Source organism: Neomonachus schauinslandi, chromosome 8 (genome assembly GCF_002201575.2).
Source record: "Neomonachus schauinslandi chromosome 8, ASM220157v2, whole genome shotgun sequence".
Lineage (NCBI taxonomy): Eukaryota > Metazoa > Chordata > Mammalia > Carnivora > Phocidae > Neomonachus > Neomonachus schauinslandi.
The window spans coordinates 52616629-52760807 of NC_058410.1; the positions used below are offsets into that span (position 1 = coordinate 52616629).

At 42.1% G+C, this 144179-nt stretch overlaps 3 protein-coding genes and 1 non-coding gene across 8 annotated transcripts in view; 1 reads left to right on the forward strand and 3 right to left on the reverse strand.

Annotated features, from left to right (window-relative positions):
* Positions 1-14407, reverse strand: part of AFG1L (AFG1 like ATPase) — a 228824-nt gene extending 214417 nt beyond the window's left edge. The window contains exons 1-2 of the mRNA XM_021693462.1: positions 14359-14407; positions 14139-14282 (exon numbers count right to left, since the gene is read on the reverse strand). Coding sequence (XP_021549137.1) covers positions 14139-14274 — 136 coding nt within the window. The 5' untranslated portion in view covers positions 14275-14282; positions 14359-14407. The remainder of the gene's footprint in view (positions 1-14138; positions 14283-14358) is intronic.
* Positions 14408-32136: 17729 nt separating this feature from the next.
* Positions 32137-76557, forward strand: SNX3 (sorting nexin 3). Of its 5 annotated transcripts, none has more exons than XM_021693137.2 (4): positions 32137-32562; positions 67455-67550; positions 74286-74410; positions 75783-76557. In XM_021693137.2, the coding sequence occupies exons 1-4, from the start codon at positions 32401-32403 to the stop codon at positions 75886-75888; spliced, it is 489 nt and encodes a 162-aa protein (XP_021548812.1). In that variant the 5' UTR covers positions 32137-32400; the 3' UTR covers positions 75889-76557. The 5 variants fall into 5 exon arrangements, with proteins under 5 accessions (XP_021548812.1, XP_044773231.1, XP_044773233.1 ...); XM_044917296.1 differs by having other exon boundaries at positions 32137-32556; XM_044917297.1 differs by having other exon boundaries at positions 32147-32496.
* Positions 37914-38017, reverse strand: LOC123325572. The gene has a single exon (XR_006540511.1). It is a non-coding gene; the product is annotated as a U6 spliceosomal RNA (small nuclear RNA).
* Positions 76558-95179: 18622 nt separating the features above from the next.
* NR2E1 (nuclear receptor subfamily 2 group E member 1) lies at positions 95180-115561 on the reverse strand. Its single transcript, XM_021693496.1, has 9 exons — positions 115537-115561; positions 110699-110844; positions 107386-107473; positions 105555-105790; positions 104334-104480; positions 101907-102003; positions 101370-101519; positions 101010-101115; positions 95180-96815 (listed from the first exon to the last, which is right to left on the reverse strand). Exons 1-9 carry the CDS (start codon positions 115559-115561, stop codon positions 96653-96655), a joined length of 1158 nt encoding a protein of 385 aa, XP_021549171.1. The 3' UTR covers positions 95180-96652.
* Positions 115562-144179: the final 28618 nt, after the last annotated feature.

Here is a 144179-nt window from a genome sequence, read left to right on the forward strand (position 1 = left end):
AGGTAGTCAACCTCAAAAGTCATCAGAGAAAAGCAAAATAAAACCACAATGAGACATCACTACACATTTAGTAGAGTGACTACAATTAAAAAGAATACAAGTTTGCTTTTTTTTTTTAAAGATTTTATTTATTTTTTTGACAGAGAGAGATATAGCGAGAGCAGGAACACAAGCAGGGGGAGTGGGAGAGGGAGAAGCAGGCTCCCGCAGAGCAGGGAGCCCGATGTGGGACTTGATCCCAGGACCCTGGGATCATGACCTGAGCTGAAGGCAGACGCTTAACGACTGAGCCACCCAGGTGCCCAGAATACAAGTACTGATGAGGACACATGGCGGCTGAAATCTCATTCACTGCTAGTAGAAATATATTTTGATGTAATCATTTTGGAAAACTGGCCTTATCTACTAAAGATGAACATATATTGTATGATCCAGCAATTCTCAGGTATCTGCCCACCAGAAAGCATTTATGTATGCACACCAAAATATATGTACAAACTTTCATAGCAGTAGCCAAAACTTGAAAAACAACCTCAACACCTAAAACTGTAGAATGGATTTAAAAATCTGGTAGAATCTTTACATCAGTCAGAATGGCTAGCATCAAAACGACAGGAAATAAGCGTTGGTGAGGATGTGGAGAAAAAGGCACCCTCATGCACTGTTGGTGGGAATGTAAATTTGTGCGCCCACTGTGGGAAACATGGAGCAAAAGATTAAAAATAGAAATGCATACAATCCAGTAATTCCACTAGTGAATATTTACCCAAAGAAAACAAAAACACTAATTTGAAAAAATATATGCACCCCTAGTTTATTGCAGCATTATTTACAATAGCCAAGATATGGAGCAACCTAAGTGTCCATCAATAGATGAATGGATAAAAAAGATATGGTATTTATATACAATGGAATATTACTCAGCTATAAAAAAAGAATGAGATCTTGCCATTTGCAACAATATGGATGGACCCCAAGAGTATTATGCTAAGTGAAATAAGACAGACAGAAAGACGAATACCACAGGATTTCACTTATGTGTGAAATCTAAAAACCAAATGAACAACAACAACAATAAAGCAGAAACAGACCCATAAACGCAGAACAAACTGGTGGTTTCCAAAGGAAAGGGAGGTGGGCGACGGGCAAAATGGGTGAAGGGGATTGGGAGGTACAAGCTTCCAGTTACAGAACACAGAAATCATGGAAATGAAAGAGCATAGGGAATATAATCAACGGTACTGTAATAGCATTGTCTGGTGACCAATAGTAGCTATGCTTGTGGTGAGCACAGCATAACACATAGAGTTGTCCAATCACTATGGTGTACACCTGGAACCACTGTGACGTTGTATGCCAACTATACTGCAATTAAAAAAATAAAAGACCTTTAAGAAAATTGTGGTATAATTATACAATGTCATATTATAGTCAGCAAATGAATTAACTATTGCTATATGGAAAACATTGATGAACCTCACAAACATAATGTTAAGTGAAATAAGCCAGAATCATGATTCTATTTACATAAAATTTAAAAACAGGCAAAATAAATTAATAGTAATATATATCAGGATGTTGATTACCATTGCAAGTAAAGGGCTAGCGACTCAGAGGGTGCACAACAGTTGCCTCCGGCACTAAAAATGTTCTATTTCTTGATTTAGGTTGTATTTACACAGATCTATTCTCTTTACAAAAATTCAGCAGGCTTTACAATTATCATGTGTACTTTTCTAAATGAATATTATACCTCAATAACTTTTTAATTTTTTAAAAAAAGATTTTATTTATTTATTTGGGGGAGAGAGAGACATAGACGAGAGCATGAGTGAGGGGAGGGGCAAAGGGAGAGAGAGAAGCAGGCTCCCCACTGAGCAGGGAGCCCAATGTGGGGCTCAATCCCAGGACCCTGGGGATCATGACCTGAGCCAAAGGCAGGCACCCCACAACTTCTTAATTTTTTGAGTATACTTAATAGTTGTCTCTTCTGTATTTTCTACTATGCACATGTACTATTTTTATAATATTTATTTTTAAAAAGAAAAAATCAATCAAATACAAATTGGAGAGATCTGTCTTAACAGCCCTAGGAGTCTTAAGGTGAGACATAAATATAATAGGACACAGGAAAGGTAACCTACAACACTCCTCTAGCCAGATATATCTGAAGGAATATATTGAGATATGGGGGCCATATTTTCAGAGCGACATTCAGAAAGTAGATTGTAATCTCAAGAAGGGAAGTAGTTCTAGGGATCTAGAAACCACGTCATGAGATTTGACTAACAGGACAGGGACAGCCGACACTGAGAAGAGACATAGTAACAATATCCCAGCACCCTATGTCTAGCATATAGAGGGCACCAAGAAACATTTGGGGAATAAATGAATGAATGGAAGAAATCTAAGTCTTTAATGTTTGAAAGGTTGTCAAATGGAATTAGGACAAGGATGATGAATGAATGAATAAATGAGTAAATAAGTAAATGATATTATCAGTCTTGATATGTTTAAAGAACTGTCATGTGCAGTCAGGACTAGAGTTATATATGCTGTGCCTGAGCAAAGTTTCAAGATGAATGGAAAGAACGTAAAAAAAAGCTCGAATTTCTTTCTACTTAAGAATATTCTAGGGATGCTCAGTCTGAAGAGCACGAGACTCTTAATCTCAGGGTCGTGAGTTCAAGCCCCATGCTGGGTGTAGAGATTATTTAAAATAAGTAAATAAAATTTTAAAAAATAATAATAATTTTCTAACCTATAGGGCAGCCAAAAATGGAAGAAACAGGTAAGGCAGAAAGTACATGCCTTTCTAACACCGTCTGACTACATGACCCAGAGGTCCTCTTCAGTTCTAATATTCTTTGATTCTATAAAATATTATCTTTATATCTTTCTGCACAGCAAATAATTCACATATACTTGAGTTACTTTTGAAAACAGTACCAATTTCTTACTAAATGAAGATATTTTACTTGTGTACTATAAATCAAAGTTCAACAGCTTTCTTTGAAACATCATGACAAAGAACCTCTAGGTATTCAGAATATCTAGAGAAAAGGTAGTTAAATCCAGGAGAACAAAAACCATCACTGGTTACCTACAGAGGCCCTCTGCACAGTCTTAAAGAAAAAAATCAAAACTGCATTTTCTAGAATTCAAAGCACTGAAATCAGACTGGGTCCTTTGCCATTAATTTAATGAATCCTCCCCAAAGTTAAAATTACTTCATAATATTTCAGTTACTCCTAGCACAGCTCCACATTTATATGACAATTCTTATAGTTTTCAAAGTGCTTTCTCACATAATAACTTATTTGAGCCTCATAAATGACCTGCAAGGAAGGTAGAGTTAGGATAATTAATCCCATTTCTACAGATGAGCAAATGGAAAATGCCAAATTAAATGACTGTCCCAATACGATCAATGAAACCAAAATCATAATCTAGTCTTTGCAGGTCACATTTCATTATTCATCTGGTATCCCATATGTTCATCAGTCTTAAGATAGAACTGATCAAAATTCTTCAAAGTAACAGTTATGGAATAAAAGGAGGTTCACTTCTTCACAAAGAGGAAGAAGATTGTTGCCAAAAAGAACACATGCTTAGTTAAATGAAATCAAAACTATATAAGGAATTTAGATTTCCAGTTTAAAATGTTTACCCAACTGCTGTGAGAAAAATGCACAATCAGGAAAAGCACATTTAATATTTCTAAAGGGCTGGATTAAAATTTCAGCTGTAAGCTTCATTACTGTAATTAGATTTTTAATGCATATTTATTAAACATCCATTCAAATACTGTGTTCACAATTATTCATGAGTTATTTGTACATTTGTGTTGATTTTAACAAACTGTAAACAGTGGCCACTGACCAGAAATGTTCTCCTACAATGACAGTAGCCCATACTAAGGTCATAGGCAGCCCATTTATGCTCTATTATGTTCTAATCATATCCCAAATATAAATATTCAGCTGTTTTTTTGAAAACTGCAATGGTCATCAATGATCCAAAAAGTCAGACTTACCAGTGACATTAAAGACCTATGTTTGATTCAGTGATGAATAAACAAAGTGCAGAATAGAAGAAAATCAAATCTTAATTAAACTCTTTCTTTAGAAAAACAACATAAGCCATCATCAAGGAATGCATCACAAGATGATTTACTTTATTTATAAAAGGCTGATTTGGGGGCTTTAAAAGGGTGCTTTTGATTTAAATAGAAAAATTATGAAAATTAAAACTAAATGCTTGCTGGTTATCATTCTTTTCCTTTAGAAGCTGGTTAATCTTAATGTGCCAGTGTATAACTTTACAAAAGGAAAAAACAGTACTTTAAATTTCATGATAACAAATCAGTAAAATACTGCCTAAAAATCTGAATAAAGCTATTCTGAAGTAATTATAGGCATGGCCTAGCATACTGAGTAACTCCTTAATATTCACCCTGTTCATTCACTATCTAATAATGAGATCTAAGGAATCTATTTTCTTTCAAGTGCTAAAGAAAAATAACATTTTTAAGGTTCATTTACTTAAATTTTATACACTCATACACATAAGAATTTTTTAATGGAATCTATGTGGTTTACATTTGAGATATAGTTGCATTATGAAGCTATGAAGGAACTACTCTAAGAATTACATATTCAGGCTTTAAAAGTTGTTGAAAACTGCTACCCGGTCAAGAATATGGATAGATGCGTTGAAAAGTAACTCCTAGAATAGGCTCAATGAAGAGAAGAAATAAGGGAGCACGAGCAGGACACTGAACAAAAGCTATGAAAAAGATTCTGGAGATTAAATATCAAGAACCTCCAGGACAGTAGATGCAGAAATGGGACCTCAATCGAGGACCTTAGGTAAGGAAGACATAACGTAGCAGGAAGAACAGATGTATCGAAAAGGCTTTTTAAGAGAGAAATTAGAATAAATCTTAGTTACAGGTCAGTGAAAAATATGAGTGACCTAGGAAAACAAGTGTTAGATATATTCAAGCAGAGGCTAGATCACTTGTCAGAGAATTTATAGATGGAACATATTACTACACTGGGCCCAAGGCTGAACTTCCAGTTTCTAGAATCTTAACACCTACTATTTCTGTGGTACTTTTAGTAAAAAGGCAAATCAAAAGAATAGTTATACCCCCATTTAAATACTATTTTCTTTTTTTTTTTTTTAAAGATTTTATTTATTTATTTGAGAGAGAGAGAATGAGAGAGAGCACATGAGAGGGGGGAGGGTCAGAGGGAGAAGCAGACTCCCTGCCGAGCAGGGAGCCCGATGCGGGACTCGATCCAGGGACTCCAGGATCATGACCTGAGCCGAAGGCAGTCGCTTAACCAACTGAGCCACCCAAGCGCCCTAAATACTATTTTCTTAAACAAAGAAAATGAAGCTCTTGAGGTGTAAAGCATTGCTAATCTACAGATCAATCACCCATTTCTGGACCTCTTACATTCCTTCCTATCAGTTCTATTCTTAGACCCACCCTTTGTTATCTGCCCCTCCCTCCCCTAGAACTATGTCTAGGGCACCAGCTTTGCCTATGTAATAAGCTGTGCTTTTCAAAAACTAATTGGAAAAAAACATTATCATGAAGTTATCAGTCTCAGGAGTAGGCATGAACATTCTTTTCTAATATAATAGATGTTAATGAAAATCCAAGAAACATGAAGTTTCACATAAGGGTATTCATCTAATTGGGTAGTAAAGTCCAAAGCCCATTTTCTTAATCACTAATATATACTACCAATAAATTATATGAATTCATATGGCTGAGGTACATTAGTTCTCATATTAATGCCTAATTGAGATCTCCTGTATACACATAGTAAAGAGGTTGCGGAACCAAGGGTGAACATGAGTCATCATTTAATAAAGACACCTAAAAATACAACATTGAGATACAAAAAGAAACTATGGGAAAACAAATCACGATATGTGGCTCTCACAGTACCTTGCCTCCATGAAACAATTTATTTAAGGCTAGCTTAAATAAAATAGAATTTTCATATACACTAATGTTCAGTTTCAGACAACCTAGAAACATTCTCCTCTTTGGTTCCTCTTCTAGTTTTCCTATGACCTCTCTTAATGATCTCCGACAAGGTCATGTTCGTATCACAAAATGTCAATTTTCCCAAGGACTCACTGTCAGTGTCTTCTCCTTTTCTCTCTACAAATATTCCCAGGCTAGTTCTTTCATTCTCATGGCTCTCAACACCTCATATTTCCTTTCTTAATCTCAGACCCACATATTTCCTACAACTAATTAAATTTATTTATCCAGAACTGTCATAACCACCTCAAATTTAACAACTCCAAAAAGGAATCGCTCCCTAAAATGCCTCTGGCCCTACTTTCTGTGTGTTTGTTTACCCTGACAGATGGTGATGCCATCAAATTACCCAAACTAGGAAACCTAAGTTGATCCTAACTCTTCTCTTTCCTTGTCTCACCCAAAGCCTGGCAATTCCACCAAAGAACTGTCGCTGAATCCCCTCCCTTGCTGCCCTACTTCCCACCTTACCACAGCAGTAATTCAGGCTATGAACCGTTCTCTCCAGAGCTACAACTTCCTCCTAAATCACCACTGAGCTTCCAGTATTCCCCACCCACGGCATTTCCAATCTGCTCTTCAGGCAGCAATAAGAATAATCATGCTAAAACCGATACAACTTTTCTTCTTATAAAACCTCCACCAGCATCCTGCTGAGCCTAGATGTCTTCGCACACTATACAGGACTTTTAACCAGATCCAGGCCACCTTCCCAGCTTCATTTCTAGCTGCTCTCCCTGAGGGCCCATAATCCAATAAGGGCCATGTACAACCCACTTCAACGCTTGTGCTACAACACCCTCCCCTCTCCAGAGCTGCTTTCACCTCCATAGTCCTGCAACACTTAAGATGAGCCTAAATGATGGGTTATTAATGTCTATTGTTATATTAGCCTGGGTGGCTCAGTCAGTTAAGCGTCTGCCTTCGGCTTGGGATGTGATCCCAGGGTCCTGGGATCGAGCCCCGCATCGGGCTCCCTGCTCAACGGAGAGTCTGCTTCTCCCTCTCCCTCTGCCTGCTGCTCTGCCTACTTGTGCTCTCTTGCTCTGTCAAATAAATAAAATCTTTAACCAAAAAAAAAAAAAAAAAAAGGAGCCAGAAGACAATGGTTAAGTTTGTGGTTCTGGAGCAAAAAGTGCCTGGGTTCACATCCCAGTTGGGTGGCCATGCCCGTTTATCCATCTATGAGATAGAGTTAACAAGTAATTTTACAGGGTTTTTATGAAGATTAAATTATGAGAGAAAGAAACTGCTAGCAGATCGCTTGGAACATAGAAAAGGCTCGATAAATGTTAGCTATTATAATATCGCTCTTCCAAGACTGTGAGCTATTCAAGGGCTGGGACTCAATTTCATTCACTTCCCCTACCACCCCCACCACCCCCCCCCCCCACCCCCACCACCCCTACCCACCCACACACTTAATACAAGGCTTCAACTGAATTAGCAAATTTGAGGCATTTTCCACCCACACCATGACCATTCTAATCTCTAAAAAAATGTTTCCCCTTAACTATTTGGAGGTTGAACAACCATTACATTAAACAAAGATACACTTAGCTCTAAAAGAAAACAGGCAATAAAATAAAAATTGAGCATCTATACTTAAATTACAATATGATACCAAATTTTCAATTTAAGTATTTTTTTAAAAGATTTTACTTCTCTATTTGACAGAGAGCACACGTGCTTCGCGCACAAGCAGGCACAGCAGCAGCAGAGGCAGAGGGAGAAGCAGGCTCCCCCCTGAGCAAGGAGCCCAACTGGGGCCAGCCCAACCGACTGAGCCATCCAGGAGCCCCTCAATTCAAATTTTAATAAACTAATGGAAATACACATCCCAAAAAGGAATTCATAATGTTCTATCTCCTAAGGAATTTAAAGTTAGGCAATCAGATAGGCTGATTTGGATGAAGAGCATTTTAGGACCCCTAAATTCTTCATAGCTCAGCTTCCCAAACATCTTGGAGCCAGGGCTGGCCCTAAAGCTTAGATGAGACATAAAAACAAAGAACATGCTCTTCCTTTCCCTTCATTCCTTTCCTTGGTCTATTTCCTTCTTCTATTTAACATTAAGTCAATGCTGGGGCACCTGGGTGGCTCAGTCGTTAAGCGTCTGCCTTCGGCTCAGGTCATGATCCCAGGGTCCTGGGATCAAGCCCCACATCGGGCTCCCTGCTCCGCAGGAAGCCTGCTTCTCCCTCTCCGACTCCCCATGCTTGTATTCCTGCTCTCGCTCTCTCTCTGTCAAATAAATAAATAAAATCTTTAAAAAAAAAAAAAACATTAAGTCAATGCTTCCAGCACATTACAGGGTAGTAAAAAGTAGACTTGAAAAGGTGAAAAAAATGCAAATATAAATGTAAACAGTAAATACCCCCCGCCCAAAATTGAGGGATACAAGACCCATTTTAAAATAGGACTCCTGGGTGGCTCAGTCGTTAAGCGCCTGCCTTCGGCTCAGGTCATGATCCCAGGGTCTTGGGATCGAGCCCCGCATGGGGCTCCCTGCTTTGCAGGAAGCCTGCTTCTCCCTCTCCCGCTCCCCCTGCTTGTGTTCCCTCTCTTGCTGTGTCTCTCTCGGTCAAATAAATACATAAAATCTAAAAAAATAAAATAAAATCGGGACTCTAAATACGGAAAAGCATTTCAACTTAAATTTTCTTTTCATTTAAAGAGAGGGAGGGAACACCTTTAGTTACAATTAAATCGACCTCTACCTTAACCGTATTTTCATTAAATCTCTACCCACAAAACCGGCTAAATGTTGAGTATAGGAGGCAGTATTATAACAAGCCAAGTTCACCTGTCCAATGCTCGGCAAAGACCACCACTGAGATACCAAGTATGTAGCAAGGAAAGGGTTTATTAGAGATGTGGCCAAACAAGGAGACAGGATGGCAAGCCACCTCTCCGGAGGAGGAAAGACAGGGAAATCTAAAGGCAAAGGAAAAAGGTCTGGGTAAAAAGTTGCACCTGCACTTTTTAGTCTACAACTGCAATTGGTCCCAGGGTCCTGGAATGGAGCCCCACATCAGGCTCCCTGCTCTGCAGGAAATCTGCTTCTCCCTCTGCTCCTCCTCCCACTCGTTCTCTCAATCTCTCAATTTCTCTCTCAAATAAATACATAAATCTTTTTTTTTTTTAAGTATTTTTGACAACTTCTGAGGTCTTCTCTGAATGGCATGGAAAAGCTTCAACACAATTTGTAAAGGTGTCTACAAATACTAAGAAATATTGAAAATTACCTGTTTTTTTGGCATAATAGTAAAGTCTACCTGCTGGTTTTCTCCAGGTTCGGTACCTCTAAGTTGTATACCTTTTAGAGCTGGTGGGGGCCAGTCTTAGGATGGCTTTTAGCACAAACGTCACATTTTTGAACAGTGCTCTAAAAATTGGGACCCACAATATACTTCTGGATCCACTTAAGAGTAGTATCTTAGGGGCGCCTGGGTGGCTCAGTTGGTTAAGCGACTGCCTTCGGCTCAGGTCATGATCCTGGAGTCCCGGGATCGAGTCCCGCATCGGGCTCCCTGCTTGGCAGGGAGTCTGCTTCTCCCTCTGACCCTCCTCCCTCTCATGCTCTCTGTCTCTCATTCTCTCTCTCTCAAATAAATAAATAAAATCTTTAAAAAAAAAAAAAGTAGTATCTTAATCATAAGGGGTGCTTTGGTGAATATGGTTAATCATTTCTTCCATAAGATGTTCTGGGGTAAGGATTCATCTTAGTTCCAAACGGCTTTAGTGCCAACATGGTGTCCAAATTCCTGTTCCAAAAAAAAAAAAAAAAAAAATTCCCATATCTTAGCTATTTTGAGGTCCTCCCAGGAATACTGGGTTGATATTTAGTTAAGCCCATGTCTGGCATTAAAGTCATTATAGAAGATTTTTGGAGTCTTTGCCAAATTGGCAGCTTAATCTACCCATTGTTCCCTTGACCAATCAGTCCAATTTCTGGTGTCCTCAGCAATGGACAATAGCTGATGGGTCACCATTGCATCCAGCTCTTCATTGTCTTCAATCCATAAAACTGTTCCCATCCATAAACATATCTCCATTAGGAGTGAAAGACTCTCAGCTGTAGGAATGCTTCCAACAGTCCTCAACTCTCAGACACTATCAGGATTGTCTTGACTGAAGACAGCTGCCTTGCCAAGGGTATGCCCTCTTTCCAAGTGGTCATGTCCAATCACTATTATAAAAGTCCAGCCCTTTTGTCTCAATTTAGGATGGTTCTGAAGGATAATTCAATTTTTGAAACTCCTCAAGAGAATCAGTTAAGGCTTCTGTTGATATTATATCACTACTCAACTTCTGCCTCTTTTATGCTCCCTTCTCTTCTTCCAGTGTTGATCACTAATAAACTTCTTTATATACTTATCTCCATAATTTTAGTCTCCACAAAATTCCCTTCCAAAAATTCCCTTCTTACAAACCTTCTAAAACTTTACTTCTCACAACAATTTTACTTTTCACATTCAGATTTTGTCCTGAGTTTTCCCTCTTTAGGTAACCCAGCTAACTTTCCTTGCATATAGAGTTGTTACCCTTATTATTTCCAGTAGTCTTAATTACATTTATTAAAATTATTTACATCCGTTTATTTGTTCTTAGGCTGCCCATAAAACTTAATAAGAAAGTTCTAAGGTTTTTTTTTTCTTTTCTAACAAATTTTGCAATGGAGATAACATGAATTTATTTGACTTTCAATAAAGACAGGCAGAATAAAACCTTTACATTTAATGTTGCTAATTCTAAAGACATGTCCATTTTAATTAAACCAATAACCTTGAATTAGCCTTAATACTGAATATTTTCCAAGATCATGTGAACTTAAAAAACAGCTGGGTTAGTTTCCATCTTTCTCAGTTTTAGAATGCCCAGTTCTTACAAGTTCTTGCCTTTAAACCAACTAAATAGAGTTCTTTTACAAAATTAATTTTAGCAATAACATCCAGAGGTAGAGAAAATATCTCACATTTACAACATACATGGACACACAAATACACAAGATGCAAACAAAACCTTAACGGCCCAATTTCCAAATATCTGCCTTTCCCAACACAAATCTAATGGCAAGATGGTATTATAATTAATGGATGTGGCCAAGCAGTGTTGCCAAAAAAGACTGCCCAATTTTGAAGAATACAGCCCAAAGGCTTCATGTGGGGATGAAATTGTCATTTCCCATTTTCCAATTAGAACACAGCTTGTTTTATTCAAATACACCAAAAGCTGCAGCAACAACAACAACAAAAAAATGAAGCCCAGAGTACCTCCGTGAACATCAGTTCCTCCCCAAAAGTTGGGGCTTCACAGACTGAACCAAATGGCTTCCTAGTCAAGCCTTTTCTTAGGAAAAGGAGGCTAAGAGAACCAAACTGCACTATTTGGAGGCAACCGAATGGGAGGAAGAAATCTGAGAGCCAAACCAAACAGAAGGAAGAAATAAGCTCACACGCCATCACACATGAAATACTACTCACCAAGAGACATCTGTCCAAACTGAATCCAAGAAAATATTTCCTTGCCACAAAGGTTAAATTAGGTGCCGAAAGTCAAAGGTACCCAGTTGGGGTGGGGACCCAGGGACAGTCCCTAGGGCAAAGAACCTCGGCAGCTGCTTCGACTTGTCACCAGGCCCCCATCACCAACTGGGGGCCAACAAACCACCCACAGGCAGGCAAAGAACTCCTAGCTAGCTTGCCAAAACTGTAACAAAACCCAAGTTTGGCTGTCCAATGTGCAGCAAAGACAATCAATGAGAATCAAGTAGGCAGCAGGAAAAGGGTTTACTAGAGAGGCAGCCAAATGAGAAGATGGGAGAACAAGCCTCAAATCCACCTCTCCGAAGGAGGAGGAAAATTTAAAGGCAAATGAAAAAGGTCTGGAGGGAAAGTTGCAGCTGTGCTCATTAGTCTGCAGCTGCAATTAGTCCCATTAACCCTTTGGTTTCTCGTGAGTTTTGAAATTCTAAGAGATAATTCTGAATGCACTAATATCTTGATTTAATTTTTAAAAAATATGAGTACAGGTTAATAGCAAAGCCTTTATGGTCAGATGTAAATCCAAGTATAGCCTTTACTTGAAGCCAAAAGTTCTGACACTTAACTAGCTGTATAACTTCTGCAACCTTGGATTCATCAACCCCAAAATGAGGATAGTAAGAATTAAATAAGATAAAGTATGTAGAAAGCACTTAGCATACTGCATGGCACAGAATAAGCATTCAGTAAATCTTATGTTATTACGATGATGTTCCTTAAATCTTAAATTTTCATAAATTATGGTACATGCATTGAATAAAATTCTATTTTAACCATTTAGAATGAGGTAGTTTTGGGTGCCTGGGTGGCTCAGTTGGTTAAGCGACTGCCTTTGGCTCAGGTCATGATCCTGGAGTCCCTGGATTGAGTCGCGCATCGGACTCCCTGCTTGGCAGGGAGTCTGCTTCTCCCTCTGACCCTCCCCCTTCTCACGCTCTCTGTCTCAAATAAATAAAATCTTTTAAAAAAATAAAATAAAATAAAATAAAATGAGGTAGTTCTAGAGGCGCCTGGGTGGCTGAGTCAGTTAAGCAACTGCCTTTGGCTCAGGTCATGATCCTGGGGTCCTGGGATGGAGCCCGGCATCAGACTCCCTGCTCTGCAGAGAGCCTACTTCTCCTTCTCCCTCTGCCTGCCACTCCCCCTGCTTGTGCTCTTTCTCTATCAAATTAATTAATTTATTTATTTTTAAAAAATAAAATAAGGCAGTTCTATATGTATTAATATGTAATGACTTCCAAAATATACTAAACAAAACAAAAAAAAAGGTACAGGAGGATATGTATGTTACCACATTTTTTTTAAAATATAGACGCTTATATATACACATACATGTTTTTTCATACACATAATGCCCCGAAGAATACATACGAAACTAGTATTATAGGTTGCCTCTAGGGAGGAAAACTAAGTGGCTAAGGGATAGGGGGTGGAACATTTTACCATATTTTTTCTTGTATCATTTGCTTTTATTACCTATTTCATAAATTAAAAAAAAATAAAATATATATTATGACCCAACCCTTATACTACCAAAATATTCCATTATACAGTAAGTGAATTATGCTAAACTTTGCAAAAGAACCTAAGGTGACTTAATCAGAGTTCTAGTATTAATTTCAACTCTATTGGTGGTAATAATTAAAGACTGATAAGGTTTTAGCTAGATAAGCCAATGAGAATCAATTTATTAAGACACAGAAGAAGGGGTGCTTGGAGATAAGAAAAAAAAACAAGTATGTGGAGGGAAAAGACAGTAACATCATTCATTCATTCAGGAAATACACCTTAACCATCAGGCACCAAACACTGTGCCAAGTGCTGAGGAAACAAGACACCTGGTCCTTGCTTTTGAGTAGCCCGCAGTTTAATGGGAGTATATGAATATAGCAGCAAAATCAGCACTCCTGAAGACTTAGTTACTCATAATATATGATCATTCACTCACGAACATGTAACGATTTGAATGAATGAATGGAGCAAGCCCAGTGACAAAATACACCCCATTGAAGCCTCTAGTGACTTGAATAAGAATTGTTTCCTCAGACTGAGAATACTTGCACACTTGCGTTCCCAGAATCCCGAGAGCCAGCTTGGCCCGCAGAAGAAGTCCGAGGTTTGGCTTTTAGATGCAGTTCCGGGTCACCGGTCTAGAAAGCAAGGAAGGCGCAAGTATAAGGGTCCCCAGTCCCCTATCCCACATTTGCATCCCTTCAGCCAGGCACTCCTGCACCTGGGCTCACCTAGTGTTAACTCTAACAGCCTGAAGAGACCAAACTCTTAGTCGACCTCTGACCTCAAAATGAAAGTCGCCCTGGGTCAGCTTCCTCAAGGCTCAGGGCTCCTTCATGAGCAGCCAGACAAGGACAAGAGAGGCTGAAACTCCTCTCCAAGGGCCCCTAGCTCCTTAAATCGTGAAACCAGGAGGCAACTGGGAGAAACAGAGTAGGGAGGGTGGACTGACCGGAGACTTCCCCGGTCATATGCAGTCGGCTCGGCCTACTCAGGGCACAGTCACTGACCTTTCCAAAAGGTATTTCCTGGGGCGGTGGCCGGAGGGGCGAGAGCAGCAGCCCAGGCCCGGCACCCAACACATCTCCCTCTCAGCCGGCTCTGCACTAAGCGCAGGGTAACCAAGGGCGACCAGGAGGCCGCCATCTTGAGCTCTGTACAAGGGAAGAAGAAAACTTTATTGAAACCCAAAAGAAAAACGGTGGCACAGACAAATGAAGCGGTGCTCACATAAGGCTACGCCGGAGAGAACGAAAGAGAGCCAGAGGAAGAACGCGACCTCCACTAGCGACAGAGCTGGCTAGACTCCGGGGCCCTTCCGTCCTTCCGGGTGCCTCCAGCCGGAACTACGACTCCCGGCATGCAGTGCGGCAGCGCGGGGGCGTCGGAGGCAAAGGATGGGCTCGGGAGGAGCGCAATCCTGCGCCCAGTGCCGGCCCACTTTCGCGGCACAGGATCCCGAAACGATTCGGGGAATTGTAACGGGATTATGATGTGTAGTCACGTAACCACCCCTGAGTCTTCTCGGTTTAAGTACCTGACCGAGATTTCGAGACCTAAATAAAATGCAGGTGACCCAGTGGGCACTCATATTTTAACGAAATATTGACGTTACCTACCTGGTCACACTCCCTAAATGGTAGCCCTAATTGTTCTGCCTCCAGCGTCCAACTCATCTTTGGCAGAGTACCTGAAATGTGCTCCTTCCACTTTTACTTTCTATATTTGAATAGCATAAATCATTTTCAATATGGCATACATTCAAATGTTTTGAAAGAATTTGTAACTCATGGGAAAACCAATGACCCAAGATGGACAATTAGTGGATGGAGTGGCCATGGGATAGTGTATCCAAAAACGAATTTCTAAGTGGTTGCCCTAATTTGATTAAACAAAAAATGTTTGAGTTATTATAAGTGCATTAAGAATACAAACTGCTGTCCAGAAGAGGCGGGCAATCCCCAGGAGGGATGAAAAAAGCAACAAAAGATTCTACCACATGTTGTGGAATCAATGAAAGGAGAGCACTTTGGCTGGGAAATCAGGAAGGCCTTCTGGAAGCTTTACTTTTAACAGGAGATGAAGACCTTCCAAGAACAGGAAATAGAACTAAGGCAGGCAGGAAGAAAGTCTGAATTATAGGAAGGACAAAGCCACATTTCAGATGAGTGAAAATTAAAACAACTACCCTAGGAAGCATTCCAGGAAGTTAAGCAGTTCGTCCACAATAGAAAATTCCAAAGAAACAGAAAAAGAGAGCATAGCATGGTATAATTTGGAGACTCTCTACTGTCAAATTATTTATGAAAAAGTTATTTTGATTATATCTGTCAAAATAAGTCAATTTACACTATTTTCTATCTTTAATTCTATTGTCTGACATGACTATTCCTCCATACTACAGTGAATATTTCTTTATTTCATTTAATGTTATTAGTTTGGGGTGTGACACCTTATGAAAAACCTTTTGAAAAGATTGAACCATTCTTCCTTGACTTATATATTTATCACACTCAAGACTTTCAGAGATTATCTATGTATCATTTTGTTTGCTTTGGGAAAATAGTTGCTTGCCTTGGTCAATGAAATTACTTTTTATTAGAGATTCCAACAGCTTAACAATTATGAAAGTGAAACAGCACTCAGACAGTTTAATGACAAATTGGCGGGAACATCTACAAGAAATTTTCACATGGCTGTGCAAGTGAACAGAAACATGGCAAATGAACTTTATTGCGTGCCAGTATGAGGTAACTTAGATTACATTTGTTGTATTCAAGAGAATTCATTATGACCAGAAGACTAATTAAGTAGCCATTGTAAACCATTTTATTAAAACATTAATCCTGTGTTCCTGCAGTTCCTGTAATTGCTAAAACAAATGAAAAAGCAAAAATAACCCTGAAAGTAATTTTTTAACATTATCAGAAAAAGTAGTAAAAGTAAATCAGAAAACCAGAAAGCATTATCTTGTCCTTATTTTAAAAACCTCCCTAGAGAAAATGCCAAGTACTTCTGGCATCTAATCTCAAGGACAAAACCAAACTGAAAGTATCAAGAGAAGGACAAATAAAGTAATGAAGGAAATGGGAAAGAAAGTGGTTTGGTCCATAGAAAACATACTATGGCAGAAGTCAGAAGTTATATTTGGGTTCTGATTTTGTCACTAAATTAACCTCTCCCTTTGTTTTCCTTTTCTATAAAATTAAGATAATGTCTATCCTGACTACCTTCCAAAGGTTTTGTGAGAATTAAATGAGATAATGTATATACACAAAGGGTTAATCAAATATACTTATAAACGGAAACTGAAAGGGGATAAGGTCAAAATCTAAAATAATGGGCCTAGGACAGCATGGATTCATGATATCCAAGAATTGTAAAAATAAGGAATGTACTCTAAAGCTTGTAAAACGTAGGGAGAAATTTTAATAAATAGAAGTTCTATCCATCAACAGATGAATGGGTAAAGAAGATTATATATATTATATATATATAATGGAATATTATGCAGCCATCAAAAAAAGAAATCTTGCCATTTGCAACAACATGGATGGAACTAGAGGGTATGGTATTATGCTAAGTGAAATAAGTCAATCAGAGAAAGACAATTATCATATGATCTCACTGATATGAGGAATTTAAGAAACAAGACAGAGAATCATAGGGGAAGGGAGGGAAAAATGAAACAAGATAAAACCAGAGAGGGAGACAAACCATAAGAGATTCTTAATCTCAGGAAACAAACTGAGGGTTGCTGGAGTGGAGGGGGGTGGGAGGGATGGGGTGGCTGGTTGATGGACATTGGGGAGGGTATGTGCTATGGTGAGCACTTTGTATTGTGTAAGACTGATGAATCACAGACTTATACCCCTGAAACAAATAATACATTATATGTTAATTTAAAAAATTTTTTTAAATAAAAAAAATGAAATACTCAGATAAATAAATAAATAAATACATACATACATACATACATACATACATACATACCTTTGGTAGACCAAAAAAAAAAAAGTTCTACTGAAACTTAATACTTCAAGTGGCAAATTTATGACACTCATTAAAAGCAAAAAAAAAAAAATTAAATAGGATTTAAATAAATGAGATGATAATCCACAATAAATTTGGGTGATTTGGAATATCTAATTTTTCTCCAGCTCTAATACACTATAATTTTCCAACCCTAGGTTCATGAGGTTGCCATTTTAGAAAGTGCTTTTTAGCCATGCAGAGACTGGACTGCAGAGGAGCAGACAGAATAGGCCATTGGCATGAACAAGCCAGGATACCATTTGCTAATACCAGGATACCATTTGCTAATACTGTTATTATTGTTCTTCTTTGACCATTTCCTTTGGGGGAACAGGATACCCTAATCCCTCATTCCCACTTCCACTACCCTATCTGTAGGCCCTCCGTCATAGTAGATGGCAACTGGCCTTCCAGTTGTTCAGGCCATCTATCATAAGAGAGTCATCCTCTTTCTCTCTCATCCCACATCCAGTCCAACAGTGAATTTGTTGGCTTCACCTTAGAAAGTATTCAAAATCCCATCACTTTACACCATCAACATTGCCACCACCAATACTGGTCTAAGTCACCATCATCTCCCTGCTGGGTTGTTGCAGATGCCTTCCAACTTGTCTCTCTGCTTCCACTCTTGTCCCCTACAGTCCATTCTCCACACAGCAGCCAGATTTATGTTTTAAATGTTAAATTAAGGGGCGTCTGGGTAACACAAAGTCAGTTAAGCGTCCAACTCTTGGTTTCGGCTCAGGTAGTGATCTCAGGGTACTGAGTCCAAGCCCCTCATTGGGGTCCACACTCTGCATGGAATCTGCTTGAGATTCTCTCTTTCTCTCCCTCTGCCCCTCACCCCAAATAAATAAATAAATCTCTAAAACAAAATAAAATGTTAAGTTGAATCATGCCATTCCTGTGTTTAACATCCACTAGTGTCTTCCCCTGTCACTCAATTATTAAAACATCCTACAAGGCGTCATGACTTGGCCCACAACTGGCTTTGTGATCTCATCTCATGCCACTCTTCCTTATCTTCCCTCAGTCCATCTACATTGTTTTTTTGCTACTCCTGGAACTCACAAGTCTGCTTACCACCCCAAAGCTTTTGCAGTTCTTATGCCTTCTGCCTAGAATACTCTCCTCCAAGAGATCTACTTAGTTCACGTCCGCATGTCCATATTTCCTTATATCTTCTCAGTTAAGGCCTTCCCTGGCTACCTATATAAAATTAGTCTCACCCTGCACTCCTTTTCCTCCCTCCCAGCTTTATTTTCTCCACAACAGTTACCATCATGGCATAATACATACTTCACTAATTTATTAGTTGATTATCTGCTCTTCCCAGAATTTAAGCTCCATGTGGACAGTGATTTATGTCTGTTTTGTTTACTGCTGTAAAACCAAGGTTTAGGATAACACCTAGGTTAGTAAACAAGGTTTGTTGAATGACTGAATGAGAAGTCTTAGTAAAACTACAAAATGTATTATTTCAGTCTCTACAAAAAAGCAAATAACGGGCTCCTGGGTGGCTCAGTTGGTTAAGCGACTGCCTTCGGCTCAGGTCATGATCCTGGAGACCCGGGATCGAGTCCCACATCGGGCTCCCTACTCAGCAGGGAGTCTGCTTCTCCCTCTGACCCTCCTCCCTCTCATGCTCTCTGTCTCTCTTTCTCTCTCTCGCAAATAAAAAAAAAAAAAAGAAATCAGTTATATTCCTAATATTTCAAGCCCATTTTATTTTGTTTTTAAAGATTTATCCATTTATTTTAGAGAAAGAGAGAGTGTGTGCAAGCAGGAAGGGGGGCAGAGGGAGAGGAAGAGAGAATCTCAAGCAGACTCCCCACTGAGAATGGAGCCCAAGGCAGGGCTCGATCTCATGACTCTGAGATCAGGACCTGAGCTGAAATCAAGATTCAGATGCTTAACCAAATGAGCCACCCAATTGGCCCATTTTAAAGATTAAAAACACCATCAAACTCAGTATCACAGAAGTGGAATACAATCAAAGGGCACTTATTTTCCACTTACTTATTCATTGACTTGTCATTACACATGACTCCTCATAATTACTGTGCCTCATAATTATAGGTTCTTCTAATTTAACAAAGAAATACTTCAGAGCTACAAGAAACAATATGGTTCATTCAAAGACACATAAGGAACAATTTAAAACTATAACAATTCATTTTGTAAAGTAAAATCAAATATCCAGCTTTTAAATTCCAACGTTTGTATTTAAAGATTCTGAACCAAAAATAGAATTTAAGTTACTTAATTTCCACAAACTAATTAAAAATGGTTAAGTGCCTCATTAACTATGGAAACTTCTAAAGATTTTATTTATTTATTTGACAGAGAGAGACACAACCAGAGAGGGAACACAAGCAGGGGAAGTGGGAGAGGGAGAGGTGGCTTCCCACTGAGCGGGGAGCCGGATGCGGGGCTCGATCCCAGGACCCCGGAATCATGACCTGAGCCGAAGACAGACGCTTAATGACTGAGCCACCCAGGCGCCCCACTATGGAAACTTCTAAACAAGATACACCTACTTCAGTAACATGAATTTACATGAAGTATAAATTTTGTTGCAAGAAGTGTATTCCTTCTAATAAGTAAGAATTATATATTTGCTAACTTTCCAACTAAAGTTACCATTTTTTTCCTTTACTGAAACCTTGTTTAACCTGTAACTAGGGACTGCCCAAAGACAAAATATTTGGAAGTCAAGTCCCATGCTCAAATCTTTATTTACTTTCACCTTATTCTCAACAACAGATTAAAAATAACTGGTTGTGTTTGTCTTTCAGTTTTTAATATCCTTTACTGGGCTATTCTTTCTTTTCTTTTCTTTTTTAATTTGAACCACATTGGTTATCGTTGCTTATATCAAGAGTTTATAACATTTTATTGCTAAAGAGTATTACATTGCATGAATGTAAAAAAATAATAATTTGAACCACAGGACAACACGTCTGTATTTACCTGTATTTTTCCTCCTTAAATGTTCTTTACTGAACCTTTTGGGGGGGGGGGGAGTTGAAGCTTTCCTTATATAATTTCTCCACATGCCCTCTCTGCCATCTTTCTTTTTTTTTTTTTTTAAGATTTTATTTATTTATTTGAGACAGAGAGAATGAGAGAGAGAGAGCACATGAGAGGGGGGAGGGTCAGAGGCAGAAGCAGGCTCCCTGCCGAGCAGGGAGCCCGATGCGGAACTCGATCCAGGGACTCCAGGATCATGACCTGAGCCGAAGGCAGTCGCTTAACCAACTGAGCCACCCAGGCGCCCTGCCATCTTTCTTTTTAAAAGAGCAGTGACCCCCAACCAATTCTAACCCCCCAACCTCATATGCAAATTTGTAATCTGGCAGCCACCTTCAATTAGTTTCTGTTCCTCATCACTCACATCCAATCTTTCACCAGCTACACCTGAATCCTATCATCTCAATATGGCATAAACCCATCCATTATCATTGGGTCTTCCTCCTGTCTTTCCAAGGCTAAATGTAGTCACCTCCTAACTGGCTACATCTCTCTCCTCCACTCCAACCTGCTGTCAGATTTGTTTCCAAAAATATGACCTATCTGACCACATCCCATCACAGATTCTAAATTTGCTATGCCTTCTTACTGTCTACAGAATTAAATACAATTTCTTTATTATAAGCCTTTAGAAAATCAAGCTCTGGCTCCTACCTATCATTTTCTCCTATCAGCCAAATGATTTAGATTCAGAAAACCAGAAAACAGGTCGTGAGTGATTTACCAAATATCTTATTTTTTTTCACGAAACTTTATATACATATTATTTTGGAAAAACTGGAAAACTGATCCCATCCCCCAACTCCCTACCCCCTTTATTTCCTAAGTGCGTTCTGGTGCTTTTTGTAATTAGAAAAAAAAAATCATATTAATAAAAATAACTACAAAAATAATTTACCAAAAAAATTTGAAGTTGAATACTTCCAGGGCAACTCCAAGGATGTTCCAGATTTAATACTGCATATATGCTCAGTATTCATCATTACAAACACACACACACACACACACACACACACAAAACCAAAACTTCATATAAATGGATATCCAGACTTAATGAGAAAAAAAAAACGACTTATCCACAATAACACAGGTACTACTCCTTTTTGAAGTAAATTGAGTAGTAATAGGGGCTAATACCTTGTCTTTTCAATGAGATAGTTCTTCAAATAGCCCTTAAATCGGATCATGCTACATAGAATTTTGATTCACACTTAGTGATGGTCAAAACAATCTAGTTTTGTCGGTTGGTTAGTTGGTTGATGCAATGCATCCAGGCAATCAAATAGACTGGATGTTTTTCAGTTCTATAGACTGCTTATTCAGAGGAATTTAAGTTGGCTGAAAATGCAACCAGCGTTTGAAATTCAAAGATGCAATCATAAAACTGTATGAACTCATTTGTTTAAATCAGTATTTATACTTGCACCAGGTGATTAGTCTCAAAATTGGCCATGATTTGGCCTAGACTTCAAAAGAATCAGCTGGGTTTGGTTTTGTTTTCAACTGGACATCTTGGGGAGATTACCTGGATAAGTTTTAAATCAAGGTGAGTTTTATTTATCCAACTTTACTGACAACAGAGAAGTTGGTTGTTGTTTTTTTTTTTAAGGATTTTATTTACTTATTTATTTGAAAGAGACATAAAAAGAGCAGGGGAAGGGGCAAAGGGAGAGGGACACGCAGACCCTGCACTGAGCGTGGAGCCTGAACATGGGGCTCAATCTCACAACCCGGAGATCACTACCTGAGCCGAAATCAAGAGTCAGGCACTTAACCAATTGAATTAGCCAGGCGCCCGAACAACAGAGACATTCTTAATCTAGACTCTCTAGATGATAAAACCTGAATATGTTTTAGTCATGGGACATATCTAATTCAAGAAGGGTTCATTCCAAAGTTGAGTGTCTTCTGCCAAAACCAAGAATGTGTGCGGAAAACTAAGGGAACAGATAAGGAAAATGTCATGAGACCTCTAATGTCTATACACACCAATTGTAAGGACCCAATTTTCCCAGCATGTATCTCACTTAGGCCAAGCAATTCTCATCAGCTTCAAAGGGAGAGATGTGCATCCACAGATCCAAGTTTGCAGTATCCAGGGCTTACTCAGCAGGAATACATACTATAATTTCTGGTACCAGGCTTCATTTTTTAGTCCAAATCAACTCAGCTGGATTTTGAAGCTTTAGTTCTTGCAAATAATCAACTATCCCTTAAAATATCAAATCCACTTGGCTTTATTTTACACATCAATCCTGTTGATTACTTAGGATAAGCCATAGTTTGGGTTTGTACATTGATATGCAAGACTTGTAATACCGAGCTATATGCTATACTACTATGTAGCATTATAGTATCAAATTACCAGAATTTTTTCTGGAGGTAATTTTATGCATAGCAAAGAGAGAAGAAGCAGGAGATATAATTTTCCATGTCTGCTGTTCAACAATTTTTTTTAAATATAATTCTGTTTACAAGTACTGTTTTCAGCTTTAATTTGATACTTTACTACCAGGTAAATTATCTTCTAATGTAATTACTTTTATATAATAATTATGATCTTGAAAGTCTACAAAGTAATTAGAGGGCATTTTCTAAGAAATAGATTTCTAGATTTAAATTATGCAGTTTTTCTGCTTATAGTTTTGGTGTTATCTAATTTATTACTATCATTATTATTACTATTATTAAATAGTTATGAAGTGGCAAGTATAGAGATAACCTTTACAAATACCTGAGACTTTAGGTCTAAACTATTTTTAATTGCAAATTTCAAAAGTTGGCATAAGTATATCCCCGTTATCTTTTTTTTTAGCATTAGTTTTGACTCACTCTAGCATGTTATACACATCAGCACCTGTGCCCATTTAGCAAAGAATTTCAGTACAAATCATTCCTGAATTGAATAGACATCTCTAAGAAGCATTACAATTGTTGCAATATTTTTAGAAACTGAAACAAGGAAATAAACAACTTCAGTAAAAGTGATTTAAATAACAAATAACGTATCTTTATAAACAGCTTATCTCCTTGAGAACAAAGAATAAACAAAGAGACAAGGTTTTTTTTTTTTCTTTCCACTATTAAAGCAGATCACAATATGAATGGGTGAAATGTCATGAATAATTGGAGAAAATCACAGAGTAATCTTCTGCAAAAACATCTGATTTATTTAAATTGTCGTTTGTCTTATTAGAACCTTTATTTAACCTTGTTATCCACAATGCAGTATTCAAGCTGGTTTATCAAAAATATACTTTGGAACTAACCATTTTTTGAAAATTTTTACTTTCTCAAATGTAAGCTATGGTAATTTAAACCTCCTGTGACAGCTGTCTTGTTGGGACCTAATTAATTGACATTGCATTACACTGCAATGCCTGTGAAAACCAATGTTGTGAATCTAAAACAACAGTAAATAAATCAAGGCTTTGAAACATTCTGTTAATAGATTTAAGCTCAGGTTTCTGGTCAAGAGGATCATCAGCTTTCCACTACTAGATTCATCTAGATACAATAATCATTCAATATCCTCAAGGGTTCAGGGCCTCATTCTATGATTTTCCATCCATGTTCTTTCTAGATAAGCCTATTTCCTTATAGACTCCTATACAGATTTCAGGGCTTAGCATGTATCTAGCGCTGTTCTAAATGCTTTACAAATATTAACTCTCTCAGTGCTCATAACCACCTCATGAGATAGGTACTATTATTTTCCCGAGTTTATATATGAAGAAATGGAGGCACAGACAGGCAAATAACTTTTCTAGGGTTACACAGCTATAAGGATTTGCCCATCTCCTCTACTAAGCCCTGATTAAACAGAATTGATTTGCTCATAGTATTGTCTTAATACAAGTTACACACATTTATATAAAATATAAAATTCTATCCAAGAGGTATTTATAATATAAAAACATCAGAATGGTAATATGTAAATAATGGATAGGAGAGATTAGGGAAAACAAAGCACTATGGAGACCTCTGCAGTCCAACATTAACCAAAACTAAGATGTGGCAGGGGAATAAAGGGTGGATGAAAAAGAAGAGAAAAAAGACGGCTCATAGTCATAAGTCCAAGTGATTAGAAAAATATTGATAATATTTACAGCAAAAAGGATATAAATATTAGATATTGCTTGAGAGTAAATGGGATGGGACTGATTTTAGATATGTTGAGTTGGATTTAGCCAATTGGACAACAAATGGAAACAGCATATGGGTACCTGCATGAGTATGTAATGTGATGAGTGGCAAACATTGTAGTGATACACCCACTCCAAGTTGAGATCTTTATAGATTTGGGAGCATTAAACAGCCTAGTAGATCAAGCCCTGGTCCAGCAGGTTTGGTCAAGCTCTCTACCAAACCCAACCCACAAGTTCTGGACAAATACATCTCTTACGCAGGTAAGTTTCCCAATGATTAGCTAGAAGAGTTTACTTCCTTTACAAATATGATTAGGAACCAACCTGGTATGCCTGGGAGTGTATGGCCTGGAGGCTAAGGTCTTTCATGAGAACACTGGCACCAATTCACAGAGATTTGCCGGGCCCTCCATGTCCCAATAGGAGTTGTGGTGCTGTTTGCATCCCAACATCCTCCTTTGACTTGGCATCTCACAAACTTTTGGTCTCAGCAGTCTTCAGTTGCTTAGTGAAGTACTTTCTTTGGGTCAAACCAGGGAAATGGGGGCAGATATTTTTCAAGACTATTCACTTTTCTACATTCCCACTGCTTACCATCTTAATTCCACCAGAGTGATCTTTCTAAACCAAAAATCAAATCAAATCACCCTTATTCAGTGGTTTCCTTTAGAAAGTCTTTAGATAACATCCAGAACCATAAACATAGACTGTAATGCCCCCTCAAGGACTTGTCCTTCTTGGCCTTAGTCCTTTCTATTCCCTTTTCATTCCAGTAGTACTGAACTATGTGGAGCTCCCTAGCTATGTCATGTTCTTTCTTTCCTCTGGGCCCCTGCATGTGTTTATCTCTATCTCCAGAGTGCAACTCCTACACACATGCACACCCAATCACAGGCATCTTGCCTCTCAAACACCAACTCTATGTCTTAGTTTTGTTGCTGCTTTCTTCTGGAATTCTTCCCATACTACCCTCAAGACTGGGCTAAGTGGCTCTTATCCCACTCTATTGATGTGGCTTATTCATTTTTATATCTCCATGACCAGTCTGAAAGATCCTGGAAGCAAAAACTGTATCTTGTTTACCACCTTCCCACTTCTCCATATTCTCCCTTCCCCCAGCACTGAGCACATTGGTTTATTGAAGGTGCTCAGTACATAGTTGTCACATGGATGGCCAGAAGGGCCTAGAAGTCCTAAGAGGGACATATCTGTTCAGCTGAAGAGACCATATGATGCCACTGGTTCTGGAATGGGACTCTCTCCCCACCCCACCAATTAATTAATGTATCTCACATTCCTGAGATTTCTAGATCTTCGCTACTCATTGTGGTCTGGAGACCAGCAGTATTGGCATTCCCTCAGACTTTATCCTGGAACTCCTGGATCAGAATCTGCATTTTTGCAAGATCCCCTGTTGATTTATATGCACAGTAATATTTGAGAAACACTGCTTGAGATAACATTGGTGGTTCTTTACTCAGAAAGCTGGTAATCCATTTCCTTGAGAGAAGGAATGCAAATGCCTGGTTTCCAGTGCTCCCACCGCTGAGGATTTATTTTTGCCCTGATCCAGGTATACACCAATCTTGCCTGTCCTTACATGTTTGAAGTAAGTCACTCTGTATGTCAGGGGCCCTTCTATCTCAAAAGGAATCCTGTGCCTGCCTCCCACTCCCCCACCCTGGAAATCAACCTCTCAACTGGAAACAGGAATTTCTCCTTGTCATGGCTGCTTTTGACTTCTAGACAGTGAATTCAATGTTATCTATCAGAAGAGTCTTTCCTCTCCCAGGAATGGGCCTTATATCCCTGATGTCTGAGCGATCCTCAGCCATTGGCTGGGAGCAGCCTGTGGGAAATAAGGCCTTGGAGCAAATGCAGTAATAAATTTCAGAGTACAGCAGCTGAGGTCATAGGTTAATTATGTTTCCTGAGGCTGGAGATCTGAGAGGCACATTCTCATGGCTACCACAAAGAGTAAGGAGAAGATACAGGAAAAAAGGAATAATTAGTGGAGAAGAACTTGGAAAAAGCAAGAGAGAGTGGTTTTGATGTTAATACAACCAGCTGGGCACTGCCTGATTTACCAATACAGAAGAGGCACTAAATCACACACACAAAATAACAAAATGCAGAATTGATTGTGTTTTGGAGGAGATGTTTTATAGAGGATCTCAGGGTGGGGATTAAGACCCCTCAAAGGGCATGCCTAAAACACAACAGGTGGTTACTAACCTGCCGGCTGAGAGTGAGAGTCATCTTACCAGCAGGTTTTCTTTGCTGAGTGGGGTATGCAACCTGGGCCTGACTAGCTCCAGCACCTAGCCTCTTTAAATAAAACTGTAAACAAATATACAAAGAAAATCAGTGTGAAGATGTATTCAGCTGAAGTATAAGCCTCCCAGAGATTCCAAACACTGAGACTGTCTAAGAGGAAACCCCATGCTGATCTCCCTGACTGTGGAAGTAGAGCAGTTAACCTTTGAGAAAAGAGGGACTGTGTGATGTGCTACTAGAACAGATTAATACCATCTCCAAAGCCTCTGATTCCCCAACACCAACTCGGTGTCCAACAATTCAAATCAATCCTGACACCAATTACCTGAAGTTGGCACAGACCCTACAGGTTAAGGACTCAGTCCCACAAGACTGTCCCCACAGCCGCAAATGGGGTGCCAAAGCTATCCACGTCTGCTCAGCCAACTACAGATTAGGGCAGGGGTTCTCATAATCTCCCCCTCAGTTTTGATAATTCGACTCACAGATATCAGAAAAATATTTTACTTATGTTTGCTGGTTTGTCTCTTTCATTTGGTTCAAAAACAGCCAAGTGGAAGAGATGCATAGGGCAAGGTCTGGGGAGGGAGTGTGTGGAACTTTTATTTCTTCTCCTGACTGCCACCTTCCAGGACGTTGAAATTTCCCACCCTCTCCTCAAGTATTAGGCCTTTCTGGTGACGAGCTCCCAACCCGAAGCTACCTAGGGGCCCTGCCTGGGAGTCACCTCATTAGCATAAACTCAGGTGTAGTCAAAAGGGGCCCCTTAGGAATAACAAAAGACACTCCTACTACTCAAAATTCCAAAGGTTTTAGGAACTCAGTGCTGGGATCCAGGGACAAAAATTATATATTTTTTATTATACCAGATACAGTCACAGATACAGGACTGAAAGAGAAATACAATTCTCATGTGACTTCAACTATAATACAACCATCTCAAATCACTGAGTAAAGAATAGATTTTTATTTTTATTTATTTTTAAAAAAATTTTATTTATTTATTCATGAGAGACAGAGGGAGAGAGAGAGAGAGAGAGGCAGAGGGAGAAGCAGGCTCCCAAGGATCAGGGAGCGATGCAGGACTCGATCCCAGGACCCTGGGATCATGACCCGAGCCGAAGGCAGACGCTCAACCATCTGAGCCACCCAGGCACCCAAGAATAGATTTTTGAAAAATAGATTGTTTAGGGGCACCTGGGTGGCTCAGTCGTTAAGCGTCTGCCTTCGGCTCAGGTCATGAGTCCTGGGATCGAGACCCACATTGGGCTCCCTGCTCTGCGGGAAGCCTGCTTCTCCCTCTCCCACTCCCCCTGCTTGTGTTCCCTCTCTCTGTCAAAGAAATAAATAAAAATCTTAAAAAAATAAAATAATAATAAAAAAATAGATTGTTTAATAAATGGTGCTGCAACACCTAGGTAGTCAAATGGGGTGGGGGAATTTAGATCCATATTTCTCTTATGCCAAAAGAAATTCTAGATGGATCAAATATTTTTTTAAAAACCCCTATAAATAGGGGTGACTGGGTGGCTCAGTCTGGTAAGCCTCTGCTTTCAACTCAGGTCATGATGTCCAGGTCCTGGGATAGAGCCCTGCATTGGGCTTCCTGCTTAGTGGGGAGTCTGCTTCTCTCTCTCTCTCTCTCTCTCCCTCTGCGCCCCCCCATTCTCTCTCTCTCTCAAATATAAATAATCTTTAAAAAATAAATTAAAAAAATTAAAAACCTATAGTCTAGAAAAAAATGGATTCTTTTATAAGAGGAGGAAGGCTTTCTAAGCATGCTTCAAAACTCACAAGCCATAAAAGAAAAAAGACTGATAAATTCAACTACATAAATTAAATTACAGGGGCACCTGGATGGCTCAGTTGTTAAGCATCTGCCTTCGGCTCAGGTCATGATCCAGGGTCCTGGGATTGAGCCCCGCATCGGGCTCCCTGCTCAGCCAGGAGTCTGCTTCTCCCTCTCCCACTTCCCCTGCTTGTGTTCCCTCTCTTGCTGTGTCTCTCTGTCAAATAAATAAAATCTTAAAAAAAAAATTAAATTATAAAATACACGGTAAAAACCATCATTGGCAGAGTCAAAAGTTAAACTGGGGGAGATATTTGCAATTTATATCACAGAAAATGGTTACCTTTTAATATTTAATAAATACCAACATATCAAGAAAAAGAGCAAGTCAAAAGAAAAATGGGCAAAGAATTTGAACAAATAAATATATCACCAAAAAAGGGAAATATGAATGACTTGTAAACATATGAAAAGATGGTCAACTGTGCTCAGTTGAATAAGGAACATGCAAATAAAGATACCATTTAGATTAGTGAAGATTAAAAAGTTTGATACCACTTCATGCTGGTGAAGCTATGGACAAACAGGCACTTTCATACATTGCTGAACAGGGTGTAAACTGGTTAAACCTGTACAGAAGACATTTTGCAATACCTTTCATAAATATATATATCCTTTGACCTAGTAATTCCATTTACAGAAATTTATCCTACAAATATAATCCTGTGTGTGTGTGATGATAGCATATTCAGGCTATTCATTGCAACACTGTAATAGTGAAAGTTTGAGATTCCATATATATTTGTTAATAGGGGGACAAGTTAAATTATGGCACATCATGTCATGGAATACTTTGCTGCAGTACAAATATGGAACTATCTTCAAGATACACTGTTAAGTGAAACAAGATACAAAAGTATATGTGTGTATATATATATATATATATATATATATTGTAGTATACTTCTGAAGGGACACAACTCTCATCTCTCATGGTCCCATAGTAATACAGGTATACTAACAAATTATTTTTCTAGAATTAGGCCGTTTAGGAAAACATAAAGCTGGTAATAGTTTTCTAACATCTTAGTCTATCCCTAGAACACGGTGATGTCTTCCCATTCCTTTCCCAACTGCAATTGCCACTCTCTCTTGAGTTACCAGTGTTGACAGCCTGGTTATATATCTTTCCATACTTTTTCCCATGCACATATAAAAATCTGCAATATAGATGTACATATCTTTATATATTATTTTTGTTCTGTTTGTTTACCCAAATGACATCATACCGGACAGATTTTTCTGTGATCCTCACCAATACATCATGAATATTCCTCTTCTAATTCCAATAATTAAAAATAGATATAGTCTCCATTCTGACTCCATTTCTCTGCTGGGACAGAGAAAAACTATAAATAGGGTCTGTACTTTCGTTCAGCCACTATATTCTCATGTTAATTCTAGTAGCTTACTCTTTGGGGATTTTTCTAGGACTACAATCATATATTCTGAAAAATAATGTTCCTCCCAATGTTTATACCAGGAAGCTCTTCTTAACTGTCTGGCTGCTATGTTGCTGTGCTGGATCCTCTGTAGCTGCTTCCCACCGCAGGCAATTGTTGCCTCTGCCCAAAGCTGCTCTGCATGGCCTCCAAGGAATGAGACAGAAGCTTCCTATGAGAATATCCCATGAGGGCTTTGTTCAAGAGTCACAGATGATAGCACAATACAGTGGTTCCTGGTCTCTTAGCTCACATATATTCTAATTCAAAGTGTCACCTCATAGGGGCCAAAGGCAGGCTCTCCCCAAAAGTGCCAGTTTGGCGTACTATTTTAAGTAAAAGTTACTTGGGAAACAGTTGGTGCAAGCACACTCAGACCCTCCTCTCTCCCCTCTGAAAGCAGGAAATAAATCTCCCACATGGAAAGTATCCTTCCTGCACTAAGAAATAAAAAAAATAAAAAAAAAATCCTTATCACCAGAGATTGGGACTTTAAAGTCTAGAAAGTTATAGAAAAAAACCTTGTTAATTTTTACTACTCTATTATCCCAGCCCAAATTCTTCTCAGATTTACTAATCAAAGCTCCCAAACCTCTGTTTTCTGTGTCCTATTAATTCCTCACAGATTTATTGTCTCATTGTCTAAAAAGTATAAAAATTGCCTGCCTTGGTCATTTCTTTGGATCTCGATTTCATTATTGGGCCTCCATGAGCATGTAATTAAACTTTGGATTTTTTCTCCTGTTAATCTGTCTCATATCAATTTGATTCTTAAACCAGCTGGATGATCTTGAAAGGTAGAAGGAAATTTTTTTCCTCCCCTACAATCTATATTCAATTCTTGAGCTCACTGCTGTAATCATACCAGCCAAGTTCCCATTTGGTCTCTGGCAACAGCAGGCAGGCCCAGCAGGAAGTGCTGCCTAAACATACTTATTCTGACATTACCCTTACTCTTTTGAAAGAGATACTCAGAGAGGGCTTCTTTGACCACCCTGTCTAATGAGCTTGTCTCATTCTCTATCACATTATCCCAGCTTTATTTTCTTTATAGCACCATATTATTTATTGACTTATTATGTCTCCCCAAGATAGACTCTATAGCAGACCTGATGAATTCAGAGAATTTCCATGTCTTATTTACCCTTAACTCTCTCGTACTACAGTTGAAAAACACCTACTAGACCTTCAATAAATATTTGTTGCATTAATGAATGTTAATTTTCTGGAAAATAGTCTATATCATATTTAAGTAATTCCTTTATTCCAACTGTTCTTAGTGTTATTAGGAATAGTTGCTAATGATCTGGGCAATTTTTCATCTTAAGGGTCAGATTATTTAAAGTGAATGAGGTTTCTGAAACTCAACATACTTTTAAAAATGCAGACATAGTTGCAGAACTATGATATAAACAGAGATAACTCTGTAGGCAGGGATAGAAATTTATCCTTCTACCTCAAAGTTCGAAATCTGCATTTGCTACAGATGAACTACCATCTACTTATCTTTTTTTCCCCATTTTTTATAAAGGCTTGAGTTTCATTTCAAATGCTGTAGAAATACATTTACCACTTTTTTTTTTTTTTTTAACTTACTGGAACTTTGTGGGAAATGAGGGAAGAAAGTTGCAGGTTACCCAAACATAGGTCATTAAAGGCAGGTTTCAGCCCACTTACTACGTTATTTTGTTTTAGAGAGCCCAACAGTCTCCAAACGATTTGACCTTAGTGGGGTGATTTGGCAAGGTCTTTGTCTGAATTCCACTCTCCTACTTTATCTCCTTCCATTTATCATTCCAGACACGCGAATGGTCAAACTGTCACGTTGATGTCAAACTGATCATGTGAGGCACGTTAATGGTTACCTAGAAAGGCATTTTCAGTGGTTCACGGTGAGACATTTGGTAGGTTGACGTAGAGTTAGCGGGAGTTTTTTTTCGACTACGGGCAAATCCGCCAAATCTCGCCGTTTAACTTTTGTTTCCGCAGCCCCCAAGGCCACGAAGCCCATTTCCGTGTTTCCTCCCACCGCTCCAGGCCAAGGCGGCGGCAGAAACACAGGAAGCGCCCACCCCCAGACCCCTAGGTCCCGCAGCACTTCGACCTCAGCCAGGCGGCGATGCGCTCGCCCGGTGCATTGTGGGCACTGTAGTCTGGCCGGAACCTGTTCACGACTACAAGTCCCGTGACTGACGCTGCTCCTCCGCCGCCAACCCGCAGTCCCCCTCCGCGGCCTCAGCTGGGCCTCCCAGGCCCAGGGCGCGGCGTCCCGGCGAGTCAGCTGTTTCTCCCCTAGGCACAAGAAGCGGAAGCTGGAGAGACGCAGGGAGGAGCTTCGCTCGGGGGAGAACGCCCGTCCTACGTGCTCGTTCGCCTCGACCGCTGTGCGCGAGCCCGGTGTCCCCGCGGCGGGCAGCAGCGGCGGCGTCAGTGGAACGCGGAGGGGGCGGAGGGAGTCCGCGGCGGCGGCGGCGGCTGCAGTAGAGAAATGGCGGAGACTGTGGCGGACACCCGGCGGCTGATCACTAAGCCGCAGAACCTGAATGATGCCTACGGGCCGCCCAGCAACTTCCTCGAGATCGATGTGAGCAACCCGCAGACGGTGGGGGTCGGCCGGGGCCGCTTTACCACCTACGAAATCAGGGTCAAGGTGAGGCCGTCTTTCTCCCCTTCAGAGAGACCCCTCCCGCCGTCAGTGGTCTCCCCCAGCCGACCCACGAGTTGATCCCCTCTGGCGGCTACAGCCGCCCGGGTCAGGAGTCGCGGGCTGACTCGGTCGGGCAGCCTTGTCCACGGGCGGGGTCTTGGGCCAGGGCCCTTCTTCCTCTAAGGCTTGGAAGGGGGTTGCAGAGTGAGCTGAGCCCAGCACTGGTACTTGGAGAAGGTGCTCGAAGAAGAGGGCGTGGGATGAGCGCCGCTTGCCCCTCAAGCAGCTGATCTGGGAATGACATTTGAGTTGGAAATGTGTAGATCTTTCGAGAACACAGTGCTTCATTGGGAGGGGAGCTAGATGTGACTGAGGAAGGGGGTTTGCGCAAAGTTGAAGTTTTCCCAGTTTTCTTGAACTGGAGACTTTTCCCAGAGGTGGCCGAGCCAAGCTGGATGGTTGGTCCAGGCCCTTTCCGAGCTACCAAACTGACCTAGGTTGTACATTTTTCGGAACAGAATCTAGTGGGTGTTCATAAAAGCCTGACGAATTTGGTAGGGCTGAGCCTGGAGAGAACAGTGATTGACCTTAGCATTCTGGGCCACCATCGTGCTAAAGCCTGAGGTGTGGCGAGTGTTGTCTACCTCACAATCCAAAACTACAGCTGCTTTAAGAAAGCCTATTCATTTAGGGATCTTGCTCTCTTAATTTCGAGATTTGCACTTAACTGAATGAAGGAATCAGCTGAAGTAGAAAAGTAGAAACACTTATAATTTCCTAACTAGTATTTGATAGCAATAAGTAATTCAGATGATTTGAAAGATGCTAATTGAGAATAGTGCTTCACTTTCACTGTAGTTCAGGATTAAAGAACTTTCTCATGTATGGAAGTATCTTTAAAAATTAATCACATGAAACGAATCTAGCTGTTAAAAACGACAACAAATTTTACTAAAAATTAAGTGTAATAATTTCATTTTACAGTAATTGAACTTTAAGAAGTTAGTATTAATTTTTAAATGGAGTAATTTCTCATTAACTTGTGCATCTTTTGTGTGTATGGTTAAAAAACAACCTATAATTTACCATCAACCATTTTTTTTTTTTTAAAGATTTTTATTATTTGAGAGAGAATGAGAGCGAGAGCACTTTGGGGGGGGAGGGTCAGAGGGAGAAGTAGGCTCCCTGCTGAGCAGGGAGCCAGATGCGGGACTCGATCCAGGGACTCCAGGATCATGACCTGAGCCGAAGGCAGTCGCTTAACCAGCTGAGCCACCCAGGCGCCCCTACCATCAACTATTTTTAAGTGTACAGTTCAGTAGTGTTAAGTATATTCAAATTGTGAAATTTATGCATTTAAAAAATGTATCATGTATTGCTAAAAGATTTTTAATAATCAAACTTTAAGATGTGAAACTAAAGTTTATGTTCCAGGTCACCCTAGTGTCCCTATGGATGTGTAAAATGTGAGCCATAAGCAGTTTTGTTATAGTGAAATTGCAAAATCCAGGCTCCAGCATACTTACGGAAGTACTTTACCACATAAGCCTAGTAAAAAAGTAAGGCCTTTTTTTTTTTTTTTAACTTTTGGAATGATTTTAAAATATATGGCAGATTTTTAACTGAAAAGAACTTCCTCTTTTACCCTAATTCACCGCCATGTTTTCCTTTATCTCTTGTGCTAAAACAGAACTTGGTATTCCTGTTTCTAAACTTCCATAGCTAGTACTTCCTGTCATACAACTGAAGCAAAATCTTCTGCTTCCACTTCCTCCATTTAATAACTTTGTGTTTATCTTGCTGGGTGCATTGTAATAAATGCATTCTAGTATAATTTAATTATTTAAAAAATACATCTGATACTTTATTACTGCATAGCTGATGTGACACTTTAAAAATAGTGTTTATGGTATGATCATTTACATTTTTAAGAATCCTTTTTAAGAGTGGTTAATAAGTTATGGAATTAACAAAGTATGCACCTGCATTGGTTTGTGTTATATAAACCAGTTTTTGTGTGTGTTAATGATGTTTATAGTCATAAATGCAGGTATCCTAAAAAAGTGTAATTGAGTTTCTAATGGTCGTGAAATGCCATTGGGGTTTTTCTTAATATGTAATGTGTTAATTTAAAACTCAGGACACCATATAGTAGGACAATAGGTCTTATTTAAGTAGCATATGATTTTTGAGTGTAATGACAATCTTGTGTTAAGGTAAAATGGCCAGCAAGATGAATAGGTAAGTCATTTTGTAATTTTATTTATTACTACTTTCTAAACTGTTGCTTCTCTCCCTAGCCCCTATTGCCTGCCTTTGGCTATTGAAATGCCATGTGGAGTTTGGGCCCTTAAACTATCTTATAGTTACTTTCTAATTCTGGTCTTGAGAAAAATGTTCAATTTTTATAGAATCTGATTGAAATTACTCTAATTCAGAGAGTAATTTTATCTAGATAGTGGCACTTTAGAATGCAAGTTTCCCAATCTCCACTTATCTTTTGGTTTGAGGGTAGTGTTTAAGACTATTAGGATCACTTGATTAGTATCTCTGGGCTTTTGAAAATAATTGGTACAGTGTTAATGTTTTTAAAAATTGTTCTAATGGCTAGGTGCAGCAGAGAGCACCATAAATGATGAAAGGTTTAGGAAAGCTCAGGGTCTAGAATTATTTTTGCATATTAAAGAGAAGTTTAAAGGAGAAATTCAGTCACTGTTTATGAAGTTTGTACTATAATGTAACCTTAATTTTCTGGGAATTTTAAGTTAGTTAAGATCCATTGTAACTAGACAATTGTTTCGAACAGGAGTGAAGTTAAGGATCTTTCTTGAGCTCTGAATTCAATGAATAGATTTATCATTTATAAGCAGAGTAAGGTACACAATCTAAACTCCACTTCATCTCTGAAAAATAGGTATGCTAACAATAGCACCTACCTCATAGGACTAAATGAGATAATGTACATAAATGTTTTTAGCTAATCGGTACATACTAAGCTTTCAAAAGTTACCTCTTTCTAAAAGCAGATATGTTCTAATTTAAAAGACAGTGATCAGCTAACTACATTTTCTGTATTACTCTGCAGTTGAGTTACTGAAATTGTTAGATTTTCTTGGCATGGAAGTATACTTTCATGGAGGCAGATGTAGTATAAAAGAAGCCATCTTGTTTAGTATTTAACCAAGGAACTTGTTTGTTTTCAGTTTTTATTATTTTGTGTGATTCCATGTAGAAAGTTGTGATGTCATTTGGAAGGTGGTAAATTTCATATTAAGCCCAAAAATACTTAATAGAATACTTCATATTTTAAGGTAGCACATTTCCTGTGATGATTATACTAGTATTTTTTCCAGTTTTTTTTTTTTTTTTAAGATTTTATTTGTTCATTTGACAGAGTGAGACACAGTGAGAGAGGGAACACAAGCAGGGGGAGTGGGAGAGGGAGAAGCAGGCTTCCCGCGGAGCAGGGAGCCCCGTGCAGGGCTTGATCCCGCTGGGATCATGATCTGAGCCAAAGGCAAATGCTTAATGACTGAGCCACCCGGGCACCCCTATTTTTTCCAGTTTTATTGAGATATGACTGATATATAATGTATTTAAGGTGTACAGCATAATGATTTTTTATGTGCATATATTGTGAAATGATTACCTAATAAGATTAGCCAACATTCAACTCCTCACATAGTTATAGAGTAGCCTTTTAAAATTGAGGCTTATTAAAACATAAAGCTGAATACTGAAGTTTGATAAACATTTTTTTTAAAGATTTTATTTATTTGAGAGAGGGAGCATGAGCAGGGGAAGGGACAGAGGGAGAAAGGAGAGGGAAAAGCAGAATCCTCACTGAGCAGAGAGCCCTATGTGGGACTCAATCCCAGGACCCTGAGATCATGACCTGAGCCGAAGATAGATGCTTAACCACTGAGCCACCCAGACGTCCCGATAAACTTTTTTTTAAAGATTGTATTTATTTATTTTAGAGAGAGTGCGTGCGTGTTGGCGGGGGGTGGGGGGGTGGAAGCAGAGGGAGAAAAGAATCTCAGGTAGACTCCACACTGAACCCAGAGCCTGACACAGGGCTCCATCCCAGGACCCTGAAATCAGGACCTGAGCCGAAATCAAGAGTGGATGCTTAACTGACTGTGCCATCCAGGCACTGCAAGTTTGATAAACATTTTGACAGGAAAGGTCATCAGTAAAAGTAGCATCTTAACCGTTTTCCATTCTAAACCTGTATTGGTGATTTTACTCTGGGAGAGTCCTCTCATTTTATTTTATTTTTATTTATTTTTATTTTATTTTATTTTATTTTTTTAAAGATTTATTTATTTATTTGAGAGAGCGAGAATGAGAGAGAGTACATGAGAGGGGGGAGGGTCAGAGGGAGAAGCAGGCTCCTCGCTGAGCAGGGAGCCCAATGCGGGACTCGATCCCGGGACTCCAGGATCATGACCTGAGCTGAAGGCAGTTGCCCAACCAACTGAGCCACCCAGGCGCCCCAGTCCTCTCATTTTAAATTGGAAGTTATTAATATCCAGATTGGAAACTGAGAAATAAATTAATTCTTAGACTTGCTTTTAGGATTTATAAGAACATATTATTAAAGGGCCCAAATATATTTTTTCAAAATAATATTTTAAAGAATCAAGGTGTTTTCGTGCCAAAGGACATCTCGCATAATCGAGGTAGCTTTATCAGCTGGCCATGAGATGTTGTCTGATACACATCTTTGCTGGTAGCTTCAGCTGACTTCTGGATCTCCCTGAAGGATGGGCATGTTACTACCTTTGAAGGTTCTGTTCTTACCTCATCCATGCCTTAAGATTGGGGAGGGAGGCAGTGACAGTTAAAAAGTAGTCCTGCTGTATTGGGTTATTAGGGACTGTTCTCTATTGTTCTGCACAGACGGTTGTCTCTCACCCAAAGTAAATTATCTGACTAGTGTTAGAGCTAAGGTTAGATTTGAAGTAGTCTGGTCCTGGTTCAGAATGGCTTCACAGCTGCAGTTCACTTAATTTAAAACAGGACATTAAAACCTTTGTTGTCTACAGCCTAGTTTGGTGGCACCCTCAGGTGTCTGAACATTTGAAGGAAATCCCAAGTTGGTACTCTTGAGACCTGAGTTGACTCTTCAGTAATGCACAGTGGGTAAGATGCACCCAGGAGAGATGAACAGCTGCAAAGAGCTTGCTATTAAATTCTGTGCTCTGATGAGATGACCTGAAGAGAACGTGTTGTTGAGTGGCTGGCTAGTGATGTTATAAAAGGCAAACTTTTTTTTCTTTGCGTGTTGAAGCTAAAGAGATTTTTCACTTCAGTACTTCTTCTATTCAAGGCACTGTGCTTTATATATAAAAAATACGGAACGCTTCATGAATTTGCATGTCATCCTTGTGCAGGGGCCATGATAATCTCTGTATCATTCCAATTTTAGTATATGTGCTGCTGAAGCGAGCACTGCTATATATATATATGATCTTTGAGGTAACTGAAGAGAATAGATAATATTCCTGTTTTGCTTTTGTAAAAGCTGGGGTCCCTGTTGATCTGATCCTCATCTCTTGTCCCTCCCTCATTTTTACTTTATGTGCCAGTTCTCTTGAACTACTTGTATCTCCTGAATAAGCTGAATTCTCTTTTATCCAGGCCTCTTGTGTCTACATACTTCCTCCGCCATTAAAAACAGCCTTCCTAGGGTGCCTGGCTAGCTTGGTTGGTGGAGAGTATGACTCTTGATCTTGGGGTTGAGTTTGAGCCCCACGTTGGGTGTGGAGATTACTTAAAAACAGAAAGTCTTTTATTTATTTTTTTTTAAGATTTTTATTTATTTGTCAGAGAGAGAGCAAGAGAGCACAAGCAGGAGGAGTGGCAGGCAGAGGGAGAAGCAGGCTCCCCACTGAGCAAGGAGCCCGATGGAGGACTCAATCCCTGAGCCGAAGGTAGATGCTTAACAGACTGAGCCACCCAAATGTCCCCCAAAAATAAAATCTTTAAAAAAAATAAAACGGTCTTCCTTTAGTGGCCTCATCTGGCTACTGTTACTTGTCCTGCAGGACTCAGCCTTACTATCATCTTTTTTTTTTTAAAGATTTTATTTATTTATTAGAGAGAGAGAACGAGTGTGGGGAGGGGCAGAGGGAGAAGCAGACTCCCAGCTGAGCAGGGAGCCCTACCCGGGGCTTAATCCCAGGACCCTGAGATCATGACCTGCGCTATACGCAGATGCGTAACTGGCTGAGCCACCCAGGCGCCCCCTTACTATCATCTTTTTAGAGATTTTGCTGATCCTTGGAATTTAGACTGGATTTCCTTCCTGTGTACCCTTGTAGCCCTATAAGGATTAAATTTATTTGCTTGTTTGTGGCTTCCTTTAGTTCCTGTATCTTCCACTATAAATTCCTAGAGGACAGGGACTGTCATAATCACTCTTATTCAACACCTGGCACTGCACTTGGTACGTAGTGGACAGTATGAATGAATGAAGTTTAGGAAGGTTAAGTAACTTGCCCAGAGTCGTGGGTATTAAATGGCAAAACTGGGATTTGAATCTGCATTTTCTGACCTTCAGAGCCTGTCCTGAACATTCTCCTTGAGAGCTTTTGAAACTATTTTGATTCTTACTTCATTGGGTAGGGTTGGGATTTGGGAAATGGTAGTTTATTTATTTTTAAGATTTTATTTATTTTATTTTGAGAGAGCGAGTGAGGGAGAGAGCACAAGCAGGGGAAGGGGCAGAGGGAGAAGCTGACTCCCTGCTAAGCAGGGAGCCTGATGCGGGGCTCAATCCCAGGACGCTGGGATCATGACCTGAGCCGAAGGCAGACGCTTAACCGACCAAGCCACTCAGGTGTCCCGGGAGAGAGAGAATCTTAAGCAGGCTCCATACCCAGGGCGGAGCCCGAGGTGGGGCTCATCTCACAACCCTGAGATCATGACCTGGCTGAAATCAAGAGTTGGACGCTTAACTGACTGAGCCACCCAGGTGCCCCAAGAAAGAAATTCTTGTATTTTGTTAATATTGCCACTCTGTACCTTTTAAGTGGAAAAGTCTAAAATGTTTAACTTTTAGCAGTCTTGGTGACTCTTTGTAGTAGAAATTTTCCCTGTCTTCACCTTCATAATCATGCTTACCAAAAAAGAAAGAAAAAAAAAATTGAACTGTTTTTAGGTACTTTGATGTTTTACCATATTGTGCTGCTTTCGTGTAAGCAGAGCCAGCAATTTTTTTTTTAAAGATTTTTTTTTTTTTTAAAGATTCTGTTTATTTATTTGACAGAGAGAGATACACAGCGAGAGAGAGAACACAAGCAGGGGGAGTGGGAGAGGGAGAAGCAGGCTTCCCGCCGAGCAGGGAGCCTGGTGCGGGGCTCGATCCCAGGACTCTGGGATCATGACCTGAGCCAAAGGCAGACGCTTAACAACTGAGCCACCCAGGCGCCCCAGAGCCAGCAGTTTTTTGAACATCAGATAAGAAAGATGGTGTCCAAGAAAAGCAATACTATAATCTTGGTACTGCTTTTTACTGATTTCTTAGTTAAATGACTTAATGCTCTCAACTAGAATTTTACTTCCTTAAGGAAATATTTAGAACCTAGGAATTTTGACATGGCGGTAAAATGTGACATTTGATGTAACTTTCAGGAAAGGTGGTATCCATTAGGATACAGTTTGGGCTGTTCTCACAGAGACTTCAACAATAGAGAGTTTAATTTTTCACATGAGAGGTCTCAGAGGCAGGCCTGGGCTGTTATCATGGCTTGACTCTCAGCTGCCAGCATCACATCCATCTTCTAGCCAAGGGGAAAACATATTCCTGCCACATTGCCCTTTTCCTCAAAGGAAGCTGGGAAATCTAGTCACATCTTCAACCATGTGAAGAAAGGAAGGACAGGCACAGTTCTTTGCTTTACCACAATAGCAAAGAAGTAATTGGGATCAGCCCTTCTAGGGTCTGTGGCTTTAGCAACATTCTGATCATCTCTCTTAATTCTTTACTTTTTGCTGATGCCTGATATTTCAAAGTTTAGAGAAAAGGTCATTTGATTTGTAAGAAATGAAATTGAGTTCTCATTAGTTCTGACAGTCTTTTTTTTTTTTAAAGGTTTTTTATTTGAAAGAGTGAGCATGGGGCGGGGGAGAAGGAGCAGTGCGAGAGGGGGAGGGATAAGCCGACTCCCCACTGAGCAGGGAGCCTTACACAGGGCTCAATCCCAGGACCCCGACCTGAGCCAAAGGCAGACACTTAACCAACTGAGCCATCCACATGCCCCAGTTTTGACAATTTTAAATGTGAATGAGTTTTGATTTCTTTGATTTCTTCCTGAAAGTTAATTTTGGTGAGTTGAGAAAGGAGACAATCATGAAGACATGGCATATCTGATAGGGTATGGGGTTGGATTAGAGGTGTTGAAAATACATGATTAATCTTTTATTTTTTTCTTCTTCAATGGCTGTTTAAAACTATGGAGGCAGTTTTACTTAGGACCAGCATTTTAGTTGATGGTATCGAATGAAGGAGTATATAATTTGAGCCACCAAAATAAGTGAGCTCAGTGTCTCTTACCAGAGAATCATAGAAGACTTAAAATAATTTTTATCACTGATATAGCATCTCTGTTTGCTTGGCTTTCCTTAAATTATTTCCACACCTGCTACCTATAGATTGTTTGCTTTATGTTTTTTCCCACTCTTGCCTTGTGGGATGAGTTTCTCTGTTCCATAGTAAATTTGGGAATTCTAATCCATACAGAGGAAGAAAGGAGTCTCAAAGCTCCCCTCTTTATGTCCAGTTCTTTGCATCTCACTCCTCTCTTGCCTTGACATTATTCATTATCTTGAAGTAGAAACAGAAGTAGATAAAAGTCTTGTTGGCTAGGCATATATTATGTATTGTCAGGCCTTTATTTAAATTTACACCCAGGGGTGCCTGGGTAGCTCAGTTTGTTGAGCATCCGACCCTTGCTTTCAGCTCAGATCATGATCTCAGGGTTGTGGGATCAAGCCCTGTGTCCAGCCCTGTGCTCAGTGCAGAGTCTGCTGAAGATTTTCTCCCTCTCTCCCTTAAGCTCTCTCTTGTGTGAGTGCACTCTCTCAAATAAATAAAATCTTAAATAGATAAATTTACACCCAGAGATCCCCCCATATTGTGTAACTGAGAACATTTTTTTAAAGATTCATTTATTTGAGAGAGAGAGAGCATGAGTGGGTGAGGGGCAAAGGGAGAGAGAAAGGAAGAGGCAGACTCCCTACTGAGTGCGGAACCAGACACGGGGCTTGATCTCACCGCCCTGAGATCATGACCTGAGCTGAAATCAAGAGTCAGAAGCCCAACTGACTGACCACCCAGGCACCCCACTGAGAACATTATTAATAATACACTGATAGATCTAGAGCAGGAGTGAGCAAGCTGTGGGCTTTCCTGTTTTTGTAGTTTCATTGGAAGACTTCCAAAACTTAAGGCAATAAATTTGTGTTTTAAGCTACTAAGTTTGTGATAATTTGTTACAGCAGCAATAGGAAATTAATAAGAATGACCATACCCCTGTACTAAAAATCATTTCCTGGGCACTTGAGTGGCTCAGATGGTTGAGCATCTGCCTTCAGCTCAGATCCCAGGGTCCTGGGATTGAGCTCCATGTTGGGCTCCCTGTTCAGCGGGGAGTCTTCTTCTCCCTCCCCCTGCTCTTGTGCTCTTGCTTGCTCTCTCCCTCTCAAATAAATAAATAAAATCTTTTTAAAAAACTGAGTATAAGAGAAAGAATCACATAATCTTTGATACAGTCGTTTATCCTTGCTGTTGTACTCTGGTGCTCTTGTATGAGAGGGAGCCAACTTCTGAGACTAGGCAGATGTAAAATTATGAGTACTGTGTGATGAATACTGTGGATTATTGGCTCTTGGGTAAAATTTAACTTAGAAAAGGTGTTATTCTTTATTATTAGGCTTCTGACCCTCCATAATTCCAGACAAGGGCTTGGAAGCAATAGTATCTTCCATTCATTGCACACATTAGGAGAAAAGTACTTTGAATTTTGCATCTTGTGATTCTAGGTCTCAAAGTCTAAAATATATTTAAGTATTTCAGGCAGTAAATGTATAACTACACAATTTCTTTTGATGTTACAGTTTTTTTTCTTGGTTTCTATTTTGGAAAGAAACCTGCAGTTAGCTTCGGGCATTTATTTATAGTGAGCAGGAACGGTCTGTTCTTTTAAAATAACCAGATCCATTTGTGACAGGATAGATTTTAAAAATGCAACCTAAAAGGCTATGAGGTATATAAAAGATATGTATCAAATACGTAAGGCACCCAGAACTTCTGTATGAAGAAAGTTCAAGAATATTAAAACTAAGGAAGCATTGTAGAAGAAGGATTCTAATTATAAAATCTGGTGAAACTTTCATAAATTAAGAAAGGATTTATAGGTTAGAGTAGGCTCTTAGTTATGAATACTGTTCAGTGGATTATTTAGAAGGAATATGTTCTTTGATTTGCTTTTCTCTAGAACTTTTGATATGCCTTTGTCTAAAACTGTTCTAATATAGTAGCCATTAGCCGTATGAGTCTATTTAAATTGAAGTGTTAGATTCAAACTATCAGACATCTATTTGTTTTCTTAGAATTAGAGTTGACTTGTTTGACTTGTCTTTAATTCATTATAAGTGATAATTGGGCTTGAATTACAGGATGTGTCATATATAAAGGAACCATTGTATATAGGGCTTTTTCTCTTGAGTTTCTGTAACCTTTTTGCCCCATCTCACTGTGTTTCCAGTCATTGATCACTCACAGTCTGTTCACTGTTACCTCTGGGCCAAACTCCCATGCACTGATACACACCCTGTTCTCTGCTGATTAAGATAGAGAAAATTTCTTAATCCAGTCAAAGGTTAGCGACGTATTTCCTTTATAGGATAATTTTATTATATTGGGAAATTGAGCACAAGTTTGTAAACTATAGTTAAACTATAGCTTAACCAAAGAGAACTGGGATGAGAGTAAATGGTGCCTTTCAGAGTGTATAGAATCTTCTCTTCACTCCTATACAGGTAGATGTAAAATATGTGTGGTTCCGACAGATTTCAGTTATAGCTGCTTTCAGGTCTGTTAAAGCACTGGGCCTTCCCATGGTATTTAGCTCAGGCCCCTGAAGTAATTTCCTGTTTTCCAGTGAAGTTGCGTCTCTTATAGGTCTTGCTGTGGCCAGTAGAAGAGGAAATGCTTCCCAAAATCCTTTTCTGCCCCACTTCCTCAAGGATTCTTTTTAAAGGCCTCAGAAAAATCTGTTAGATTAAAATGTTGAAGTCTTACATCTAAATTCTCATGTAGGCAAACTAAAAGCAACTCAGCAGTGGATATTAAATTTAGATTGTAAAGCACTTTGATAAATCGGTTTTGTCCCTCAGTTTACACGTTAATATATTCTTTTCGTAAACACCTGAAGTTGGTGAGGAGTCAGAGTTGGCTGCAAAGGGTTGAACAAGCTGCAAAACAAAAACAGCTTCAGTTATAGATTCATTGAAATGTCCTAGAGCACTTCCATTTTTATAACTTCCTAAGTTCTTGGTTGTTGAACAAGTCACCTTGTTATAAAGATGGTTTAAATTGTTACACTTTCTTCGGCAATTTTTGATGGCTTGTGTTTCTGATTAGTGTTTGTCCTAGTTTCACCAGACTTTATTGAAAGAACACAGTTTCTTATCAGTATCATGTGGTTTCAGAGACATCTTGGCAGTTTTTTGCTATCAGTATTGCCAGAAATTCTATATCCTGTGTCAGAATGTGCAGAGAAATTTTGTTCTTTTAATTTATAGTTGCTATTATTTATTACTATTAATTCGTACACTTGCCCTGATACTGCATTTTGTTTCTCTCCTCTATCAGTCCCTGTGTAGGGCTCCTTACCCCCCTACCCAATGACAGACTTCATTTTCTTGTTGGGTTTTGACTGCTGTGTTTATGATATTCAAGTTTCATTCTCAAGGAAGCTAAACTTCTCTTTAAATTGGTCGAAGCATCTGGGGCAGTCTTTCCCTACCCAGGGATGGTAGAAAAGAACTGGCAACAGACTTGAGTATTGTATGTGTGAGGGCGCGCTGGGCGGAGGTTGTAGCAGAGGGGCAAAACTATTGACCGCTTACATAGCGTGGATCTCCATTCTTTTAGAACCTCCATTAAGTTTTTGTTCTTTGGGAGATAGTTTAACATAGTCTAAGAACACATAGATTATGAACTTGAATTCATATCCCAGTTTGCCCAGCCTGTTAATTGAGTGCCCTTGGACAATTAACCCCTCTGAACCTTTTGTCTATCCTAAAGATGACAGTGTTAACTGTTTTCCTTAGGATTACATGAGAATTAAATGATGTTAAGTGTTACGGACTTTAAATACTATTTCATTTGGGATGCCTGGGTGACTCAGTCAGTTAAGTGTCTGACTCTTGATCCCAGCTCAGATCTCAGGGTTGTGAGTTCAAGCCCCTCATTAGGCTCCATACTGGGCCTGGAGCCTACTTAAAAAAAAAAAAATTCTGTCTCATTTATATAATATTAGTTGTTGCTATTATTTAATTACTGAGTTGCCTCTAGCTTTCTGTTGCACTATCAGAAAAGAGAAGGAGGTGCCTGACTGGCTCAGTCGATAGAGCATGTGATTCTTGATCTCAGGATTGTGAGTTTGAGCCCCACATTGGGGGTACAGGTTACTTTAAAAAAAGAGAAAAGAAAGTACTGATTTCAGTAAATGGTTTTCTGACATACATTACCAGACTTGCATTTTTTTCTCCCAAACTCTCTTGATATATCATTGAAACGTTCTTAAGGAAAAGTCAAAACTCTATAGAATCTCTTATATTATTTAAACAGGACAATGGATGGTACTGATGGTGGCACAACAGTGTAAGTGTACTTAATACTTCAGAGTTCTGTGCACTTAAAAATGTATACTCTGTAACATAAAATGGTAAATTTTCTGTTATGTGTGTTGTATCACTATAAAAAAACATGGAAACACAAATAATGGAGGAGGAGCAGTTAAGTTAATATAATCTTTTCTTTCAAGTTACCAAAGCAGGGGAGGAAAGCAGTTCTTCATGACCTTTTAACAAGAATCTCAGTCCTTACCCATTTATCTTGTCCTAAAGTCTGTTTTAGAGGTGTCAGGGTGGCTCAGTTGGTTAAGCAACTGACTCTTGGTTTCATCTCAGGTTATGATCTCCGGGTTGTGGGATCGAGCCCTATGCTTAGCACAGAGTCCGCTTCGGATTCTCTCTCCCGCTCCCTTTTTCCCCCTCTGCCCCTCCCCCTACTTGCACATGCCCTCTCTCACTCTCCAAAAATAAAATCTTTTTTAAAAAAAATTTTAAAGTCTTTTATCTGTTATTAATATAGTCACTCCAGCATTTTTGTGGTTACTTGTAGGCTATATCATTTTCCATCCTTTCACTTTTAACCTGTTTTTGTTTTTGAATGTTAAGTGTGTGTCTTGTGGACAGGATGTAATGAATGGTATCTTTTTTTTAAATCCAGGCTGACAAGCTCTGTCTTTTGATTGAAGGTTTGTTTTATATTTAATGAAATTATCGGTGTGATGGATTTATTTCTGCCATTTGATACTTTTTTCTTTTTTTAAGTTTTTATTTTAATTTCATTTAGTTAATGTACAGTGTTACATTAGTTTCAGGTGTACAGTATTGTGATTCAGCAGTTCCATACATCATCCAGTGCTCATCACAAGTGCACTTCTTTTTAATTTTACTTCACTTATTTATTTTAAAGATTTATTATTAATTTTACTTATTTATTTTAGAGCGAGAGTGTGCACAAGCGGAATGGGAATAGGGAGAGGGAAGGAGACTCTCAAGCTGACTCCATGCTGAGTGCAGAGCCCAACACAGGGCTTGATCTCACAACCATGAGATCACAAACTGAGCCAAAACCAGGAGTCAGATTTTTAACTGTGTTACCCAGGTGCCCCTTTTTATTTTTTTGCTTTTTTGAGAGAGAGAAAGCATGAGCTGGGCAGGAGGGGCAGATGGGGAGAGGGAGAGAGAATGTCAGACAGGCTCCATGCCAAGGGCAGGGCTCAGTCTCACAACCCTGAGAGCATCACCTGAGCCAAAATCAAGAGTCGGATGCTTAACGAGCTGAGCCACCCAGGTGCCCCACAAGTGCATTTTTTTTTTTTAAGATTTTATTTATTTATTTGACACAGAGAGATATAGCGAGAGAGGGAACACAAGCAGGGGGAGTGGGAGAGGGAGAAGCAGGCTTCCCGCTGACCAGGGAGCCGGATGCGGGGCTCGGCCTGAGCCAAAGGCAGACGCTTAACGACTGAGCCACCCAGGCACCCCCCCACAAGTGCACTTCTTAATACTTATTTATTATATCTCATTTTTGTTTTTCTATTCCTCCTTTATTGCTTTTTTCATTAAATAGATATTTTTTAGCATACCATTTTAATCCTTAAGACCTTTTAAAATTCTTCTTAAGATTATTAGTGTTTGATCTAGGAATGACAATGACTCAGCCTTTCACAGTGTAATTCACTTTAATGCTAACTTAATTCTAGTAAAATATATAAGCTTTGCTCCAAATACATCCAGTTCCTCCCCCTTCCTTTGTTTTATATTGTCATGTGTATTTATCTTTACGTCGTACAGGGGTAACAAAGAGGTTTATAATTATTTTATGCAGTTGTCTTTTTAATCGTCTAAGAGAGGAGAAAAACACTTTTATACATTTACCTGTATAATTACTTTTACTGCTTCTCTTATTTCTTCATGTGGATCCCAGTAACCATCTGTTGTTATTTCTTTTGAGCCTGAAGGGCTTTCTTTCCCTCCCTCCCTCCCTCCCTCCCTGCCTGCCTTCCTTCCTTCCTTCTCTCCCTTTCCTTCTTTTCTTTCTCTTAATCTTTCTTTCTTTTTTCTTAAAGATTTTCATTTATTTGAGAGAGAAAGGCAGAGATAGAGCACGAGCAGGGACGAGAGGGAGAAGCAGCCTCCCCACTGAGCAGGGAGCCCAACGTGGGGCTTGATCTCAGGACCCTAGGATCATGGCCTTCAGCTTAACCGACTGAGCCATGCAGGCACCCCTGAAGGGCTTTCTTTAGTATTTCTTGTAAGGCAGATCAGCTTACTATAAATTCTTACAGTCTTTGTTCATCTGGGAATGGCTTATTTCATATATATACACACATACACATACACACACACACACACACACGCACATATATATGTATGTATTTATTAAGTAGGGTCCATGCCCAGTCTGGAGCCCAGTGTGGGGCTTGAACTCACAGCCCTGAGATCAATACCTGAGCTGAGATCAAGAGTTGCACGCTTAACTAACTGAGCCACCCAGGTGTCCCTTCTCTTTATTTTTGAAGGATAGTTTTGCTGGATATATTAGTTTTCTGTTACTGCATTAGAAATTATCATAAATGTAGCACCTTAAAGTACTGCCTCACCAGTTTCTTTAAGTCAGAAACCTGGGTTTGGCTTAGCTTGGCCCTTTGGATCTTAAGATCTACAGTCAAGGTTTGATCAGTGTTGTGGTCTCATGTGAGGCCTGGGATTCTTTTCAGGCTTACATGGTTGTTGGGAGAATTCATTTTCTTTTTCTTTTTTTTTAAAGATTTTATTTATTTATTTGATAGAGACATAGTGAGAGAGGGAACACAAGCAGGGGGAGTGGGAGAGGGAGAAGCAGGCTTCCTGCAGAGCAGGGAGCCCGATGTGGGGCTCGATCCCAGGACCCTGGGACCATGGGACCATGACCTGAGCCGAAGGCAGACGCTTAATGACTGAGCCACCCAGGCACCCCCGAATTCATTTTCTTATAGCTGTAAAATTTATAGTGGCCTGAAGTCCTCTTTTTAAGGGGCTCACCTGATTAAGTCAAGTCCACTAAAAAATCTCTTTTGATGAACTCTAAAGACTGATTAACCTTATCTGCAGAAGTCCTTCATCTTTGCCATATAATGTAACTCAGTCATGAAAGTGACATCCATCGTATTTGTAGGCCTCTCCCACACTCATATGGGAGGTGTGTATACCAGGGATGGGAATTGGGGGGGAGGTGCATACCAGATTTCTCTCTACCACTGAATGTAGACTTTGTTGTATCTTCTTTCAGCCTTCTGAATATTCCAATGCTTCCTAGTCTCTGGTGTTTAAGGGGAGAAGTCAGCTGTTAATTTTATTGTGTGTCTCCCTATATGTGATGAGTCATTTGTCTCTTACCATTTTCAAGATTTTCTGGTTGTCTTTGGCTTTTAATAGTTTGACCATGATGTTTGTAGGTATGGATCTCTTTATGTTTCTCCTACTTGGAATTCATGGAGTTTCTTGGATGTGTAGTATAAAGATTTTAATCAAATTTGGGAAGTCTTCAGCCATTATTCTTTTTTTTCTTCTTATTGTGAGTCTCCCATTACTTGTGTGTTGGTACCTGTGGTGGAGTCTCACAGGTTTCTGAGGCTCTGTTTGTTCTGTTCTCTTTTTGTTCTTCGGAATGAACAATTTCTATTGATCTGTCGGCATTTGCTGATTCCTCTTGTCTGCCCCTCAAATCTGTTGAGCCCGTCCAGTGAATTTTTCATTGCAGTTATTGCACTTGTCTCTCTCTCTCTTTTTTAAGATTTTATTTTTAAGTAATCTCCACACTCAACCTGGGGCTTGAACTCAACAACCCTGAGATCACGAGTTGCATGCTCTACTGACTGAACCAGCCAGGCGCCCCAGTTATTACACTTTTCAACTCCAGAAGACTTGGGTCTTCATTATAATCTCTTTTTGTTGAGATGCTCTATTCATTGAGTCATTGTCATCATACTTTTCCTTGAATGGTTTTCTTTAAGCCATACTTTCCTTTAAGCGTGGTTTCTTTTAGTTACTTGAACATATTTATTATAATAGCTGCTTTGAAATCCTTGTCAGCTAATTCAGCAGCTGAACCTCTTCAGAGAGAGTTTCTATTGAAAACAATTGTTTTTTCCCTGTGTATAGAATATGCTTTCCTGTTTCTTTGCATGTTTCGTAATACTTTTTTTTTAAGCTGAACCTTTTATTTTGTTTGAACATTTTAGACAATATATTTTTATTTATTTTTTAAATATTTATTTGAGAGCGTGAGCAAGCACGAACAGGGGGAGGGGCAGAGGGAGAGGGAGAAGCAGACTCCCCTCTGAGCACAGAGCCAAGTCAGGGCTCAATCCCGGGACCCTGAGATCATGACCCAAGCAGAAGTCAGACACTTAACCAACTGAGCCACCCACGTGCCCCTTAGATAATATATTTTATTTTATTATTATTTTTTAAAGATTTTATTTTTTTGACAGAGAGAGACATAACGAGAGAGGAAACACAAACAGGGGGAGTGGGCGAGGGAGAAGCAGGCCTCCCACGGAGCACGGAGCCTGAAGCAGGGCTCGATCCCAGGACCCTTGGATCATGACCCTAGCCGAAGGCAGACGCTAAACAACTGAGCCACCCAGGCGCCCCTAGATAATATATTTTAGAGACTCATGAATTATATCATCTCCCACCTCTCCCACACGGGAGGGGGTCTATTTCTTTATATTTTTTTAAGGACCTGCCTGCACAAAGTCTGTAGTGTGCTGTTGCCAGTATCTCTGATTTTTTTCCCCCAATTCTTGTTTGTTTTTTAAGCCTGGTTTCCTAGGGGTCAGCCTTGGACAGCATAGCTTAGTGGTTAGCCAGTGACTTGGTCAGAGGTTCTGCATAAGCACCTTGAGCCATAAGGCTTCTGCCCTTAGACAATGAATTTGTATGTAGGTTGGGGAATGAATTCAAAGCATAGGCAATTTATAAGTTCCAACTTCTGCTTTGTGCCAAGTCTTCTCATGTCCATGATTCTTCTGTATCTGTGAAAGACCCCACAGCCAGAGATAAGTAGGGTCCTTGCCAGTCTTTCCTAAGCCTGCATGCCGCTTTGTGCAAGCACAGAGCCTTTCAGACCACCAGGATAACGTATTAAGGTCCGTCATGGTTGTGCCATTCTCAGGACATCTCTGCTAAATTTCCGTCAAGTATATTCATTGGTTTCTTGCCCTAGTCAATCTTGGAACCATTGGCTGATGCAATATTGGCCTTCCCCATTGTTTGCCACCAAGATCACTGTTCTTCTCAATAGTACCCCCTGCATATGGAATTTTTCTGCATTCTTCTCTTAATCAGTTATCCCCCTCTAGCAGTGATGGTGCTGGTTTTGCCCCACACTGGTAAAACTACCATTGATGGAGCTGGTGGGTGATGGTTAAAACACCACAGACTTGTGCTCTTACCTGAGGTTCACGATTTTTTCTTAAATAAATGCTTTTCGATTTGTTATATGTCTTCAGCCAATTTTCAGAATCCTGATATGGTTGTTTTTGACATGTTTGTCTAGTTTTATCATTGATTTGGGGAGGGGAGAGGTGGGAGAGGTTTTGCTTAGCTCTTCACCATTCCAGCAGCTCCCACTGCTCAGCGGGAGGCCTGCTTCTCCCTCTCTCACTCCCCCCAAAACTTACCGTTTTGCATTCTACCTTTTTTTGAGGTTTTATATTTTGAAGAGATCTTACTAATATTACTGTGCTTTTAATGTTAATTTATGTGTGCTCAGAAGCACTTTTTATGCAATGTTTAAATGTTTTTTAAGGCCTCTTGATCAGATACTACTTAGCTTCTTGCACATAGTAGTTTCTAGATATGTCTCCTGAGGCAAGGGAAACAAAAGCAAAAATGAACTGTTGGGACTTGATGAAGATAAAAGCTTCTGCACAGTGAAGGAAGCAATCAACAAAACTAAAAGCTAGCCTGTGGAATGGGAGAAGACACTTGCAAATGACATGTCTGATAAGGGTTAGTATCCAAAATATATAAAGAACTTACCAAACTCAACACCCAAAAAACACAAATAATCCAGTTAAGAAATGGGCAGAAGACACGAATAGACACTTTTCCAAAGAAGACATCCAGATGGCTAACAGACACATGAAAAGATGCTGAACATCACTCATCATCAGGGAAATACAAATCAAAACCACATTGAGATGCCACCTAACACCTGTCAGAATGGCTAAAATTAACAACACAGGAAACAATAGGTACTGGCAAAGATGCAGAGAAAGGGGAACCCTCTTGCACTGTTGGTGGGAATGCAAGCTGGTGCAGCCACTCTGGAGAACAGTATGGAGGTTCCTCAAAAAGTTAAAAATAGAAACTACTCTATGATCTAGTAAACGCACTACTAGGTATTTACCCAAAGGATACAAAAATACTGATTTGAAGGGGTGCATGTATCCCAATGTTTGTAACAGCATTATTAGCAATAGCCAAACTATGGAGAGAGCCCAAATATCCATCGACTGATGACTGGATAAAGAAGTGGTGTGTGTGTGTGTGTGCGCATGTGCGCACACGCGAACACACATACTGGAATATTACTTAGCCATCAAAAAGAATGAAATCTTGCCATTTGCAGTTAATGTGGATGGAGCTAGAATGTGTTATGCTAAGTAAAATAAGTCAGATAGAAGAAGACAAATACCATGTGATTTCACTCATTTGTGGAATTTAAGAAACAAAGCAGATGAACATATGGGAAGGGGACAAAAAAAAGAGAGAGGGAAACAAACCATAAGAGACTCCTTTTTTAAAGATTTTATTTATTTATTTGACAGAGAGACAGCGAGAGAAGGAACACAAGCAGGGGGAGTGAGAGAGGGAGAAGCAGGCCTCCTGCTGATCAGGGAGCCCGATGTGGGGCTCGATCCCAGGACCCTGGGATCATGACCTGAGCCAAAGGCAGACGCCCAACGACTGAGCCACCCAGGCGCCCCCCATAAGAGACTCTTAAAAATAGAGAACAAACTGAGGGTTGTTGGAGGGAGGTGGGTGGGAGATGGGTTAAATGTTGATGGGTATTAAGGAGGGCACTTGTTATGATGAGCACTGGGTGTTGTATGTATATGATGAATCACTGAATTCTGCTCCTGAAACCAATATTGCACTGTATGTTACCTAACTAGAATTTAACTAAAAATTTGAAAAAAAGATAAATGTGGCATGGTATTTGCCCTACACTCGATACCCAGGAAGTGATAATATGTGTGAAGTAATAATAGTTCCTCTTTAATTATTGATGTAAATGGCAGTATCTTCATTTTAAAGATGATGTAACTGAGATTTAGAGAAGGAAAGTAACATTTTTAAAAAGATTTATTTTATAGAGACAGCGAGAGCCGAGGAAGGACAGAGGGAGAGAGAGAGAAGCAGACTCCCCGCTTAGCACAGAGTCTGATGCAGGGCTTGATCCCAGCACCCTGAGATTAGGACCTGAGCAGAACCCAAGAGTCGAATGCTCAACCTACTGAGCCACCCAGGTGCCTCAGAAAAATTTTTAGTCTTAAAGCCTCTAAGCCTAAACGGTTGTACATACATGTCTTTATCATAATAATGTACTCCCAAGATTGTGTAGTCTTACAGAAACTTGCCCCATGGTATTGTAGTATCCTTAATTTCTTTCTCCTTACCCTTATCTATCCTTGTCTATATAAAGTCTGCTAATCAGGGGCCATGTCCATTTATTTAGTCAGTGTTTGTGGTAGATTCTCAATACTTTTATTCTGTATAGTTCTTCACATTATAAGTAACATCAGTGGCTTATGAGACTCCATAATTAATATTTATAAGTGTCATGACTTAAAATATTTACCACACTTCCAAATAGTTTGGGGGCTAGAGGTGAAGGATCTGGAATGATTTCCTTTTCTTACAAACTTTACAACTCAGAGGAGAGAGCAAGAGAAGGAAAGTATAAGGAGAAAAGAGGCTAGATGAAGTACTCAGAAATGAACTTAAATTTTGAGGGACAGAACCCAGCCCCACCACAAACACTGATAATACCTAACAGTTAAAGAGAGTATGCTGGCAAGAAATTTTTTGGCTTATACTGACTTAATTATTAATGTATTGAAATCTTTTTTTTTTTTTAAGATTTTATTTATTTGAGAGAGAGAGAAAGAGAGAATGAGCGATGTGGGACCTGATCCTGGAACTCCAGGATCATGACCTGAGCCGAAGGCAGACACTTAACTGACTGAGCCACCCAGGCGCCCTGTATTGAAATCTTTGAAGACAAGTTACAAAACTCTTGTGACCTGTGCTTTTTTCAATGATGTATTATGAGAGTTCTTAAGAGAGTTAACTGTTTCTAATAAAAGGATTTTGTGTTAGTGATTTGAGTACTTTTGGGTTATAAGAACAATAATCACTCTTTGTGGGGCTTTATGGAAGGAATAAAGTATTGTAATGATACTGCTGTCAGTCTCTAAATTTAAAGCATGCATGTATATAGTATTTAATATCATTGTCTAGTTGGTCTTAGTATAGCTAATCACTGTCACAAGAGAAAGGGTTTATTAACATAAGCATCACTCGTGTCTTCAAGAATTAAGACTCATTAAATACCTGTTTTCATGTTCCAGGTAATATTTCATTCTTTGAACAAACACCTCAGTGTAATTCTTTTATAATGTAGGTGGCAAATTATTTCATACTCTTTTCTTAGAGGTTTATCAAGTTAATGCAGAGAAAGCAATTTAATCTTAAATTACAACTTATTTTAGGACCTTGCTTTTGTTTAGAGTAGAAGAATTTCAGTTTGGGTGCCTGGGTGGCTCAGTTGGTTAAACAACTGCCTTTGGCTCGGGTCATGATCCTGGAGTCCCAGGATCGAGTACCACATTGGGCTCCCTGCTCGGCGGGGAGTCTTCTCCCTCTGACCCTCCCCCCTCTCATGCTCTCTCTCTCTCTCTCTCATTCTCTCTCAAATAAATAAATAAAATCTTTAAAAAAAAAGAAAAAAAATTCAGTTCATCTTATCACCTGCTTAAATTATGGAAGAACACTTCCGTAATTGAATAATCTATGATCAATGAACTTTTTTAAGATTTTCTGGGAACCTCAGCTGCTCAGAACATAGTCAAGAGCTAATAAGCAAAAAAGTTAACAGCAAAGGGTTAAAAAAAAAAGTCTATATACTTATTAGGTACCACGTTTTTATATATGAAATACTGTCCTCTCAGTATGCTTCTTGTTTAGCATAATTCTACCAAAGTCAGGTTACTGATTCAGTTACCTGTTACTGTGTAATAGACAGCCCCAAAAGTTGGTGGCTTAAAACAACTGACATTCACTTTATCACAATTCTGCAGTTTGGTCAGGTCTTAGAAGGAACAGCTTATCTCTGTTTTCCTTGATATCTGCTGGAGCACCTTGACGGGCTGGAGGATTTATTTCCAAGATGATTCAGTCATATGGCTGGCTGGCAAGTTGGTGCTGGCACCAACTGGGAGTTCAGCTGGGGCTGTTGATCAAGTCCTGAGTTTTCTTTCATGTGGATAGCTAGACTTCTAACAGAATAGTGTCTGGGTTCCAAGAGAGAAAGTCTTTCTGTGAACAGATGTTCCAAGAGGACAAGCCTCAGTTCACAAATACTTAACTAATATGCCATTCATCAGAGGCGGTTACATGGCCAAGTCGATGAGAGAAAGGATACAGAAAGCATGATTTATTGCAGGTAACCAAAGTTAATAGCCTACTACAGTTATGTGCCTCCTCAGTCTGTAGTGAAATAGCCTCCCTGGAGGCCGTTTTGAAGCCTTAACATTCATAGCCTTTGGCTCAGTAATTTCACCTCTAGCGGTTTGTCTTAAGGAAAGTATATAAATTTCCTGGAACTGTATCAAGGTTTCATCTAACTCTCATCCATAGCATTTTGCCAAGGGTGAAGTAGCTGGTAATGCAGGATTAAAACCAGATTGTCTGGTTCCAGAGCTGTGTGCTTAATCATTGTATTATACCACCTGTTACGTAGATAATGTCTGTATATAATCATGTTAATGATATAAATAAGAAGCTTATAACATATTTAATAAAAATAGAAGTATATATAAAAATCTGAAAGGATATATATCACAGTATCTACAAAGGAATGTGTATTACTGTTCTAATTTTTTTAATTATAAAGATACTTTTTATGAGCCTGCCATGCAAACTTAATATGTTCTTCATATGTATATGGGGTTTTTTTTAAAGAATTTTTAATTTTTAAGTAATCTGCACCCAACATGAGGCTTGAGCTCACCAACCCCAAGATCAAGAGTTGCATGCTCCACCGAATGAGCCAACCAGGCACCCCTTAGATCTATTTTAATTCTGCTCTATTTCTTTAATCCCTCCCCACCCTCCCGAGTTCATGCTATACATATCTCTTGAGGAGGAGATCCTTTTTAGATCCCTGTAGTCCATATGTGGATATATAGAAGTTTAGAATACACTTACTGAATAGAGTTTCTTAACTAATATTCCTCCGCTGGTTTCCACATTATAGTTTTACCTACAATGACTTTGCATCCCATTTCCAGTTATCCTCATAATCGTTAGTTCCAAATCACTATACTTGAGGAGGTAAAATATTATTGCCTATGATTATTTTGGCTAAACTAAAATGACTTGGTGATCATACAGATTCCTTAGCTCCCGTACCCTGTTTCACAGTTAGTAGGTCTAGGACAGTGGTTCTAGGGCACTGATTCTCAACCCTGGCTGCACCTTAGAATTACCTAAAAACACTGATGTTAGAGTTCCACCTCAGGCTAATTTGAATGAGATTCTGTAGGTGGTGGCACTTCGGATGTGTGGTAATGGGTGGCTGTTTACAACTCTTGAGACAATTCTCACCGTGAGGCAAGTAGGGAAGATACAGAAGATAGTTCTGCACTTTTCAAATAGTTCAAAAAAGGTCGTAGACTATTAATAAGCAGTTTTCTTTCAGAAGCCTATATGGGATTGTATAAATATTCATGAACTATTAGGAACAAATTTTTCTTTACAGTGGAATTATTACTGCAGTTTCCTTAAAGGTTTAAAGGTGAAAACCTTGTGAGTCTTGTTGCCAATTCGCAGATGAAGAATATGGTCAAAGTAGGAAGAGTAGGGGCACCTGGGTGGCTCAGTCGTTAAGCGTCTGCCTTCGGCTCAGGTCATGATCCCAGGGTCCTGGGATTGAGCCCTGCATCGGGCTCCTGCTCAGCGGGGAGCCTGCTTCTCCCTCTCCCACTCCCCCTGCTTGTGTTCCCTCTCTCACTGTCTCTCTCTCTCTGTCAAATAAATAAATCTTTAAAAAAAAAAAAGGAAGAGTATATGGAATTACTTGATTTATGCATTAAAGCAGTCTAGATTATTTCTTCTCTACTGTTTTGGATATTATGCTGTAAAGGATACTTCTTTCATGTTGTACACCTGAAACTAATATCATATTGTATGTCAACTATACTTCAATTTAAAAAAAAAAAGAATACTTCTTTTAAAATAATGGGAAATTGTATCACTGGAAGGCCATGTCCTTATTTTATTATTTTTTTTAAAGAAAGAAACTAAACTAAATACCTTGGCTTACTGACAATCTACATTTCAAAGGTTCTCTGGACTAAAAGCTTATTCTTCACTTAAATGACTTCTCCCCAGCCATATTTAGAGTTCATCTAGGTTATAAACCATATCTCCAGTTATTCATGCTGTTCCAGATTGGGTAAAACAAGTATCAAAAGTACTGACGGGCCAGATAATAGCTTAAGCACTTCTCAGCTTATCCTTTATCTCTAGATGTAGATATTTGGAGAAATGCAGCCCTTTAATGAGAACCGGAGTGAGGCATCCATTTACATCTCTTAGGATTGGTTAAATAGAGTAAGGTCTGTTGAGTATACTTTTGATGTTGTTGCCAGTCTCTTTTTTCAAATGTATACGTGACACTATCTGAAGAAATACTAGAAACACCTAGTAAACATTTTTCTAATATCTATTGTTAAGCTATATTCAGGTGATCACATTTTGAGGCTTGGTTTTCTATTTGGCTATCAGTGATAATCAGGTTACATATAGGGTATCTGTGAGCTTCTGACTTTTAATAGGTCGGCCTGTGTAAGTGTGTAAGACCCAGCTTTTTGGAGACCAGTGTGACAGTTTCCTCTGCTTAAATGTGAAGGGAGCACTTTTTTTAGAGGTCTGTACCATGGTTTCAAAAATCTGCTCTATAGTATATAATACCTGTTTGGGTTCCTGATGATTTTACTCTTTGTCATTAGTAATACCTTTTGGGAAATAGCTGGTTTCTCTTTTATATAAATGGTAGGGTTTAAAAAAATTTTGTATCTGTGTATAGTTGACACAGTGTTATATTAGTTTCAGGTGTACATCATGATTCAGAGTGTCTATAGGTTATGCCATGCTCACCACTAAATAGCAGTTTTAGAGTACAGGCGTGCAGATGTCTCATAACCTTTCATCCCTTTGGAGTTTTGTTTCTGGTATATTATTATATAACAGATAATACTGAATAGTTTCTTTCAAGTTTTTAGTCTTATTCTTTGGGAATTGTCTGAATGTCCCAGGTATCTTGTGTAATTAGTCCATTACCTTTTCATGTGCTCTGCAAAATATATTTTCTTCTTGCAAATGAAAAGGCAGGATACACAGAAGCTTGAGAATTGCCCTGAATTTTTCCTAAGGCAAGTACAAATATCCAGGGCTTCATTTTAGCCAAATAGACTGTAAATCCTCTTCTGAATCTGTTTAGTAAATCAAATTGTGAACAAAATATACTTAACATATCTGTATGTTGACACTATTATTTGGTAGTGCAGTAAGCTAGTCTCCGCATGGTTGAAGTGAGGCAAATAACTTTACCTAAAAATGTGAATTTCTCCAAGAAGCAGGATTCATTCTGTGCTCTGACGGTTCTATAAGCTTTAAATTTAAGTGGATAAATTCCAAATGGCACTAAATTTTATTAGACAGCAAGTGCAAGAATAAGGAAAAAAAACTTACTGTAAAGAGGAAAAAAAGGTAACTTTACAGTTGGATAAATCTGGCTGACTTAACCTTAATCAGGTGATCCAATAATAGGACAAACTGACATCATGTCTTTCTGATGTGATGTACTGAGAAGGCTTCAACATTCCTTCCATTAGGAACATTCCTGACAGAAATGCAGGACATGAAACTGGTCAGGAGGAAACAGACAAACTCAAATGTATAATGTATCTCAAATATCTGCCCTTCAGTGTTTAAAATTGTCAGTGTCGGGGCGCCTGGGTGGCTCAGTCGTTAAGCGTCTGCCTTCAGCTCAGGTCATGATCCCAGGGTCCTGGGATCGAGCCCCGCATCGGGCTCCCTGCTCAGCGGGAAGCCTGCTTCTCCCTCTCCCAACTCCCCCTGCTTGTGTTCTCTCTCTCACTGTCTCTCTCTCTCTGTCAAATAAATAAATAAAATCTTAAAAAATAAAATAAAATTGTCAGTGTCTTGAATCGCAAAGCATCAGGAAGACTTCTAAATTGAAAGAGATTAAAGATACAAGGCAGAGCTTGATTCTTAATTGGATTCCGATTTTTAAAAAGTTTTAAAGGGACAACTGTAAGATTTGAATATGGACTGTATATCAATGTTAATGTCCTGTATTTGGTCCTTGTTCTGTGGTTATATAAAAGAATGTTCTTAGGAAATGCACACCGAAGTGCTTGATGGTAAAGGATTATGATGTCTGCAGTTAGCTCTCAAATGGTTCAGCAAAAATAACTGCGTGTAGAAGATTGAGAAAGCAAATGTAACAATAATAACAATTGGTTAAAGGTAAAGGAGAGTATTTTTTTTTTTTAAAGATTTTATTTATTTATTTATTTGAGAGAGAGAATGAGAGAGAGCACATGAGAGGGGGGAGGGTCAGAGGGAGAAGCAGACTCCCTGCCGAGCAGGGAGCCCGATGCGGGACTCGATCCAGGGACTCCAGGATCATGACCTGAGCCGAAGGCAGTCGCTTAACCAACTGAGCCACCCAGGTGCCCCTAAAGGAGAGTATTATGAGAACTTTTTGCTGAGTGTTAAAAGATACAAAAGCGGTAATGTAAGAAAAACAACTTAGACTTACTGTGCAGTTGTTGGGTGTATGATTCTAGCATGTTTATATATATTACCTCATTTTATCATTACATCATTCTTTTTTTTTTTTTTTAAAAGATTTTATTTGTTTGACAGAGAGAGACACAGCGAGAGAGGGAACACAAGCAGGGAGAGTGGGAGAGGGAGAAGCAGGCCTCCCACGGAGCAGGGAGCCGATGCGGGGCTCGATCCCAGGACCCTGGGATCATGACCTGAGCTGAAGGCAGACGCTTAACGACTGAGCCACCCAGGCGCCCCTACAACATCATTCTTATGATTATAAGAACATGGCCTTCCAGAACCACACATCTAATTTATTTCAAAATATTTATCCCTTGAATGATTTCCCTTAGAAAAGAAATTGTCTGGGCTCGTTCAACTTCTAAACCATCTATTTTGATATACTTTCACACTGTTATCCCCAGTTTATAGATGAGCAAATTGAAAAATAGATTAACTAGCCCAAGTCATACAGCTATGTGACAGTGCTGGAATTTGAACCTAGACAGAGACTGAGCTCTTAACCACTGTTGTAACATAGAATATTACAAAGTGTATACTTTTACACTGAATGAATCTCTAAGATTTGATGGTTAGAATGAGAAAGAGTAGGGTTACTGACTTTAATTTTCTTTGACTGCAGAAGGAATAGTATGACTACTATAAAGTTTTGTAAAACAAGATATGAAAAATCTTAAATTTGACTAAAATCTCATTTCTTTATCTGAAGCATTGAATGCTTTTTTTTTTTTTAAGGTTTTATTTATTTGAGAGAGAGAGCACGAGCAGGGTGAGGGGCAGCGGGAGAAGCCGACCCCCTGCCAAGCAGGGAGCCTGACGTGGGGCTCCATCTTGGGACTCTGGGATCATGACCTGAGCCCAAGGCAGATGCCAAATCGACTGAGCCACCCAGGCGCCCCACATTGAATGCTTTTCATTTGTATTTTCTCTATTTTTCTATTCTCTTTTTCATTTATTTCCACTCTGATCTGTTTTATTTCCTTTCTTCTGCTTGTTTTGTGTTTAGTTTGTTCTTCTAGTTTCCTAAGGTGGAAGTTTATTCATTTGAGATATTCATCTTTTTTAATGCAGACGTTTACAGCTATAAATTTCCATCTAAGCACTGGTTTAGCTGCTTGTTGGATGATCGTTTGAACCAATCAGACATGTTACAGTAATATTTTCCAAACTTTGTGTTAATCACCTGGGGAACTTTTTTAAAAGGTTCGTTCCCCGGGTGCTGGGTAGCTCAGTCATTTGAGCATTGGATTCTTGATTCCAGCTCAGGTCATGATCTTGTCGTTGTGGAACTGAGCCCTGCATCCTGCATCTGCACTGAATGCGGAGTCTGCTTGTCCCTCTCCCTCCCTTCTACCTCTCCTTGAGCTTGCCCTCTCTCTTTTTCTCTAAAATAAGTAAAATCTTGGGGTGCCTGGGTGGCTCAGTCGATTAAGCATTTGCCTTTGGCTCAGGTCATGATCCCAGGGTCCTGGAAATGAGCCATGCATTGGGCTTCCTGCTCAGTGGGGAGTCTGCTTCTCCCTCTCCCTCTACCTGCCACTCCCCCTGCTTGTGGTCACGCAAGCTCGCGCTCTCTCTCTCTCTCTCTCTTTCTGTCAAATAAATAAAATCTTTAAAAAAAATAAGTAAAATCTTTAAAGGGTTCATTCCCCTAAAAACTGATTTAGTTGCTCTGAGGCAGGCCTCAAGACTGGTTTTTTTGTTTGTTTTTAAAGACTACCCAGATGGCTACCATCTGAAAACTTACCAAGCTATACCCTCGATGTTATTTGTTCACTTTTCTATGCTTATGTTATACTTCTACTTAAGAAATTGTTTCAAAGTACCTAGGTAATTCTGAAGCATCACTTGATTTAAGAACCACTGATATCTTTAATTTTAGTAGTGGGGGTAGGATATAGAGTAGAGATTTTGGTTTCTTTTTCTCTGACTTTTTAACATTGTGCCATGCATTTATTGATTTGATTTATTTGATCTGTTTGTTTATTTTAGAGAGAGTAGGGGGAAGGGGCAGAGGGAGAGTTTTAAGAAGACTCTGCACTGAGCACCGAGCCCCACTAGGGGCTTGATCTCGTGACCCTGAGGTCACAATCTGAGCCAAAACCGAGAGTCAGATGCTTAACCATCTGAGCCACCCAGGCATCCCCCCAAAAATGTTAATAAGTAGTGGTGACATATTAACTAGTATTTGGGTTGTAATAATTAAAAAGGTATATTTTGGAATGGTGAATAAAATCAGGTTTGTTTCTGTTTTTTTTTAGATTTTATTTATTTATTTGAGAGAGAGAGAGAGAGCATGAACAGGGGCAGAGGGAGAAGGAGAAGCAGACTTCCCGTGGAGCAGGGAGCCCAACTCGGGGCTTGATCCCAGGACCCTGGGATCATGACCTGAGCTGAAGGCAGATGCTTAACCGACTGAGCTACCCTGGTTCCCCAGTGGATAAAATGGTTTTTACAAACTTTATGAATTCTTGGCAACCTTCTTATCTTTTTGAGAGGCAGATAATTATAATTCTTTGCTTTTTAAATGTTAGTTTGGGCCATAGCCCTGACATAATTTTAAATTACTGTTAATACTGGATTTCTTACGTAGATCTTATGAGAATAGTTGATGTGTTTGTAGGAGCCTGTGTCTTTGCTTCAGATTTATAATGAAACATAGGTTGTACAACTTTCACAGTTACATGAATGCAATTGAAAAGACCAAGGTTACTCAAACTCACCTTCAGCATTTACTAATAATAGGTACCTATACAGATAGGTAAAGATTATGGCTTAGTTTATGGTTCTTGCCTGATGGACTTTAGTTTTACTTGTCTCTGATCTTGCCTGTCTCTGACCGCTGTTCCTCCAAATAAAAAATTGTCATTTTATACAAATGGCTGAGTTTGACACTTTTACCTATTAGGTAAAATAACAGTAGTTAGGCAGAAAATAGTGGCTTCTAGTTTATGCTCATTCTGAAGAATTTAGAACAACTTCTAAAATTAAGGGGAAAATACGAATGTCAGGATGAGAGAATACTAAATGTTGCCTTTTAAAAGTTTCAAAGTTTTGGTCATCTTAAATAAGTTAACCATATTTAAGTCTGATTTACATTTACTTTCAGAATTCACCACTTTATTTCTCTCTGGATAAGTCTTTAAAGCAGTTTAAATGAAATCCAAAGTAAAACCTATAAGGAATTTTTGCTTTAATTTGTCTCAGTAGTCTGGCTCTTGTGCATATTCTTCAAGCAGATAAACCTTAGAAATGGCTAGAACCAACTGTTCTTTTTTTTTTTTTTAAGATATAATTGACATGGGACACCTGGCTGGCTCAGTCGGAAGAGTTAGTGACTCTTGATCTCCGGTTTGTGAGTTTGGGCCCATGGTGGGTGTAGAGTTTATTTAACTAAATAAAACTTAAAAATATATATATATAATTGACATGTTACATTAGTTTCAGGTGTACAACATAATGATCCCATATTTGCATACTTTGTGAAATGATCACAGTAAGTCTAGTTAACATCTCCCACCATACATAGTTACAAAAAATTTTTCTTTCTTGTGATGAGAACAGAACCAACTGTACTTAATGCCCCTCATGCACAAACATATAGCTAATCTGTCCAGTTCTGTGGCTTCAACTTTTGTGGTAATTTCTCTGTGCTGTTTTTCTGTTTCAAAGTTTTTTTCCTGTTCAGAGATGTTTATTAACTCCTGGTGCTAACAGATACTCAGGGCACAGTTAACCTTTTCAGTTTTCCCATGATCTGTGCTTTAGAATACTCAGCATGTAGTTCACACTATTCTCAACTGTCTTCCTACAGTATGGCTTATTCCATGTGTTAAAAGAATACTGGCCAAATCCAGTATCAATTCCTTTGTGCTTTTATTACACAAATGGTATCATACTGTATATACTGTTCTGAAACTTTTTTTTTAAGATTTTATTTTTTTATGCAATCTCTACCCCCAACATGGGACTTGAATTCATTACCCTGAGATCAAGAGTCACATGCTCAAAAAAAAAAAAGGTCGCATGCTCTGAAACTTCTATTTAACACATCTCAGGCAGGCTTTCTGATCAGCCTATGGCTGAATTTTAGTTTGTAAAAGCTGTATATTTCATTTTATGTTTGTAACAGTTTAGTAGATTTTGTTTGTTTTATTATTACGTGAACAATGCTTAAGTAAACTACATACCGATATATATTTGTATATGTGGAAATATGTGTAGGATTAATTCCTAGTGGAATTGTTGGCTTAAAAGGTAAATGCCTTTATTTATTGTTATTATTACTATTTTTAGTTTCAGAGGTAGAATTTAATGATTCATCAGTTGCATATAACACCCAGTGCTCAGGGCACCTGGGTGGCTCGGTTACTGGGCGTCTGCTTTTGGCTTGGGTCATAATCCCGGGGTCCTGGGATGGAGCCCCGCACCAGGCTCCTTGCTCAGCGGGAAGCCTGCTCCTCCCTCTCCCACTCCCCCTGCTTGTGTTCCCTCTCACTGTGTCTCTGTCTGACAAATAAATAAATAAATAAATAAATCTTCAAAAAAAATAATAAAAAAGTCATTTAAAACAAAGAAACCACCCAGTGCTCATTCCCTCAAGTGCCCTCCTTAATGCCCATCACCCAGTTACCCCATCCCCCACCCACCTCCCTCAAGCAACCCTCAGTTTGTTTCCTACAGTTAAGAGTCTCTTATGGTTTGCCTCCCTGTTTTCATCTTCTTTTTAAGATACACACATTTAAAAGAGTGATAGATGTTACCAAAATGGCCTCCTTACAGGTTGGACCAGTTTTTACTACAATCAGCAGATTTTTCAAGTGTCTGTCTCTCTCTCTCCTCATTATCACTAGGTATTAAAATGTAACACCTGCCTGTCTGAGTGAAAATGGGATCTTACTGTTTTAACTAGCATTTCTTGTGTGAGTGAAGTTGAACATTACTGGCCGTTAGTCTTTCTGTGGTCTGCCTGTTTTGTCAGGTTATTCATCTTTATCCTTAATGGGTCTCTAAGTAAACATTTTAATAAAATTATCTCTTTGTTTTATGTTGCAAATATTTTGTCTACAATTTGTTCTTGGTCTTTCAACTTTTTTTCGGTTTATGGTATATGGTAGTTTTAACCACGTAAATTTAAATTTTTTGTATACTTATCCTTTAACCTCCCTAATATATTGTAAATTTCAAAAGGGTTAGGGCTCCATCTCAGGCATTATATTCCCCAACTTACCTAGTAGCACTAGCCCTTTTATAAATGTTCCCAAATTGTAAACATAGTTGAACCCTCCTAAAACTGTAGTAAAAAGGTAATCATCCTTACTCTTCTCTATTTAGAAAACCAAAATGGAACATTTTATGAGGGTTAAATAAGTTGAAAGTGACCGATCAAGAGTTTATAATCAACAGAGCTTAAAGAAAACACCTCCACATTTTTTCATTTTTATTTTGATCCAGTTGAGTTGAAAGATGTTGGTGTTGATCAGGAGGAAGTTAACTGGCAAACTTGCCACTCCAAATGTAATGGGCAAATAATATTAAGAATTGCATGATGTGTGACTTTATCAAAACTTTAAAGCAGTCATCATGTAAAGAAAAATCATAGCTAGAGAGCAAACTAAATATAAGAATTTTCTTTAACTGTGACCCTTTTTTATATATAATCTATCATTATTAGCCAGTCATGGACTTTTTCTCCTTCCCACTCCCCTCTTATTAAAGTGAATCAGATATAATCATGATTGTGTCAAAAGTTCAAAAGGGAAAATGGAAGGTAAAATGAGCTGAATTGGCACTCTTCCCTCAACATTGTACCTGTAAGCTTGATATGTTGTTTCAGAGATTAACTTTATGGACTTCCGTACCCAGAAGTATGAAAATTCTTAGGGAACTCTTTTCACAAGCTTGATCTTAACATATTGAATAAAGAGAGCAGCTAATCCCTTTTGTAAAGTAATTTGAGAGGAGGGAATTCAAAATGTAAAATCTCACCTGCAGAAAACACTCAATTCTATAAAAGCCTTTCTATCTTTAGACACTTAGAAAGACTTAATATTTTAATGTGGAAGGGTGAACTTGGTTAAAAAGCCAATGGGTGAAATTAGAGAGAAATAATCCAGTGCTTTCTTTCTGGGAATTATCATCCTGCTCCCCAGGGGACCTAATTTTATTCCCTGTGGGGAATGAGAATACCCTTCTGTACAGCAAGCCAGCATCTCTAAATATAAGCTTGACTTTTAGTATAATAAGAGTCTTGTTATGTGCAGTTTTGCTCTTAGTCATTAATACAATGAACAAATGTTGTGGTTACCTGGGAAAGAAAATTCAAGTGCTTTTAAACCTCTTGCGAGATTTGGTTTCATGCTTGAAACCTATTCAGTGTTATGCCCAATAGCATCTGTAGATTCCAAGCTATAAGGTATACAACACGGAGAAGTTAATACACTTTGGAAAAAATTGAGACCTACTGCAAAATGGGTTTAAGGCCCTGAATAAAAAGCTTTTCTTTTGCTGAATGACAATAACTTATCAGTGGCATTAAGTTTAACAAATGATTGGTATTTTCTTAAGAGTAAGGTTTACGTGGTAGATGATGTCTCTTCTGGTGACGCTTACCTTTTTTCTTTTCATCTGTAAAACAGTTTGCTGTTCTACAACTGCAAAGACCAAATTAAAAACAAAATATAATCTAAGAGTATATAGTATTAAATAGCATTTTCAGTATGGTATGTATGGCATTAATTGCCATAAAAACTTTGTGATATGTGCACTTTAAATTCTATTCTTTTTTTTTTTTTTAAAGATTTTATTTATTTTTTAGAGAGCAAGCGAGAGAGAAACAGCATGAGAGGGGAGAGGGTCAGAGGGAGAAGCAGGCTCCCCGCTGAGCCGGGAGCCCAATGTGGGACTCGATCCCAGGACCCTGGGATCATGACCTGAGCCGAAGGCAGACGCTTAACCATCTGAGCCACCCAGGCGCCCTTAAATTCTATTCTTGATAATAAAATCATGGTGGTATACTGCTTCTGCTAATAGTCCTTAACCATAAACCATTTTAAAATGGGTTTGGTGGTGTATTTTCTCTTTTTATAGGGATCAGTAAAAGATAATAAAAATCTTTCTTGTTACTTTTAGAAGTTGACATAAGTGGTCCTTGCAGTCTTATAAAGAACAGTCTCCATTCCAACATAACCCCAAAGTACTGGGCATTACGTTTTCAATTCTTAAAGTTGCCTTCAGCCTATAAAACTGTGGATCTCTGAACCTGATCTAATGTGTATGACTGCTGATTTCCTGCTAGTAGTAACAGTGCAGACATTACACACTCTCCCTGCTAGTTTCTGGCATTTTTAGAAGAATATTAAGCATAATTCTTTATTCATTTCTTTCATTGTGAAACGTCTTATCTAGTCATAATAATAAAGTATTTTGTATATCATGTCAAAGTAGTTAAGGTCTCTTTCCCCTGTGAGCATTGTATGGTAAGGTACTATCTAACCTGGATAGCAGTCAGAGCTAGCTTTATCTCACCCCTGTTCAGTTGACATTTCTACAGCTCACTGAAATTGAAAAAAATGGCCTTTATTTATGTAACTGACCACAGGCAGAATGACCTTACCTAAAGCCTATGTGCAGACATGCATTTTAAAAGTTGTACTCCAGTGTAAATAATATACTTGTTTAACGTTTAGCCAAGTTTTATTTTGTTAGAGGTAAAATGTCATCATAATAACTTTATGATTTTCTTATCTTAAGGTAACCAGACTTGCCATATTATCAGTTTGACAGATTCCCCACCCCAGCCCTGTTTTTGAAGTCCCTGTCCCATGCTTCAACTTAGGAGTGATTTTTTTTTTTTTTTTTAATTTCAGACAAATCTGCCTATTTTCAAGCTGAAGGAATCTACTGTTAGAAGAAGATACAGTGACTTTGAATGGCTGCGAAGTGAATTAGAAAGAGAGAGCAAGGTAAGAATTATTTGTAATGGGATTTTAAAGCCAAACACTCTGAATTTTATTTAATTAATTTATTTTTTAAAAGATTTATTTATTTGTTTGACAGAGAGACACAGTGAGAGAGGGAACACAAGCGGGGTAGTGGGAAAGGGAGAAGAAGGCTTCCCACTGAGCAGGGAGCCCAATGCAGGGCTCGATCCCAGGACCCTGGGATCATGACCTGAGCTGAAGGCAGACGCTTAACGACTGAACCACTCAGGCGCCCTTAAACACTCTGGATTTTAATGTTTTAAGGACCTTTCAGAAAACTTAACTTGAATGAAGGGGGTAAAAGCAAGTATAATTTCTTTTTTTCTAGTAGCTCAATTTTGTCTTATTTTATGGGAGATGGATGAAGTCTGTAATTTTTCCTTAGAACTCGTTCTTCTCTTGTCTACTTTAATGGCTCAATTGAGGCCTTTGCTGACTCACACTTGGATAACGCTTACTTCTCAGAAGTCTTTTGCTATTACTTCCTTTCCCTCATCTTCCTCTTCAGTCTTGTCCCCCCAACCCCACACCTTGCCAAGTTTCTCTTCCTCAGTACATCTCATATATCATTGTATTTGCAGTTTTTTTCTTTTACTGACTCATAATACATTTTTTCATCATCACACATGTACATATAACAAAGGCTTCATAAACCAGTACTTACTCTGTGATAGTGCTGATATTCTTCAGCTTAGCTTTTTTAAATGATGGCCATGCTCTAATAGGTTACTACATGCAATTTAAAAACACTGTTGTATACCTTGGTGTAAGAGTCTTCTCTTAAAAATTCAGTGGCTTTGGCTGCAAAAAAAAAAATCAAGGCAAGGCAAGGTCTCATTCTAATGTCCCTAATTTCAGCACTGTTTCAGAAGGACATCAGAAGTTGATATGTAGGAGCCCTGAAGTAAGTTAAGGCTAGCTTATGCTCATTTCTAAAGTCTGATAAGTTGAAATAGAAGGAAAACTTCCTTAACCAGATACTTGTGGCTGTATACAAGAGCAATATATTACACAAATCATAGCATTCCATTGAAATGTAAAGGAGTTTTGCTCAAAAGAATATAATAAAAGTATAGGGGTGCCTGGGTGGCTCAGTCCTTAAGTGTCTGCCTTCGGCTCAGGTCATGATCCCAGAGTCCTGGGATCAAGCCCCACATCAGGCTCCTCGCTCAGCGGGAAGCCTGCTTCTCCCTCTCCCACTCCCCCCACTTGTGTTCCCTCTCTCGTTGTCTCTGTCAAATAAAAAAAATATATATATAAAAGTATAAAATATCTATGAATAAAACTAGAACTATAAGACCGATGTAAAGAAAACTTTAAAACTTCACTGAAAGATAAAAGCAGAACTTAATAAATAGAAATACTACCATTCTTAGTTTGGAATATTCACCTTTGAAGATTCATTTACTCTATAAACATTTGAGAGCTATTCTGTATGTTCTATGAGTTATAGATAGAGCTGTGAACACATTAAGTCCCCCACTTTCATGGTCCTTACATTCAGTTGGGGAAGCCAGGTGGTGGTGAAGGGATAGCAGAAAAAATAGTAAGATATATAGTATGGTGATATGCTCTAAAGAAAACAAAAACCAAGGGAAGCAGGGAGTGGTAGGAGAGTACTCTTTTATAGAGTCGTCAAAGGAAGGCCTCACTCTTAGAGGTGACATTTTAGCAGTAGACGTGATCAAAGTAAAGCATTATCTCCTAATTCTGATAGAAATCTTAGTGGGTTTTTTTATAAACTTGCAGATTTATGTATGAGCTTTACAATCAAAGAGAACACCAAGAAGAGTCAAAAATTATTTTCAGGGGGCGCCTGGGTGGCTCAGTCGTTAAGCGTCTGCCTTCAACTCGGGTTGTGGTCCCAGGGTCCTGGGATCGAGCCCCACATCAGGCTCCCTGCTCCGCGGGAGGCCTGCTTCTCCCTCTCCCACTCCCCCTGCTTGTGTTCCAGCTCTCGCTGTGTCTGTCAGATAACTAAATAAAATCTTTTAAAATATATATATAGGGCGCCTGGGTGGCTCAGTCGTTGGGCGTCTGCCTTCGGCTCAGGTCATGATTCCAGGTCCTGGGATCGGGCCCCACGTCGGGCTCCCTGCTCCACGGGAAGCCTGCTTCTCCCTCTCCCACTCCCCCTGCTTGTGTTCCCTCTCTCGCTGTGTCTCTCTCTCTGTCAAATAAATAAATAAAATCTTTAAAAAAAAATAAAATAAAATAAAATATATATATATATTTTCAGCATGTACTGAGCACCTGCAGGCATCAGAGTTTCTCTTAAGGCTATAGTAATTAAAACAGTCAGGTATTGCTTTAGGGATAAGCAGATAGATTTATCAGAATGTAATAGAACTTAGAAGCCTACTTGCATGTTTATTGGAAATTTAGTTTGTAATACAGATAACAGTCAGTAGGGAGAATAATTTATATTCAGTAAATGGGGTTGAAACATTTGGCTATCTATTTAGGAATAAAAATTTATAACTCACTGTGTATAAATTATAGGTGGTTTGAAGTTGTAAATGTACAAAACTAGTTAGGGAAAGTTTTGGGTAACGAAATTATTTATGATCGCAGGGAAGAAGTCCCAGCTTTATTGAGATACAATTGACAACACTGTGTAAGTTTATGGCATTTGTTATATGTATATATTGTGAAATGATGGCCACAATAAGCTTAGTTAATATATCCATTGCCTCACATAGGTTTGTTTTTGTTTTTGGTGGTGGTGAGAACATTTAAGATCTACTGTCTTAGCAACTTTTAAGTGTATAATACAGTATTGTTAACCGTAGTCACCACGCTCTACATTAGATCCCCAGAACATTTTGTAACTGGAAGTTTGTGGCCTTTGACCAGCATCCTCCATTTCTCCCATCCCCCAACCCCTGGCAACCACTAATCTGCTACTCTCTGTTACTAGGAGTTAGAATTTTTTAGGTCCCGCACATAAGTGAGATCATACAGTATTTGTCTTTCTCTGATTTATGGGAAGAAGTGTCTTGATAGGTTTTGGGCTTTGCTTAACATAGCATGTGGTGCACACTAAACATTTGGGACATGTAGACATCACTTACGGAAAAAATAACGGCTTCATTGACATATATATAATTCACATGCCATAGAGTTCACCCATTTAGAGTAAAATTCATTGGTTCTTAGTATATTCACAAAGTTGTACAACAATCTCTACAGTCAGTTTTAGAACATCTTAATCATTCCATAAAAGAAATCCCATACCCATTAGTAGTCACTACAAGTTTCTCCCTCAACCCCTCCTCACCCAGCCCTATACAACCACTAATTGACTTCTCTATGGATTTGCCTTTTCTGGACATTTCATTAAATAGCATAGAATATGTAGTCTTTTGTGTCTGGCTTCTTTCACTGAGGGTGTTTTTAACATTAATCACTAATTAATTTTTTTTTCCTAATTCATTTCTTTTTGTTGCCAAATAATATTCTGTTGTATGGATATACATTTTATTTATCCATTCATCAGTTGTTAGACATTTGGGTTGTTTCTACTTTTTTACTATTGCAAATAATGCTGCTGTGAACATTTGTGTATAAGTTTGGTTTTTTTTTTTTTTTTTGATGTATGCTTTTATTTCTTTTGAGTATATATGTAGGAGTAGATTTACTGGTTTCTCTATAACTGTTAAACTTTGAGGAACTCCCAGACTGTTTTCCAAAGTAGCTGTACCATTTTTACAGTCCCACCAATGGCTGAGAGTTCCACTTTTCTCCATATCCTTACCAACACTTACTATTATCTGTCTTTTTTTTTCTTTTAAGATTTATGTATGTATTTGAGAGAGCGAGTGTGTGCACACACAGGGGGGGATGGGTGCGTGGGGGGAGAGAGAATCTCAAGCAGAGTCCCTGCTGAGTGCAGAGCCCCACTCGGGGCTCAGTCCCACAACCCTCAGATCATGACCTGCCAACTGAGCCACCCAGGTGCCCCAACAATTATCTGTCTTTATTATAGCTGTCCTAGTATGTGTGAAGTGCAGTGTCATTGTGGTTTTGATTTCCATTTCCCTGAGGGCTGGTGATGTTGATCATCTTTCCAGGTACGTACTGGTCATTTATAGATCTTCTGTGGGGAAATACTTTTTTCAGATCCTTTGCCCCTTTAATAGAGTGTTTTGTCTTTTTATTTTTATTTATTTATTTTTAAAGATTTTATTTATTTATTTGACAGAGAGAGACAGCCAGAGAGGGAACACAAGCAGGGGGAGTGGGAGAGGGAGAAGCAGGCTTCCCGCTGAGCAGGGAGCCCGATGCGGGACTCGATCCCAGGACCCTGGGATCATGACCTGAGCCGAAGGCAGACGCTTAATGACTGAGCCACCCAGGCGCCCTTGTCTTTTTATTATTGAGTTGTATCTAGAATATATAAAAACTCTTACAAGTCCCTTATCAGATACGTGATTTGCAAAAAGCTCCCATTTGATGGATTGTTTTCACATAATGCTGTCCTTTGAAGCACAATACTTCACTTTTAGTAATAGACCAGTTAAGTATCTGAAGGGTTTAACCTGTGTGAAAGTTGTACTTTATTACAGTATTGCTAAGAACAATCAAGTATTTTTGTTTATATATTAATACTTTTAACCAAAATCTGTTATACGAGGCTAGAAAGTAGGTGGTATTTAGTGTTTACTGGTCATTATGGTGAAATCTTTTAGCTTTTAGTTTAGTATGCTTTTCTTTATTATGCTGGCCCAAATACCTTCCTGTCTACTTCTCACCCCACATGTACACAAACATCTTTGGATTAATGACTGTTAAATTGGTAAGAACTCTAACTAGATCTTTTCAGACTGCTTAAGCAAAAGTAATTTGATGTTGAAGAGGATCTTTGGAATTTTAGCGGAACAAGCCACTCATGACTTTTGTTAGCTACAACCTGTTACCTACAACCTCACCATCCATTTCAGTGACTGTTTTGAATATTATGTTAGGAAGAATATATCTCTGAAGATAACACATAGTAATCTTAAGTTTCATGCTAAATTATGCCCTGAATTAATGGTAGTTATTTGTTTAGTACATTGGTTCTAGCTTCTTTTTTAATAATAGCTTTATACATACAGATGTTTTTCCCTGCCCAATCATATAGCCATTCTACTGGAGCTCAGTTAGTGGTCATGATCTCTGCTTCTCAGTTGTAAGGTCCCTGCAGGTTTTAACACTCAACTTCACAAATGCTAATAGAGGGAGAGTTTCGAAAATGCTAAGGCAGAGTTATGGAGATAAATCTTTAGATGTCTTAATCATTGGTCATCTGGGGAGAAGAGTAGATCTAGGAAGGATTTAGGAAGTTCATGTCTGGCATTTGGTTTTGTGTTTCTTTTTTGCTCTTATTTTGTTCTTTGTTATTCTGTATGAAGTTGTGTTGATTTTTCCTTTTTTTACCCTGCTGGATTATTGTTTTAGGATAGAAACTACGTCAAGAGTTTAAAATTTTTAGAATACATACAATTTTATTACTTGTGTTTACTATTTATATTTCCTCTTGTCTGAATTGTTTGCTTACACCTTTTCTCTGTTTGTGTAAGATATGGGTCCAGCTAAGTGGTTAGTCATTTAACAGATATTTGAGCTTCTGTTATGTGCCCAGCCTTTCTTAAAATAACCATAGGAAGCCTGACACAGGATCCTTATTTGAAGGCATTAATAGGATAAATTGGTGGCTTTCCACCAGGGGCAGTTTTGTCCCTCAGGAGACATTTGACAATGTCTGGAGACAGTTTTTATTGTCACAACAAGGGGGTGCTCCTGGGTGCTACCCAGTCTAGTGGGTAGAGGCCTGGGATGCTGCTAAACATTCTACAGTGCACAAGAAAGTCCTCCCCACCCCGCCCCTAAAGAATTATCTGGTTCAAAATGTTAATAGTGCCATGGTTGAGAAACCAAACTAACCTGTGAAATAAACAGCTATGTGCTATTTAACTCAAACAGATATTTGAGCTCCAGGTAATTCCTAGAAGAGAGATCAGTGTCAGTGGGCGCTAGAGGACAGACTTTGAAGGGGAAAATTGGGATATTCCTATGTAGGAAGAAAGAAATGACAGGTCCTTGGGGAGAGAGAGGGTAATGGGTGTGGGAGAAAGTTGACATGTTTCTTAGCCTAGAAAATGGAAGAGTGGTGACAGAATTGTTGATTATTTTATTCTTTAAATGCTGTTCGAACACAAGTAGGAAAGACTATATGCAGATGGTATGAGGTGGAGGAAATAGACCACAGAATTCTTATCCGCCCATGCTGGAGAGAATTTGTTAATACTTCATTTCTTGGTGTGATTAAAAGTTGATCTTGATCTCTGCAGTCTCCACCATGAGAAAGCGTTGTCTCCCCTAAGTGGCCTCCGGATTGTCTGGAGGCACCGCAGCCTTTATGGTTGCTCGAATGTTCTCTTTGTACACTTGTGCCTCGACACGTTCAGCAGAAATGGTAATTAAGTTATGGGCCATGCCCTTGAGGAGCCTTGGTCTGCTGGGCTATTCTGCATTTTGGTTATCTTGCCTCCCAACACTGAATCTTTTTTCAGTGTGTTTTTACTGATTTTCTTTGATATTTAAACTGGCTTACAGTTTAAATATAAAAGAATGGCTGTCCTAGGGAACACATACTTTGTTTTCATGTTGTGCTGTCTAATTTTCACAGCCCAGTCAGCATCTTCAAGAACTTTCTTTCCTGTATTTTTTCAGGTTGTAGTCCCCCCGCTCCCTGGAAAAGCATTTTTGCGTCAGCTTCCTTTTAGAGGAGATGATGGAATATTTGATGACAATTTTATTGAAGAAAGGAAGCAAGGGCTGGAGCAGTTTATAAACAAGTAAGTACTTTCTGTACCTCGAGGTGTAAGAGGGAATAGTGTTCCGAGACGACTTCAGGTGAATACTAGTAATCTAGGTATTAAGCTAAACGGTAACACTTCTTTTTGGCCATTTCCTAACTAACTTTTTGTACCATTTAAATAAAGTAGAAGTATATAACAAGTTGAAGATCATGTGATAAATATTAACACACTTGAGTGATTAAAATGAGTATCTTTGTGTTGACCTAAGTTTTGTATTTGTTTTTCATGGTTAATTTATGCAAATTACATTTAAAATTGCAGCATTTAAAAAATACAGTTTTACTTATGATTTTTTCTCATTTAAGGTATGTTCTAGCGTGAACAATAAAACTTACAGTACACTTGCAATCATTTTGTTTGATTGCAGATGGAGGTTATTATCAGCATGTCTTGTGTAAAGGTACACATTTAAAATTTTCATGGCAAAATGTATTTTTTCAACATGTAAGAAGACCTGAGATTGTTTTACTTTAGAAACTCTTAAAGCAAAATTTCTAGCTTTTAATTTTACTCCTTTTGAAATATAGCCATTTTTAGAAACCAAAGTGATAGAATTATGCCAGGAAAAGGGGTCGCTATAATTGTGCATTGGCCTTAAATTTAACCAAATAAGGTCAAATACTGGAGAATAATGGTTGTGTGAGCTTAGTATTACTCAACACTTCAGTTTTTATCTAGTAATAAAGACTGAAGATCTGTGAGTGGTTAAACAGGAGGGAAAGTTGTACAAAGCCTTTAACTTTTAGTTATCTGCTGTAGCACGTTAACCTTCGTTGTCTTACGAACCTGTTTTCCTTTGGGAGAAGGCAGTGCTAGCAGAGGTGTTTTTTAAATTCCGAAATAGAAGTCTGGTTACCCATTTTCATCTTATGTTTAGTCTGCAATGGAAACCTTTAAAGCAAGCAAAAAGAAGAAGAAAATGGACACTTACGCCCCTTTCTTAGTATTTTCAGCCTTTATTGAACTTCAGTATATTTCTAATTCTGATCCTGTGTCTTTTCCTTCTTTAAAATGGGTTCTTAGAATTAATGACAAGTTTCACTTTGAACATTAAAATTCATTTAGGTTTCTTGTGAATATACCCGTTAATATATAAAGAAGTTAATTGGGTACATTTTCTAGAAGCAGTGCAAAGCTAGCGATTAAATGTTTTCTAAATGACCTAGTGAGCCAAAGGAAAGGAAATACCTACCATTCGTTGATAGAGCATAGCCTTGTGAGCAGTCCAGAATAACACTTACTATTGCTAAATCGTACGTGCTTTTTAACCTTAGAATATATGTGTTTGACCCCCAGCCCCACTTTTGAAAAATACTGTTGGACTAAGTTTGTATTTTTTAATTCCTAGGGTCGCTGGTCATCCTCTGGCACAGAATGAACGTTGTCTTCACATGTTTTTACAGGATGAAATTATAGATAAAAGCTATACTCCATCTAAAATAAGACATGCCTGAAATTTGGTGAGAAGGGGCAAAAACAAAACAAAAAACAAAAAAAACCCTTTCCGTGACTATTATTCGTATGCACCAGTGAAGAAGTTCTAACTAACTTTTAGCATGCTGCACAGAAACCGGTATAACATGCCTTCAGTATACTAACATTCATATGCTCGGTTTTGTTTTGTTTTGTTTTGGCAGTTGACAAGAAGTTAATTTGCTTTAGTGAAAATCCCTCATTCCAGCCTTTCTATATAAATAGCTCTTCCTTACTGTTTTATTGTGGTACCGACCATTGCCTCAAAGACCTGTTACTCCAGCATAACCTCCAGTGTCCTAACTAAAGTTACTGACTTGGTCTTATCTGCACAGTTTTTGTGTCCTGTTTGCTTCTTGAATCTGAGTAACTAGAATATTTCTCTTACTCCTTTTTAATATGTGATGTCCCTTGACCTAATTTATGTGTAGAAGCACTACACCATTGGTTTCCAGTCCCCCATGTGTAAGATACACACTTGTGTGCAGAAAGTCTCTCCCTTCAGGCTTGTAATACCTTTCACGTGGAAGATCAATGAGGGAAATCTTTATATTCTGTATAAAAACAAAATCAAATTTATATACTAAAATCATTTGTCTAAAAATTTAAGTTGTTTTCAAATAAAAATTAAAAAGCATTTCTGATGTGCACTGATTGTGTTGTTCCCGGCTGCTTTTCCCCCTTTCTGGCTGTCCTGCTTAACTCACTGTTGAGAGGGATTATTTACGAATTATATACTTCTCATTCCTGTAACTCCATTCCTCTTAAACAGTGGTGCTATCAAATAGGCTACCACCCTTTGAATTGGGGTATTTTCTTTTATACAACAAAAAAAGTGATGTACTAAAAGAAGCATTCCTTAAAGCTTACTGAGTTGTTATGAAGCACTTTGTGTATTTGAAAAATGCTTTATAATCTCAAGTCATTCTTAAAAGGCCTTTTAAGATAAGTCAGTACCATGACTCCTGTTTTTCAGAGGAGTTTTTTTCCTAGCTCATCTGAGTGACTTGTTTAAACACACTTAGGAAGGGTGTAATAACCCTTTTCTGGGTCAGCAGATTCTTGCTTTCTCTTTAATTTGGTTTGGGATCGTGGCACACTGTATCCCCTTTGACCAAGGGAGAAGGGCACAGTGTTCTAGCCCGTGACTTGTTTAAGTGATAAGAAACCAAAAAATGCAGGACTCCTTGCTGCCTAACTTGTGCAGCCAGACCTTTGCAGCCAGAACGCGGTCTCTGATTTGAATCTGTACAACATCTGGTGGCATGGGGGGACCTCTTGTGACCCAGAGTTAAACCCCAAGGTAAGGAAAGTTTATTCTCCCACTCCAGAGCTGTCTCCTCTGGAAGCACGTCCGTCCATTTGAGAGGAAACCAGCGTAGGTGTGGGCCAAACTAGGATATCCACCAAGCAGGTTGGAAGTCCTAGGAATTAGAGCTGCCCTGTAAGGCCTTTTGTTGCTTAAATAATATTTCACAATCCCGTATCCGGACATTTCAATTACTATAAATTAAGAAGGCACAAAGCTAAACAACAGGTGAACTTTATTTCAGTGCGCTAGAGAAGTAACATCAAAGGCTGTCAGTTTTTGGTATGCAGAACGCAGTAATGGTAGCTCTGAATTAACTCCTCTCGAGCAGTGGTTTTCAAGCAGGGATGGTTTTGCCCCCAAGTCACATGTAGCAATATCCCAAGACATCTTTGGTTGTCACACTGGGGAACACCACTGACTCCAGTGGGCAGAAGTTAGAGATGCTGCTGAGCCTCCTGCCACGCACCGGACAGCCGTCCTACGGCAGAAAAACGCCAGGAGTGCAGAGGCTTCCACTCCTTGTGGAATTCTTTTGATTTTGGTCATTTATAGACAAGGGAGTAAAGTGGTTTCAAAGGGGTTGTACTGGCCTGTTTTACTTTTAACCTCTACAATTGCCTAAGGGCAGGGATGCTCTTAGAAAGTTGAAGGTTTCAAGTCAGGTGAAAAGGTGCTTACTTCAGGTGGTGATATGTTTTTGCCAGATGTGGGAAAGTACTTCTCAGTGTTGTCTCTTAGAGAATTGAAACCATGGTCCATATTAAAATGACACTCAGTTGGTTAAGTGTCCGACTCTTGATTGTGGCTCAGGTCATGATCTCAGGGTCCTGGGATGGAGCCCCCAGTCAGGTTGAGTCAAGCTCCTTGCTCAGCAGGGAGTCTGCTAATCCCTCTCCCTCTGCCCCTCCCCCCGTACATGGGCACACACTCTCGCTCAAATAAATTTTTAAAAGAATAAAAATGACGTCTTTAACCCTGTGAAGTAAAAATGCAGGTGCTATTAACTCTAACCACATAGGTGGAGGTTCTAGAAGCCCTTAAGGGTCTTCCTAAAAGTAGAAGTTAATTTGGCAGTGAGTTGTGCTACAAGAGTCTCAGGCTCTGTGTCCTCTTGGTTAATAATTGCCTTGTCTCAGCTGTTGTGAAGGGTCAGCAGCAGTGATAAAGGCTTCAGTAACTTAGAGTTGTGGAGAACTAAATGTAAAATCCTTAGAACAGCAGTATCTGGGACATGTAAAGACTTAATAATAGTTATCTGATGGCGGTGGTAGTCACTGATACAGTAGTAGCAGCAAAGGGTATCATTAAACCCATGGCAGTTCTTAGATAGGTTTATCTGGTATTTGCCTTCGTTCATGGAGGTTCTGCCATCATGACCCTCAGTTGTGGTGAGGACCTCTGCGGGACGGTGGGACGCAGGGGAGGATCTCCTTTTTATTACATCCTGTGGCTTTTGAGCTCAGCCCTCTTGTAGATAAAAAGTCCTTGTTCTGTTGCTTCAGCTTGCTTTGCCAGTATTTTGGTTACAGGAGTGAGGATAAACACAGCCAATGGAAGGGGGAGCTGCTGGCCTCTAGACCTTCACAGATAAAATTTGACATCTGGATGGACAGATAGCGTGGCGCACTGCCTGACATGTGGATGAACTGCTCAGTGGGTGCTAGCTGTGAAGATTACAGCGTGCCAGTGTTTGGGCTGAGAAATGAGTTAGAAACTGTTCTGGGAGGATGAGTATAAGTCTTCCTCAGTACTTCCTTTGTGATCTCTGTCACGGAGCTTCCCGGGGAAGTGAATGATAGTGTCTCTCACACGTGAGAAGACTGAGGCCATGCAAGCGTAAGTGACACGCTCATGGTTACCCGGGATGTGACAGCTCTGGATGAAGACTAGGATGTCTGACTCTAAAGCCCTGCGTTAGTGCACTTGCTTCTTTTGGACCGGGCCCAAGACCTGGTAACCAGCCTTTACTTGGTGCTCAGTATATTTATTGAATGCATGAAAGGGTGAATTTTCAATAACATTTCCTGTGTCCTCTAGGCTGAACATGAATGAATGAATGGATAGGTTTTGTTTTGTTTTGTGGTTAGATTTTTTAAGTGTGGGTATAAAAAACATTTTTGGACATGAATACCTTGCTAATCAGAAGTATCTTTTTTTCTTACACTTAGCTGTGTACCATAATTGCTCCCTAAGACTGAGTCCAAGAATTTTTTTTTTTTTTAAGCTTCCTAGATAATTCTGAAACCACCAGTTTGGACACTTACCTAGAAGGCCCTTTTCCTAGAATTTGGTCAGATTTTATCTTAACCTAGCTACTTAAGTCATTACAAAACAAAGTCAAGAATCAAAGACAAATACCATATGATTTCACTCCTATGTGGAATTTAAGAAAACAAGCAAAGGGGGAGAAAAAGAGGCAAACCAAGAAACAGACTCTGAACTATAGAGAACAAGCTGATGGTTACCGGAGGGGAGGGGGGAAATAGGTGATGGGGATTAAGGAGGGCACTTGTGATGAGCACCAGGTGTTCTGTGGTGGTGCATCACTACATTGTGCATCTGAAACTGGTATTACAATGTATGGTAACTAACTGGAATTTATTTGTTTTTATTTATTTGTTAGGCTCCACACCCAACATGGGGCTTAAACTCACGACCCCGAGATTAAGAGTGGTGTGCTCCACAGACTGAGCCAGCCAGGTGCCCCTAACTAACTGGAATTTTACTAAAAACTTAAAAAAAGAAATCAAGGGAGTCAGGACTTACCAGATCTTGAGAAGTTACTTTTGCAACTCAATTTACAGTAAGTGAAATTCACGCTATTCCAACCTTGTTAAGAAAATAAGACCTTGATTCAGAGACTAGAAGTTTAGAGGATGCTGGTTAACAGCTCACCAGAGGCTTTCTCCTGTTAGAATGAAGGTCATAAATGGAAACGATGCAATAAAATCAAACAGCAACACCAAGCATTTTATATGTACAAAGTGTTAACATAGGCAAGGGGCTAACCAGGGCCCCTTTTCTCAAGAAACTCAGTCTTGTTAGGACATCATCATGAAAAGACTCACTGAGAGTCTAGCCGGAGAGAAGATATGGCAGATGTGAGGACAAGAAGGGCTGTGGGAGTTCAGATGGAGGCAAGGGAATGGCTATTCAAAATAAAGGGGATAGGGGTGCCTGGGTGGCTCAGTCGGTTAAGCGTCTGCCTTCGGCTCAGGTCATGATTCCAGGGTTCTGGGATCAAGCCCCGCGTCGGGCTCCCTGCTCCATTGGAAGCCTGCTTCTCCCTCTCCCACTCCCCCTGCTTGTGTTTCCTCTCTCACTGTCTCTCTCTCTCTCTCTGTCAAATAAATAAATAAAATCTTTTAAATAAATAAAGGGGACTTCCAGTTCCAACTCTGATGTGAAAGGAGATGAAAGTTGTCACTCTTGTCCTTACGAGAAAAAGCCAGACAGGGGTGCCTGGGTGGCTCAGTCAGTTAGGCGTCCAATTCTTGATTTTGGCTCAGGTCATGATCCCAGGTGGTGAGATGGAGCCCTGCACTGGGCTCTGCGCTGGGCGTGGAGCCTGCTTAAGATTCTCTCTCCCTTTGCCCATAGTCCCCTGCCCCACACGCACACGTGCACTCTTCTCAGAAAAGCTGGACAAACTGAAAATCAGTGTCTTTCCTTGGACCCAACCCATTAGAATTGAGGTTGCAGGGCAAACCATCACCCCAAAATCTGGAGAGCGAGAGCTCCCCTAGAATTGACAGTCAAAATCTGTTTACCTGGAGCAGAAACTGCTGGAGCCATAAACTGGCAGGAACACTTAAACACAGTAATACTGGGTTGCTGGAAGTTGAGTGTGGCCTAGCATGAGAGTGAGAAGCTCCTGGAGACTGCAGTTTTGAGGGGCTGCATATGTTCCTAGGCTTTTACCTCCAGGCACCCCACCAGATAGCCACAGTGAAGATCAAGGAAGATCTTTTGGCTCTGGCAGGGAGAAGAGATGAATAATCATTGTGAAGTACACCCAGAACCTTCTCTATTACAAAGGCCTACCGGAATCCCTGTTGGGGGAAAGGCATTCTTTGCACACCAGCCCCTTCCTGTCTCACCTAAGCGGGGGAAATACACATATAGTCAACAAGGTTGTCAAGACTGAAAGCAAACAGATTGGGAATGCTGGAGCGAGAGAAGCGAGGCAGGGGGGAGGGGCAAGGCTCTACCACTGGGGGAACACTGGTGAGGGTCACAGGCCCACTACAACATGGACATTTAACCTGGGCACAATAGAATGCATACATTCCACTTACTTCACCACCACACCCCCAGAGCTCCAGTGGAGTCCCAGTGGATCATAGCTGAGTACTGTTAAGACAGACTCTGAGGAGGGAAACCTTAAGTTAAGAGAGACAAAAGCAGACCTAAAGGAATTTGAAGCCTCCGGTACCTATAACCACAGCAAAAACCGAACACATCCACTCCCTAGCCAGATTACCATAAATCTTCACAGAGGCCTGTTGACCTCCCTTTCTGTGATCCAATGCAACATGTCTGGCTTTCGAGGAGAAATTTACAAGGCATGTCACAAGGCAGAAAGTCTGGAGAGAGAAAGCAGTCATCAATACCAGAGCCAGACATGACACAGATTTTGGAATTGTCAGGCAGGGAATTTAAAATAACTATATTTAAAATAACTATGTAACATGTTAAATGTTTTAATAGACGACCACATGCAAAAACAGAAGGGTAATATAATCAGAGAAATGGAACTCTTAAAAACCAAAGGGTGTGCTAGAAATCAAAGTCACTGTAATAGAAATGAAGAATGCCTTCCAGGGGCTCATGAGTAGGTTGACATAGTTTAGGAAGAATCTGTGCATCTGATGATACGTCAATAGAAACATCTCAAACTGAAATGCAAAGAAAAACTAAAAACAAAACAAAACAAAAAACCTAGAACTTCCAAAAACGGTGGGATCCTTTCAAAAGGTGTAAGTATTGAATACCGGGCACGAAAGAGAACAGAGCAAAAGAAATACTGAAGTAATAATGGCTGAGAACCTTCCAAAATTAAAGATACCAAACCACAGGACCAGGTAGCTGAGAGGGTAGCAAGCAGGACTGATTTAAAACAAAACAGTGCGTAGGCATATCATTTTCTAATTGCAGAAAATCCCAGACCAACAGAAAAATCTTGAGAGAAGCTAGAGTGGAAGAGTGAAAGGAATGCTGGTTTGACAGTTTTTAAATGCTTTTCATCAGCAGTCTGGAGGCCAGAGGTGGTGTCGTGGTTTAATCTGGAATCTGGATTTGGATGGGGGAAGAAGTCGCATCTCTATACTCCGTATTCTCTAACTGGGATTTAGCGTTTCTTCCATTATGACGGTAGGAGCAAACCAGGGTAGTAGTAGTATACAAGTGTGTATGTCACGTGTTGTTGCAGATCTTGAAATACACTGATCACCACTTGAAAATGATTGCAGTTATTAGACCTGCCCCTGAATCTTATTTAATGTGTTTAAGAGAGGCGCACATATTATTTTATCACAAGTTTTAAAAAACACTTTAATGGGGCACCTGGGTGGCTCCGTCAGTTAAGCATCCGACTTTTGGTTTTGGCTCAGGTCCTGATCTCAGGGTTGTGAGATCGAACCCCACATCGGGCTCCGTTCTCAGTGGGGAGTCTGCTGGAGAGTCTCTCCCTCTGCCCCTCCCCTGACTCTGTGTGTGTGTGTGTATGTGCGTGTGCGCGCGCGCGCATGCACTCTCTCAAAAAAAGTAAAAAAATAAAAAACACTTTAATAAATGATTTCAACAAATTAGTTTTATTCATAATCCGGTGTGTTTTATGCTTTTATAAACATCTGAATAGGGATCTTTGGTACAAATCGGGTGAGGAGCCGGTGATGTCACAACCCCCAAAGGCTCCCACCCCAGAGCGAGACCTGGACATGCCCTGAGTCTGCGTGAAGTGACGTGGCTTCGCTTGCTGTTCGGGTGCGTGTGCCTGAGAAGAGAGAGGGCGAAGGAGATTGGAAGACAACCAACCTACTGTCTGTCGAGTGCTGAGGTTTCGGCCTGGGCTTTCATTTGTATTATCTCATTTAATCCTCAAAAAACCTATTGGGTGGGTGTTATCCTCATGTTACCAAGAGAAGAGCTGAGACGGTGTAAGTTATTTGTCCAAGGTCACACAGCCAGTAAAAAGTGAAACTGGCATACAAACCCCGGTCTTTGTAATTCTGGAACCAGTACCGGGGCGATGCTGACCCCAGTATGGATTGCACCGGCCGTTGGCCGTGAGGTTGGGACCCACGGTGAGCATCCACCCTGACAGCCGGGGCCTCCAGACCCCGGGGCCGGGGCCTGTGGCCTCCTGGGCACGCATGTCCCCAGTGCTCCCACAGTTGCCTTGACAGCAGTGTTGTTATCAAAGAGGCCAATGCAAGCCGAGACTCATTATCTTCCTCTAAAGGAAAGTTAAACATTGAAGAGAACCTGGTTATAAAACTGGAATGTCCATCCATGCTTGGCACCTATAAACACTGCAGCTTTGTCATTACTTAGCTTTCTCGGTACATTTCCTTTCCTTTCTAGCTAGATTATACTTTAATCCAGTTGTTTTCATGTTCGGTAAATCCAAACCATGTTTAACCGGTTTATTCATTGGAGAATCTCAGAGGTGAAGAAAGTTTTGGCCTTTCAACTGCACTGGGGATTTGCTGTCTTCTTTCTGTAAAGGGATTTTCTTGGACCTGTAATCTGAACATTCTGGCCCGTGGGGTGTTTTCCCCCCACAATGAGCAAATTTGTGAGGCTTGACCCTTTGTGTGCCGTGGAGCCGAGACAATGCCCTTCTGTGAATGGCTTCCCTGGAGGACAGTAGTAATTGACGTGGGGAATATAAACCACCCGGCTATCACTCCCCAAGCCTCGCTGCCCCTGGCCACGCATGGCCACCCCCCCTCGCCTCGGCTGCGTGCTTCAGAAGGGACCCACCATTCTGGGACAGCATTCTGGAGCAGTCTGCTCAGCAGCATTTTGAGAGCTGGTGGTCTGACATAAACGGAGGTGAATCGGTCTCTCGGACGAGTCTGTTGGTGAAACAGTGGGTCCTTATACACATTGTCTGCCCGAGGGATAAATTGGCCCAAATTTCATGGAAGGCAGTTTGGCAATAACAACACTATAAGCCCAGGAATTCCACTTTGAGGAATTTATCTCACAGACATACTTTCTGTTTTGAGAGATGATATTTATACAATATGGATACTTTCTTTGATTGTCGGTTGAGTATCTCTGAAAGGTTATGAAAGAAACAGGTACCATTGGCTGCCTGGTTGGGGGGCAGACTGGGCGGCCCAAGGGCAGGGGCGAGAGGACAATGTCTCACTGGATACTCAAACCAAACCACTTCTTATTTTGAAATCATTTAGATATACTGAAAAGTTGTAAAGATAACACAAAGAGTTCCCCTATACGCCCTCCCCCGGTTGCCCTCGTGTTGACATCTTGTATGACCATGGTATTTTTGGCAACTCTAAGAAACCAGCATTGGTACCTCACTATTCACTAAACTCCAAACTTCGACTTCCATCAGCTTTTCCACTAATATCCTCTTTCTGTTCCAGGATCCAGTCCAGGAGACCATGTGGCGGTTAGTGGTCACATCTCTAGCCTCTCTGGTCTGTGACATGTATACCTTTGGAAATTTTTGAATTGTGTCTCATGTGACTATTAAGTATTCCAAAAAAACAAGTAAATTTTTTAAAAGAAAGAGACGGACTCAAGTTGTTAGAACTGGAAGGAATCTCGGGATCAGTCCAATCCAAGCCTCTCATTATTCAGACACAGGAAGGGACTTATCCAAGGCCCTCCCCTAACAGCAGACCCAGAGCCCAGACCAGAAGCCAAGAGGCGGGGCCAGGGAGTAGTAGAAAGAGGATAAGCTTCAAAGTCACCTACACTTGGGTTCAAATCCCAGCTCTGTGTCCTTGGGCCAGTAGGTATCTTAAAAAAAAACCAAAGCAACATTTACTCATTTATCCGAGAGAGAGAGAGGGAGGGGCAGAAGCAGAGGGAGAGAGAATTCTCAAGCAGACTCCCCACTGAGCCTGAAGCCCATCTCGGGGCTCCATCCCAGGATCCCGATATCATGACCTGAGCCAAAACCAAGAGTTGGGTGCTCAACCGACTGAGCCACCCAGGCGCCCCAGTAGGTATTTTTTTGTCTGGATTCTTTCACTCAACATGTTTTAAGATTCAGCTATGTTGTTGCATGTGTCCAGTAATTTGTTTAAAAAGACCAAACAAACAATAGTTCTTTGAGGAAGTAGTAATGATTTCTAAGAATTTATTGAGAAAAGAAAGTATTCTTTCATCTTTGATTTCTACTTGTGCAGAAATGTGACACCACAGACCGAACTCTCTTCCCTTCCTGGAAACACTCGAGCACAGTGAGTGGTCAGGCCCCACGCTGCTGAAAGGGGAGTAGTGGGAAAGAACGCTGGGAGGTGAAAGCCCCAGGGATACCTTCACTCCCCTGTGCAAAGAGTTTCCCTGAGCCTGCCTAAGAAGTCCCAGGAAGGCAGGCACCTCCTTATTACCTCCACAGACACTCCAGCACCCTGCATCTGCCACAGCCAGGACTAAGGCAGGCAGTGCTCCAGCTTCAGAAAATTTAAAGATTTATTTATCCATTTTAGAAAGAGAGAGGGAGAGGGTGCGAGAGCAGGGGGAGAGGCAGAGGGAGAGAGAGAATCTCAAGCAGACTCCCAGATGAGCGAGGAGCCCGCTGTGGGGCTTGATCTCACGACCCTGGGCCGAAATCAGGAGTCGGAGGCTTAACCAGCTGAGCCACCCAGGCACCCCTCTGGCTTTGGAAATTTTAAATAAATTTGTCAACCAAAAAAATAAATCTAAATAATGCAAAAACTAATACAGATATAAATATAAGAAATATGTCAATCTATTAAAAATAATAAAACCAGCTGATTGATTGTTCAGAAAGTAGTTTAAAAAACTTACCCATAATCCCACCATCTTTTCTGTGCAAATTTCATATACTAATACCTCCACATAATTTTGCAGATCCAACAATAAATGTGGAGGGTACACAAGATGTATTTGTGCTACCTTCTATTATTGGACGTTTTTATTATTTTCATTACTATAAATAACAGTATGGTGAGCATCTCCATGCATAAAGCTCTTGCTATGTTTCAGGGGGTTTTTTGAGCCAGAGTTCCAGAAGTATATCTATGAATGAATTTTTATTCATTCACATGAGTGAATATCTCTGGCCTGTGATATAAGTTGCTAAGTTACTAACTTACTGTTAAGAGCATTTTGTAGGGGCGCCTGGGTGGCTCAGTGGTTAAGCATCTGCCTCCAGCTCAGGTTATGATCCCAGGGTCCTGGGATCCAAGCCCTGCGTTGGGCTCCCTGCTCAGCGGGGAGCCTGCTTCTCCCTCTGCCTGCCACTCCCCCTGCTTGTGCTCATTCTCCGTCAAGTAAGTAAATAAAATCTTTAAAAAAAAAAAAAAAGAGTAGTAGAAAAATTTTTAAAAAAGAGCATTTTGTAAAAATGCCTAATTCACTGTGGCACCTTTTCCTTTGGGGAAGGAGCCCTCCTTGTCGGTGTATTCACTCAGCTAGGAGGTGAAGTTGGCACTCTAAGTCCTCTGCTGGCTTGCTCTCTGGAAGAGAGGTGCTATTTCCAGGCCTCGGCCAGCTGTTGGGTGACAGAGCCTGCTGACCTCATCCCATCTGGTGCTGACGGCTTACGTTTCTCAACTCTCACGGAGGCAGCGTTATAGATGGGCTGGACCATTACCATTTTCTTTCTTCAGCAGTGTCTGAGTTTCACTTGCAGGTCAGATGGATTTTAAAAAAGAAATAAGGTGAGGGGCCCCTGGGTGGCTCAGCTGGCTGAGCCTCCAACTCTTAATTTTGGCTCAGGTTGCGATCTCAGGATGGTGGGACTGAGCCCCACATCGGACTCTGTGCTCAGCGGGGAGCCTGCTGGAGAGTCTCTCCCTCCCTCTGCCTCTCCCCCTGCTCTCTCTCTCTTTCTAAAATAAATCTTTAAAAAAAGAAGAAGAAGAAGAAGAAGAAGAAATAAGGTGAAGGACTTTGGGCCAGTGCAGTATAAAGGGATCCATGAACAGACGTCAAATGTTGGGTTAGGCTGAAGGGCTTGCTGGAAAACACGGGAGTCAGTAATTCCGAAAGGGATTCAAGGTGACCACAGTTTACTGATTACTGTTAGAGAAAGTCCCTCAGCCCCTCATTATTTTCTTTTTTTTTCTTCAAAGATTTTATTTATTTATTTGAGAGAGAGAGAATGAGAGAGAGCACATGAGAGAGGGGAGGGTCAGAGGGAGAAGCAGACTCCCTGCCGAGCAGGAAGCCCGATGCGGGACTCGATCCAGGGACTCCAGGATCATGACCTGAGCCGAAGGCAGTCGCTTAACCAACTGAGCCACCCAGGCACCGCAGCCCCTCATTATTTTCGTCTTGACTCTTGTCAAATGGATCAGTAGAACCTATGTTCTCAGTGTAACTGACCCCATACACTCCACAGTAACACACTGAAGAAATACTGGCTGCTTTCTAAGTACGGCCCACCGAACTGGCGTCCCCGTCTAGTCGGGGACTGAGGGTGTGTATGGACCTAACAACTCAAGGCAGAAAGTGATGCCTGAAGCAAGGAGTACACACCCTTCAGAACCTGAGTCCAGTCTTGTTTCAAATGTATCTCCTACCTTCAGCCCCTACCCACACATCCTCCAGCCTCTGAAGCTGTGACCTAAAAATGCCAGCCGAGCAGGCATCTGCACATGCTGTTCCAGCTAAGCTGCCGTTCCCGACTGGTCGGCACCTGGGTCACCCCTGCTCATCCTTCAGGACGCAGCGTAACTGTCCCCAGCTCAGTGAAGACTCACGGCACATCCCAGGGAAGAGGGTCTTCCGTTCTCATGGTGCCTTAGCAAGGTGGCCAGGGCTCCACGTATGGTGGCCCTCGTCCCCTTCCCAGACCACGAGTGAGGGCTTTACCGCTCCTCTCTGTGTCCCGGCCCCGGAGCTCGGGCTGCTGTACAGGAGACCCTCACTCAGCCTCACTGGGTGAAGAAATGAATGACCGAATGATGACTATCATACCCGTGGAGTTATGGCGTCTCATTCCCTTCCGCCAATCAAAATCCTTATTTTGGATGACGGCGCCGGTATGCCAGAGTTGGAGAGGAGTTTGGAGATCTATTTTCACCCATTGCACGGTTCAATTGACTCACCCAGCTCCTTAGAGCCAATGTAGGAGGCCCAAATGAAACTCCCATTACAATTCAAATTGCAGAGATATGCAATTTCTTTAGTTTATCTACAATTCACCTGGTCTTCACAAACTCACACCTGCTGCTTCGAGATAAAAATTCACTTTGCATCTTACCTTGCGGGGGGGGGGGGGGGATTTATTTATTATTTTTTTAAAGATTTTATTTATTCATCAGACAGAGAGGGAGAGAGAAAGCACAGGCAGAGGGAGAGGGAGAAGCAGGCTCCCGGCTGAGCAGGGAGCCCGATGTGGGGCTCGATCCCAGGACCCTGGGATCATGACCTGAACCGAAGGCAGACGCTTAATGACTGAGCCACCCTGGCGTCCCGAGCAGGGGGTGATTTAAATAGCCCTTTGGGTATTTTGCAGTCTCCCAGAGAGTGACCCCTTCTCCTTGCTTTTCTCCCCAAGAAGGTGTCCCCATGTAATGGGGGCTAGTGCAGCAGAAATGTGCCAGAACTGGGGTCCTAAGGAACAGTGCCCTTGCCCCACTGGTCTCTGGAAAGGTCTCTGCTGAGGGGTTGCCCACCCGTAGGTATTTGCACCAAGCACTGCAGTAGTTCTACATTGTGGTCTGGGCTCCGGGTTTGTCAGAGCCTGTGGTGGGGGCCCCCCTTCAGGTCTTGGTGGCTGCTGATTCCTGGACCTCTGCCAAGTTCTCCAGACAGTCCTAGACCCAGGGACCCACCCCGACCCTCCGCGGGCTGGTCTGTCACCTCGCCCTGCCACAGCCAGCCCCTCGTTCTTGGGTCAGCTTCCACATAACAGGAAAACTGAGAGACACTGAAACCTTAGGACCTCGCTTTTCTTTCCACACGCTGGGCCAGGTTGCTATGGCCACCGCAAGACTATTGTGGAAGCAGCCTCAGAGTACTGTGGCCTACCAGAATCCAGGTGTGGAAGCAGGAAGCTCCTTCTTCCCGGAAGCTATCCTAACTTCTCTATGTCCCTCCCCAACACCAAGTCAAAAGTCTGGAAGTTAGGACACAGACATGGGCCTGGTTCACTCTGCTTCACTCTCTGGTTTCCTTCTCCTCTCAGACTCAAGAAGTAGGAAGGAAGGAGCTTTTCTTTTACTTCCTCCCTTTACTTCAACCATCAAGCAGCATGCCCCATGGCTTCACTGTCATAAGCCAAAGCAGAATTTTCTCTATACTACAGAACTCGGTGAACTTGGTTCTCTAGCTTTTGCCTTTGAAAAAGGAAAGAATGGGGCCCCTGGGTGGCTCAGTTGGTTAAGTGTCTGACTCTTAATTTCGGCTTGGGTCATGGTCTCAGGGTCGTGAGATCGAGCCCCACGTCCGGCTCTGCTGGGTGTGGAGCCTGCTTGGGATTCTCTCTCTCCCTCTGGCCCTCCCCACCCTGCTCACGTGTGCTCTCTCTCACTCTCAAAAAAAAAAAAAAAAAAAAAAAAAGAAGAAGAAGAAAAGAGAAAGGAGAGAATGAAAGATTTGGGAAACTCAAAATAATAAGCCTGGTTTGTAATGTTATTGTATTGTTGTTTAAACTTATTTTTCAGATAAGAAGCAGAATCCTCCTCCTCCTCCCCCTCCTCCTCTCCTTTCATTCTTTTTATATCAAATCCCAGTATTTCTCTCAGCCAAATGGATATCTCAGCCAGACAAAGGCAAGGGTGAAATGCTCAGAAAGGTATGCAAACAACATATTAAATCATTTTCAAAATTATTCAAATGTACAGGTACATGGGGAGGAACCAGAAAAAATAGGCAAACATGGAAATAGTTGTGGGAGGGAGGTGCAATTATAGATGATTTTTCCCCTCCAGATGTTCCTATGTTATTATCTAATAAAAGAAAGTCACTTTTAATGTTGTTATAATGTTTTGTTTAAAATAAAAATAACTACCCTGTCACCTCTGGTCCACAATCCACCTCCTGTGTATGTGTGAGATAATGCACCAAGCACTCTGTGTGCTCGAAACGGAATCAGCCAAGCCAACCCTCCCTGGAGCGGGGACACAGCTACTGTCCCCCGGGCCACTCTGATCACAAGCCCCCTGCATGCAGGAGGAAGCCTGGAGGTACTCTGGGCTGGGGAAGGGGGCACAGGGTGTGCACTGCTCCAGGCTTAGCTGCTGTTTATGGGGCTCCAAAGGATCTCTGAACAAAGGGATTGGGGAAGAGTGCTCCTCCTTAGGCCTGACAGCCTCAACCCCTGCTTCTGAACTACAGATAATCTGGACCCACTGCCCTTGCCTGACACGACTCTGAGTTGCCCAGTATCTAAAGAATCCACTGCTCTTTCCTATTACTGAGTCCTGAAGAGATCTTTCTTTCCCTTGCAGAGAGTGTGGGGTGGGCAAGGGGTAGCCTGAAGTGTTGGCAAGAACTGTTCGCCCTTTTGACATGTAGGGCTGATGCAGCTGGGAGCTCGCTGGGCCCTGGGGGAGCAGGCCGCAAGGAGCCTGGGGAGTCAGTTCAACGGGGCACAGCCCCTCCCTGTACAACAGGCCCTCCCCTGCTTCAGCCTCCCCACAGCCCCTAGATGCTCTTCTCTGAATCACAGGCTGCTGCCAATTACAAAAGGACACTTAACTCTGTTTTGCAACCCCTTGATTGATAGCACTGGTGAGTGAAATTATAAGCCTTAATGATCACGTTAATTTCTGGGGAAAGGGAAGCGGTCAGAAGAGGTTCTCAATCACAAGCGCCACAATCAGCTGGGTGAGTTCAATGACAGACCAGAGCAGGGAAAGAGGGGGAAGAATTAACTTTTTTAAAGGTCATCAGAGAGTAGTAGGAGAGTAACCAGGCATCAGAGATTCAGGGCACAGACGATCCTGGAGCCTGGACGTGAACCCCCGTCCCGGGGCTCCTGACTGAGGACGGGCATCGGTGCTTCTCCTCCTTAGCCCTGCTCCGAGGCGGATGCCCCAGAGATTCTGCTGTCACCGTGCTTGGGATATGGCTCGGAGGCTGGCAGCTGTGACAGCCCCCCACATGATCCTCTGAGCAGCCAAGATGGAGAACGACTCGTCTAAATGAAAGGATCTGGGGGCAAGTAGTTAGGATTGAGCGCATTTGGGAATCCACTTAACCTGATTGGCTCTTGCCACCAAGGGGAGTTGCTTCTGCTGGTCTCCTGGCCCCGCCTGAAGACAAGAGTGAGAATAAGGCCACCCGGCTCTCCTGAGAATCAAACCTAGGACTTCGGCCTCCTCAAAGCATTGACCCTACTCACAGTTTCCCAGCAGAGCATTGCAATCCCCCGGTAGGTCAGGAAGCTGCGCAGTTGATGTGGTAACATCCTGGTTACCATATTAGGGAGACTGCCCTCTGCACGTGGCCGGGGAGGCCAGCTCAGCAGCGCAAGAGCTCTGATGGCCCTCCCGGACGGGCTCTGTGCTGGTCAGCTGTATTCGGAGCAAACAGCCACTTCGTGTTCCAAAACAGGCTTCACAAACCTAAAAAGATGATTTAAAAATACAGACTAAATAAAATAAATCATGCATCATTTGTGGTAAAGGCATTGGAGTTAATCAAAGAGAGTTATTGTTCTTCAATTTTTCCTAAGTGATTATAAAAAATGTTATTGTAGAATGAGTGGCTTGAGATTCTTAGAGCAGCGTCCTAGCCGCAGAAAGTGGCTGCCAAGCTGCTTCTACATTATCAGTTATCCAAAAAATATATATATATATATTATCATTTATCTACTTTCTCTCAACCTTCCTCGTGACATGGATGCACTCAAACGTTCACAGGAGAGGCCTGGGCAGAAAAATCGGGGGCAGCGGGCTCTAGGGTGGGCAGGCTGAGACCTACCCGGCCAGCCCGGGGAACAGCACAGCAGAGGCGTGTTCCTGACAGAAACAGGCATCCTCTGTGTTTTTTTAACAGCATCTGAAGTGTTCATCAAACCCGTGTCTGATTAAGCACTTTTAAATTCTGAGCAATGAAATGGGCCCTCTCATCCCCTCTTGGCAGGAGTGCAAACTGATCCAACCCTTTGGAGAGCCATTTGGTTGTATGTATCAAAATTAAAAATGCATATAACCTTTGACCCAGAAATGCCACTTCTAAGAATTTTTTCCTACAGAAAGACCCCAAGTCCATGGGAGTGTACATGGAAAGATGGTTCTTTGCCATTTGTTACAGTGAACAACGGCAAGTAACTTAAAGTCTATCAGTGAGGAATTAGTTGGATCAACTACAGTTAATCCATAAAATGGAATACTAGGCAGATGTTAAGAAGAATGAAGTAGAGCCACATGTACCCGCAGAAGAGACAGCCATACACACAAAAATAATTTGCAGAAACGTAGAAGGTTTCCATTTTTCTAAGGATCATGGACAGCAACCACAGTGCACGTCTCTGGTCAAGGGGTTCAATTCCTGGGCTCCTAAATTGGACTAAAACCCCTAAACTACAAGTGAAATAATTTGGGAGCCTTAATTCAGCTCCTGAACTCACCTGTTCTTTCTTTTCCCTAACATCAAAGGACAACTAAAAGTGATTCAAACGCAAAGGTAAGACTCCTCACCTAATTGTCACAGTATGTAAATAATACTTTTGAAAAGCAATGCTCCCAGATTTAGAAAAACCATTTGTCAAAAGAGCACCAAAGACTGGTTTTTGGCTGCAGTAATCACTTGGCTAGGCCCACCTTCTCTTGTTTGTTTATTCAAATTGCATATATGGGAATGGTATAACTTGAATTCGTATATCCAAAGACTACTATGGCACAACCCCAGCCCCCCAACGCCAGCCATAGAGGGTATCTGCCTTAAAATCCATGCAAGCACAAAGGTTAGAGCACCCAAGCTGCAGCCAGCAGAGATCCCCAAATCCCAGAAGAGAGTGCTGCGGAGTTTTTAATCCTGGGCTTTTTCAAATGTTGAAAGCCAGCCTTGATTCATGCTTATCATGGCAGAGATGCCCCCGAACAGGCCGTTCCAGTGGGAATCTCTTCTAGGACAGGTCACAGGAAACTTACTCCCTCTTAACTTTACTGAGACTATTTTCAATGGATTAAAATAGATTCTATGGGGGCGTCTGGGTGGCTCAGCCGTTGAGCGTCTGCCTTCGGCTCAGGTCATAATCCCAGGGTCCTGGGATCGGGCTCCGCATTGGGCTCCCTGCCCTGCCGGAGGCCTGCTTCTCCCTCTCCCACTCCTCCTGCTTGTGTTCCCTCTCTCGCTGTCTCTTTCTCTGCCAAATAAATAAATAAAATCTTTAAAAATAAATAGATTCTATGATTGTGATAGATTTTATTATAGGTTGGCAATACCCTTCTGTCCCTCTCCTCCATGAGAGGAGTACACTTCCCTGCCCCGGGGGAGGTTGGGTTTGGCCAGGCGTGTCTGGCTTTGGCCAGTGGAAAGTGACCAAATGTGACATGAGCAGCAGCTTCAAAAGTGTTTGTGTGGTTTGGCTCAGACCCTCGCACTTTTGCGCTCTGCCACGCAAAGAAGGAGCTTTTGGGAAGCCGCTAGTCCAGAGTGAGGAAACACCGGAACACGCTTGAACCCAAAATCCAGCCTGGAGCCAGGCCCAGCTGAGCCTCAAGGGACCCGCAGTGCCCAGAGCAGGAAATTCAAGTTCGCTGGTGTAAGCTTTGGGGGTTATTTAGCATCCTTGAAGCAGAACTTGACCAAGATGGGGAGGAATAGCCTTAGACCCTTTGCTCAGCTTTACCAAATCTTGTCACTGATCTCATATTTGTTTCCAGTTCTTTTTTGTCTTATGAAATAAGCCATTTTAGCATCTTCTTGGTACCTTTCACTAATCCCATACGTTCCCAGAGGTAACCACTATTATGCGGTTAGTGTTTATCCTACTCATGTTTGTTTTAAATATTTGTGATATATTTATACCTCTATAAACATAATCTGGTCCTTTTTTATAAGCTGTAAAGCTTTACATAAACACAAAGCTCTATGCATCCTCTGTGATTCACTTCCCACCCACTTGCACACTGTATTTCACAACATGGACCCTTGTTGAATACACTGGCTCGAGTCTACTCACTCTGTTGGCTTTATGTATAATACTATATATACCACAGGGTACCTATTCTCCACTGGTGGACATTTTCACTGTCAAACATGAACAGTGTTGCAAGGAACGTTCTTGCACACATCTTTGAGTACCTTGCTTTTCTCTAAGCCTCACTTCTCCTCTGTGTGGACTCAGCAGAGGAGTGCCTGCCTGGTTGACCTTGCACACATGCAATCTCTAAGGTCAAATTAGCCAAGAGTTGCTAGGAGCTCTGCTCCGGACTCTTGCTGGAGCTGCTTCCCAGGGTGAACCCACGGCACCCCTGGCTTTGGGCACCTCTGATTTCCACCACTGGCCTCTGGCAGTGGGGCCGGTGCCCTGAGATTCGCTGGGAACCTCTGAAAGCACTTTCTACTGCTCCTTCCACATCTTACTCACCAATGCAAATCCTCACGCTTTATCTTTTTGATCATTAAATGATTTCAAGTTCCTGGTCAGGACTGAAATGGTGGCGAGAGAGTTAGAGGAGTGAGTGAATGAAGACTCTGTTAATTGGCGTCTTTCTTCTTCACACAGCAATTTTTCTAACAGATGCAATTACATTTGAGAACTGCAGAGAACGGAATCTTATGTTTTATTTCTTTATTCATCATTTTACAAATGGGATTCACTGTAAAAAGGAAATTGCCTTTGTGGTTCAGTTCTTCAGGCTGGAGTGCTCTGAGTTTCAGTTTCTACACCAGCTGACACGGCCACCTCATAGCTGGCAGGGCAAGAGCCAGCCAGGGAGGGAGGCTAAGAAATCAGGTAGAGTTCCTTTAAATCCAATATATTTTTATTCTTTGTAAATACAATGAGTACAACCTTTTAACTTCACAAATCAGTTAATTCACTTTGTACAAGAAAAGTTTTACTCATCCTATGATAGTCCAAGTGCTGAATATTTTTCCTCAGTGCTAGTACCTAATAAATCAAAATGTGAAAAGTACAGCAGCTATTTTAAAATGGTTGTTTCTACATTTCCATAAGTATAGATTCATACCAAAGGAGCAGCTTATAGTGTAGGACGGAGTGTGTGTGTGTGTGTGTGTGTGTGCATGCGCGCATTCAAGGCTTTACTAGAAACCGGTTTTCTGAAAGGCATTGAAGAGTCTCAGGCTGTTAGCAATGGATCAATCAAGAAACCTTTTAGCCTTCATCTCCTTGTGGTTCCTTCTGACATTATGTCTCTGTTCATTTACTCTGGTGTGACTCGCTGAAACACGAGTTTGGACCCCCATCGCCTTTGGTTTCAGCACTTTGTTAACGGGACAGCGATCTGCCTCATCCTTCACCTCCACTTTATTTGGTTTTGCTGTTTTTATTCATCCTCCCTCAACTTGTGTTCTTTTAGTAAAGCTCTTCTATTTTTGAGATGTTATCCAACCTGAAGTCCTGGTGAGAATCTCATTTTCGTCCACCAGTTCCTTGGACAAGGTTGCCTGGCCTATAGTATTGAAGAGAAGGAGGAGGAGGAGGGGAAGAAGGAGAAGAACAAAAGAAAGAGAAAGGAGAGAAAACAGAGAAAAAGCAAGTCTCACGGCATAAGCTACCTTTCATTTACTAACTCAGTCCTGAAGGCCACTTCATGATGTATTACGATAGAAGAAAAACTTTTGATAAAACTTTTGCTTTAAAACCTAATCATTATTTTTTAAAATAAATTCTCCAACATAAAATAGTTCTGAAGGCTGCCGTATGATGTTATACACAGAGCTCTATTTGGTTACCCAACTTCATATGCTAAAAAGGAAAAGAAAGTTCTACTGATGGTTCAGCTTTTGAGAGTTCAGCCCGATATTCCAGGTAGGAGGCAGAATGGCACGGCCTGCGGCAACCCCTGAATCGGGGGTCCCCTTCCCAGGGCGTGGCAGCAGGGAGTTTTCTCTGTTCAGGTGGTCCTGTGATGCCCCCTTTCCTTCCCCACTGCCCCACCCTGGGGGAGGCAGCACGTCAAAGCAACTGGAACTGTTTTGTGTCCATTGGCATGTTTTTCTGAAGGCTACACATTCCCAGGTTTATGCTTCCTGAAGGGTTTGTTAGTTGAGGCTTGTTCTCCGTGGGTCGAAGTTCATCAGATACTGTCCCATCCTGAAAAGCGGGAACTCGGAGCTTAGATATCACTGGATTTGTACATATCTGAAAGCAGTCTTGTAATTGGCACGTTGCCGATGGTTTTTTTGAAAAACACTTCTTCTATGGTTGATGGACTAATAGATCGTAAAGCTGGCAAAAGCAACAGGAGTTTTCCAAAGCGACAGGGTTGCGTGGGATATCTGGAAGAGGAGAAGCCACGAAAGCAAGGTAAGATCCATTACTCTTGTTAAGTCATACCCCGTACTTGAAGGCACACCCTTTTCCTGGCTGGGCCTCTTTACTACCCCACCCGCCCTGCAACAGAGGCCCCCACAGGCGCTTCTGGCCCTGCTCTTCAGGGTGAACAGTTGAGGCATGAAGAGCCTAAATGATGCTGCCAAAATCACGTGGTGACTGTCTCTACATTAGCAAAGGGCTTGCATTTTGTTTGGAGGAAAAGTAATTTTAATTTTTTTTTAAGATTTTATTTGTTTGAGAGAGAGAGAGGTGAGAGAAAGAGCACAAGCAGGGGGAGCTGCAGGCAGGGGGAGAAGCAGGCTCTCTGCTGAGCAGGGAGCCCGATGCGGGGCTCGATCCCAGGACCCCGGGATCATGACCTGAGCCGAAGGCAGACGCTTAACCGACTGAGCCACCCAGGCGCCCCAGAAAAATAATTTTAAGAAACATGGTACTAAGTTCGGGTCAGATAATACACTGAAGGCTGCCAGGGTAGGAAATCACCACGCTGCTGAGGATAAACGTAGTGCTAACATCCACGTTTTCTGATTCGCAAGGCTCCTTCCTCAGCTCGTTCCCTCAAATAAAATGGATTCCTTTTCTAAGCCATTCTCCAAATTATTATTCAGGCATTATACTTAGTCACTCTCAGGAATAATTCCGTCCTTATTACACTGCAAATTAAAGACTAAGTTCTGTTGGGTGGTAGTGCCATCCAACTTTCATGTCAATGAAATTGGCATGTAATTAAAGATGTGAGAAATTGCTTAACAATTTCCTCTCTTGATGTCCAACATACGTCTGTGCTCAGATGGGCAAGTTCAATTTCCTGCTGCCCTTAGATGCCTGTAACCTCACTGTGGCCCGGATGCTCCCTCCATCAATTTTTTACAATCAGCTACCTATGTATTTCACAAGGAGGGCTCCTGCCTCTACAGCACACCACCCAGAAGACTGCACTCCTGGAGCACCTGTCTGTAAGTAAGCCAGGTTTAACCCCTCCCTGGCCACAGCGTGCTAGAAACTGACAGATATCAAAACTCCTTCAGAGGAGTTAGGTAGCTGAACGCTGAGTTTAACTGACCAGTAACTTCACCCTGCAAATAGAATCCAGGGGAACCATTGTCACGGTTGTCTCTTGGCTTTGGGCACCTGGGAGTCCCTCTCTTCAACCTGATACTAGGCTGGTAAGTCTTTCTGGGCCTCTGAGGACCTCATTTGGCTCTTTTGCTGCCACGCTTCATTATCACCCATGGACGAGGACCACCAGACTTGTAATCCCATGACCCACGTCTCCCTTCTACTTTACTCTCTTCAACAGCTCTGTTTCCCTTCCCAGGGTCAGGCCGAGGAGCAAGCACCCTGCAGTGGGTGGGAGGCTGTGGCTGCCTAGAGAGGCCTCCACTGTGTCTACAGAACTCACCCAACATTCTGGAAGTTTCCCACAGTGAGGAAATACTGTGGGAAATAGTAACTTCCAGAAAGGATGGATTTTGGAGAAACCATAGACCATGAACTCTTGATTTTCTACATGTAGATTATCCACTCACCTACTCACCCACTTCTTTTATTTCCTAGTTGGGAAGGGGCTGGTTAGTCAACAAGAATGAATTGTCTGTTCTTTGTGGAGTCCTGTACTACCTAGAAACAGTAACAGTGTGTGTGTGTGTGTGTGTGTGTGTGTGTGAGGAAGAGAGAGAGAGAGAGAGAGATTCTAACTACTCAGTATTATTTTTTAGAATATCTATGTCCCGTGGGGCACCTGGGTGGCTCAGTCGTTAAGTGTCTGCCTTCAGCTCAGGTCATGATCCCAGGGTCCTGGGATCGAGGCCCGCATTGGGCTCCCTGCTCTGTGGGAAGCCTGCTTCTCCCTCTCTTGCTCCCCCTGCTTGTGTTCCCTCTCTTGCTGTGTCTCTCTCTGTCAAGTAAATAAATAAAATCTTAAAAAAAGAAAAAAAAATCTATGTCCCTGATTTCATCCATTAGCATAAATAACTGGAAGTTTTCTTTTCAGGCATAAGTGTTCTGTGTCTGTCACAGATCCGTGTATTTGATCTTCAGTTATAATATACAGTTTGTGTGAGACGCCAATTCCTAGCTTTTTCCTTATGTCCCAGATAATTAGAGAAGTAGCCTACAGAGCTGAGTTTGCGATTTTAACAATTAATGCATAATTAGCTCAGTTTGCAATACTGACTTTTCATTTCAATTTTGGATCTTATTTATCTAGACAGGAAAGTGCTAGAGGAGAATGTTCTCTGATTGAAGGAGCTAAGAAATAAGGCATATGCCGTTTTGTCCTATGTACAACTCTAGGTATTAATATTAATTATAGGGGCACGTGGGTGGCTCAGTCAGTTGAGCGTCCAACTCTTGGTTTCAGCTCAGGCCATGATCTCGGGGTCTTGGGATGGAGAATGGAGACTGCTTGGGATTCTCTCTCTCCCTCTCTCTCTGCCCCTCCCCCCTTCTCTAAAAAAAATTAAATTATAACTATAGCTCATATCATGAAATAAAAATTCCTTGTCAAAGCAAATGTGTTCCTTCAATGAATAACTTCCTTGTTTTGAGGCTGGGGAGAAGTAGTATACTTGCTATTTTCCTAAAATAGACTCCTGTTAATCTGTGGTTGAGCTCTCTCAGGTCACCCTAGAAGTTTCTGGTGGGCCCTGCCCTCTCAGACTCCCCTTCCTGGGCTCTGGCATCTCCAGTGCCTCCACCACAGTCCCTGTGCTGGCTCTCCTCGCAGCCCTTCTCCCCTGCTGAAGGCCTGCCATTCAAGGATTGGCTCACATGTTATCTCCTCCATCACCCAGCCTTTCCAGACTTGCCCTCACCAACTAGAATTCATCTCTCCCACTCCCCACTTTGCTTTTTCTCTCTTCGCTGGTCTGAGCTGAATGAACACTTCTGTCTACTTCATGCAGTGATAAGGGGGAAGTGTCTTGTTCTGTCTGGTGTCCCACAATTCTCACCAGGAGCCCTGCATGGAGCGAGTACTCAGCAAGGCTTGACTGAATCAATAAGTGGATATCATATTCTTCTCAGTGTGATGTTCTTTATACCTTAATGACTTTAAATGTCAGAGTCAGTCATGATATACAAGTTAGTTTTTAGTGGGCAAAAAGTGCCCAAATTATGTACTGCTCCATTTTTATAATTTTGAGCAAATATTAAGTGCTTACTATACATTCTGAAATTTAACATGGGTTTAAAATTTTAAAACCATAGCACTTCAATTTGAAGGCCATGTACACAGGCACTATCACTCAACATAGTTTCAGTGATATTCCATGGACAGGGAACGGTTTTATTCATTAGTTTTCAAAAGAGGATTTAAAACAGAAATAAGCAGATTCATAGCAGAAGCAGTATCACCCCCAGTGAATACGACTGACTTGGGATTTCTCCCACCCCTTAGGTGAGGAAGGCATGAACTGCCTTTAGCCACTCAATTTAGTTACTCCCAGCACAGTGTCTGTGGGTGATGTTGAGATGATGGAGACAGGTTTCCATGGGCTTCCTTTCAAGGTCAATCTGAGAATAAACAATACTAAGCAACTCTATTCTAACCTCAGATCTACTGCAATCCTAACTTGGGAAGCTAGCAGGGTTCCACTACTCTTTAAGAGCCTTGCTTTTTTTCATCTGAAAATGAGACCACAAAGTCTATACCTCTTGGTGGACTTGTCCATTGGTGGGCCAGGAGGAGCACTCCTGGAGCCCCAGGAGCTAAGCATTTCTACAACGAGCCAAGAACAGCCCCTTCCAATGGGCTCTGCTTGGGCCAGAAGATGCCTGATGGATGCTATGACTCAAAATAACTCAATGGATACCAGTCACCAAAGCCAAACAGCAGTCACGATGGGGTTAAAGATGGCCTCTCAAGGATGATGCAAATGTGTCCACATGTTTTGCTGGATCTGCTTGTTCAGCCAGGCCAGCCATACGGGGTCTGGCAATGCTTTCACTTTGATAATCTAATCTGATCTGCTCCTCTCACCCACCCTGTGAGATAAGTGAGATTCTAACTATATTAACTGGTGGGCAACAGGATAATTAGTCACAGGGTTTGAACTGGCTTATTACTGCCTGCTCACACATTCACAATGGAAGCAATTTTTTTTAAGTACACAGTCAAGGCAAACAAGAGTCACCTGGTATGGATGTAGCTGTTGAGGGTTAGCTGGGCCTCATCTTGAAGGGCTGCGATGGCGGCAGCATTCCGGAAACTTCTCAGCTCAGAACCACTGTGTGTAGGAACTAGAAACGAAGACGGGGGAAACTATGATAAGCAGCACAGAAATGCAGATGGGAAGGCACCTCTCTGGAAATGGATGGCCAGCAGGAGAACAGGTAGTGCCCCCACCATGGAAAACTAGGCCAGCCCCAGAGTATCAGCTCCCTTAAAAAACATCCCCTCTTTTTGCAATTATCAGTCTGGACTCTGAGGTGGCTGAGTGAGTGAGGTGGCAAACCTGGCGAAGGAGAGGAGGTGGGGGTTTGCATCAGCTTACCAGCTTTGAAAGTGACGATGCATTTCAGACAGGCAAATTCGGTAGCATCTAACCGGAGTTGTCTAAATCGGGCCACCACCTCTTGTAAAGCTTGTATTTCAGATATGATCTTGTTCAGCTTCTGGGAATCTGTGTTGTCACCGTTCATGCCTAGAATAGAAATAGGGAATAAATGCTCTAATATGAGGGCATTTTCACGATTTAATATTGATTTTTGACAGAATTCTGCATATCAATATCTATTCAATTGTCACTCTAAGATATCTGATTCCCTGTAAACTGGCTATATTGTATGAAAGTTAATGTAAAATCTTCTCTTGGATGATGACAAACACAGTAATTTGCATTTAAATAACAATGCAAGCAGTCATGAATACAACAAAACAACATTATTTGCATTTAAATATAGATTTATAAGTGACAGGTATACTCTATTGTTCAGCAGGAATTTGTTATTCTTTACATGTTGTTCTTTTTTCAGTAATGTATTTTTATGGTAATTTCTACAACAAAGTCATTAAATTGTGCAATTCTTACCAGATACAGCCAGTAGAGTGTTAGCATCAACCGGAATGGCCCATTGTGCTATTCCTAGAACAAACAGTTCTCTCCAAGCATCTTCCAAAAGCATCAGCTGTCGTACAATAGATGTATAATATAATATAGTGTGTAATTTATAAATTTACAAACAATTTCAATATGTAAATTTCCATTATCTTAAAAAGTGCTTTAAATGCCTGTCTTGGTAATTTTTCCTCTGAATATTCCAGCTTTTCCTTTATTTTCCATATTTTCCTTTTTGAAAAGGTGCCTAGAGATAAGCACAGGCTTCTGAGAGTCAGCCATTCCAATTCCCCAAACTTTGCTTCCTTTGAAAAGGGTTTACCCTTCTTGGCCTTGCATCTATTCATTCCCGACCACCTAGAAACTTCTCCAGAGACCCAGGCTCTATGAAATGCCACCAGCAGCTCAGCAGGCAGATCCCCTTCATATAAAATGCTGGTATTATCAGGGTTGAGGATTACAGACTAAGCGTGCAGATCTGGGCCCCCATCTTCCTAGAGGGTTGGGGGGCTGGGCTGGGAGAGAGAGAGAGAGAGAGAAAGAGAGATCACTAATTCCCAAGAGGCATGCAGGGAAATCAGGGTGTAATTATGTTAATCGGGTTGTGCTGAGTTTACCTCATCTCACTCCCTGATTTTTCTGAGACTCATAAGTGGACAGCATCAAGGTGCTTGTCATTTTCACTCTAATAAAATGTGCTACTGAATATTTAAAATGAAAATCTGGCTCCTTTTCCAAATTAATATACTGGATTCCACTTCACTGCAGTTTGCTTGTTGTTGAAGGGTTTCCACTGAAGGGCTAAGTGGCAGACAGTAAGTAAATTTTGTTTGTATTAAAGAGTATACAAATACCGGTTTTCAGAGAAAGTAGCCAGCACACACACACACACAGCAAATGGTTAGAGTCAACCAACAAACCTGGTCAAAGATAGAACCTAACTATTTTGAAAAAAAGCTGTTTTTGAAAAATCTCTCAAAAACCAGTCAATTCTGGATGATTTATGTGAAGGTATTTCCTTTTGGGAGCTAAGAGCTGAATTGTGAAGGCTTGTAACCAAAATCACAATCAGACCAAAAAGGTTTAATTTTGAAAATGCTTTATTTTTAGTTTTATTGCATTAGGTACAGAAAATAATACTTTAAAATGCAAGGTAAACAATATCTAATTCTGATCATGTCTGAAAGTCCAGGCTATGGAAAAAAGAACATCCCATGCTAGAAGATTAAATGTTTTGAGCACATTGCTAGGTCTCTCTGTAGGAAACATACTTCAATATTAAAGGGCACCATTATGCTTTAATTAGGTATAAAATGAACTAAAGAAATAAGCCACTTGCTTTCAAAACTACTTATTAGCCTTTTGAGAAATTTGTCATTAATTTCCACGAATGTACTGGTAACGGCCAATGGTTATGAACACTTCATTTTCTTTCTTGCCCTTAAGATTAGAAAAATTCTGGCAGAGGCTATTTCTGAGATCCCTAACAACAAAATTTCTGGCCTTTGGTATGATGTAATTTTAAGCAGCATATACTTTTTCTCCCTCTGACTGTCATTTACAACCACAGAATTATGCACAATGCCCATTTGTTTACAAAATCTCTAAAAGTACTTCAAGAATTAAGGGAGATCCTAGCCTGTAGGAGGTGTGCAATGCACCCCATAACCGAACATGCTCATCAATTAGTGGTCAAGGTCATGAGTATCACAATGGAAAATATAAAGCTGTGAACATAAAATAATGAGACTAGCTCTGAAAATCTTACAGGCGAATACTCTCATCACCTATTTCTCTCAGGTCCAATATTCTTAAGAAATATTGTTTTATTAACAATTTTAAATGTCATTAAGATTTTTTAAATTTGTGATTAAATTTGATGTTTCAATTAAACTTAAAAAAAAGAGAGAGAGAATGTTCTTGTATATTTGTTTTTCATAGACCAGATCCAACTTTCCTGAAATAACATAATTACCTTTCTTTTCTTTTTTTTTTTTAAAGATTTTATTTATTTATTTATTGGAGAGCGAGCGAGAGAGAAACAGCATGAGAGAGGAGAGGGTCAGAGGGAGAAGCAGGCTCCCCGCCGAGCAGGGAGCCCGATGCGGGACTCGATCCCGGGACTCCAGGATCATGACCTGAGCCGAAGGCAGTCGCTTAACCGACTGAGCCACCCAGGCGCCCCATAATTACCTTTCTTAGTAAGGATACCATAGCTAGGTATTTTGAACCCATCGTAGGAAGCTAATAAAAATTGTCTCCTCATTGCTGTTAAAAACGGATGCCTGGCCTTCAGGATTTATCCAGGTGACCTCCAGTTTCATAAGGCTGACCACTGTTGTTTTTGTTTTTGTTCCCCCAGGCCCCTTCCCCAAGAGCTCAGTGCCCTCTTGGTCATACCTGGTCCTGCAAAGATAGTGTGGAGAAAGCTGGTACACTCTTAGCCCACTTGATGCTCATAAACAGAAGCCTGGCGGCTGATTCACACACGGACTCTGTGGCCACTTCATACAGATACATTGGGGTCCCATTCACTTCATGGGGGTACTGAGCGGGGAAGAAAGAGAAACACCAGGGAGTGAGGAAACCACAGCTTTGCAGGAAGAGCCAAACTTTTAATTTCCTAATTAGAATAGGGAAGGAGATAGGCATTTGGATGTTCTGCTTAAACATGCAGTTGCCACTGGTAGACAAAAAACAAACATCTATATCTATAGACTTTGAGAAATAATAACCACTGGGAAAGGCCCATTTCCAGTCTTTGGGGGCCTGTTCCTTCCAGAGGGGCATCTGGCTTTTCTATCCCCTGCAGCAAATTTTCCTCCGACTGAGCCAAGTGCCAGGCCTGTCTCCCAATTTAGACAAGAGCTGCTTGCATTTGTGTAAATAAAAATAGATGTGAAAAAAGTGTAAATTAATAGGCATCCCAAACACAAATATGCATATGAGTATTTTTAGAAAGGATTAGTATATTATGGAAATATTTCAGTTAGACATCTTAATCATTCACAGAGCACTCCCATTCATAACTGACAACATATTCATAACACTACTTTCCCAAGCTTATTATACACATCAGGGGTAAGAAAGCAATATTAAATATTGTGCTTGTGCGTGTGCCCAGGTGTTTGGCTTCCCTGCAGTTTGGGGCTGCAGCTGGCCCTCCCCTTCGCGGCCCGGAGTGGGTGCTTTGGGTAGGTACCAGCTGGAAGCCTGGAAGGTAGTCCCTAGGTGGCAGCCTTTTGAAGTGGGTCAGGCTGTGGCCCTGCTCAATAGAGACTCAATCCTGGTATAAATACATGCACCTCAGAAGGCAGTGAAGGGAGAGCGGAAGACCAAACCAGCTTCCTCAAACTGTCCTAACAGGTGAGCTCCACCTGTTGTTGCTGCATTAGGGACCCACAGCCTTGCCCCAGAAAAACAGATCCCTGCGATCTGCCACACAGGGACTCTTCTCTGCCGGCTGCAGCCAACTCCTTTCTCCTAAAAACAGAAGTGCTCTTCTGGTCTCCGGTCGCTCTGTCTTTGGCTTGACCCCATCCTAGCTCCGGAGAGATGGGAGCCCCCGCCCCCGCCCTCAGTTGGCCACCAGACTCCCTAGAGTCCAGCAAGGGCACGGACCTTGGGCGTGGGCTGAGCCAGGCTCACGAGAGTCTGCCGCTCCGGGGTGGCGGACACGGCGGCCAGCTCCAAGCCATGGGGCTCGAGCTGCGTGACTGCGGTGAAGAACGCCGGCGCCGGCAGCGCGGCGGACGGGAAGTGCGCAGCCGCCCCGTTCTCTTCCTTATGTCCACGGAAGTAGAGGGCCACCTGCTTGCGAATGGTGGACGTCCGAGGCCCCCGCTCGTGCTGCACGGCTGCAGAGACAGACAGATGGACGAATGCCCAGGATCAGAGACTCGACAACACTTAGCCGCTGCCGAGCTCCCGGGCCAAACGCCCCGTCTGGGCAGGCAAGGTCACTCAGAGGTGAAGAGAGGGAGGGGCAGGGATGGGCGGGCGGAGGACGCTCTGCGATCTCACTCTTACACTGCAGGCATGAGAGAGCTGAGGCTGAGAAGGGGAGCCCGAACCCAAGTGTCACGATAATGGCCAAGCCTCCAGCAAGACTAGGTGTGTTCTCTCGTGCGTTCAGGGCTCTTCCCCACCCAAGAGAGGTCGCGGAGAAACCAGAGACCCTGGAGGGGGGGGAGGGGAGTAGTTGGGTATCCTTGTCCCCGACAAAGGGGAAAGGGAGCACTGTGCCTAGCCAGGCACTGCGTCCCTACATAGACTTTTCCCGCTCAGCCCAACCACGGCTCCCCCCACCTCCACCCCCGCGGAAAGGGTGTTTGGCCTCCGAGGGCCTCCGGAGAAAAGGACCCTAGCCGGTGACACACTGGGGGATGGAACGAGGGAGAGCCCGTCTTGGAGTGTGCTGGAGGAAGGCAGGGGAGATGTGACAATTACCGCCAACAGTTTAAACAAACAAATTAATTCAGGGCAATCTTCTGCTCGCAGAGCTTGACAACTTGTCAATACACAAGTTCAACAGGTTGGACGTTCCCTCCTGCTTCCTGCGCGGCTAAGGAAAGACCTCTCCCCAATGGGCGCTGTGCCTCCTGGAGCTGCCACCCGGCCCGGACCGTGGCCAAGGCAAACCCTCTCAGCATCCTGTCCTGAGGCCCCATTCCTCCCTCCCGGCCATGACCCGGACTCCCGGCCCCCGGCCAGGCCTGGGGCGCCCTCACCAGGCCACCACTGGGCACGCACTCAGCCTGCGCTCTCCGCCCGAGAAGCATCTGATGCCCTAGTTCTTGCTGCGCCAGTTTAACAGCCTTCTGAAAGTCGTGTGTCCGAGGCACCCACAGGCGTCACCCTGCCTCTCCATCCCCTTTTTGTAGAACCGAGAGAAAAAGCCCAGATCGCCACAGTGGCTGTTCTGGTTTGGGAATCTTGATGAATTAACAAACACGGGCTCGAAATTCCGCGTGTTTGTGTCTCTGCCCTTCCTCCTCCAACACAGTCTCCCAGTCCCCACAGTCTCCAACCTCGGAGACTATCCAGACTGCGAGATCCTGCGGAAGGCTAACAGGCTTAGAGGTGGCCACAAAAGAGCTGCAAGGAGAGGTGAGAAGAGGTATTAGGACGTGAAGCAGGAAATACCGCGCACGTGTGTGCCCAGCAGAGTGGGGTCCCGAGAGCGCTGTCTTCATGGGGGTGGTTGGGGGGCACAAGTTTCCTATGTGGGTGTGGGCCATACCTCCAGAGTTCAGTGGGGTGGGGGTGGGGGTGGGGGCTCATGCAGAGAGAGCCGGAAGGATAAGACTGAAAGTCTGAGGCCAATTCCCAGCATCTGGAAAGAAGTGCTCCAGAGATGATTTACATGCATTGGAGTGCCATGTATTTTCTGTACATATAATTTACTTACTAGTCAACCAACATTAGAGAAATAAAAAGCTGTACTGATTACCATCTTTGTTCATGTTGACTTCCAAACACTTCTTCAGCCGACACGCCCTGCACTGGTTTCTGTGCGTCTTGTCCACCGGGCAGCCTCCCTGGAACAGAGCGCAGGCGGTCAGCAGGCCCCAGGGCCTTTAGACTGGAGACGCGAAGCCGGCGCCGGGTCGGGGGAAACGTGGAGGCGGGAATGGACCCCGCCACCGATCTCGAAGCTGCAAGCCTGGGTCCGCGAAACTTGGAGGCCTTGGGCACGAGCAGGGCTAGGTTGGGAGAGGGCCAGGATTCCCCGGGGCTCCTTCAAAAGGAACAGCCCCTGACCCTGTGAAAGTGGATAAGGAGGAGAAGTCCTTCGCCATGCAGGTGAAGGGTCAACGCTCCTGGTTTGCCTGACTCTGCCGTGTTGGGAGGAGAAGCTCTGGAGGGGAGCTTCCGCCAGGCTCGGAGGTCGTGGAAAGGGGCGAGACTTTTCAGGACCGAAGACAGCGACCTGGCCCCAGAGGAGGAGGCTTCGGAGCTCAGTTGGGAGCGGGCTTGTCAACCAGGATCCCCACCACGCCCCCCTCCTGCCAACTATTCTTTCCGCCTTCAGGTCTCGAGTCTACTTCTTTCTGTCACTTGGGGGGCGGACATTTATTTGTCGGATACATATTTCCCATTTATTCTTCACTCTCTTGTTTCCTTACTCCTGGGGTTGTACTTGAAGCCACCCTTATAACTAGCATGTTAAAGATGTCTTAAAGACTGGCCTTAGCCCAGATTCATGGAAACACAGCCATTCCTGGAAGGTGAGGCAGAAGCCAGAGTGGTTAGCAGGGCAAGGCCTACAGAGGTGAGGATAGGAAGGGAAGAGCCCAAGGCCTGGGCAAAATCTAGAAATGCCCATTATGTAAATATGACCAGGAAGATAATGTGATGGACTGTCTGACAAAATGATAATATGGACTGAGAATATTGGCATGATAACTAGAAAAGAAGAGCTAATTACTGCCTTAAAAATATTTGAGATGCACGAGAAAAAATGTTCTACCTAATGCAATTTTCTGGAAAAATATTGGCTATTAGAAGAAGAAATTTACAGAGAAAATTTCTTAGGGAATTCATTCAGTGTTAGGTGTTATTCCTGAAGGAACATATACATAGATACATAAAGAGTCATATCTACATATGCATTTTATACACCAAAAATATATAAGAAGTTTCATGCTCTCCTATATTTATATGACTTGCAACTGTTACAAGTACTGTAGGGATAAAGAGAATAAAATAAATGTACTTTTATTTTCCTTCATAATCTAAAAAATTCATATACTGTGAATTTGGGGTAGGCACATTTTCTGAAACAGCCTTTAGGAAAAGATTACACATTTGAATACATTTTTTTAATGAGATCCCACCCTTCTGATTTAAAATATGTTGAGGTATTTAAAATAAGGGCAGGGCAGAGGTTTGTAACAATTTCTATATGTCCTCATTACTGTTAATAATAAATTGGAATATTGTTTATCTAGAAATAATTTTTGCTTTCTAAGTGAATTCTTCAGGGCATCTTTGCTGGCCAGTGTAATAGCTCAATGTAAAGAGGGTTAAAGAACTTGTTATTAAATGCAATCATATGTCTATCTTCATATGTTATCTTCCTTGTATTCTGATAAACAAGCTAATGCAAAATGGAAGCCTTCACTTGTTCTTAAGAGTGTCTTCAAATCAGATCACATGTATATAAATATCTGAAGCTTGAGAGAAAGATGAGTGCTTGAGCTCAGCCCATTTATTCTCTCTGCAAGGAGAGGACACCAAGCCTGATGAGTCTATTATCAGTCCTTTACAAGGACTTGGACTGACATCAATATGTTTGAATTGATAGCCAACCCCTTTGAAAATATCAAGCATCACATCTGAGATTTTGATTCCCTAATTCTGTGCATTGCATAAAATTAAAAGGTAATTTAAGTAGAAGCCTGCTCAAATCTGATGACCCACAGTAATACTCCATTCCTGCGGGGCTACAGGGATACAGTCCTGCATGTGTATGATGTGATGTGTCCATATGGTGATCTAGAAACTGATACAGAGCTGTGTACCCAATTAAACGGGTACCAGGGCTGGAGTTCAAAATAACTTATCCAAATATAAGTATCTTCTTATTTTTGTTGATAATCCAAATCTATTGGAAATTGATATGAGCAGACATAGCTTTAGAAAAAGAATAATTCACTAGCTCCAGACAATATGTGTGTGTGTGTATATCATATATAAATATTAATTAATGGAGATGTTTTACCATTTTGGTTACCAAGGGATGACTTTTGACTAACACACTCTCCAGGGTCTTCTTGGGAGTCAAGGTGGTAGCTCTGTGCTGAGAGTCTGTGTGCCTGGCCTAGGAAAAGGCAGTGTGGAACCAAAAGACTGATCTCCCTAAAATGATCCTATTACTGAGCTGGAAACTGAGTCAGGGGGTCCTACTTTTTCTTTCTGGAAGCTTTGGCTCACTCTCAGCCCATGTTCTAACTCCCTTGTCTTTTTGAGACCGTTCTGCCTGCTCAAGACCAAAACACAACCAACCAGGCACATCTTCTAAACAGAGAAAGAGAAGATATGGGAGCCTTGGAGAGGATCCCAGTTGCCCCTTCCCTGAGAGCTTTCTCTTCTTGCCCACTCTGCCCTTTCCTGACAAGGCCTAGCTAAAGTCTCATGGGTGCCAAAGCCCCACTGCTCACTTCCAGTGCAGTCCTGCTTCTCCGAAGTTGAAAAGACAAAGCCCTTCACACAGCAAGTCCTGTGTTCCAGATGGCCACACTCACCTCGGGTGGCAGCCTTGCCTGGGATGCCCTGTGCCTTTTACTTCTGCCACGGCAGGCAGGGGTCAGCGCACTGAGCTGGGGCTGCTGCTAGGAATGGGGGAGCGGGGGTGGGGTGCGGGCAACGCAACACAGCCTTCCCTCCAGCTTGCAACGTGTGGTTTAGACTCTAAAGTTCCTTAGGCCCCCTGGGCTGGCTCTAAAGCGGCTGGGTGAGGGCCATACCCAGTGTCAAAGTCTGGGAGAGAATTACAAAAAGCGGGGTGGGGGGTGTGTGTGCAGGGAGGAGCCCGGATTTCAGATTTCCCCCGGCACACTCCTGTATCTTCCCTTACCTCTTCCCGCCTTTCCCACGCGGAAGGGCCTCTGAGAGCTGAGGCGGGAAGGAGGGGAGAGGAAGGGAGAGGTCAGGGCTCGGTCTCTCCTCAGCAGCTTGGAAACTCGGAGGAGGCCTGGGCACAAACAAAGGAGGGGGAGGCGGCGGAGGGGAGCCGGGCAGCGCAGCCCTGGCCGAGGTACCTGGTTTCCAGATTTGCAGACATACGTCCTATTCCTTCGGATACTCCGTTTGAAAAACCCCGAGCAGCCGTCGCAGGCGTAGACCCCGTAGTGTTTCCCCGAGCTGCGGTCGCCACACACTTTACAGGGGATATCTAAAATACGGCCTGCAATGGCAGGAAAGACAGGCAAGGGGGGAAGGGAAGAGAGGGAGAGGAGGGCGGAGAAGAGGGAGGCAAGGGGGAGCGGGAGAGAGAGATGCTAAGCAATCTGACCTCTGAAGGGATTAGCACCGAAGCTGCGGTAAAAGCAAATAATGAAGTGATTTTATAGCCAAACTTTTTTTCCTTGAGCAAGTGTCAGTTTCCTACAATGAGCATTATTCATGCACCGCTACATGTATTTGGGTCTCTTCTAATCGCCGAGACCCATTTTGGAATAAAAGATTACAGCAGGCCGGGGCGGCAGCACGGCCCGCCGCTGCCTTTCTGCTCCGCGGAAAGTTTGGCCGCCTCCCTCCCCCGCTCTCGCATTTAACAGAGAAAGTTGTTAGCGCGCGAGGAGACAAACTTGAAATGTAAAAGGGGAAAGAAGAAAAACAAACACGGCTGGAACGGGGGATGGCAGCTGGAAGGCAATCGAGTTTTCTCTGAGCTGCCGGGCGGTTGTTATTATTAGGATTATTATTGTAATGCTAATACCAGGATTATTAATGATAATAAGGGTAGTGGTAATTGCCCAACTTTCGCTTTACCTATTTTAAAAAATGCTTAGTGGATCGCTTTTGAGAAATTATTTCTTTTAGGAAAAAAAACATTTTCCCCCCAAAGTAACTAGCACCGGGCTGGGCAAAGGAGAGAGCGGCGCGTGCGCGGTTCCTTCGCAGGTTAGCGCGGGACAGCCACCCGGCCCTTCTCCCTCCAGTCCCCAAGTTCTTCCTCAGAGACCTACCTCCTCACACTAGATCGCGGGTCGGGTGGGTCCCTTCCTGCCTGTTTTTCCTCCGCTGTGGGAGGCTGATATTTTAAAGGAGCTAGCTGGTTTCTCTAGACTGCCCTCCACCCCTATTGGCCTCGACAGTCGCCTGGCCTTAGAGAACTTTTCTTGGAATCCCCTCAAGCCTGGGTGGCTTCGGACCTCGGAGGAACGTTAGGGAGAGGGTGGTATTCCAAAATTCAGGAGGGAGGGAACTCTTTTCTCTAAGGTTCAAGAGTCCAACCAGCCTGAAGCGATAGGGACTTAGAAATCTTTCCTCTGGCAAACAAAGTATTAAAAGTGGCCACACTTTGATAATAGTAATGATGGTAGTAATAATTAACTTCTTTACATTAAATTTTCCCGTTGCGACTCCACCCAAGGCCTCCAGTCTGGGCCCGGGAGCCCTCCGCCCCGGTGAAACTGGACTGTTGCTGCCCGGAGCACTCAGGTTGGGGAGCGCTATCAGGCTGGGGTGCAGGCAGGCGAGTCAGAACCACCGGCCAGGGGAATAGAGGAGGCCAGGGCGCCACGTGGGGAGGGCCCCGAGGTCTCAGAAGTGGAAACTTGCTCGTGGATTCCGAGGCGTCCTGGCGGGCGCGAATCCTTGAGCAAGGCCCTGGAGGAGCTGCTGGGGGCCGGGAAGGAGGGGGGCGTGGAGAGCCCAGCGGCCTGGGTGGGGGTGGGGGTTCGGTAACGACCAAGCTCGGCCGGGGTAATTACAACCCCGCCATAGCACCTGCCTATAGAGCCACCAGTGACCCGTCAAAAAGAGTAGCATGGGAATTCAGACGGCGACAAAGGCCGGTGGGGGAGGCGCGCGGCGCGCCGACCACCGCCTCGGCGCCCCCTTTCCTGCAGGGTGGGAGGAAAGGTTATGCTGGGGGGGGGGGAAGAAGTGGCTGGAGAGAGCCAGGCGAAGCCACAGCGGGGCTTGTCCTTCACCCCTTTGGGCCTGTCGCTGCACCCATGGGAACTCACAGGCGCCCAGCAGCCGGGGACTTGAGCGCTGCTGCATCGCACTCACGCTGCAAACAGTAAACTTGGTTTCCTTATTTTGCAACCATCCTTCCCAGCATGACACGCGCCCTCTGGCTGAGCTGGGGTCCATGTTTGGGATTCAACAATCCTGTCGCCCCAGCTGTCCTCTTCTCGGTGGCACTTTTGATGATGCCAAGATGAGGGCGCAGAAGCAGCAGTTGTGGTGTTTCTCCCCGACCCCGCCCTTCCCAACCAGACAGGAGGACAGGGACACACCACATCTCTGGAGAACCCCATGGGGCGCAGGGAGGACCGGTGCGGGGTGGGTGACCCCTCTCCAGCTGGGGGCGGGGGTCCGGGTTCCTCGACAGTCGCCCGCGGGGCCGCCACAGCTGCGGGTGGGTCCTGCCTCGGCGCCCACATCCGGGCCTCGGCTCCCGGGGCAGATTAGAGGCCGGCCGACTCTCCTGGGGCGGGGCACAGGAGGGAGGGACGCGAAAATTCCGGGGCAGAGCGGGTCTGCGCCTCAGACTCCGCCACCCAGCCACGTTAAGGTGACTTGGGGTCACGAGACAAGCTGGTTGACCCCGTTGCAAAGCTCCTCTCATTTAGCAAACCGAGCGAGCTCCGACGTGAGGCAAGCGGGAGTTTCCTGAGGCTGGAAAACCGTTCTTAACTTCCCTCGCCAGGGGGTCCCCTCGGGGCTTTTTGTGTGTCATAATTGCCTAAAGATATATGGCAGCTTCGATTACTGTAATTACCATCAGAGGCTGTTGAAAGAAGTTAGTCTGGGCTGCAGGGGTGACTGGCCGGGGTCTTGTTACCACCCAGGCGGGGCTCCCGGGTGACATCGCTCTGCCCTCCAGCTGTGCGAAACCGAGCGAGGCGGGGGCTGCAGACCTCGCCGCCCGGCTCGGTCCTGACCTCGCCCGCTGCGCGCCGACCTCCTCGCCGCCCGGGGCCCGAGGGCCGCAGTTTTCGGCCCGGCTGCCGCCACCTGTCTGGAGAAGGCCGGGATGCAGCGGCGCCGCGGGCGGGGGCTGCCTTCCTGCCGGCCTGAGGAACTTCCCCGGCGGCGGCCGAACCTGCCGCGGGTCTCAGGCTTCCGCGGCCAAACTCAGGCTCTTGGGAAGTTGGAGAGCTCCCAAGTCTCCCCAGCATGTCACTCAGCCTTTTTTTTTTTCCCTGAGTCCGGACGGTTCGCCTGAGTCCCAGTCCACCAGACGCGGGTGCGGCCCCCAGCGAAGCGAGCTGCGCGCCTGTCCCTTCCCTCTATTCCGAGGCCTCCTCTTTTCAAGCTCCCCCCACCACACACCAGCCCCGGCGACTCCACACCGCAAGTGGACGAACAAGTCCGAGGCTCCTTACTTCTAGGGAAGAAGGCGAGGGCCTGTCACACAGGGCGAGGTAGCAAGGAGGCCTGCCGAAGCCCCGCGGGCTCTGGTTTTTGCAATAGAGGCTCAGAATGCAGCAGAAAAGGTTTCCTTCTGCGCCTCTAGGAGGACCTCCCACGCCAGACATGGGCCACAAAAAGCGAGCCCACCTCGCTTCCCCCAGTCCAGAGCAGCCAGGGCCAGCGTAGGCCCGAGGCTAACTGGAAACGCCAGGCCTCCGCAAGGCTACGCTCGGATTTGGGCGTCTGCAAAGTTTCCTTCTCTCTTCCCCCTGCCCTAGTTTAAATATTTCTCCTTTTCTCTTTTTGTTCACGTTCACTTTACTTGAATTTTTAAAATGGTAACACCCAAACCAAAGCAAACGTTTAAATTGCTTCCCACTTAAGTGGGACTTCATCATCAGTCCTCAGAAGTATCTTGGATTCTCCCAACTTTCAAAGACTCAGGACAATGAGGGCGAGTGAGGGGAGGGGGGCGTTTGAGGAAAGCACGGAGCGCCCAAAATGCTATGGGCGAAGGCAACAAGGGCGGTTTGAGAACTCCAGGACGTGGGGACTGCGACAGGGGCCACCCCCAGCCTTGGGCCCCGGAAAAGGCAGCTCCGGGCTACCGGAAGGCGGGAACTGCCATGCCCCGGGGAGATCCGAGCCTTGCGACAACGCCCGCCCTACGCGGGCTCGGGCCTCCACATTCTCGGGTTCCGCAGGCACTGGGCCCGAAGATGCCCTCGCACACACACTTAGCCCCCCACTCTGGCATCTAGGGGCAGTTAGACATCAGCCGCAGCTCGGCATCCTGAAGGGGAACCCCCAGCTAGGCAAGTTTGAGGAAGGAGAGGAGCGCGGGAAGGGAACAGGCCGCACACTCCTGCCTCCGCCGAGCTCCCGCTCGAAAAATCCTTGGGATTAGGGATTTGGTCCCCTCTTTGCTACAGCGGTTCGCCATACTTTAAATTCCCCAGTTATGACCTACGCGGATTTAGGATTAAGGAAAATGTGACTTTTAAATTGTTTCTGCTTCCCAGTTTGCAGGATTATTTGAAATAGCTAGAAACGGGGTGCAAAGCATTCCATTCAAATCCGCTTTGCGCAGAGTTGCTTTTGCGCGCTGGAGCTCGGAGTTTAGAGCGAGCGTGTTATTGTGCTGCCGCCTGGAGCTGCGGCCTAGTTCCCGCCCCCGTCGCCCACCCCCCCCCCCCGCACCTGGCGGCCAAGCGGAGACAACTCGCGGGACTGGTGGGCAGCATGGGTCTCAACCTTCCCACCATACCAGGGCGGGGGAGGGGGGGCAGGGGGAATCAAGCAATCCAGAGGTAACGAAATTCTTCTTCCCTCACCACGAAACATCCCGACTCACGGTCTATGAGAGGCTGGGCCAAAGCGCACTCGCCGCCGGAGTCTCTTTCCCGGGCTCGGAGCTGCAGCGCTCTGGGCAGGACCTCCCTCGCCTCCCCTCCCGCCCACCCCAGGCTGCGCTCCTGAGCCCCGCGGCGGCCCCAAAGGTACCCACTTGTTGATCCGGCCGGCTTGCTCATGCTGGCTGTCCCGGGCCGGAGCGGTTGGTGGGCGCTGCCCGAGTCCCGGCCGGCAGCGCCCGCCTCGCCGCCGGGCGCCGCCGCTCTCCAGCCGCCCTCCAGCCTGCAGGCTCCCGGGCCGGACAGGTGGGTGTCGGTTGCGCGCGGCGCTGCTCCCCGGGCGCTCAGAATTCGTTCCACGGTGGGAATTTAAGCATCCTCAAGTTTCTCCCCGGCTCTTGCAAAACCGCTGCTGCTGGGAATGTTGCTTGGTACCGACACACGCATGGACAGACAAACGGAGAGAGGACAGGCGGATCGAAGAAGAAGGGAAGAGGACAGCAAGAGGGGAATAGTGAAGGACAGAGATGGAGACACGAAAATGGTCTTCCTACGGAGCAAAACGGACAAAATCCCTCTCTTTCCCCATTCCTGTCTCTCAGTCTTCAATTTCTCCTTCTACGTTAGGCATGCGGAGTGTGGCCAGATCTCTACAGACCGCTGCTCTTTTAAGGAAAGAAGGAAAACACAACTGCGGTCTCAGGCAGATGGGCTCCGCGCTGCCCAAACCTGAGAGCGGAGTGGGAAACTAGATTGCCGGGAAGTCTTCCGAGGGAACAGGCGGCCAGGTCCCAGTTTCCGGGGAAAGCCGCGCACAGAGCGGCAAAGGGTCCCCGAAGTTCATTACCCCGTGACTTTGTGCTTGTCGCTGCGGGCTGGGTCCCCAGTAATATCTCCAGAAGCGCTCTGACAGGCAGCCGCGGGGAGGGGAATAGGGCGTCCCTGGCCCACTTAGCTTTTCCCCCAACTCCTGGCGGGGTCTGACGTCAGCCATGTGCGGGGAGGGGATGGGAAGAGGGAGGGGGTTAAATGCTAATGATATTAATGAACCTCCAAGCGGCTCCGAAAGAAAATGCAGGCGCTGTCGGAGCTGACGACTTAGAGTGTGAATATGGGAGTGTGGATCTGTGCGTGCGTGATGGTGAGGACGGTGCTGCTCTTGTAATAAAAATGAATTATTATATTTCATGGCAAGGAGGAAGGGGAGGGGAGATGGAGCATTCTCAAAACGCTCTCCCCCTTTTCTCCAGAGCGCCAGACAGATTCGTGGAAGAAACTGGGTGGCTGTGTGTTTGTGTGTGATTGTGCGCACCGGATATGGCCATGTGAGTTGGTTCATTCTTGGTCCCGTGCCCCTTCTGTTGGGTAAAACTTGGATCTGGTCCGAGGTGAGTAATTATTCATTTTGCAACTACCTACGGAAAGTTGTAGCTGAGGACGCTGTGTGCGGACTTGGGGCCTGGGATGGGGTCTGCGGGAGGCTCCGCGTTCCTGCGGCCTTCGCGGAGTCCGCTTGGGCACCAGCTGCGGGGAGGGTGCCGCCCGCTCCCCAAAGCAAAGCCCATCCGGAGCAGAGCGAAGCTCCGGTCGCCTCCATTATCTGCCCTGGAGCGACTGGAGGGCAGAACTTTCCCTCCTGCAGCTCCTCCCCAGAGGGCTTCGCCGGCTCCCCCTCTCCAGGGAGCGTCCCGGATTCTGGAGAGCTTCCTCCGCCTTAGGCCCCCACCCCTCCCGCCAGCCTTCCCCCGATTCCTATGCTCTCGCGCGCCCTGGTCCCTGCGCCGCGCTGAGAGAGCGCACGCCGAGGGAGCGGCGATCCCCGATCTCTAAGAGATTAATTCTTATTTAAGCTCTCCCAGCAGCTTGAACTTGTCGAACAAGAGCTTGCCAGGCTGTCCTCCGGGCGGGGGCCGGCTAGAGGTCAGGGGTCACACCTCCTGCGCTCCCGCCCTCCGCTGCGCGTTTGGGGGGGGGGCGGGGAGGAGAACTGAGATCCGTGCTCCGCAATTCTACCCGCCCTCCCCTAGCCCCACTTTCTCCAGACTCAGGGTCAACCCGGGCTTTCGTTGAGAGTTTAAGTGTGCAAAGTGAGTGCCTGCGTCCCCCGAGCCCTCGGAGGGCGCAGCAGCTCCTCCACCCGGCGTCTCCGGGGCGCAGGCTGTGCGCTCCTGTAGGCGGCCTCAGCACGTGACTGCAACTTTCCGCAGCAGCCTCCGCAGGGCCTGGAGCTCCGGCCTGCGCACACCACACACTTGAGAGCCCGCGTCCTCGCCAGGGTCCTAGGGACACCCGGAAAAAGCAAGAAAGGGGACGGCTATTTCCCAAGTCAGCCCTCCTCGGTCTTTCGTATTGGGACCAGATTGGGGAATTGTGGGACAAAACCATAAACCTGAGGGTATTTTTTTTAGGAGACAGGACAAGAAATCAAAAATTTTGACAGCTAAGTTGGGCAGTGTACTGGCCGCACACGCGAAATAGTACAAACTTGAACTCCGCGCCCAGAAAGGGAACTGATTTCCCGGGCGTCATTTGAGAAACACAGTTACTGTGCCAGGCTCGCTTTTGGAGCCTGGGGTTCTGGCTCCCACCAGAAACCCACTTGCCCCCCTCCCCCCGCCGCCGCCACCACCACCATCACCATCATCACCATCACGTGGTCTCAGAGTGGGGCGCTTAAGAACAAAGAACAAGATCCAAGTATAGTAATGTTTTTCGGGCAAAAATGAAAGCCAATGTCAAACACTAGACCTAGGCCTGTCTCCAAGGGAAAAGTTTAGGAGTCTGTGGCAAGAAGGAGACCTAGAAGCCGCTTTTGGGAGGGATGCGGGGCTTGGAGGTGGGACGACTATGGTTCTCGAGGGGTCCAAACTACCTCTTCCCCTATTCCCCGACATTTTTGCCCTGCTGGCTCATTTGTGGGCACCAAAACTTGTGGAAAATACTCCTGAGGCTCACCAAATTGTCTCAAAATCAAAATGGGAATGCCTCCCTCTTTTTCCTGTCACCAGTCCCTAATCAAGCAGAGTATCCATCCAGAAGGCCACTGAATAGAAACACACACACACACACACACACACACACACACCATCCCCACCACCACACCATCCAGCCCTGGCAAAAGGCACAACACGCGCACACACACCCGCAGCATGTTCGTCCTGTGTTCTGCGCGCCCGGCTGTAATTATCCGCGCGCTTTGCATAAATCACAATGCAATTCTGAAATCATCATGATGACTTTCTGGCATGATTGGTTCGGTGGCAACGCAGCTACAAGATCCAGGGTTGGCGGGAGGGGCTGGGGCGCGGCCGCCCACCACGTCCAGGAGGAGCGTAGAGCCCAAGTGCCTGCAGGCTCATTGGAAGCTGCTGCAGGCCACAGGGAGCTCGGATCTAAGGTGTAGAAACTTGGGACTCTCAGTGGGTGCAGCTCAGAGAAGAAAGCCTCGACAAGACAGAGACTGTTACTTTCCATCTTCCTATCAATGCGCTTCATAGCTGAATTATAGCTGCATAAATGTTGGGTGAATAAATAAAGGAGGAAAGTCTCCTGCAGAATTCCCAAGAAGCCCCTCGAGGCAGGATAAGGCTAACCACTGGAAGCAAGGAGGTGGGGGTTCAGGCTCTGTCCAACTAGCTGTGTAACCTTGGGCAAGAGACGACCTCTCTGGGCTCCAACCATCTGCAAATGATTCAACCTTAATTTTCAAAGATTCTTCCTGTGAATCCAGGATGGGAAATAATTGCTAAGGGGCAACTGTCACCTATCTCAGAAATATTTTTTTAACAGAGACAAGTTCAAGGATGAGTTTATAGCAGTCATCTTGGGGAGGGAGTGAAGCCACATCCCAGAGGTTCTGAAGCCCTTCTGATCAGGTCTAAACAAAGCCAGCCCCTAACTTCTGCTTTAGCCTTGTGTGAGTATGGGACTCTCCACCAAACCAAAACCAAAAACACAAGGAAGGCATCTTTTACTACAGGATGTTTATATTTTGGCCGAGGAGATAAGAAATAAAATCACGAGAAGGACCATGGACTCTAGGGGTCTCTTTGCCAATCCATCAATCATCACCCCCTTCATCACATACTGAGTACCCACTCTGTGTCAAAGATTAAGGACATGATCCCTTTCTCAAGGAGTCTACAGAGAGAGCAGACACATAAAAGGTGCTAAATACACTGGCGTAGACTGAAACACTGGACCTTCTGGAAAAATACACCAGGGGCCCTAAACCAGTGTGGAGTGGAGTAGGCTGTCAAGGGATGCCTGGGAAGCTGGTCTTGTGGTACACTGCTTCTGAAAATAGTCTTATAGCTTACTCTCCCTTACTCCATTACTCTTCCTAATGCCTCTTCCCATCCATTTAAAAAGGGAAGTAGAGTCCTGTTAACTAAATGGCATAAGAGAGGCAGGGGTGCAAGGCGTCCCTCTAGCATCAGGTTATCTGGGTCTCACCCCTAGCTCTCTATTCACTAGCATCGCTAAAAATGGTGCCATTTTCTCCATTAACTGTCCCTCCATCCATTCTTCTACATTAAACAGCAAAGGAAAAAGAAAAATCTTTTCCATCAGCAAAAAGAGCTGAAGTTGGTGTGGAACAGAGAGATAGATGTCCTCCCCATTCTCAGAGGCCATTTTACCCGTAGAGATTCATTCCTTTGAAATGCCCTTCACCTCATTGACAAGCAGAGTTGAGAAATGCCCAGACCCAGAAAATGTCTGGGAAAACCTACCAGTTAAGCTTGGCTGAGGTTTGATATTCAGTCTCCAAAAATGCTCAGACACAACTTTTGTTTATTTATTTGTTTGTTTACATGAGGAAAAAGTTGATTTTCATTGCTTCCAAATTCTAAGTCAACCTATGGTTGGTTGTTGCTTTCCCAGTGGATGGGGATGATTGTCAGCACAAAGTATGTGCTCAGTGAGGGCTTGCTAAGTGACAGAATGAAAGAAACCATCTCATCAAGCTTGCTCCTGATTTTGCTGTGGGCCTCTCTATAAGTTATTTGGGTCCTATCTAATTCTACTCAGAAGAGACACACTGAGAACAATCCAGAATAGAGACACAGATGCTCTAGAACCCAACTGGCGCTGAATTGTGGAGTTTTTTCCTTGACGTTTTCCAGGACTGTGTTGGCTAAGAATTGTCTCTTACTCCCTACCAGATGGGAAGATGAACACTGTTAACAGTAACAGGATTAAGACAATGCTCGGTGTGACAGGTTTCTCTTTTTTCCCCCTTCACAAATAACATTGTCTCTGCGTTCATTCACACCCTCCCTCCCTTGGAGCCAGAGCAGCTGAAGAAATTCAGGTCTACAGACAGGCTGAGCATTAGAGGTTTCTGCTTCTGAGTCTTCCTGTACTTGGATATTCTTCTTGCCTCTTCCAAGAATAATCAAGTAGAAACACCTTTCCCCATCTCGTCTTTTATTTCCTACATAAAATATCTTATTCATTTACATCCTGCCTTGGTGCCAGAAGAATTTATCATGGCTCTCTTGTCAAATTGCTTTAATCTGGGACCTGGGCTCCCTCCCTAAAAGAGGACTCACTTGAGATGTATTTAAAACAAAAGCAACCAAAGATCGTGAACAGAAACATAGGAGCAAGAAAATATTGTGGTCTCCTTCTCCTCCCCCCAGGAAGATGGGTCAACAGAGGCAAAGCTGTCTGTTTCTTATTTCCTAAGGGCAAGAGTAAGAGGTTTAGAGGAGACATAAGAGATACCCAGCTCTCCAACTAGCCAGGCTGCTCCTTGAAGTAGAGAGTACCTGATCCATCTCTGGATCGCCCGTGCTCACACTCTGGGACATAGTGGTGTTTTATAAATGTGGACTGTGTAAGTGACCATGCCTCGTGGTACTCATAGTGAAAGGTGAGCATTGAGGTGGGGGGCTTGCTTTTGCTCTGCCCCAGCAACCCAGCAACGGGAAGGGTAGGGAGTAGAGAGAGGTCCTCTAGACCTCCAAACCATGGGAAGCAATGCAGGTAATTTTTTGGCTTTCTAAAACAAAAGAATGAGTAGAGAGACGAGAAAGCAGACTATATCCAGGGAGAGACTGGCCACCGAGGCTTCTTCAACCTCTTCATTTCCTGTCAATTACACAGTCTGACTTGGTTTCCATTTAGCCCAAAATTACAGAGCACACAAGTCAGGAGGGACCTTGGAGATCAGTACTCATCTAATTCCATCATTTCACAGATGAGAAAACTGAGATCCTTAGAGACAAAGCGTGTCCTAGGTCACTCGCGTAGACAGAGGCTATTGCCAGAACCCAGATCTCTTGATGCTGAGTCTAATGTTCTTTGAAATATTAATTCCACTGCATTGAGCTACCTCCCATTTCCTAGAAGGGCTTCTAGAAACCTCCAATTAAGGCAATTTCACTCACTTACAAGTGAAGTAATCAGAATTAAGAGAAGTGTTGTGTGCATCTCGAAGCAATAGTTCGGTATTTCTAGAACTTAAAACTCCTCAACCTCACAAGGTTTTCTTGAAATTCCCTCTCTGGCGGTCGTTAAAATTTGCTGTGTCCCAATGGAGAGCAAACTTGTGAGGTCTTTTTCTGTTTTGTAGACGGAATGGTATGAGCTACAAGAGGAACTACTTAGAGATACTAATTGTAGATGCTGAGAAAAAGTCAATGATTAGACTGAACAATTAATTACTAAATTTGATCGGCGTACATTGCCAATCCGGGCCTTTCAGATTTTAAAAACATCCCTCTATTCCCTCCACAGCAGGGACCTGCTTTATCCAGATTACTGTTTCAACACTAGTAGAAACAATTGTTATGTAAAACGGGCTAGCCCGTTTTAAATGTGGCTAACATATTTGAGAATAAGCTACGATTCTTTAGTCCATGAATAAGGATACCAGGATCACATATTTGATCTCTGCCAATGCAATGAAAAACATCATACATTCTAGTATGCTTTGTTTCCAAATGATCTAGTTCACACAGTACCCTGTTGTCCTCCTATTCTAGTAAGTAATTTCAGAATTCACATCACTTACAAAGATGCCGAGTGGCTATTTAGGGAAGTCTGATTCAAAAAAAAAAAAAAAAAAACCCCTCCAAAACAAAACAAACCTCCCCCTCTCTTCTCCCTCCCCCAAACCCCACGCGCTTTGTGTAAGACGGAGTCAACCAGTGGGATTCACAGGAGGTCCCCAAGTCAAATGCTGCAGCTGCGTTTTTAAAAAGGGTTGGATAAACTACAGCCGTTAATAACATCTGTATCTATGCAAGCTAAGATGATGATAGGGGTAATCAGATCTCATGCTTCAGGGCATAAGATGATTGCCTGCTGGGAGGGGGAGGATTTGGCCTTTCAGGTAAAGCAGTTCACATCTCAGGAGGTAGGTTGCAGACATTTCTCCCGGTTTCTAAAATTTCAGGTGTAATTGACATGATTTTGGAGTAGGTAAAACAGTGATTTGAAATCAGATTAGGATGTTGAATAATGAGATATTTGAAATACCCACATACATCACATGTAACATATGTGTATCTTTCTATAGATAAGATACAAATATTTGGATGCCTTTTTCGTTTTTGAAGGCTGAGGTTCCTTGATATGTTTTGACCATCTTTTAGTGCAAAGCGGATGCTTAATAAATGTTAGCAACAATGAAAACAGTGGAAGTAAGTCAACTTTAGTCCATGCATTTATGATTATCTAAAATAATATATAATTACCCAAGTGTTCATAACTGCCCCTAGTTGGATCCCAAAATATATCTATTTCCAGTTGCCTTAGCTAAATAATGATTGACTTGCATGTTTGCAGCGTACAAGGAATGCATTCATTTTAATGTCCTGGTTGCTAAAGTAATTTTTAAAAACTTAGTATTTGTCTGGAAGTGAGAAGGGAATTATGCAAGATAATCTTACCTTCTCTTTTGATTTCTGTAACATTTTCAAACCCCAGGAGGGGTACACTCTAGTACAGTTGCACAATTTAACCAATTTTGAAAACACTTCTGCAAGTGTGAGCAGGGTTAAAGAACTCCCTTTATTTAGACATGTCAACCCATACTGCAGGGCATACAACGTCAGACAGCTGTCCACATTTCAGAGAGGTGTAGAAGCTTTTGAAGGAGTAGGTTTCTAGCAGAGTGGTTAGAGTCCTTTTGGCATGAAAGACATTCTTGCTACTGGCTTCATCATTATTACTAAGCCATTCACTTCTGTTCCACACAGAGGGACTGTTCTGAAGGATATGGCTGTTAAATGCAATTTTTAAAATGATGCACATAAACAGTTTTAAAGGGGGAAAATCCTGCAGCTGTTTGGCTGCAGACAGGCATGGGAAATTAGTCAGAAGCCCAAAGCATCATAGTTAATAACCATTATTCTGTTGTCTGGGATGTTTGTTTAAATACTATTGACACTGTGTATGTATTGTCATCTTCTCTAAATTGTAGCTCTTAGCCACTGAAATCTTGTTAAAGACCACCTAGGGTTTCCTCTGTATGATGCTGAATTGTGTATTCACCTGATGGATAAACAAAAACCAGATTTTTTTTTTTGTTTCAATTTTTCTCTCATGTACAACCAGCAGGAAATTTTCTGGAGTAAAGAAAGAGATTGCCTGAGTACAGTAGAAATAGCTGCTGTGGGGTCCCAACCTTCCTATTTCTCCTCTAGTGATAGAAAATGAACAAACCCATCAACTGATTAATACAATTCAGTTCTGCTTAAAATTCACAGATCTGTTTGGTATGAGACTGTATTTTAAAAGACTCATACTTGCCATTAAGTGTGAAGAAATCAGTTACTATTCTTTTCATCAACAGCATGTTGGTTTTTTTTCCCCCCCCCTCCCCATTTCGATTTTGCTTATTAAGTGAGGTCATTTGAGAGAAGAGCGGCTCTGGTGGTGGGTGGGAAAAAAAATTTAACAGCCTGACTCCCAAGTTGAGAGCTTCAGATCATGGGCCATTCAGTACAAAGCGTTTTATATCTTGACTTATGAGGCGACAATAGCCGGTCTTACAAAGGCACCACCTGTGATTTAGCACGGTTGACATCTTTGTTAAGGAGGAGCCGGAGGGCAGAAGAGAAAACAGCACGTGCACAATCCGGAACTTGTTACCAAGACCCACCTTCAAGGCCTTTTCATAACGTCGCCGAGGCCGCGTCCGCGTCGGGTTTTTTGTTTTTGTTTTTTTTTTCTTTTTTTGCTTAGAGTTTTTAAAAAAGGAAGTGAGGAGAGAGAAAGGAACGTTATCCACGCGAATTGACCCAAAGCTCTGGACTTACGGCTTGCCAGCGCCAAGCGGTCCCATTTTACAGATGGGTAAATGGAGGTCAGGTCCGCGGAGTATCTGGCTCAGCAGGTGCCGGGGGGCTGGGGACCCCCGCCGGGCTTTGGGGCGGCCCGGCTCGGGGCGCGGGGGGCAGCGCGGCCGCGGGAGGGACGTCCAGTCCTCGTCTCCGGCCCAACCTTCGGGCCGGTGGCTTTTTGCTTCCTTCCCGAAGGTCGTTTCTGACAAATCTATCTATTTGGGGCAAATTGTCAGTGAGAAACTTCCGCTCGAACTGCCCTGGACAAAACCGGCTGTTTGAAAAGGGTAAATCCCGCGGCCCGGCGAGGCGAACAATGGGCCGCTGGTGCTGCGGCGGCGGGGGCGGCCGGGCGGGCCGCACAAAGGGCGGATTAATTGGGGCCGCGGCTGAGCGGTTCGCGCTAGCTCCACTCAGCCCGCGCTGCGGGGCGCCCCATTGACTGGGCCCCGAGCCCCACTTTTCACAAACTCCAAACAAAAGTCAATTTCTTTTTTATAAGGCTGGGGAGGGGGCCGCAACCAAGATCCTCCACTTTCTCCTCCGCCACATTCTTGCAGCATAGGGGTGAGGGGGGTGCTGGAGGGAGAGGGCTGAAGGGGAGCGGAGGGGATTGGAAAGGGACGCGGGTGTGGCTACCGTGCGTCCCCGTTGCCGCCTCCGCTGTCCCCCGTCTGGACCCGAGTCGTGCCCTCCTGGTCGCACCTAACTTCCAGGCAGGAGCTTAGAACCTTGCGGGAGGCCTAGTAGCCGCCGAGAAACACGGATGGGGTGGTGGCAAGGGCGGAGGTGAGGGCTGGGCCACCGAATTGGGGGAAGGATGAGCAGGTGATTTAGGAGGAGGGGAAAGAGACGCCCGCTAGGTATTCTGGACCTCGGGAGGTGTGACCATTCATCCGATATTTATTGAGCAACTACTTTGTTCCTAATGCGGCGGGGGGGGGGGGGGGGGAGACAAAAGCGAGTTTGCCCTCAGTTTATACACAATTGGGAAGGCTGACTCCCAAATCAATTAGCAGGTGGGGAAGGGGCGTGCCCCAACCAGGCCCCAAAGGAAGGCTTCACCACCATCCTTCTGTAAAGTTATGCCCGTGTAACATCTGGAAAAAGAGATCTAATTACTTTGTAGACACACCCTACTATGAGAAGTGGCAGTAACTAAAAACTGTAGGGTTAATATTGTGACGGCCTGAAGACCAAGTATGGAAGGACCAGGAGTTCATCTCCTCTGTTTCTCTCCTTTCAAGATAGGAGAATGAGTGCAGAGGGCTCTTCAACGGACACTGAGAGGGGAAGGAAATCCCGTTAACAATAAAGCTCGATGCATTCCCCAGCCTGCAAGCCTCTGTTGTGAGCTGGGTAGGCAATGGTTGCATACCGGACACCCCAGTCCTTGTGGTTAGTGCAAAGGCCACATTCTTCTTGGAGGACCGGCTGTCCAAGTGAATCAACAGAGAGGGGGGACCACGTGCAGGTGCAAGGGAAGCCATTTGTTGATGGAGGGCTTGAGCATGTGCTAACAGATTATATTACAAGGTTTTTATTTTATGGGAGATACTTCTGCTCTGGGATCAGCAAGCACTTGTGTGCTCTAAGGCTGGTGAATTGAAGTCTTCAACAGCTAGGCTTTAATATAGAGACCCTTCGAAGGCATCAGGCCAGGGTATTGGCACGCCTCTAGGCGGGCGCGGAGAAAGGGAGGTCTGGCGGCAGGTACTGAATCTGTGGTGGGCTCAGTAAGGGGTGAAAACAAGCCTTCAAGGCCTGGCTGAAACATGGCTGGAGGCAGGGAGGGCTAAGCACTGACATCCAGAAGCAACAGCGGCAGAGGGACCTGCTGGCGGAATTCAACCTGGGCTCCTTTTTACCCATGGTGTAAACTTGGAGATTTAAAATGATCCTTTCTGGGCCAGAGTGTGAACCCTTCCAGATTTCCGTTGAGTCAGAGGCTGTGAAAATCAAGGGCAAATATTTATCTAAAGATGTCACAACTTTGAATCTCAATAATAATTTATCGGCTAAACTCTGATGGAAATCTAGAACAGCTGTTACTCCATTGTGTATTTTGAATTTCCAAAAGATAAATTGGGGTATCAGTATTTTTCTTCTACCAGTTCTCAGTATGCTTTCTTTTAGTTGACTGACGCCTTTGCAAGTTCAAAGCGAAGAAACGATAGGACCTTTTGCTTATTATGAAAGTTATTAAAGCCTACCAAAAATATATTTAATGTTCAACTTTTATTGGCAAGTGTGACAATGCTGAGTGTGTCCATGCCAGCGAAAGCTGAGTGAGCGTGGAAAGATTGAGATGTTGCATTATTAGGAAGAAAAGAAGAAAATACAAGTATGAATCAGAGTGATGAAACTTCCAACATCAATGTGTAGGTTTAGACAGAACTGATGACAGGCTCTACTGTCTATTCATGGAAAGCTTATGACCACAGCTTCTAGGAACCCCCAGCACGGTTGCTTATCATTTCTGTTTTACAGAAGAAATTCTTCAGGGAGGGGGACACAAGGTGATTTTAATAAGGTCCACCCATGAAAGGGGTGACATACTGGCCTCAGGCCGTTCCATCAATCTGGTTAGCGTTGAAGGCTTTGAATTACTCTCTGTCTTTTAGAAAGAATCATTTTGGAGTCATTCGATGTGAACATCATTAGAGGGAAAAAGCTCCTGGAGATCTGATTATAATTAAACCTCATTTTTTTTTTCACTTATACCTGCTGGCTGAGCAAACACTGCTGGAAAGAAAGGATGATCTTCGTATCCCCAGTCTTAGGTTGCCAGAAAAGTACAGGAATCTGAGCTCTGATAATGGCAGAGCAGGGGCAAATATAGCACTAGACCTAGAATATGGTAGTCATGAGCCAAAAAGAAGGAGCACTCAATTTGGGAGTGGACTAGATTTAAATCAGTAAGAGAACGGCATTTTCCTTGAAGAGGGAAATGGCTCCAATGGCTTTTCCTTGAAGAGGGAAAGCAAAGGAGACATAGTCCTTGAGCCTTGGTATGGCAGCCAAGATTCTGGAAATAAAAGAGCTAACATTTGATTGTGAGATGTATCATACATATAAAATACTATATGAATGTATCTGTACAATTTAAAGCATGAAATAAAATAAATGCTCATACCCTAGCAGCTACATTTAAAAAATAGAATCTCAGTAGTATCTGAAAGGAGACTCCTTTGTGCCCTCTTGGATTGCATGTCTTTTCCCCACCAACACATACCAGAAGTCATCACCACCTTGAATTGTGTTTTGCTCATTTGTTTACTGTCTTTACAAGTTTACTACTCATGTATGTATCCCTAAATAATATAGTGTAGAGTTTTGCTTTTTTAAAACTTTATATAAACAGAAGCATACATTATATTGTCTGTGGTGAAATGTTTTTTTCTCCCAACACTATGTTTAATGTTGGCATTAAATTAATTGTGGTACGTTCATACAATGTGGTTTTTTCATTCTCTCTGTCGTATGGTAGTCCCTTGTGTGAGCATGCCACAAGCAATTGGTCCTCACTGCTATGAAGAGACATTTGGGTTCTTCCCTTCCTTTCCCTTTCTTTCTCTCTCTCTCTCCTCCTTTCTTTCTTTTGTAATTATAACAGATGCGTCTATGTGTTTCTCTTGCGCATGCTTCCTGGTATGCACATATGCCAGAGTTTCTCTAGTATATAAACCTAGGTATAGAATTGCTTTCATCTTCTTCTTCTTCTTTTTTTTTTTATTCATGAGAGACAGAGCGAGAGAGAAAGGCAGAGGGAGAAGCAGGCTCCCAAGGAGCAGGGAGCCCGATGCAGGACTCGATCCCAGGACCCTGAGATCGTGACCTGAGCCGAAGGCAGACACTTAACCATCTGAGCCACCCAGGCGCCCTTCTTCTTTTTTTTTTCTTATTAGAGAGAGGGGGAGGGAGGGGGAAAGGGAGAGAGAGAGAGAGAGAATCTCCAGCAGACTCCCCGCTGACCTTGGAGCCCAACGGGACCCTCCATCCCAAGTTCGTGAGACCATGACCTGAGCCAAAATCAAGAGTCTGGTCACTTAACTGACTGAGCCACCCAGGCACCCCTGGAATTGCTTTCTTTTCTTTTTTTTTTTTTTAGATTTTATTTATTTATTTGAGAGAGAGAAAATGAGAGAGAGAGCACATGAGAGGGGGGAGGGTCAGAGGGCGAAGCAGACTCCCTGCTGAGCAGGGAGCCCGATGCGGGACTTGATCCAGGGACGCCAGGATCATGACCTGAGCTGAAGGCAGTCGCTTAACCAACTGAGCCACCCAGGCGCCCTGGAATTGCTTTCTTATTCAATTTTACTAGGTACTATCGAACTGTTTCCCTTAATGGTTGCATTAATTTACACTCCTACCAGGAAGTGATATGAATTATTGTTGCTTCCCATCCTTGTCAACACTTATTATTGACTTATTTTAAAATTTTTGTTATACATATGGGAGGAATATCTCTTTGCATTTTTAATTTGCATTTCTCTGACTCTTAATAGGGTTGAGTATTTTTCAGGTGTCTGTGGCCATTTTTATTTTTTCTCTTGTGAACTATGTTTTTAAGTTTTGCTATTTTCCCATTAGGTTGTTTTTCTCATAGGAGCTTTAAAAAAATCTATTTTGGCTAATAATCCTTTGTCTTGATTATATGTATGGCAAATATTTTCTTACCTTTAGTGACTGTCTTTTCACTCTCCTTCTAATGTTGGTGAACCAAAGTTTTAATTTTATGTGGTAGAATTTATCAGTATTTTCCTTCATAAGTTGGTAATTCTTGTTTTAGAAAGCTTTCCCTTTTGTGAGGTTGTAATGGAATTCCCCTAAATTGTTTTCTAAAAGTTTTATAATTTTGTCCTCCATGTCTAAGTCTTTAATCCAACTGAAATTGATTTTTGTGTATGGTGTGAGGTAGGGTTCCAATTCAGTTTTTTTCAAAGTTGTTTAATACATTTTCCTAGTATCATTGACTGAATCTTCTATCTCTAGTGCCCACTACATTATAAAAATAAATCTCTATATATGCATTGATTTGTTTCCAGGTTCTCTATCATATTGCTTTGGTCCCTTTGTCTAGCCTTCTGCCAGTATCCCATTTTCTTACTATAGCTTACATACTAAGTTTTGATATCTGGGAGGGCAATTCTCCTTATCTTATACTTTTTTCTTAGGGAGTCTTGACAATTTTGGACCCTTTCCTCTTCCATTTCAATTTTAGAATTAGTTTGTCAGGGGCGCCTGGGTGGCTCAGTCGTTAAGCGTCTGCCTTCGGCTCAGGTCATGATCCCAGGGTCCTGGGATAGAGCCCACATAGGGCTCCCTGCTCGGCAGGAAGCCTGCTTCTCCCTCTCCCCCTCCCCCTGCTTGTGTTCCCTCTCTTGCTGTGTCTCTCTCTGTCAAATAAATAAAATCTTAAAAAAAAAAAAAAGAATTAGTTTGTCAGGTTCCATAAAAAATATTGCTGGGGTTTTTCATGGGAATTGGATTTAGTCAACATGGGGAGAATTGACATCTTCATGCTATTGAAGTTTCCTACTAACAACTTGATATTTCTCCATTTATTTAAGTCTTCTTTAATGTTTTTTCAATAAGGTATAATTTGGGGCACCAGGGTGGCTCAGATGGTTAAGCATCTGCCTTCAGCTTAGGTCATGATCTCTGGGTCCTGGGTCCTGGGATCAAGCCCCGAGTGGGGCTCCCTGCTCAATGGGGAGTGTGCTTCTCCTTCTCCCTCTGCCTCTCCCCCAACCCCCTCCCCCGCTCATGTGTGAGCTTTCTTTCTCTCAAATGAATAAATAAAAAATCTTAAAAAAATAAGGTATATTTTTTCTCTGTAAATGAAGTACACACCTTTGATTAGATTTATACCTAGATTTATTATATATTTTTGCTCTTATAATGGCACTCTTTTAAAATATTTTCTTATATTCTATAGTGATTGGAAAAACTCTTGTATGAATTCTAATAATTGACCTATAGTTTCTTTTGAGTTCTCTATGTGACCAATAATATGTGCAAATATGACAGTTTTTTTTACCTTTCTTTTTTCACCCTTAAATCTATAATTTAGTTTCTGTTCTTGTCATAGTTGTATAGTTTAGGACCACAAATACAATATTGAATAGTGGTGGTGGTGGCAGTAACTTTGCATTTTTCCTGATATTCAAGAGAAGTATATAATTGTTGGTGCATATGGGATATGAGTGTAGAATTGGCATATCTCTGGTGAATTCAGTAGTAATTAATTTCATTTCTAGTAATGTTTTGGCTGTGGTCTATTTTCTCTGACATTAATTTAGGCATACTAGGTTGCTTCTTTGGTTTTCCATCCTTTGACTCTCAACCTTTATTGTATTTATATTTTAAGTCTTTTGTAAATAGTATATAACTGTTTTTTTTAATTCAATCTAACAATCTTTGTCATTTAACTGGAGCCTTTAGTATATTTATATTATTGTACATACTGATATACTTGGATTTATTACTACCATTTTTTTGTGTGTTTTGTATTTCTATTTTTCTCTCCTTTCCTTTTTGCTTCTTTTGTATCAGTTGAGGATTCCTCCCCCGCCCTCCCCCCCCAAGTACAGTTTCCTCCCATTCTTGTTTGGAAGTTATATTTTTAAGTGTTTATTATTTTAGTGGTTGCCTAACTGTTTTAATATTTTCACTTAACACAGTTAATCATTATCTTCCTGCCTCCTGAACAGTATGAGAACCTTAGAAATCTTTTCATTTTATCCTTTTCTAGTTCTGGGATCCAGTTCTAGCTTAATCCTTTCCCTCCCACAGATTAGATTATTGTTACTATAAACAAATTCATGTAGATGTACCCACATATTTACCTATATATTTGCTCATTATTTCCTTCTTTCTGAAGTACATCCTTTATAATTTTCTTTAGTGCTGGTCTGTCAGTGTTAAAGTCTCTCAGTTTTTGGTTGACTGAAAAATATATCTTATACTCATTCTTAGGTATTTCACTGCAGATATAATTCTTGATTTGAAGTTGTATCAGCACATTGATGATATGATTCAACTATCTTTGGGGGTTTGGGTTTTTTTGTTTGTTTGTTTTTACTGCTGTTGAGAAGCACATTTATAGGTGATCTTTCTTCTCTGTTTTTAAAGTTTTCCCTTGCCTTTGGAGTTCTGCATTTTTACAATCATAGTTCTACATGTTGATTTCTTTTATTTATCCTGCTTGGGATGCACTTGGCTTCCTGTATCTGAGCACTGCCATCTTTAACAAAATTCTCAGCTATTATCTCTTTGGAAATTGTCCTCTCCTTGCTCTATTATTTTCTTCATGAATTCTCATTAGGAATCATAAAACCCTTAACATTTCTTTCATAATTTTTGTCTCTTTCTGGACTGCATCTTGGAAAATGTGTTTAAATCTATTTTCCAGTTCAGTGATTTTTTCTACTGGGTCTAAGCAGCTGTTTAGACCCCTCATTTAAAAAGTAATCATTTTATTTTTCATTTCTTGAAGTACTTTTGGTTCCATTTCAGATCTGCTTGGATGTTCCTCACTGTCTCTTGTTCCATGCTAATATTTACAAGCTCCTTTTTAAAAATTTCATTAACCATATAAAATTTGTATTTGGTCACTCATAACGTCAATATTTGATGTCTGTGAGGCGCTGCTTTTGGTGTCTGCTGCTTGCCTTTTCCGGGTTTCCCTTCATGTTTCTTCCTAGGCTTTGGGATGTTTTTCTCCTTTGAGCTTCTCATTGTCTTCATGCTTTCTTTCTGGGGATTCTTAGAGGCCAAAGTTGAAGATGAATTTGTGCAGGGAAGATTTGCATTTGCTCTTTCTAGTCAAGTCACCTGCTTGTACTACCAACTTAGGATCCTTTTATTTTGAAATACTCTATTATTAGAGTTTACTTTTTTTTTTTTTTGGCCACACAAGTGGTATGAATCCAGATAGAAACCTGTGTGAGACCTATCTGTGCTTCCTGATTCTTAGGGAAATTTTGTTTTCTTTCTGTCTTCCCAGTATCAACCATAAGATAGCCAATGTCCTTGCTGTGGCACCCCTCTTTGAATAAAAACTTAAATTTATCTTTATACTGAGGATATAACCCCTTGGATTTTTAGTTTTATGCAAGGATTCTCCTAACAGATTCCCTACCTTGGGCATTCCCTGAGCATTATCTCAGAGTTGAGATTCAGGGTCTCCAGAGTCTGACAGAAGCTCTCAGCGTAAAAGCTGGCTTTGGAACTTGCTTAACCTACCAGGGTTCCTGTTTTCACTTACTTTTTTTTAAAAAAGATTTTGTTTATTTATTTGAGAGAGAGAGAGAGCATGAGAGGGGGGAGGGTCAGAGGGAGAAGCAGACTCCCCGCTGAGCAGGGAGCCTGATGCGGGACTCAGTCCCGGGATTCCAGGATCATGATCTGAGCTGAAGGCAGTTGCCTAACCAACTGAGCCACCCAGGTGCCCCTTCACTTACTTTTTGAGATCTGAAAATCTCTCCTGTTTGTGTTGGCTCATTGATCCATTTAAAAAGATGGGGGTTTTTTGGTTGGTTTAAATTAAAAAAAATTTTTTAAAATAATCTCTATGCCCAAAATGGGGCTCGAACTCACAACCCTGAGATCAAGAATCTCAGGTTCCACTGACAGAGACAGCCAAGTGCCCCTAAAAAGATATTTAAAAAATATTTTAATCAGGGGTCACCTGGCTGGCTCAGTCCATAGAGCATGTGACTCTTGATCTCAGGGCCATGAGTTCGAGCCCCATGTTGGGCTTAGAGATTACTTAAGGAAATAAAAGAAAGAAAGAAAAACTTCAAAAAAACTTTATCAAGCATTTTAGTTATTTTAGTTGAGACTGTCATTCAGGGTATCTGTATTAGCTGGGTTCTCCATATAAAGAGATTATATTATAGGGGCACCTGGGTGGCTCAGTCGTTAAGCGTCTGCCTTCGGCTCAGGTCATGATCCCAGGTTCCTAGGATCAAGCCCCGCATCAGGCTCCCTGCTCGGCAGGAGGCCTACTTCTCCTTCTCCCACTCCCCCTGCTTGTGTTCCCTCTCTCGCTGTGTCTCTAATCTGTCAAATAAATAAATAAAATCTTTAAAATAAAAAAAAGAGAGATTATATCATATGTAAGAGGCAGACAGAAAGAGAGAAAGATTTTAAGGAATTGGCTCACAAGATTGGGCGGGGGGGTGGGGAGAGGCTGTAAGTCCAAAATCCATGGAATAGGCTGGGAGGCTGGAAATTCCAGTGAGAGTTGATGTTGCAGCCTGGAGTCCAAAGGCAAGTCTAAAGGCAGAATTCCTTCCTCCTAGGGGACCTCAGTCTTTTCTCTTATGGCCTTCAACCGAGTGTTTGAGGCCCACCCACATTATGGAGGGTAATCTGCTTTACTCAAAATCTGCTTTAATCACATCTAAGAAATATCTTCACAGCAACATCTAGACTGGTGTTTGACCAAACACTGGGCACCATAGCCTAGCCAAGTTGCCACATAAAATTAACCATAGCAGCATCTAATTTACCAAAGTGCTGGAAACAGAAACCAGAGGTATAATTTTTCATGATGAATTGATAGCACAATGAAAGGGCACAATAATGTCATGCTTAGAGGCTTCCATGCAGATAGGTCTTAGGCGACAGTGGGCATTTTCTTAGGAGGCTGACAGATTTCTGTTTTCACAGTCTAGTGCTTACCATAGACTTGTAATGCTTACTATGGGTGGTGGCAAATGTGCTCTTCCATATAAAATTATAGGAAAAGGAAGATACACTTAATTGCCTCAAGTTATAGGCCATAATGATGCAGTCTAGCTTGGAAAAGTATATTATTTACTCAAACTTGCCAAAATTCAGTAAATATCTTATAAAAATACAAAGAAAGCCAAACTGAGGAGAATACTGCATTGCAGGGTATCAGAATAATGATCATCCTTGTTTTAGAATCTAAAAGGTGTTTTCAGGTGATTAAAAAAATTCTCTTTCTTCTCCTCCTCCTCCTTCTAGACATTCATGATTTCTTAGAAGCCTAAAACAGATGACAATCAAAAATTTAAAATCCACAAATTACCTAGCTATCCACATACAGAATGTTGGTACTTTCTTCACAGTGAATAACAGTAGGCTCACTTATAATGCTTTTCAGGTTTGGAAAAGCTTTTTTTTTTCTATTTGATTTGGGGGAATGCCTCTGGGGAGGAACATGTGGGGAAATAGTGTCAGCCGTCAGGAGGAAGGGAGGCAAGAGAATCTTGCAGCCTTGCTGTTCTTCTATCTTGCTTTCTCCCCCTTTTTCCCTCCCTGTCATGAAAAATTGAGCAATGCCTTAGCACGAAGCATTATTGCATAAAACAGAACAGTGAAAGTCTAAAAAAGGAATTTCAAAAGAGATGCCTAGACTTGACAGAGACTGGAAGAAAATATGAATGGATGGTAGAATTATCAGTTATTGTCTTCTTTATATTCTTCCCTATTTTTTCAAAGGTTTCTACAACAAACACAACTTTATACTAAGAACATAAATTGCCCTTCCATTTATTTTACAGAGCAAGAACCTAAAATATCTTGAGGATTTTTTTAGAGACAAATGGGTTTTCCCTATGCACGGTGTATAAGACTAAGTTTTTATACAGTATAAAACCATTTCCAAATAACCAGTCCAGTGTCAGAAAACTTGTTTTCATGCTAGCAAAATTGAAACTCACCAAATGGTAATACATTAAGATCATTTGCTAAGTTTGCATGGACATTTTTAATATTTTAGATTAATCCTCAAGAATTTATGAACTTTTCATTTTATTAGCAAATTTCAATAATCTGCTTTGCTAAAACTAAAATATTTTTTCCAGCTTCTCATTTAAGCTGGTATTTTGTTTTTGAAATGTATAGCTGTCTCTAAAATTTGTTACCTCTTTCAAATCCTTACAGTCTATATATAGGCTAACTGTATTTAGAACTCTTAGAATTCCAAATCAGGAGGCAAATTGATTTGTAAAAGCTATGATTCTTTGGACTGCATAATTATGGAAAGACCAGAAAAATCAGTTTAGAGGCAGAGAGGCTCAAGGTAGTTCCTTCTGGAGAGTAATCACATAAAACAGGAAATGTGCAAATCTGTGAACACAGATACATTCTTAAGTTTCTCTGTAGAGGGTAACTACTGGCTGAGTTAGAGAGGAATTAGTATTATTGGTAAGACCTCCTAGGACTTGACTGGCTTTTCTTGAAAGGAGAAAAAGAATACTAAAAGGTTAGGTAATAAAAAAAAAGTAGTTCTGCACTGGCATTTCATTGTTCTTCTCTGGAAAGTTATAAGGATAGTGCTCAGTGACCTCTCTGAAATGTCACAAAGAGCAGTGGCATCTGGATTAGTAGAGAAATTAACATGCAGAAGAGACTTCAAAGGCTGCTACACAGATCCAGAAAATTCTTTAATGTATCTGTATACATAAATTGCATGTATACTAAATTAAGCTCTATAAAATAACTCTAGATAGACACAGAGCCGCCTTGTTTGGTGGGTGGATATGAGAAGGGATGCTGGACCACCTGTAGTTCTTAAAGTTAAACCGATCTTTCACCCGGCAAAGCAAAATTCAGAATGAAGACTTTAGAATTTTGGAATCTAGACTCTGTCGCTTTGCTGAAAAACATTAAATATACTAACTACAGATTGACATACTAAAAGAGAAGGGAAGGAGAGTTGAGAGAAATAAAATGGAGGTGCAAAACAGGAAGAGAGAAGGGAAGAGAATAAGAAAGGGTGAAGGGGGACAGGAAAAGAAAACATGAATTGAATGAAGGGATTAAATTGGGGGGAATGGGGAATAATGCATCCCCACAGGGCCCCTCTTCCCATGAACTTTTAAAATAGAGAACCCAACCCATAAACAAGATGTAACCTTTCAGCAGAGAAAACATCCAACTTTCTTAGTTGTTAGGAAGTCTCTTCACACTGGGAGGAAATCTTCCCCCTTGTGGGTGGGTCTCACTGATGTTAAGAACAAAGAAAAAGGAATTGATACTAGGGGTGGTGTACAACGGTGAGGTTGCCATCCATTATTTCTGGCCCAGTTTGGTGATATCTAATCCTATTAATGCCTGGTATTAGAAGACTCTATTTCTATCCTACCCTCTGTTCTCTCTATTTTTGTGGGGCATGGTTAGGGAGTTGGCATGAATACATAGAATTGATCCTAACGAGATTTTCTAATCTCTCTAGCAAATCACGTACTTGCTCATCTCCTCTCCACTTTTTCCTGGCCCTTGTATTTTTCTCACAAGAGCGAACAGGGAGACTAATGAAGCATATTGATCTAATGGAAACTTGTGACCGGATACATGATCGAAACCTGGAAGAAAGCACTTGAAAACTGCGCACTTTTCATTTTCCCCATGCTTGTCCTTTCTCATCATGTTTAATGTCTTGGCTAGTGGGAAATATTTTGCTGCTTGTCCATTGTTTGTCATGTGTTATGTGATGGAGGGGTCTCGTGTGCTGTAGCAGCAGAAAAAAAGAGCAGCCTGTCCCGGGCTTTCCTTTCAAAGTCCCATTAACAGGTTATGCGATGCTGGATAAATCACTTAACTAAGGGGGGCTGAAGTCGGCCCGTAGCATAACCCTACCTACCCCCAAACAATTGGTGGCTCAATTTGTATCCTATCAGTATCAGTATATGTTAAATTTCAGGCAAAATGAAAAATATTGCACTCAAGTAAGGTGTGTGTTATAAATTGATAAGTGGAAAGAAGAGGTGAAGGAGACGATTAAAAAACTTGTAACATAGGCTGAAAGCTGACTACTTAACTAAAAGGCCTTTGGTATTATAAACTTAATGGAGTAACTGAAAAAATAGCAAAAGTTTAGGAAAAAAAATATTGTTCCAGTCTAAGCCACTTACAGTACTTTAAATCTATTATATTTTAGTAGATTTTTTTTCAGGTACTCATAGCCTTGAAAAATCTTATGATTGCTGAATCTGAAATTTTTTTAAAAGATTTTATTTATTTATTTGAGAGAGAGAGAGAGTTAGAGGGGAGAGGCAGACGGAGAGGGAGAAGCAAACTCCCTGCTGAGCAGGGAGCCCGATGTGGGGCTCGACCCCAGGACCCCGAGATCATGACCTGAGCTGAAGGCAGATGCTTAACGGACTGAACCACCCAGGCGCCCCTAAATCTGAATTTCTAATTATTTTTTGTTTCAGAATCTGAAAGTTGTGAATCCTTTCTTATTTAATTTTATAACAAGAACAAAAACATATTTGAGACATAATTACTCAAGATTTGCTCATGCCAACTGGTAAGAAATTTCTATCTCTTGTGATGAATGGAAATAATGTCCCCAAATACAATAATGGTAATAACAACCACCACCACCACCACAAAACAGCAATAACTACCTGTTATTGACTCTTATTATGTCCCAGGGACTTTGCAAAATTTTAGTTCTCTTATCTCATTTAATCCTAACATACATCCATAAGGTAGTTTCTGCTTCAGCCTCATTTTGCAGGTAAGTAAACAGAGGCCTATTTTAGGGACTAAACCCACAATTGCTCATGAGAAAATGCACCATGATCCATTCATTCATTTATTCTGTAATGTGTGTAGTCCATCTGGACATGTTGGCACTGAGACATAGATGTGGACACTGGCCTCATAAAGTTTACAGTCTACTGGAAGATAAAATCTCCACTCATTTTTGCTGAAATAACTGCAAAAAATGCAGATCTAATTAGACTAAAAATTATCTTTCTTTTAACGAATTGCCCATATGTATTTTTGAAGGTTGGCTCTTGGTTGTACGGTAATCCTAGGATTTTTTTTTTTTTAATTCTAGGATCTTTTAAAACACTTATAATTATGGGAGGCATTTTTTTAATGTTTCATAACAACTTTTTGAGATATAATGGACATACCGTTAAGTTCACCTTTTTGAAGTGTACAATTCAATAGTTTTTAGTATATTCCCAGAGTTGTGTGCCAATATTCTCAAATTCCAGAGCATTTTTATCACCCCCAAAAAGAAAATGTATTTCCATTAGCAGCCACTTCCCACTTCCCCCTCCCACTCATCCCCAGAAACCACCAATTTATTTTCTGCCTCTATGGTGCCTGTTCTGGATATTTCATAGAAGTGAAATCGTATGCTGTGTAGCCTTTTGTGTCTGGCTTCTCTCACTTAGCATAATGTTTTCAAGGTTCATCCTATTGTAGCATGAATCAGGACTTCATTCCTTTTTATTGCCAAGTCATATTCCATTGTACGGATGTGCCACATTTAATTTACCCATTTATCAATGGATAGACATCTGTGTCATTTCTGCTTTTTGGTTATCATGAGTAATGCTGCTATGAACATTCCTGTGTGTTTCTGTGTGGATGAATGTTTTTACTGCCCTTGTATATATGTCTAGAAGTGGAATCACTGGGTTATATGGTAACTCTATGACTAACTTTTTGAGGAGCTGACAGTTGTCCAAAGTGGCTGCCACATTTTACATTTTCATCAGCAATGCATGAGGACTCCAGTTTTTTCGCATCGTCGCCAACACTCGTTATTGTCCATCTGTTTGATTATAGCCATTCTAGTGGGTGTGAAATGGTAGGTATCTCATTGTGGTTTTCATTTGCATTCCCCTAATGACTAAAGACATTGAGGAGACATTTATTTTTATGATTTTAAAAAATCTTGACTAGAGGAGTGCAACAGAACTATCCGAGGAGTTTTACAAGACACTATCTGGGCTTCACATCACTTCAAGTGGTAAAAATATATGCCAGGATGGCCTATCAATGTTTGGAATGATAGAAAACCAATTCAAAATGGCTTAAGCAATGAGGAAAATCATTATTTCACATAACAAGAAGTACAAGGTCAGGGGATTACAGAGCTGTTCTCTACAACCAGCTATCATCATGGGGATCCAGTACTATCATGGGGATCCAGCTTCCTTCCCGTTTTTCTATTGTGTGACTCTATCATGCCCATTTTATCTGTAGGCTTGCTGCCTTTGTAGTAGCAAGATGGCTGCTGGAATTCTGGGCGGGCTCCCTGGACCTGAAAATGTCCAGTGGAAGAGAAATCTTTCTCAGAACCTCTAGCTATCCTTTCTTATATCTCATTGGCCTAGATCTGTATCACATGCTCAAATCTAAACCAATCACAGATAAGAGAAATGGGAATTCCATGTATATGGTTTAGTTGAGGTGGGATTTACTCCCTTCCTAAATGGGAACTATATGGGAGTTCTGCTAACAGGGAAAAAGGGAGAAATGGATGTTGGATGGGCAGCTAACAATGTCTCTGTTATGTAGCTATAGGCTACAACATCATGATGATGGAAAATATTAGGTTAGATCTTGAAATTGCTGCTATTGGATCATTGACAACACTAATTTTATATGGTTCAGCCTAATCATTTCCAATGCCATTTGACAGATTGGGCTGAAGCATGGGGAGAGGATAATATTGGCTCCAGGTTTTAGTTCAATCACTTAGAATGGCTCATAAAGCGTGAATCACTTAAATTGATTGATACAAGTAAATCAGACTCTTGTGAGCAAAAAGATTTTGCGTAATACAAGATCTTATTTGATTTCTTTATCTCTTTCTTGGCACATCTCAAATGTTAGGAGAGCTATCCATAATCCCAAAGCATCTGTCCCGATGCACGTGCTGACGAAGTCTGTGAACGTTTTATTTATACAGACTTAACGGTTTGTTGAATTTTAATTTTGAACAATTAAATCACAGAATGCATTATTCTGTTTTCATTAAAAAACATTTGAAGATTTCAAAGAGAAAGTGACTGTGTACCTTCCATTTTAGGGGTCTTTTAAACGAGGTGGACTTTGAGAAAGCTAAAATAAGTTATTTAGGATGTAGAAATGAACAGAAAGCTTTTAAGATGGGGCTACCCTTGAATTGCACAGAGATGTACACAGAGCAGATTAGAAAATGGCAACCTTTCCCCTTTTAAATTCTTAAATTCACGTATTTATTTTTTTTTGAATAGGCAACATATTCACACAGTATAAATTCAAAAGATACAAAAGTTATACAGATGGCTTCTTCCCACAGCTGCTCCTCAGCCACTCAGTTCTCTCTTCCCAAGACAACTGCTACCAGAAGAAAATTTTTAGGAGTATTCAGACCATGCCTTTCCCGCCATATAGTAGCATAGTGTACATACGGTTCTGCTCCCTTTTGTTGTTTGTTGTTTACCGAACAGGTTATTTCGGAGACCATGCCAAATTGTTACATAATGAGCATCCTCATCTCTGTTTTTATGGCTGCGTAATGTTCCACGGAATGGATGTACCATATTTCTTTAACCAGTCCCCAACTGATGGACATTTGGAGTGCTTTCAACTTATTATAAGCAGTGCTGCAAAGAATAACTTTATACATATGTATTTTGCACATGTGCAAGTGTATCTTAGGGAAAGTTCCTACAGAGGAATTGGTGTATCAAAGGATGTATGTTTTTGTAATTTTGATAAATGATGACAAATTACCCTCTTGTCCAGGGGGTTGCAGCAATTTAAATTTCCACAGCAATGCCTGAGAGCACTGGTTTTTCCTACAGGTGGCAGCTTTCCAGAAGAGAGGTCATAAAGATGCTCCCTGCACCTTCATTCTAGGTGTGTGGGCAGGACCCCAAAAGGATCTTGTTCCCATTTTTAATAACACAGAAAAATGCTCACGATATGGTATTAAAGAACAAAAAAAGGATACAAATCTGAACTGTGTGAAAATTTGGGGGTGTGTAGAAAAAGGAATGGAAAGACAGAATTAAAATATTGACAGTGTTTAAAGTCTTTGTACTTTTCTACAATTAGCTCTCGTTCTGTTTATAATCAGAAACAATGCTCAAGTCACCGCTGCTGTTGTCCTTGGGTTAGGAATCTCATTCCCTTGCAAGATAACTCAGAGGAGTTCCCTTTCAGTAAAGCTCTCCTATAACGAAGCCTCCAACTTGGTTCCATTTTAGGCTGCGCACCTACCTGCTCTTCCCTCAGTGTCTCCTTTGCTTGGTCAGAGATGCTAAGGAACAGCAGCTACAGCTCATCTGCATAGTCTGGCAAATCCACCAACGCTAAAATTCCAACAGGTATATGTCTTACTTAAAAAAAAAAATTGTTCTCATTTGTCAATTTCACTGATCATGGTGGGGTTCATCTTGCTTTTCAGCTTTTCCACCACCATGATTTCCGTTTTTCACTAAGATCATTAAAATATTTCTGAACCCCCCCAAAACCCTTCTATCCAGAAAAAGATCTGCTCATTTGAGAGTAGTCTTTGGATCCCCCAGGCAGTTCATTCCCCAGCCCCGGCAAGAGGATTTCCTGAGGGAGGTGACTCAGAGAATCTGAGCCTCTGGCCCTGTCCTGCACTCCCGCTGCATAAAGGCCCATAGCTGTTGCAGTTGCAATTTTCTCTCTAAACCCCACTCCTTTTGTTGACTTGCAGAGGCTTACATTCCAAAAAAGGTAATTTGAAAGTGCTGCTGAATTTAGATGCATTTTGCTAATTTGTTTTTATTATGCATAGAAATATTGGTATAAAAGGTGTTTCAATTATTTTCTAAGGGAGGGACCTACGCATTCTCCGCAGCCACAAAGCTTTTAAATGGAGTTATTTTTCTCGGCTTATAATCGTTCTCCCTTTTAAGTACCCCAGCAGAAAAAGTAAGTTTACTGCTCCTCGCACAATGGGCCTCTTCACTTTTTAGGTTTGGGAGACCTGGGTGACCTACGAAAGTTAATTAGAAGGTTAACAAAGACGAAGACAGAGTCGAATCCATCGCCTCTCCTTCAGCCAAAGATGTCATCCATTAATTAGGGAAATCGTTAAGGTGGCCTTTATAGAATCCATAGAAAATCTGCCGTTGGCGGTCGACAGTTTTGATCAGATTTTCCTCTCCCCAATAATACTATGCTTAATAGTACGAAAAGCAGAGGGCTGGGGTGGGGAGAGGGGAGAGGGGAGGGGGTGGGAAGGATGTGTTTCAGCAACATTACAGTTAACCAGCCTCTGATTGTGACGGCTTTGATTCTCAGGCTGCCCCGCATACTTGCTCCATGATGTAATCCTTATTGAACCTGGAAGCCCGGCGAGCGGCAGGGAGGCGGGAGAAGCTGCCGCTCCCGCCTGGCAGCCGCAGGAGGCCCTGGGAGTTAGGAGCGCGGCCCCAGTGGGCCGCAGACGCTCTCTCCGCAGCGCCGGGTCTGCCGCGGCCCCGCTGGCTCCCGCCGCCCCGAGGGCGAGGGCAGCCCGGGAGCCGGGTGGCCGCTTCGGGTGGGGGTAGCTGTCCGGCCCCGGTGGGCAGCCGGCCTCTCTTCGTTGGTTGGAGGAGGAAGATCTCTCCCCGTCCTCCTCCCACCCTGTTGCTTCTCCGCCACCAACACACCAACTCAACTAAGGAAACGCTTCGGTCTGACTAGCTCTTTGCCATCTTGAGAACCACACGGCTCTTAGAAAGTCTGGGTATTTGCTGGTGGTTGCATAGACGTGACCTCCCTGCATCCCAGTTTCTTGCCTCCTCTCAAACGTCTTGAACCTAGAATTTCTGATTTAGGCAGTAAAACCTTTAGGATTTTTGTTTTGGTATTACATATTTAAAGATGGTGTTAATTCTGAACATGAGATGCCTTTAAGTTTTTAATGTGGGACTTTTTTTTTTTTTTTTTTTTTGGACACCATTTAAACCATTCTTAAGTGTAGCCCTTGCCCATTGGTGTATAGCCATCACCACCGTCTATCTTCCTAAACTGAAACTCTGCCTGCATTGTGAGGCTTAGTTTTGAAACAACATTGCAGGGTTGGTTCCATGGTTTTGTAAGTTATCAATAAATTCTCTTTCAGGGATTAGCATCTTTTAAGGAGTTGAGAGTTTTTGCATAGTTCTTCATGCCAAAAGCTGGAGCAATGTAATGCAGCCCTTGTTTACCATGCAAAACATTTCCATGTACTTTTGCCTCTTTCTGGATTGATACTGAGCAAATGCTGCATGAAATCTCACCCAGACAGTAGTAAATGGCCATTGTGGTTTGCCTTATTAGCCCCGTAGCAGAGTGAGAAAGAATTGCTGTCCCTCAGAGAAGAGGGAAGTGTCACTCTTAGCTCTTAGCATTACCGAGGAAAGGACCAGAACTACTATAAATCTACAGAATCATATCTGATGATCACCTACACCCAGGCCTTAGTCTCTTCTTCAGCTAGGGTGAAGAGGAGTGTCGTCCCCACATTCATCCTCCCAGCCTCTTCCTCCTCCTCACCCACCGCACAAGAGGCCAAACTCAGGGCCCAGACCAGGGCGCTACCACAGCCCTGGGGAAAAATAAGGGTGATGTGCCCCCAACTTCCCAGAAGAAGAAGTAGTAATTATGAAAAATCAGCTAAATGATAAAAAGTGCATGGAATCAAAAGCCCATGAGTTATGAAACATAAGCCATAGATTCGTCACCAACACCAAAGCTTAAAACAAAACCCCACCATTGCC

Excerpts from the sequence above, each read along its gene's own strand:
- SNX3 (XM_021693137.2), top strand. The coding sequence starts at position 32,401 with ATGGCGGAGACTGTGGCGGACACCCGGCGGCTGATCACTAAGCCGCAG. Across the intron at positions 32,563-67,454 it reads CCTACGAAATCAGGGTCAAG|ACAAATCTGCCTATTTTCAA; the intron begins GTGAGGCCGTCT and ends TTTTAATTTCAG. Across the intron at positions 74,411-75,782 it reads CTGGAGCAGTTTATAAACAA|GGTCGCTGGTCATCCTCTGG; the intron begins GTAAGTACTTTC and ends TTTAATTCCTAG.
- NR2E1 (XM_021693496.1), bottom strand. The coding sequence starts at position 115,561 with ATGAGCAAGCCGGCCGGATCAACAA. Across the intron at positions 101,520-101,906 it reads CACTCTACTGGCTGTATCTG|GCATGAACGGTGACAACACA; the intron begins GTAAGAATTGCA and ends TTTCTATTCTAG. Across the intron at positions 96,816-101,009 it reads AACAGCTACATCCATACCAG|ATATCCCACGCAACCCTGTC; the intron begins GTGACTCTTGTT and ends CTCCTCTTCCAG.